The 144,179-nt window shown below is 36.4% G+C and overlaps 1 protein-coding gene and 1 pseudogene across 3 annotated transcripts; one reads left to right on the top strand and one right to left on the bottom strand.

Moving 5' to 3' along the window:
- The first annotated feature begins 31,679 nt into the window (after nucleotides 1-31,679).
- EMCN (endomucin) lies at nucleotides 31,680-134,342 on the top strand. 2 transcript variants are annotated; one of them, XM_080797284.1, is made up of 12 exons: nucleotides 31,680-31,905; nucleotides 66,833-66,961; nucleotides 73,716-73,793; nucleotides 83,675-83,785; nucleotides 94,554-94,592; nucleotides 104,718-104,810; nucleotides 105,268-105,321; nucleotides 106,971-107,066; nucleotides 110,180-110,204; nucleotides 111,584-111,645; nucleotides 117,020-117,093; nucleotides 133,376-134,342. In XM_080797284.1, exons 1-11 carry the CDS (start codon nucleotides 31,839-31,841, stop codon nucleotides 117,052-117,054), a joined length of 789 nt encoding a protein of 262 aa, XP_080653410.1. In that variant the 5' UTR covers nucleotides 31,680-31,838; the 3' UTR covers nucleotides 117,055-117,093; nucleotides 133,376-134,342. The 2 variants fall into 2 exon arrangements, with proteins under 2 accessions (XP_080653410.1, XP_080653411.1); XM_080797285.1 differs by lacking the exon at nucleotides 66,833-66,961 and having other exon boundaries at nucleotides 31,811-31,905.
- A 5,774-nt stretch (nucleotides 134,343-140,116) lies between these two features.
- On the bottom strand, nucleotides 140,117-141,612 carry LOC308338312 (tubulin alpha-1B chain-like; annotated as a pseudogene). Its single transcript has 2 exons — nucleotides 140,346-141,612; nucleotides 140,117-140,238 (listed from the first exon to the last, which is right to left on the bottom strand). The product of its transcript is annotated as a tubulin alpha-1B chain-like (transcript).
- Between the last annotated feature and the right edge of the window lie 2,567 nt (nucleotides 141,613-144,179).

The raw sequence follows: 144,179 nt of genomic DNA, 5'->3' as shown, positions 1-144,179 counted from the left end.
AGAAAAAATGAATGAAATGTAAAAAAAGCAAACAATAGAGAAGATTAACAAAGATGATAATTGGCTCCTTAAGATCAATAGAATTGAAAAAACGCTAGCAGGATTGGTTGGGGGGGGTGGGGAGAAAACACAAATTACTAAGAGCAATAATGAAAGAGAGGTAATCTCTATAGGTCCTTCAGACATTAAACAGATAATAAAGGAATATTATGAAATACTTAGGTCAATAAATTTGACAAGCTGGAAAAATGAACAATTTTTTTAAAGACACAAGTTTTCAAGACATTTTTTAAAAATAAAGAATGTAAATAGTTTTATGTATCTATTAAATAATTAAGCCTGTTTTCAAGAATTTTCCCATAAATAAAATTTTAGATCCACATGGTTTCAGTGATGCTTCCTACAAAATATTTAATGAAGAAATAACATCAATCTTCCACAAACTCTTTAAAAAATATATAGAAGGAAAGAACATATCCAAATTTGTTTTATGAGGCATACTGAGCTCTGTTGCCAAAACTTGACAGACACTAGAAAATCTAGAATCCATTATCCCTCATGAACATAGTGACCAAAAAAATTTTAATAGTAGCAAAAGTAATTCAGTAATATATAAAAGTAATAATTGTGAGTTAGTAGGATTTCTCCCAGAATGCAAGCTTGGTTTAACAGTAAAATAATCAGTCAGTGTAATTCACCATATTAAGAAAATAAAGAACAAAAATATATCTCAGTAAATGCAGCCAAAACATTGGACAACATTTAATACACATTTATGAAACCTGGAAGCAAAGAAAATTTCCTCAATCTAATACAGAGTACCTACAAAAATATCTTAGCCCATCATATTTAGTAGCAAAATAATGAAGATTCCCGCCCTAAGATCTAGAAAAAGAGGAGTGAGACCTCCCTTCACCATATCCATTCAATATTGTATTGGTGGTTCTTACTAACGTAATAAGGTAAGATGAAGAAATCATACCCATAAACTTAAGAAGGAAGAATTGAAACTCTATAACACCAGAAGCCATAATTATTTACATAGAAAATCTTAAGAAATCTAAAAAAACAGGCTCATAGAACTCAGAAATAATTTTAACAAGGTCGTAGGATATGAAATCAATGTAGAAAAATCAGCTGTAGTATTTTTTTTATGCTGGAGTCAATAAATTGGAAAGGAAAATTTAAAAATCCATTTAAAGTAATACACAAAAATATAAAATGCTTAGGATTTCATTTAACAAGAGCTGTTAAACCACTGCACATTGAAAACTATAAAACATTCATGAGAATAAAGATCTGAAAAAATGGAGCAATGAACCATGGTCATGGATTAGAAAACTGTTGTTAAGATAACAATTCTCTCCCTTGATTTTAAGATGCAATTCAATGTCCATCAATATTCCAATAAGCCCTATTGTAGAAATGCAAGAACCGATCTTATTTTATTTTATGTTTTCAAGTACTCCAAGTTTTTCCTATCACTTTCAAATTGCATTAGAAGTAATTTGTTTTATCTAAATATTTTTATCACATAACCAAAGCATTGAATTATTTTTTCGCAAAGTTAAATACAACAGTCTAGTTACAAATTCAAACTAAAGATGTTAAAATACAAAAGATCTTGGATGGACAAAATAATTTTTAAGTAAGAGCCAAGTTGGGGGGTGCCTGGGTAGCTCATTCGGTTAACCATCTTCTTTTGGCTCAGGTCATGATCCTAGGGTCCTGGGATGGAGTCCTGCAGCTGGCTCCCTGCTCAGAAGCAAGCCTGCTTCTCCCTCTGCCTGCTAATTTCCTTCTTGTGTTCTCTCTCTCTGTGTCAAATAAATAAATAAAATCTTTAAAGAAAAAAACGAGTTGGACGAACTTCACTATCTGATTTCAAGACTTTCTATGAGACCACATTAATCATATCAGCATAAAAGCAAAGTGATCAGGAGAACAGAAGAGAGAGTTAACTGATTTTTAACAAAAAGTGCCAAGGTAATTTAATTGGAGAAGGAAAGTCTTTTTTTAGCAAATTATGGAGGAATAACTGTATAACATATAGAAAATTTAAACATTTACCTCATTCTCCTGCCCCTACACACATAATTCAGATAGCTCATAGACCTTAACTGTAAAAGCTAAAATCATTAAGCTTCTTGGGGGAGGGGGGCAGACAAACTTCATAAACTTCTAGTAGCTACTACTTTATTTAAGATGACAAAGAAAGAATTAACCACAAAAGAAAGAAAGAATAAATTGTACCCCATCAAAATTAAAAATGTCTGCTGACAAACTAATCATTAAAAAATGTAAAAGGGAAGTCATGGGCTTAGAAAAAAATATTTTTAATACATATAGCTGACAAAGCCTTCTATCCTGAATATGAAAGTTACTTACGAATGGATTTGCTTAAATAAAAAAAAAAAAAGCAATCCAGTTAAAAATGAGCAAAGAACTATTTCAATTGTCTATCACTGAACAATGAGCCATACCAAACTTAATGACTTAAAACGAAGACTGTAATTTATTTGCTCACAAATCTTCAGTTTAAGCAAGGCTCAGAGGGGCTAGCATATATCTGCTTTATGCAGCAATAACTCAGATGGCACGAAGATGCAGGGTACTCCTTGCCTGGAGGTTGGAATCATCTAAAACATTGTTTATTTAAATGTATAGAACTTGTTTCTAGATGGAAATTACCTAAGGTACCTAATCAGGGGCTGTTGTCCATAACACATTGCACATATCCTGTTCATGTGTCTGCTTGGCTTCCTCATAGCAGAGTGTTTGGGTTCCAAGAATACACATCCCAAGAGAAAGTGGAAGCTGTAGGTTACTAAGGTCTAGGCTTAAAAGTTGGCACTGGGGAGCAAATGGCATCTGTTGTCTATTGTCAGGAGTAGAAGTCCGAACACTTCTGCCCACTACATCTTGGTGTCAGAGTTGCCAAGCACTCATACAGAGAAGAGACAGAGCTTGCTTCAGTAATAGTTATCTGTAACCCATTGCTGGTGGGTCCCTCCCACAGCCAATGGAGGGCGATTAGCCTGCCTACATGCTTTTTGTGTTGCATCAGAAGGGCCCTTTCTCCTCCCCATAGTGGACAGACACAGCATTGGGATTAGCCAGGAGCTGTGTGACACAGTTAAGTAGAACAAAGGAGTATGTGTTGAATCTGAAACAGGGAAAGATCTTCCCACACAAAGCAAGAAGTCCCGCACAGGCTGTGAGGTACTTCTCTTGGTAAGGCCCCTTCTTATGAGGCTGCCATAGTAGATTGGTTTAACAATCACAGAGCCTAGATGCAATAGAAGAGGCCATAGAAACTGTCACTTAATGAAAGAAGTATGAAAGAATTTGGAGACTACCTTTTAAAACTACCACAGCCCACACTCTACCTAAAATTACTCTACCTAAAATTACAGCTAAAATTACTCACCACCTTCAAAAAAAAACCCTTCAAATATCTCATACATTGCCTTATCGAGCTCCATTGCAAGTCCAGGATATCGTCATCGAAATGAGATACTGGTAAAGATAAAGCTAATTTGGGGCGCCTGGGTGGCTCAGTGGGTTAAAGCCTCTGCCTTCAGCTCAGGTCATGATCCCAGGGTCCTGGGATCGAGCCCCACATCAGGCTCTCTACTCAGTGGTGAGCCTGCTTCCCCCCTCTCACACTGCTTGCCTCTCTGCCTACTTGTGATCTCTCTCTGTCAAATAAATTAAAAAAAAAAAAAAAAGATACAGCTAATTTGTTTTAACTTCCTACATACGATTTCTTTCAACACAAAGACCTGTGAACAAAAGATGCAAATTATCTGCCTCCTACACATCCCACATATATTGGTGGAAGAGACAAAAAATAATGGAATAAATGCTATAGACACATTCAAAGGGAAGAAGAATGGGAGATCCCCAGCAGTCACTGGTCAACAGCAATTTGGAAAACTAGGCAGATCTATGTTGCCACTTTCTTGATTAGGGCCAACTAACTGCTTCCTGGAAATGATTTGCCAGAGCTCATGGCTTCACACATGTTTGCTGTTGTTGTTGTTTTCCCCTATTTAAAAGATTCTGTGAAGCATCTCTTTAAATCTTACTGAGATCTTAACAATGGATCTTAAAGTATTTCCTGGGGTTTGATCTTTGCTCTAAAATTTTTTCTTACTGTGAGGATCTTTTGCCATCTCAGGCTGAGAATGAGAAACAGTTTTATTTTGAAATCCAGAAGTTCTGGCTCCTTTTATTTAAGAGTTCATTCTTTAACTCATTTCTCTCCTCTCCTATTTTATTGTAGGCAACAAGAATACATAAGGTGAGTATTTCAGTATTCTGCCCAGCCATCTCTTGAGCTGTATGAGGAGGGGTCAGCAGACTGTGCCTGTGAAATGGCATCTATTCTTGTAAATAAAGTTTTATTGTAACACAGGCATGCACATTTCTTTGTGTATTTTCCATGGCTGTTTTCACACAATGGCACAGTTCAGTAGTTGTAACAGAGACCATGTATCTTGAAAGCCTAAAATATTTACTATCTGACCCTCTAAGAAAAAGTTTGCTGACCCCAGATAAACTGCTCATGGAGTTCATTTGGTAAATTGGGCAAACTTCCCATTTTCCATGTTACTTTAGATGCTCGTATTTGCCACAAACCACTCTAATACATTATAAAGATTCCTTTTCCTCTAGATTCTCTTGAGCTTCTGCTTGAGGTCCTCAGGATTTTACTAATATCCTTTGCTGTTCTTTCACCATTCAATCACAAGCCCGCGTCAAATGTTTTAGTTTGTGTTGTGTAGCAAGTAAAATCTGTTTTAACACTGAATAACAAGTCATTCCATAACTAAGTGGCTCAGTACAATAACAACCATACATTTTTCTTATGAATCTGTAACCTGAGTAAAGCTCAGGGCAGATGGCTTATCTCCTTTCCACTTAGTAATGGCTAAGGCAGTTCAAATGGGGCTAGAGTATCCTCTTCCTCGATGGTGCACTCACATGATGCAAATTGGTATTGTTTATCAGTACCTACCCACATGGGCCCCTCCACAAAGCGACTTGGATTTTCTAACTGCATGATGGCTACCTTGCAAGGCAGAACATCCTTGGAGATATAAAGCATACAGACTTTCGTCATAATCTAGCCTCTGAAATCATATAGCAACACTTCTGCCATGCTCTAGCAACCAAGGCAGTCATTAAGCTTTACCCATTTTTAAAATGAAGTGACATACACCTTGCTACCTGATGACAAGAATGTCATGAAGGAGAGTGCCTGGGTGGCTCAGTGGGTTAAGCCTCTGCCTTCAGCTCAGGTCATGTTCTCAGGGTCCTGGGATCGAGCCCCTCATCGGGCTCTCTGCTCAGCATGGAGTCTGCTTCCCTCTCTCTCTCTGCCTGCCACTCAGCCTATTTGTGATCTCTGTCTGTCAAATAAATAAAATCTTTTAAAAAATAAGAAAGAATGTCATGATGGCATTATGTGATAAACATATGTTATGCTCCCATATTGTTATGGCTATTTTTGTTATTTTTATTTTGGGGAGGGAAAAAAAGTCTGCCACAGACCTCAACATATCCTTCACGAAAGGAGATAGATGAGAAAAAGGACACACACAAAAAAGTGCTCAACATCATTTGTTGACAAGGAAGTGCACGTTAAAACCCCAGTGAGACACCATTTCACAGCCATGACCACTTCGCGTGGCTAAAATTAAAAAGACTGATGACACCACTAAATGCTGGCAAGGATGTGAAGTGATTAGAATTTTCATATATTGCTGGCAAGAACATAATATGGTACAACTACTTGTACAACTGGTAGTTTCTTAGAAACTCAACAGCAACTTTACACTGAGATATTTACTCAAGAGAAGTGAAGCATAGTCCACAAATGCCTTGTATAATTTTTATAGGTGCTTTATTCATAATAGCAATAAACTAGAAAAAAATGCCCATCAATTAGAGAATAGATAAACAAATGTGGTATATTCATATGAGGAATACTGTTTACTAGTAAAAAGTAACAAACTACTTATGTGTGCAACAACGTAAGTAACTCTTAAACTCTCAATGTAACTCTCAGAACATGTGAAGGGAAAGGGTCCAGACACAAAAGAAGTACATAGGTTTGGGTGTGTGTATTAGCAGTTGCCTATGTGGATGAAAATTATTTTGGGCTGATGAGTGTGTTGTATATCCTGACAAGAGGGGTAATTGCATGGGTTACACATTTGTCAAAGGTTATCATGGATTTTACTGCATATAAATTTCACCTCATTAAAATAGTTTTAAAATTTTGTGCATTTTAAAATATTTGTGCATTTTTAAATATTTACATTATGTTACAGTAAAAACACTTTAGAGAAAATTTGAGATGAGCTGTAAGATTTTTAACATAAATATGGGTAAGATATCTGCCCTGCTTACGATTTTGATCACCCATGCCTTCTCTTTAAGAGCTATATGGATACCCCTGAGTTATTCTTGGCAGTTTTATAGAATTTGAACTTGCTTTTGAATTACCAGTTTCTTTGTTATACCGAACTCTGAACTCAGATTTTCGTCGTCGACTACATCCTTTCACGCTGAAATCCTAGCTTTCACTAATTTACGACTTTTCAAACAGAAGGTGCGCAGGAATCTTGTCAGACTTCTGGTTCTGACTCAGGAGGTCTGGAGTGGGATCTGAGCGTCTGTACTTCTAACAAGCGCCCGGGTGATGTTGCCGCTGCTGGTCCGGAGACTGCCCTTGCAGTTAGCAAGCTCTAGCATACACTGATGTGTCTTTCCTCTCAGACTCTCACTGCCCTGTGCTCTCTCAGGCACCAGTCTTCCCCAGTTCCTGGCACCTTGAATACAAACTATGACACCACCCATTAGACCACTTCCTATGCCAGACCAGCCCCAGGTCCAGCCGAAAGGCATTATTGCACCACTATCCACATGGAAAGTATTTATCTCATTTCTCTGGGGACTAAGCTCTTCTGCTTCTGTTAATTTCCCCAATACCTGAGATTTACTCTAATCTATATTTAATATTATTTTTGTGCATCTAAATTTTTGTAAGACTCATTACACCTCCTTGAAGTCTTAAACAGAGTATACTAAAAACAACTGAATCTTTCATTATTAACTCAAGGACATTATTAGTCTGTGATGCAGTGATATACTCGGGAAGCCCTGAGATAGGTTTACCCCTACCTAAGGAGGTCCTAAGCTGCAATTCTTTCCACACGCTTATGTGCTTTTGGAAATAGCTCTTGTTTTCCTAATTCCCTGACAGACTCTCAGCTGTTAGTTCTTATCACACTTCAGCTTCCCTGGCTCTAGCAGGCATCTTTCTTTCTTCTAATTGCTGTTTTGATTCAATTATAGAAACTTAAAATGAATAATCAGGCAATGGTATTATACATTTGTTTAAAGTACAAAGAAAAAGACTCTGTAAGTGAGCATAAACTTTTCCTGTAGGAAAACGCAGGGACTTTAGTGTCTCACTTTCACCAATTTGATAACTTAGAAGCTAATTTTGTGGGTTTTTTAAATTATTATTATAGGCTATGTTCTGTAACAATGTTCATGTTTGGTTTACAGACAACTTATAATAGAATCAGTTGTGGCATTCACTAAACGTTAAGATTCTGGGGCACTGCCTTAGAAGGGTTTACCCGTTAGGTCCTGAGTTGGACTCAGGAGTTGAAGTTTAGCAAACACCTCTGGGGCTTCCTGTGCCCAGCACATTTGAAAAACCAGGAATTTCTGAGGAAGTGCTGTTAATCAGTTGAAGATCATGGTATCTTCTTTTAATTCTCATTACAATGACTCCTTATGGCCTGTCTTCTCCCTTCTTGCTAGGTTTAACACTACTGTGTACTGCCCTAGAAGACTTGTTTGCCACCATTAGGAAGCTTCTTATCACTAAATGACTCAATCTTTTCCACTTCTTGGGAGTGGAAAATTAGATGGGAATGTGCTAACACACCAGAACTCCAAGCCTGGTCTGTGACCCTTCAGACTGAAACACTTACTGGATAGGGCATCTGAGCTGCAAATTCAAAAACCTGCCAACAAATACAAGTTTTTCCTAGATGAAAAAAACAGACAGACAACTTAAGGTTTGAACTTCAGCACCCCGTAGACACACACACAAAAATTTTTAATTGAAAAAAATGATTATATATCTAACAATAACTCCCATCTGAATTTTATTAAGACCTTAGAATTGATTCGTCTTTATTTTTTTTAAAGATTTTATTTATTTATTTGACAGACAGAGATCATAAGTAGGCAGAGAGGCAGGCAGAGAGAGAGAGAGGAGGAAGCAGGCTCCCCATTGAGCAGAGAGCCCGATGCTGGGCTTGATCCCAGGACCCTGGGGTCATGACCTGAGCGGAAAGCAGAGGCTTAATCCACTGAGCCACCCAGGCGTCCCTTGATTTGTCTTTAATTCTTATCTATCTAAAGATTCACAAAACATAAGAAGTGCCTAAGATTTTGTCTAAGGTAGAGAACAGAGACAAAAGCTTTCTGAGACAAATTCGGTAGAAGGAAAGCTCCCTCCCTACCCCTCCCTATTTCTATACTTAAGTAGTTGACCAGTATAGAAGAAAAATCACAGACTCATGCTCGTTACCCTCACCTTAGTGTCCTGTATTGCCAAGATATTTTAGTACATTTTACTAAGGGCCTGATTCCCCCACTCTCTACAATAATTCAATCATTCAGCAAATATTTACTAAACATCTCTGAGCCAGACACAATGCTAGTTGTTAGGGATACAAAAAGCTCTGCTCTTAAGGACCTGTATATTTTAGTGAGAAAGACAGACAATAAACAAGACAAAAAATGTTTAAGTATATAATGTGATAGGTAATAATAAGTACTGAAAAGAAAATAACAAAGAAGGACTGGGGATAAAACTGTTAGCAGGGCAGTTGAGATCTTAGTGCAGTCAAGAAAGATTTTGAGAAATAAGTTTTGAGCAAATCCTGAAAGATACTAGCCACATGGATGTCTGAACAAAGAGAATCTTGGGCAGAAGAAGCAGTAGGTGCAAAGGTTCTGCCCTGGGATCGTGACTGGTGTTTTCATGGAGGGCTGGAGCTGAGTGAACAAGGGAGGAAGAAGCAGAAGATCTCAGAGAGGAGATAGGTAGAGACAGAATTGAATGGTGCAGTGCCTTACATGTCTTAATAAGAATTATTTATCTCTTCCCCTGATCCAGATGGGAAGTCATGGGTGGGCTTGAGCAGAGTGGTATGATCTGACTTGATTTAACAGGATCAGTCTGTGGCTATGTTGAGAACAGGTTGGAGATAGATGAGGGTAGAAGCAGTATGAGTAAGTTGGAGGTTATTGCAACTACCTAGGCTACCTATGAAATGATTTATAATTCTTCATACTCTTGTCATATCCCCAACATACCTTTTTCCATTTGCTCTTAACTGTGGCTCAGGCCACTAGGACATTTGGAGCAATCTGACGGGAACTCCCTCACCTCTTCACTGCAAGCATCATATGTGTGCCAAACCTCTCCCTTTCTTCTAATCACAACGGGGAAATGATCTTCTTCCAATGAAAGACAAGTAGTAAAATACGGTGAGTGAGAATATTAGCTCTGGAAATAGATGCTTTGAAATACAGTTCTGTCTCCTCCACTTAAATTCTGTGTGATTTGGGAAAATTCCTGAGTTCTAATCATTAGTTTCTTCATCTGAACTATGAGGACAACGATCAGAATTACTTCAGCAGATGTTGTGAGAAATAATAATAATAATAATAATAATAATATATCCCATCATTGAGTAGAGAGCCTGACACATAATTAGAGCTCAACAAAACTTAGTTTCCCCTTTCCATTCATGCTATGGAGTCCATTCTGCCTCCTAACTTCAAAACTACACCCCAGTGATGATTCTCCCCTTCTCCTTCATCTCCAACATTTTCTTCCTGACAAGATCCTTCTCCCTCCACTATGAAATATGCTCAGGTATTCCCCCATCTAAAATAAAAACAAAACAAAACAAAGAAACTCTCCTGGACACTTCCCCTTTGTTAGCTCAGGTTTATTATAAACTTGAGAGCCTGATACAAAAATTCAAGTACTGATGATGCTGTATTTGAGAAGAAAAAAATAGTGAGGCAAGTTAGCACATAAAGCAACATCAAATGAGTTGCAAATAGCGACCCCTTCAGTATCAGCTCTAAAGTATATATACAGCAGATTGCTTGACAGAAATGACCATTTGACACTTGCAATATCCCTGGACAGGCAACAAGAAGAAAATGTGCCCCTAATAGTCCTGGGGATAAAGAAAAATGAGGGAACTGATTTGCCTAAGTCCCTTCTAGCCCATATTTTCAATTGGGCAATGTGTGGCCCTCTAGGGGTTAACATCTCTGTTCTTTTGAGTCTCGGCGGTCTGGTACTCTTGGATGCCAGAGTCCACACTGGAATCTGTTAGTGTGGTTAGGATTCATCCAAGTTCAGAAGTGATAAAAGAAGCCAGAAAATCCAGTGGTGCAACTAGTCAGCCTGGCTGCATAGAGTAGCCATGAGGAAGCGTCTAGTGCTCCCAGGACAAGACTGATCAAACCCAGATGAGGAACCTGTGTTGGTCAATCAGAGTTGGTTGGCCTGCATTGAGGCCAAGGATCTGAGAGGCAGACAGTCCCCAAGGAACATGAGTCACATAGTATTTATGGCTGATACAGCCTTATAGCTTCTCAAATTTATTCCTGCCTCTTCAACTCTTTACGAACTTTTGAAATGGTTGTCTGTATACTGAGTCTCTTCTTTACATCCTGTTAACCCTGATATGTGGTTTTCAAACTAGACTTAACTTTATATTCAACTGGCCCCCAGGATAGTCATGAGTGACTTCCATGGTCCTAAACCCAAATAATATTTATCAATTTTCACTTATTTGACTTTTCAGAGTCATTTGGTGACTATGTATTTGTGTTTTCAGATTTTTTCTTATGGTTGATTTCTAGTTTCATAGCATTGTAGTTAGAAAAGGTGTATGATATGACTTCAGTCTTTGTGAATTTGTTGAGACCTGTTTTGTGGTCTAGTGTACATGGTATGTTAAACTTCCCTGTTATTATTATATTACTATCAATTACTTCCTTTATGTTTGTTATTAGCAATTTTCTGTATTTGGGTGCTCCCATGTTGGCTGCATAAATATTTACAATTCTTAAAAATTCTTGTTTGATTGTCCCCTTGTTATGATGTAAGGTCCTTTTTTGTATCTTGTTACGGTCTTTGTTTTAAAGTCTATTTTATTTGATAGAAGTAATGCTTTCTTTTCACTTTTCTTTGGGTAATAAATGTTCTTTACCTCTTCCCTGTCAATCTGTGTGTGTTTTTAAAATTTGAAATGAATCTCTTATAGGCAGCATATAAATGGGTCTGGATTTTTAATTCATTCTATCACTCTGTGTCTTTTGATTGGTGTGTTTAGTCCATTAACATTCAAAGTAATTATTGATAGGTATGGACTTACTGCCATTTTGTTACTTGTTATGTGAATGTTTTTGTAGTTCTTCCTTGTTCTTTCTCCTTTCTTGCTCTCTTTTATGGTTTGCTGGATTTAATGATATACTTGGATTCATTTCTTCTTATTTTTTGAATATCAATTACCAGTTTTTGATTTGTGGTTATCATTAGATTTATATATAGCATCTTATGCATATAGCAGTCTATATTAAGTTGATGATAACTTAAGTTTGAACCCATTCTGAAAGCACTAAATTTTTACTCCTCCCCATTATATATGTGGTGCCATAGTTTAGATTCTTTTATCTGCTGAATCCCTTGACTGTTTTTTATAGATATACTTAGTTTTACTTCTTTTATGCTTCTCACTTCTCTTACTCCTGTTTATGGTCTTTCCTTTAAATTCAGAGTCCCCTTTAATATTTTCTTGTAGGTCTGATCTAGTGATCATAAATTCCTTGGATTTTTGTTTGTCTGAGAAACTCTTTATCTCTCCTTCTTCTGAATGATAACTTTGCTGGGTAGAGTATTCTTGGTTGTAGGTTTTTTCAGGGGGTGGGTGGAGGAGGTTTGTTTTTGTTTTTTTGTCTTTCAGACTTTTGAATATATTGTTCCATTCACTCTGGCCTGCAAAATTTCTGCTGGAAAATCAGATGATAAACTTATGGAGTTTCCCTTGTATGTCACTGTTTTCTTTTCTTTCGATGTGTTTAAAATTCTCTATCATTACTTTTTACCATTTTAATTACTATGTGTCTTGGTGTGGACCACCTCAGTTTAATTTTGGGGGGGCTCTCTGTGCCACCTGGATCTAGATATCTGTTTCCTTCCTCAGCTTCAAGAAGTTTTCAGCTGTCTTTTCTTCAAATAAATTTTCTGGCCCCTCTTCTCTCTCTTCTCCTTCTGGGATCCCTATAATGTGAATGTTATTATGTTTGATGGTGTCGCTGAGTTCCCTAAGTCTATTTTCATTTTTCAACTATTCTTTTTTCTCTCTCCTATTCAGGTTGATTGCTTTCCATTCCTATATCCTTCCAGGTGACTGGTCTGTTCTCCTGCTTCCTCTGGTCTACTACTTCTTCCCTCTAGATTATTTTTAATATCATTGTTGAGTTCTTCATCTCCAATTATTTCTTTTTTATGTTTTCTGTCTCTTTGTTGAGGGTCTCACTGAGGTTCTCCACTCTTTTGTCCAGTTCAGTGAATATCTTTATGACCATTACTTTAAATTGTCTATCAAGTGTATTACTAGTCTCTATTTCATTATCTTCTCTTGCTGTGATTTTGTCCTGTTCTTTCATTTGGGACATATTCCTCTGTCTCTTCACTTTGCCTAACTTTCTGTGTCTGTTTCTATGTGTAGGAATGTCAGCTACACCTCCTGCTCTTGAAAGTAGTGGCCTTGGGAAGAAGAGGTTCTATACTGTCCTGCAGTGCAGTGTCCCCCGTTTACCAGAACCTGGCACTTCCTAGGTGTCTCTTATGTGTGTCGTGTGCACACCACTGTGACTGAGCTGCATCTGCCTTTAGGCCTATCATCTGAAATGGCTCTTCTTTCCTGTTTGGGCAGGGTTTGGTCCTGTGTTATTAGTGGACTAGTCTGCAGCTGCCTTGAGCTTGAGTTGAATCAGACCAGGCATTTGCTAGAGCTGCAGTAGCACCAAATTACACGGTGCTTTCCCTGTGTTTTCACCTGAGAAGCTTTCCTTGGTAGGGGAGGCCTGTAAGTCAGACCAGATATCTGCCCCCCAACTCACTGCTGTGGCCACAGTCCAACTGTCTTATGTAGTTATTTTCCTCTCTCCCAGGCAGGAGTCACTTTGGAGTGGTGTTGGCCCCTGTGGTGGACATTTGTACACTGCCACACCGTGGTGTCACATAGACGTACTCCTGCTACGGATGAGAAGGGACCTGCAGCTGCCTGGCAAAACTGCTGAGGCCAGGATGGAGAGGACTGCTCCTCAGAAAAGCATGGGGTTAGGGGCACTATTAGCAAGTTAAATGGAGAGTGTTTTATCTATACTGGGTCCTGCTACACTGGTTCTCACAGGTGCCCCTGAATCTAGGCTGGGGGTGGGGGAGGGAATAGCGCCCACCAGCTCCTTTATTCTCAGAGAAGTCTCCTAAAGTTCCCTGCCCCTCTAGCATACACTCTGAGGTTAGTAAATAAATCTCCTTCCTGTATACTCCAGGCATTTTTCAAGCTACAGTTTCCATGCTGGAACTCAGCAGGGCTGTTTGTTATGCTGTCTCTTTAAGGAGATGGACTCAGTTTCTTCTCACCTTCCAGCTCTCCCAGATTTATGCCTGCTGATTTTTAAAGTTTCAAGTTTTAAACCCCACTAATTGTAAGAACTTGCAAAGTTAGGTCCCTCTGGTATTCAAAGCCAAATGTTACAGGGATTCATCTTCCCAGTGTGGGTTCCTCATGCCTGGGGTACCTGGGGTGGTGTCTATTCCTCTCCCCTTTCTGTGATCCAGTGTCCCTCCCTGCTGCAAACAGTCCTGAGCATCCATTTAGTTCCTGACCCAACTGTGTCTCGACCCTCCCTATTCTCTTTGATTTGGTCTTTTCTCTACATTTAGCTGCAGAGAGTTTTCTATCAGTTTTCACGTCATTTTCTGGATTATTTATACTGATGTGGGTGACACATGCGTGTATCCATGGGATGAAGTGAGCCTAGCATCCTCCTTCCGTGCCATCATCCATGGAAGACTAGAATTGACTTAATTTGCTGTATATTTCCATTGCATTTTTTTAAAGATTTTATTTATTTATTTGACATACAGAGATCACAAGTAGACAGAGAGGCAGGCAGAGAGAGAGGAGGAAGCAGGCTCCCCGCCAAGCAGAGAGCCCGACACGGGGCTTGATCCCCGGACCCTGGGATCATGACCTGAGCCGAAGGCAGAGGCTCTAACCCACTGAGCCACCCAGGTGCCCCTCCATTGCATAATTTATATTTCTCTTATAACTCTCTTCATAACTATGAGTGATCATTTTAATAATTAAATATTTATAATTATGTTTTTATATTTTTAATTAAATAACTGTTAACATACTGAATTGGGTCCCCTCAAAATTCATATGCAGAAGCAGTAAGCTCCAATGTGATAGTATTTGGAGATGGGGCTTTGGGAAGGTAATTAGGTTTAGATGAGGTCATGAAGTTGTGTCCTCATAATGAAATTAGTGCCCTTAGGAAAAGAGACACTAGAGAGCTCACTCTTTCTGACCCACCATATGAGGACACAATGAGAAGGGGCCCTCTACAAGCCAGAAAAAGGGCCCTCACTGGGAATCAAATCAACCAACATTTTGACCTTAGACTTGCACCCTTGGCAACTATGAGAAATAAATATCTATTATTTAAGCCACCAGTCTGCTATATTTATGGCAGCTTAAGCAAATACACTAAGTAGTTAAATATTATTAATTAAATACTTTTAAAATAATATAGATTTGCTTTCACCCATAGACACCATTTGGGCAAGTACTAATATATCCTGTCCATTGTCTTATATCAAGTCCCTACACCAGTGATGGGCTCATAACAGGTACTTAAGAATATTTGCTGGACAAATGATGACTTAATCTTCATAAACTGTTGCATTTTTTTTTTTTACTCCAGTTCTTCTGAGAATTCCAAAATTATCCACAAGTCTGACCCTCATCTATATTTTAAGCCCTGAATTAATTTTGTGATGCTAAATCTTAATCCATGGCTATTACAGTCCTGCTACCTCTTGCTGGGGTTCTAGACAAGGTATGGGAGTGTGACCAGAAAAATGCTGGAATGAGAACAGGGAGGTTGGTTCAGATCCTGATACAGACCTATATAGCTTCTGAGACATGGTAGGAGTGTTGGACTAAATAAGGACCTCAAGTTTCTCTTAGCATAAACTCACCCAGCTGAATGATTTTTCTTTATTTCGAAAGCTGTGTACAAAAAAAATCCACTTACTAGTTTCATAGATTTAGTTCTATGATCCATTCAATTGATCAAGGGGTATCTTCCTTGAAGTTTTCCCAGAGGGAAAAGAAATTTTCTTCTGCATGGTTTTGAGGTGTATTCCTGGTTAGCATCTTCAGCATAACAATCAAGGACAGAAATATAATAAGAGTTTAAAGATTACTCTCAGAAGCGTAGGGCAGATAAATATCATTTAAAGACACACAGGCTTGAGAAGTGTAAACTTTCCAAGTACATTTAGAGTCAATAGAAGGGAAGTATTATTTCGCCTTTTGTGGAGAGAGGCAAAACAAAGTTCTTTGAATTCTCTCACTGAGGCTTAGTGATCTATGCCAATTACAAAGTTGAATGTAGAGAATATCTGTTCTGTTCTCTAATGTATGAAAAGCCTAGACAGCCTGTGTGTGTGTGTGTGCATGCACGTGTGTGTGTAATGTGTGTGCTTAGGAGGTAGGAGAGAGAGAGACAGAAAATAAGAGAATGAGATACTGAAAGAGAGAGACTTGGTACAGTTCCATGCTACCCTATACAATTTTTGAGACTTTTCTTGAGAACCACATTAGTTTTTAGTTGAATTTTAGACATTTTAGACATTTTCACATCTTCCATTTAGCTCCCCCAGGAAGGGCAAGATTTTATGGACCTGAAGTTATAAAGTATGATGGTTATTTTTAAGGAAAATAGAAAAGGTTGGAAGGTAATTATTCATTTGGAATAAGAGAAAAAAGTACAGCAAATTATAAATTTTAAAAGTTGACAAATATCACAAATGTCACAAAACACAATTCTGTAATACTTGTTTTCTACATTTGGTTTTATAATAATTTTTTCATATGACAAAACTTTATAAAACCATTTCTTTACAGGCAGAAGGGAAGACAAAGATCTTTAGTCTCTAAAGTGGTTGACCAAAATTTGTTTTACATACTTGTAGTTGAAGTTCTTAAACACATGTCTATACATATATGCACACTTGCTTTTTGTTATATTAATCTGATAAATGCAGGCAACTTGATAAATTCTATTTCTCATGATGCTTATCAAAAAAATTACCTGCACTTATGCTCGAATACATGGTATCTAATAAGTGTTTTCCTTACAAAAGAGAACAAAGGGAACCACATGGTGAACATATAATCTGATAACTAGAAGAATTATCCACAAACTGCATCCAACTCTGTACATTTCTAACATTGCTTTGCTTCTATAATCCACAAAGTTTTAGTACTAAGAGCCATAAACACATTCAAATTATAGTCAGACAACAGGCCTTGCCCATTCATGCATAACACGAGGCCAATAAATGCAGTGACCAACAAAAACATTCTTAAAAGACACTAGTGCACTGGAACAGATAGCTGTAACTTATGGTACATAGAAATGACTGTAAGCCATAAAAAAATATATACCATTAAATCTTAACTAAATTCCCAACTCAAATTCTCCTTATCATCTATATCCCTATAATATCCATTCCAATATTACCCAGAAGGGGAGGAAGGGAAACAATGGACAGAGAGACAATAGTCTAAACTGATTACAGTTAAAACATCTTCCTTTTGCAAATTTTACAGCAAAAACATAACTACTTGAAAGCATTCCTAGGTCCCACCCAGATGACCTTGAAATTAGCATATGCAAGTGAAACTCTCTGAAGCACAAACTTCATTAGTTTTGTGGTAAATCTGCTTCTGCCCCCAGATCTGTGTTTGGTGGAAGTCTTATCCATCAATGTATTTTCTTGCAGAATAAAGACTGGGGGAGAATGGTAAGGGAGAGGAAATCTGGCCTCCTGCAGAGCAGAGGCTCTGCAGGGTCTCTTTAAGGGCCATTAGCCCGGAACCTCATATTTTGTCTTCTAAATCTTTTGTGTCCTGAAACATCAAGGGGAAAGTGAATTTATGTTTGATGTAGCAAGTGCATCTATTTTTCATATTTTCATCATGAAGAAAATAAACAAAAGGGACAAGCTCTATTATTTCCTTTCAGAGGTTAAGTTTGTCCTCTGTGCACAAAATGATAGCCAACATAATAAGCATATGTCTAAAAAACCAAAAACACAAAGATTCAGTAGGCTATGAATTCTTTTCAAATTCCAATGATATCTTCCTAATGTCAGTGTTTCTGTTCTATAAACAGTCCTTGACCCCCAAGAGTCTCAGATCATTGTAATAATCAAGCAAATCACTTCCTTCTATAAGACAACTACTCATCTCAACCTCAGGTCTACCTATGAACAAATTTCCCCAAACACATGTTTTACTATAATGCAAGTCTGAACTTAGTGATATGTCTGAGTCTGTAGTGAACGGGGCTTTGTTTTCTCTACCGAATAAAATCATTAAGTCAGCATTTAAGTAAATGGAAGCATTCCCTTTTGCTTCACTCCTCAACAACATTCTTACACTCACTAATGAGCTAGAGAGGACATGTGCAGGGCTAGTCTGCATCCTGAGTATTGATGGACTCTCTTATTTTGGAGCTGATCCAGAATGTCTGATATGGGAACACTTAGTAAATCCTGGGGAAAATAAGTAAACAGAAATGAACACACACACACACAAACACACACACACAAAACACAGCTGCTCTTCCAAAACTTCAGCATGCATAAGAATTACATATGTGAGCCTCTCAATAATACAATTTTTAGGGTCTTAACTTTAGAGATTTTTGACTATCTAGCCCAGATAAAATGTATGCTCTTTATTTTTTAACAAGCATGCCTGGTGACTTCTATGCTTACAGTGCACCACCACACTTAGAGAAGCATTGTATTTTCTCTTTTTTGTCTTTCCACATCTAAACTTCTTTCTTGTTTTTTGGTTGTTTTTTTTTTTTCTGTTATATTTTTGGTCTTGTAATCTATTTAAACATTCTAAAATACCAAATTAAGATATTTTCCAGAAGTTAATATGGGGAATTGAGACAAGCAATCGGTGTGGATAAATCTTGCTATTTTCAACGATTGTAAGCTACCCTTTTAAATCACTCACAACTTTCCTCTTTTCTTCTCAATAAACTATAAATGTCTTCCAAAAATTACACTCAAGAAAAAGCAAACTAACAGGATCGCTAGTGAGACAAAGTAGCCACTAAGATCAAGTACGCCTAGCCTGCTATAGTATTTGACATAAATCATTTATTTTATTTTTGACATAAATTATTTAAAAAAATCAAATCAGTTTTGTAAATTCAGAGCTACTCAATTCAAGACCAATATCAGTTATGAAATTTCTAGAATCTTCTTATTCTTGGAGTGCAAAAGAAGACTGTAAAGAAAAATTTCAGGATGAAGCACTTGATTATAATACAAGCAATGATTACACCTTACATAGGGCTATGGTATTGTGAGAATGTTGTGTTTATTATTTATGCTTCTCCACAACGTGCAATGAGGTTCCACCAAAAGTGTTTTGGATGTGAATAAAAGCACAAAACAAAAACCATCTTTCTTTAGAAATAAATGATTTTTAAGAATCAGAGCTTTAATGGAATGGTACCTAAAGAAACAAAATAACCACCATCAGAGTTTATAAAAACAAGAAAGCAATTTTAAAGAAAAATGTGAACTTTTTCATTTAATTTCATTAAATTAAATTTCAACTAAATTCAAGGCTTAGTGAGCCATTCTTGAAGCTTAAAATAGTTATTTGAGGAAAATGAAAAAAAAAGAAAAAAGAAGACAGCAATATGTTCTGTAAAATGCCTTGGATAATGAAGTTTAGATTTGTGTGTGTGTGTGTGTGTGTGTGTGTGTGTGTGTGACAGGAACAGCAACAGCAACAATAAAAATAGAGACATTTTCCAGTGACACGCAGGCAGCGCAGGGCTTTCATAGAGGCATGACTTGGTTGGGTCACAATGGATCAGCATCTGGTTTTCGGTTTCCTAGATGCAGAAATTCAAATTTGTCAGATCTGGAGAATTAATAAATTAGTCATGTCCAAAAGACACTGGTTGTATAGAAAACACAAATGCTAATTTTATTAATTTAAATAGAACATAATTACTGCTAAGCATCTGAGATACTTGTCTTATGGATCAACATGTTTTTGTTTTTGTTTTTCCTGGAAGAGAATTCTACTTGGGATAGCATGAAATAAAACATAGTATGTGATTAAACAGATGGGACAGAAGTACATTCTAATGGAATTACACCTTGGTCACCATGTCTCAAATCTGAGTGTTCACAAAAAAAACACCTTGACCAAACAGGAAAAAAATCTGAAACCACAACCTCAAAATTTGGAAGTATTTTATTCTTTTTCCATAAATCAGGATGCAAATATAATGAGATTCAGGATAGGATTCACAAAGGATTATTCAAGGCAGTTTGGAATGTTTGGGATTTAAGGGCTTAAAATCATAAAAACTAATTATATTTTCCCATAGGCTGGAGTCATTGCCACTTAAAAAGATCAGGCCAGGTTTAATTAGCTGTGAGTTTGACAATATAAATGGAATTCATATTTTAATTCAAAGCAGTAAACATTCTGTAGAAGTGAGTTTCTGAAATATTGTTGCTGCTTTTTAAAACTTCATTATACTGATGTTGAGAAGGCTTGATAGGAGTCAGTTAGAAACACTTACAGAATCTTATGGTGAGACTTTGGAATGAATGCCAAGAGTGAGGATCAGAAAATTCAGCTGCTTCCTTTTAAACAGTAGCAAACACACATTAAAAAAAATATTTTAAAATAATATTATAAATTAGTAGTTAATGACTGAGGGTCACCACCAGAATCACCAGTATATGTATTTTTTCTCATATATGTGCCTGGCTCCTACCCTGGACTTCTTAAATAGAAACTTTATGGGTCAGGCTTAAACATATATATATTTTTTAATTTTTAATTTTTTTAAAGAGAGAGAGAGCATGAGTGGGAGAGGCAGAAGGAGAGAGAAAGAGAAACTCAAGCAGACCCTGCTCTGAATGCATGAAGCCCAATGCTGGGCTTGATCCCAGAACCCTGAGATTGTGACCTGAGCTGAAATCAAGAGTTGGATGCTTAACTGACTGTGCTACCTAGGTATCCCTTAAACACATATGTTTTTAAAAAGTTCCATAGAGTAATTTTGATATAAAAACTCATGGATAACTGTGCGCACAACTGCCAGTGCCCTAGGGTCAAGTTAGTCCTGGATATCAGAATCTAAAACCTCCTAAAGCAGGAAATTTGAATTCTATGGTTGGAAATGTGCTGTGATGCAGCAATCAGCTGCTTGTGAAAGCCATTACTATGTCATTTCCTCTGACCAAAGTCTGGATTTGGAAGGATGGGTTGAATTCGGTCCCAGCTTTGTTGTTAATCCAAGATATTTTTATGTTTAGTTGTACAGGATGAGAAAACACTAAGTCAATGCTAGTTTAATAAAGTTGAAAACATTTTTAAACAATTCTATTCGGTGATGAAATGGAAATGATTTATTTTGAGAAGTTTGGTGCAAAGACCATTTGCATTTTGCTAAAATTGTTTGCATTCTGGCAATGCAACACATTTAATAATGGCCATGTTCTTAATTGTTAACACCCTGTTCCTAAAACTATTTGCATTACTTTATGAAACATATTCTTAATTTTCAGAAAACTGAAAAGAGTATCTTATTTTTATATAGAAAATAAAGAGTATTAGAATAGTTTTATTTAAATCATCTTTAATTTTTAAAACAAAGCTATCCACTTCATAGTTTCAGAAATAAGAACTGTCACAGTCATTTTATAGATGAGTAAAATAAGACTCAAAGAAAAACTTACTTCCATTTTAGTGCCATATAACAGCACTGGAATGGGAGGAGTATCAACTGCTTCAGGTAATTTACATATATGACAGCATGTATTATTTCAACAGCTCCTCAAGAAAATTATTTTTTCTCCATTAAAGATTAAAGGGCTTTATTAACTTGAGAAAATGGCTGATCTAAGGTTATTTGCCCCCAAAGTCAAAGTCTTCATGACATACTAACTTCTCTCAGCAAAACAAGGAAACCTACAGAATCTCTAAAAAACTGTCTGGACCTCCTTTCTCCCCACTCACCTCCTGGACTAATAATGAGCCTTCAACTGGAGCAATAAAACTTCCATTGCATTTTATTGTTGCAGGAAAAATGGAGCAGGTAAATGGAGGAGAGAAAGTAGGATTCAGTATAAGACCTTCCTAAAGGTTTAAGATCAGAGGTGAGGGGTCAACATAGTTGACATAAAATTTAAATATTTTGTATCAGGAATTCTGCTAACCTATGGAGATAGATGACCAAGAAAAATACTTTGCCATTGAGGAGTTTGCTATCTAGTATGGGAGGCTGATGATGTCTGCACAGTATGACCAATTTGATCTTAATTCTATCACATCAAGATTTCCAAGAGAATGTAATAAATAGGTTCCTTCACGGATCACAATAGGCTTTGGTAACCAAATAAACTTGAAGTCTCAGTGGCTTAATACAGTAAATGTTTGTGTGTTGCTGAAACAAGTTCAGAGCAGATCTATGGTTTGGAGGTTGAGGGTTCTGCTCCATACAGTCACTCAGAGATCCAGACTGCCACCATAGGAATCCATGGTCTCAAAGTTTGCCATGGAAGAGAAATACAAGGCATAGAAGATTCATACTTTCTCTTTTATGCAGAGAAGTAATACATGTTCCTCTGCATATATCCTCTGGCCGGAACCGGCCACACGAACCTACCTAATACAAAAAGTTGGGCACTCAGTAAGCAGTTAAAGTCTTGGCTACAGATCTCATCCTTGACAATAATCAGGATAGGATGATATAGAACATAGTAATCCGGGAAATCTCTCCACAGGTTAGCAGAATGTTGAATTGAAATACAACATCCAGGAGAAAACCAAACTAGAACACCTCTAGGTAGAGTCTCTTCTGAGGAGCATATACTAGGTTAAAAGTCAGAATCCTGGAAGGGAATGACCAAAGAAGATTAGGAATGAAATATAAAGAGTTAGTAAGGTAACTCTATTTTTTTTTAAAGATTTTATTTATTTATTTGAGAGAGGGGGAGAGAGAGAGTGAGAGAGAACATGAGACAGGAGAAGGTCAGAGGGAGAAGCAGACTCCCTGCAGAGCTGGGAGCCTGATGCAGGACTGGATCCCAGGACTCCGGGATCATGACCTGAGCTGAAGGCAGTTGCCTAACCAACTGAGCCACACAGGTACCTGTAAGGTAACTCTTTAGCTGAGTTATGTGTAGAAAGTGGTTTATTAAGAGGAATGAGCCAGCACAGAGACTCCCTTCTAACTTTAAGTTTATAGGTTTCTATGAATACCCGAAAGCTGTGCCTACAGTTGGCTTTCTTTATTTGGAAAAAGAAAGGAGTGGGGAGGAGCCCACAGTTTCTAGATAATTAACTTTAACCCCCATTTATCTGGAAGTTTATATTTTATTTTTATTTATTTTTGAAGACTTTTTTTTTTTCTATTTATTGGACAGAGAGAGTGAGAGAGCACAAGCAGGGGGAACAGTAGAGGGAGAGAGAGCAGGGATACCAACGCAAGGCTAAATCCCAGGACCCTGGGATCATGACCTGAGCCAAAGGCAGCTGCTTAACCATCTGAGGCACTGAGGCACCCCTGACTGGAAGTTTAGAAAGGAGAAGTAAATAAATCACTTCATCATGCTTTTAAACAGGTTCAGATCTGGTCCTATGAAAAATTCCTTTGAGTATTACTAACTGGCCACCGAGATGAACAATGCAAAAAAGGATTTGGAAAACTAAGAACAAAAACTAAAATGAATGAATAAAAAGAAGTAAAGTCTAGATAGGTTAATTAGTAAAACTAGATGGGTCATTTATCAAGTGAAAAATGAAGTTAACTTAGATGCGACTCACTTACATGTCATGCTTTTGTGTGAACATGCTTTTGTGTGAGCATACTTGTGAAAAATCCCTGGTATATGCAGCACACTATGAGTATCTTTTGACATTAGAAAATAATATTTCCCTAAGACACTATTATTTCTGGCACACCAAAAATGAGACATCTGAGCAGAAATCCTGGTCATGTGGTATATGGCAACAACTGAGCTAAATGGAAAGTTAAGTAAACTATTAAAGAACTTTATACTTGCCTGTTTATTTCTGAGTTCATTTACATGTTCCAGAACTTTATGGAAATCATCATACCTATGCTTCGTAGATATAATCAAATACATTACATTCCATTTTATTCCCCAAAAGTTCTTAGAAAAATCTCATTTCCTTATTAATATGATCTTTATAATTAATGGAACAAATACCCTTCAACTCAATTTTGCACATTAAAAAAACAACTTATAAAAGTGATTTCCAGAGTGCTTAAAGAAGATAAGGATGAAGAAAAGGCAGTTAAACTTTTCAACATGAAGAGTGGTTGAACAAAAGAACGGGCTGCCTCACAGAGTAATGGGTTCCAATCATTTCAACTGTTGACATGCAGGCTCACTTGTCATTTGTCAAGGGGATTCCTGACAAATGATAATGTTAGGTAAATATCTGTATTACAGTAACTTTTTGTATATCTCATCCCTGAACTATTGTGCTTTTATTCATGTCTTTGTGTATCAAAAACCTTAAGAGATTGATTCCTATTTGGGCCCCTGGGTGGCTCAGTCAGTAAAGCATCCGACTCTTGATGTCAGCTCAGGTTCCATCTCAGGGTTCTGAGTTCAAGAAAGATCCAGAGAGAGATCACTATCAAATGAAGGAGTTAGTTTGGGGTAAGAGGACTGTCTTTATATGTTAAGGAGTTAAATTATGATGAAGCTTTGGCGAATGTGAAAGATGAACTCTTTCGAAACTTCAAGAATAAGCTTGTCATTTCTTCTTTCACTTGAACAATAGGAAACAGTACTGGTTTGGGGCCACTGGAAGTTGATTTTAAAAGAAACACAGTAATTAAGGAAAATACTTTACTGGCATAAGTTAGGCCAAATGGCAAGACCTGCCCATTACTGATGCTTATTGTCCATTTGGCTGTGTAGGATGGGGACTTAATATCTCCAGTATTATGGGTCCTAAATATCTCTCTGTCTTCAGCTCTGATCTCAATACCTTCAGAAGATTCCATGATTCCCATTTCAGATAGGCAAGTGATAAAAGTAAGCTGTTAGTTTCTACCTCCATTGAAAAAAGTACTTGATATTTAAAGTACCTTAAAGTGGAACATGGAATGAATCCCTGAAAATAGGAGTTAGAAATCTATTTAATCTGATCTCAACAATATTTGGGGATTTGCACCATTTCTTAGGAAACTGGTTAATCATTCTAGAGTGAGATGGCTTGTGTAAAATGCTAACAACCTGAATATATAACACTGAACTAAGATTATTTCTGTTAGCCTAAATGTTCTAGAAGTTTAAGGTTATTTGTTTCAATATATACTTTTAGAAGACTTTCTGAACTGTCACCTAATTCTCTGAACAACATTCATAGTTGCCATAGTGATTATCCCCATTTTTCCCCTTGTAAATCCAAAGCATAAAAAGGTCAAGTAACTCAGTCAAGACACATATGATTAAGGGAGGGAGTCAGAATTTGAACCCAACACTCATGTTCTTTGCCAGTTTATGAGATCGCTTTTTGACATTCCTTCCATTTTAGATGATTTTATTCAGTGACAAGCTGGCAGAGAAAAAGAAGGCAAGTATTGGGAGGAAGTTTAATTTGAGGGTGTAAAATGGTGCCAGTTGAAATTGTCTTAGCACCATAGGAGTTAACATAAACTCATCAGTGTTGGAGGCTTCGTTATACAATTTCTTCAGTGTCAAAGATGGCAGTGACCAGCCTTAATGTGTGTTTGGAAAGAATTCTGAGATGGCTCTTGCAGAACTTCACAAGAGCTTATCTTTCAGATTAGGCAAGGAATACAGAAGATATATTATGTAAAAATAAAAGCAAAAACATCTTTTTATCTCTCAAGTTAGGGTGGTTTAGCTCTCTTCACCTATTTCTTTCATTAAAGTTTTCTTAAATCACACACTTTCTAAAAATTCAAGCATTCCAGGGGCATCTGGGTGGCTCAGTCAGTTAAGTGTCTGCTCGGGTCATGATCTCAGAGTCCTGGTATCAAGTCCCGCATCGGGCTCCCTGCTCAGTGGGCACTCTGCCTCTTCCTCCCACTCTATTAAGAGATCTCTCTCTCAATAAATAAATAAAAATCTTAAAAAATATTCAAGCATTCCATTATATTGGAATACAAAATTTTTATATAAATATTGCCTCAAAATTAAATTGAATTAAACAAAGTATCAAGTAAAATAAAGGCTTTGTTTATTCATTTAAAGATAGATATATATATATTTCCTCAAGAAAATCTTTTAAAAACACAAATACAAGATAAAAACTATCCATAATTCACTATCTAGAGATAAGCCACAGCTGACATTTTCTCTTTTTCTCATATGCAACAAACCAGAAAGTTCATACCACAAGAATAAGATAGTAACTTTCTTTGAGCATTTATCAAAATTGGATATTGCCAGAAAATATAACCAATTATATTTGATAGACGAAAAGTATTATCTCAATTCCTGAATATTCATTTCTTTGACTTCTAATGACATGAATACATTTTTTTCCCATTTGAATATGGCATATGGCATATGGCATATGGCATATGGCAATATGGCAATATGAAAAGAACCTTTTCATATTACCTGTAAAATAACAAACTGCAGTGAAAAGACTATGGATCTGGTTTTGGAAATGTGCAATACCAATTCTATCCACTGGTGTGGCATTTCAGGAAGACAGCTTGGAAAGCTGCATCCCAGTTCTTCTCTCTGCCTTGCCCTTACTCTGCTGTCTTCAGTACAGGGACTGCAGAGTGTCTCTGGCTTAAGACTAACAGACGCATTCTTAAAGAGAACATATGAATATGATGACATCGTACAGGTCTGTGTGGTATCTTCAGCCATTAAAGTGGAGAGCTGAAGATTTCCAGTGCTTTTCATTGAATTTCACAGAACTGTTTTTTTTGTCACCTTTGTGAAATGATCAAGTCTACAACAGAAATAAGTACCTATTATTTACACTTGATCTTAGCCAAAAGGCCGAGAAGCGATAAGTACCTATTATTTAAATTTCTTTCCTGGTAAAGTTAAAATATTAAATATTTGTTTTGAAAAGAAAAAAAAACCTTCTGTGAGGGTTTTCTGTGAAACCTTCTATTTCTTCTTTTGTGATGATCTTTTGTCTGTCTTTCAGTTATAGAGTCATTGGTTTATCGTTGATTAGCAAGAGGTCTTTACATATTAAGGATATCAAATTTTTATTTTACATTTTTTACAAGTTTTTCATTTGCCTTTTCATCTTAGAGTGTGTTGTTGTTATGCCAAAAATATTTTAATTTTTTTAAATTCAATTATCCAACACATAGTACAGCGTTAGTTTTTACTGAGTGTTCAGTGATTCATTAGTTCCATATAACACCCAGTGCTTATCACATCATGTCCTCCTTAATGTCCATCACCCAGTTACCCCACCCCAAACACACCTCTCTTTCCACAACCTTCAATTTGTTTCCCAGGGTCAAGAGTCTCTCATGGTTTTTCTCCCTCTCTGATTTCTTCCCATTCCATTTCACTTCCTTCCCCTACAAACATCTCAGCTCCTTCTACAGTTTAGCTATGGTGGACATTGGTGTTATGAACATTGGGATGCAGGTGCCCATTCTTTTCACTCCATCTATATCTTTGGGGTAAATACCCAGTAGTGCAATTGCTGGGTCATAGGGTAGCTCTATTTTTAACTTCTTGAGGAATATCCATACAGTTTTCTAGAGTGGCTGTACCAGCTTGAATTTCCACCAACAGTGTAGGAGGGTTCCTCTTTCTCTACATCCTCACCAACATTTGTCATTCCCTGTCTTGTTAATTTTAGCCATTCTAACTGGTGTAAGGAGGTATCACATTGTGGTTTTGATTTGTATTTCCCTGATGGCAGGTGATGTGTAGAATTTTTTCATGTGTCTGTTGGCCATTTATATGTCTTCTTTGGAGAAGTGTCTATTCATGTCTTTTGTCCATTTCCTGACTGGCTTATTTGTTTTTTGGGTCTTGAGTCTGATAAGTTCTTTATAGATCTTAGATACCAGCCCTTTATCTGATATGTCATTTGAAAATATCTTCTCCCATTCCATAGGTTGCCTTTTAGTTTTGTTGACTGTTTCCTTTGCTGTGAAGAAGCTTTTTATCTTGATGAAGTCCAATAGTTCATTTTTGTTTTTGTTTCCCTTTCCTTTGGAGACATGTCTAGTAAGAAGTTGCTGTGGCTGGTTGAAAAGTTTGCTGTCTATGTGTTCCTCTGAGATTTTGATGGATTCCTGTCTCACATTGAGGTCTTTCATCCATTTTGAGTCTATCTTTGTGTATAGTATAAGAGAATGGTCCAGTTTCATTCTTCTGTATGTGGTTGTCCAATTTTCCAAGCACCATTTATTGAAGAGACTGACTTATTTCCATTGATATTCTTTCCTGATTTGTTGAAGATTAGTTGACCAGAGAGTTGAGAGTCCATTTCTGGGTTCTCTATTCTGTTCTATTGATCTATGTGTCTATTTTTGCACCAGTACCATGCTGTTTTGATGATCACAGCTTTGTAATATAGCTTGAAGTCAGGTATTGTGATGTCCTCAGCTTTGGTTTTCTTTTTCAACATTCCTCTGGCTATTCAGGGTCTTTTCTGGTTCCATACAAAATTTAGGAATATTTGTTCCAGCTCTGTGAAAAATTTTGATAGGGATTGCATTGAATGTGCAGATTGCTCTGGGCAGCATAAACATTTTAACAATGTTTCTTCTTCCAATCCATGAACATGGAATGTTTTTCCATCTCTGTATCTTCCTCAGTTTCTTTCATAAGTGTTTTGTAGTTCTTAGAGTACAGATTCTATACCTCTTTGGTTAGGTTTATTCCTAGGTATCTTATGGCTTTTGGTGCAATTGGAAAAGGGATAGACTCCTTAAATTCTCTTTCTTCATTCACATTGTTAGTATATAGAAATGCAACTGATTTCTGTGCATTGATTTTGTATCCTGCCACGTTGCTAATAGCTGTATGAGTTCTAGCAATTTTGGGGTGGAGTGTTTTGGATTTTTCACATAAAGTATCACGTCATCTGTGAAGAGTGAGAATTTGACTTCTGCCTTGCAAATTTGAATGCTTTTTATTTCTTTTTGTTATCTGATTACTGAGGCTAGCACTTGTAGTACCATGCTGAACAACAGTGGTGAGAGTGGGCATCTCTGTCGTGTTCCTGACTTAAAGGGAACAGATCAAATCTTCTGTTTGGTGTCATACATAAAATGTCCTCACCAACCCAGCTATATGCAAATAATCACCCATGTTTTCTTCTAGAATCTTGCTTTTGTTGGTCACATTAAATTTTTTAACATAGAAAAATTTTATTTTGGTATTTGAAGCAAAATAGTGACCTAACTGTGTTTATTTCAATGATTAACAATTTGTCAAAAACCACTTATTAAGTAATACATCCTACTCATCACATGTACTGTATGTTCAATTTGCCTGTATCTAATATCTCTCACACATACACATATCTGCAAATATATCTAAGTATTAAATGTATGTACATATATACATATAATTCCTATTTTATGCAAATGATCTATCTCTTCTGGCAATCACCATCATTTTAATGAGTTATTTTACTTTAAAAATACCTGCTGATCTGTTAACAAAACTGACCCATCATATCACTCTTATTTTTCCTTTTTTTTTTCCTTGCTAAGCCATTAAAAAATGATTTCTTCAGGCACCTGGGTGATTCAGTTGGTTGAGCATTCAACTCTTGATTTCAGCTGAAGTCATGATCTCAGGGTTGTGAGATTGAGCCCCAAGTCTGGCCCTAAGCTCAGCAGAGAGTCTGTTTAATATTTTCTCTCTCTCCCTCTGCCTCTCCCCTGGCTCGTGCATGCTTTCTTTCTCTCTAAAATTCTCTCTTAAAAAAATGATTTTCTTCTCTTTCTTTTCGTTTTTATTTAAATTCCAGTTCATTAACATACAGTGTAATATTAGTTTCAGGTGTACAATTTAGTGATTCAACACTTAACACACCCAGTGCTCATTACAGCAAGTGCCCTCCTTAAATCCTCACTTACTTAACCCATTCCCTCACCTAACTACTCCCTTCTGGTAACCATCAGTTTGTTCCCCATAGTTAAGAATTTTTCTCATGGTTTTCCTTGTTCTTTTTTCCCCCCTATGATCATTTGTTTTGTTTCTTAAATTCCACATATGAGTGAAATCACATGGTATTTGTCTTTCTCTGATTGATTTATTTTGGTTAGCATTATATTCTTTAGCTTCATCCATGTCAATGCAAATGGCAAGAGTTTATTCTTTATTATGGCTGAGTAATATTCCTTATACATATATATACCACATCTTCTTTACCCATTCATCACTTGGTGGATATTTGGGCTCTTTCTATAATATGGCTATTGTAGATAATACTGCTATAAACATTGGGGTTCATGTGTCCCTTCACATCAGTATTTTTGTATCTTTTGGGTAAATTCCTAACAGTGCAATTGCTGCATCATAAAGTGGTTGTATTTTTAACTTTTGAGGAACCTCCATACTGTTAAAAATGAATTTTCTTAGTTTATGTTTTAATTTTAGGGTTTTTTTGGTTTTTGTTTGTTTGTTTGTTTGTTTTATCTACAGGTCCTGTCTTTTAAATAGACATCATATTCTATTATCAAACATTCTTGAAATAGGTATCTAGTCTTTTTCATGGAAATACCTAGCAGTTATGGTTGAGAAATCAAAATGCTCTTGGGACCAGCATAGCAACAAGTGTGGTCAACATTAGTTGGTGACGCTGTGTGCTGAGAACTCCACAGTTACCGCAGAGCACGGAGCAGGAAGTGAGGCAATGTGAGTGCTCCACTGTGAATTCATGGCCACACCTCAATTTATTTCTGGGAAGCGCATGTGACAACTATTCACATACATTACTATCTTTATACTATCCAGGATATGCCAAATAAAGTAACAAGTCCAAAGGCAGTCTGTTTTAGAAAATTAATTAGAAGAGAGGGTAAAATCCAGTCTTGCTCATGCACAAAATATAAACTTGGAGCTTCTTCTGAGACTTGGTATAGTTTAGGAAGAAACAAGCTAGTGTTTGGGATATTTTGATCAGTTGACTTGCTCTAACCACTTTTTTAATGAGTTCTCCTCAGCATAGTGCAGCAGTGAAATGTGGAGGGTAAGAGTGGGGGAGTTTTCCTTGCTATTTGCAATTAGAGCATCCTATGAAAATGTCCCTAAGTGGAAATGGTGTAAAGTGAAGAAGCAATTATTAATTTATATGGAGAAATTTTTGAGCATTCTCAGCCCACTCCCCCCAAAATAACCTTTCCTGAGCTTTTCTCATACCTTAGGATACACCGTGCTAATGGAAGCTTAAGATCAACTGAGATAAAGCCCAGACGCTCCCAGGATACAGTTCAAGGCTGCTGTGGCTCTGTGCTGTGTCGCCCAGGGCGGTCCCATAGTAGGAGCTGAGGGGGATCCAGTCTGGCTGCTCAGGGGCACGTACTGTCCCTGCAACAGCTGGGGCAGTGCAATACCCAACGCTAGTTTCCAAAAGCAGGGCATTCTTGTGTAACTAATTTTTCTTTATTCTTCATCGAATTCCACCAATAAAAGCCAGGAATGAGCAGTGAATGGTCACATTGTTGCTTAATTCTATTAGACATAGCCTGAAAAACCTCACTGGACATCCCTAAGAATCTTTTTGCTTACTCGAGAGCAGAGCAGGACCTATTTAATACGGTTTGGCACTGATCTCCAGAAGGTGGTCTTTGCTCTTCTGGCTTTCAAGTTGGAGAGAAGGAAAAAAAGTTCATTCCTTGTGCATTTTGCTCTAAACTGTAACCCTCGGGTGATTAAAGCCTCTTTATCCAAAGCGAGTCTCTGGTTAATAAGGCTCTTTTTATAACCACTCCGAAACACACTTTCAAAACAAAAGTTAGAAAGCTGTATGGTCCATTCTCAAGAAAGATCTGTTTCTGTTTAGAACCCGCCCTGACCTTTTTGTTGAAGAAGAACAAAATAATGGAGTAACAAAAACACAAGTGGCTGCCAAAGGAAGAGAAAAAAAAGTTCCTGTAAGGCACTGAAACAATAAATCTCCTCTCTGCTGAACTCCCAAAGGGAGTGTGTGTATTTCCTCCCGTTCTTTATCAGAGCCCCCGAAATAAGTGGGAATGGGCAGTGGCTGCTCACACTCCGCGCACCTTTTCCATTTGCTAATAAGGCCCTGCCAGGCTGGAAGGGAGTTGTCCCTGTCTGACTCTGGAGAAAAGCGCCACTGAGACGATCCACAAGACGATCCACGAGCACCATGAAACTCATTCAAGTAACCATCCTTTGTCTTCTTCTGCCCAGTCTTTGTAGCAGTAACAACACAGGTACTGTTTTCTCTTATTCCTCTGACAGGGTGGATCAGAAATCACTGGGAGAGGACTCAGCCTCAGTTTACCTTCAGGGACCTTCCCCTGAAACTTGGATGCAGCAATTCCTTTGCTGTGTGGGGTGCGTGGGTATTGACCTGGAATGCATGGAGAAGGCTCCACGGAGAGGATGTTTGTTTGCACGGGAAGGAAATGTTTGCTGGTGGAGTGGCCTTGCTGTGTATTTATTTGATGGCACCATAAAGGTACTGAGAATGCATGACAGCATTTTTGAAGAATAAAAATCTGGGGGTAAAATGCTGGTTACAAATGTACTGTTTCTCAAAAATGTTCCTCTCAGGCGTTAAGCCTAGAAATAACAAGATTGTCAAGTATGGGTGAAAGGCTGTAATCAGAAATACTGCATTGCAGATGTTGGCCTATATTTGTCCCAACTATCTTTTGGTTCTGATGAACGGAGAGGCTGGATCAAGCTGCCTGGGGAAGTGAATATTAATATCTCGAGGGGGCAGGACGGGTTAAGAGGAGAGTCATTTGATTAAAGTTAATAACATTTGCTCCGGAAATAAGCACATACCTACACATATACACACAACATTTTGCACAGCATTTCAGAAATTTGTAGACGGACCACAATTTCAGAAATTTGGTAATAAAGATATATATGACCCACTATAAGCTCTGACTATATTAGTGACCAGTTGCAAGAAATTATTACATATGGCTGTAGCCCTTTCTGAGAGATTCTCTGTAAGCAATTAAATTTGATGAATATTTATTAGGATCCTAGTACTTACCAGTGCAAAGAATACATAAATGATTAAGATTACCAACGATGTCCTTACCAATGATTGTCTTTACCAACAGTGGTAAATGTATTGTTGGGAAAAAACAAATATGTAATTCTAATACAAGACAGATTTGGCAAGTGTGAAAACCAAAGTACCAACTATCATAAAAGAACACAGTTGGGAAATACCGATTCTGAGGGGCCCTGGAAAACAATCAGTTCAATTTCATTTTGCGTGTGCTCTTTTCAAAAGTTTGCTTCCTACAAAAATTCTAATTTAGAATAATAGTGCAGGAAAAATTAGACACAGTCTTTCAACAATCTTTGTCATTAATTCTCAAAATACATATACAAATTTAGGATACATTCCCAAACATTTCAAAATCATGTATGATTGCTTATCACGCACCTTGGCATTTCCAGAGTTAAGTTGCCACAGATCTCAAGACCAGAAAATCTAACTCAGAAGAGTTACCAAGCATCTGATTTTTGAAAATAAAGAGTATTTATGAAGGGCCACAGAAATCAGTGCATAAGCGTGTAAATAACTCTTCAGTATGCAAGGGAAATCCTGATGCCATGAAAAACTCTGCTCACAAACAGGTGTCAGGTCAATATAAATTTGAAAGTCTGGGTTAAGCTGCTTACCACGCCAGCTCTTCTACCTCACTGGTAATGAGCCCAGCCTGTTAATAGTGTCTTCTTTCTAAGGAACAGTTAGCCCAAGTAGGATAATTTCTCTTTTGAGCAGAGATAATAATTACATCATGAGTATCTCCTTCAACCTCTGCCAACAACCCTATTTGTTAACTTAAAGAATGTGTCTGTAAAAACTACTCCATTTGTCTTAGAAAAGGAAGTTCTAGCACAAGAGCATAAATTGCCATCTGAGTGGTGCTTGGAAGGAGCTGGAAGAGATTTTCCATCCAGGGGTATGACTTTGTCACACCTGGCTCTGCCGGTTTAATGTTTCCCTTTTCAGATAGGGCACAGGAAATGAAGCATTTCCTAAGCTGATTTATTAAGTTCTTTCCCCAAACCCCTATACCGGAAACACATTGATTTTAAAGCTTTGTACCTTGCCCAAACTTAGAATGCTTACCATATTTCCTCAGCAGGGGTGATTATTAGGGATGAGGAGGGAGGCAATACCTTGGCCTTAAATTCACAAGTCGTCAAGAATATCCATGCTTCTTTGCATAGCAATTTATTCCTAAATAATGATATTTTAGAGAAATTGACTACTTTTCTTTTTCCTTCTGACATTTCTGTCAGTCTCAGATTTAAATACATACAATGTAGTCTTTTGTGCTCTTTGTGAAAATCGAGTGAATCTTTCTACACAGCAGCCAGTGACCTTCTATTACTTGGTTGGTGGTATAATATTTTACCATCTCCAATTTAGAAAGCTCTTCTGTTGAAATATGCAGGGAAGGTTCCTGAAAAAGAATTGTCATTCTTTCCCAAGGTTTTCTGAATTGTATTTAAAACTGAGCAGCCCCTCCTCCTGTGGCTTTTAAACCCCTCTGGCTTATAAGCCTAGATGGACGAGCCTTTGACTGTCAGGACCAAGAGGAGTTAAATGAAGAGAGATTCCAAGAGAAAGGGGGCCCAGGAAACAACGTACTCTCCCAGCACCGTTGGCTTTTTGAACTTTACACTAATTTAGGAAAGATTAAAATGTATTAGGCATTTGCGAACAGGAACAAACATCATTTTATTGATATCTGGAGAATCATTGCTTGGAGAAATTCATTTGTTAGGGATTGAACATTCAGTTTCGTGGGGAAAAAATGGATCATAAAGACTGTGAGACAGACATTATGCTAAATGCTATAGATTTATAGAGATCAGTAAGACTCGGCCATGACCCTTGAAATGGGGGAGAGAAGAGGAGTCAAGTAATTATAAGTTTGATTATATTGTAGGTCTTAAGTGGTAAATAAAGAATGGTCCAGAGCTTAGTTTTCCATGTGGGATATCAGTAAAGGCTTCATATCAAAGTGGAAATTGTGATAAACTTCGAAATTTGAAAAACAGATTTCAAATCGATGAAATTTCTTGAGTAGGAACATGAAAATCTGAGGATATTCTAATGTACACATGTAAGAAGGTCAAAGATTGGACATAGGTTAAGTTTTGGAAAATAAGGTTGGAAATAGAGCCTCAAGATATATGCTGACTACCAGGATGAGAGCTATTGACTAGTTAATAGTCAATAGTTAAAATTGAATAGTTATTTAGTTTAGAGCCTCTAAATATGTTTTAATGTGAGAGTTACATGATCGGGGATATAAATTGGGAAGATTAATCTGTCAACAGAATATGTTAGACTATTGTAGTCAAGAGAGACAAAAGATAAAGAAAATAGAGCAAATGTTATTCTAAGTTTGAAAGCCTATCAATAAAATTAAAAAAAGGATCTGGGGAAGCACTAAAGGAAGTAGATAGTTGGTGATTTGACGTATTCTTGACCAGCAATGAGGGAGAAAGTGACTGTGATGTACAGAGGGGATTATCTGAATACTAGGAGTAGGGAAACAGTTTGGGAAGAGAGGGAGGGAAAGAGAGGTGGAGACAGTTTAAGGAGAAAATTCATGTATTTGACTTTGGACATGCTGAGTTTGAAATCCTAGTAAGATATTTAAATAGAGATGCACAGGGTAAATTAAAATCCATGGGTAGTTGGAATGCCCCTGTAGCTGGATGAGGGGGTGAATGTTCTTTACTCTTGAATCCCAGGAGTTCTTAGTCCTGCTTTTTGTAGAATTAATAACATAGAAAGACAATTCATTTCTCATCTAGATACTCATATTTCTAACTCTCTTACGGCACTTGTTTTTTAATTCTGTCATAATTATGTGTAGGCATATCTTATTTCCTCTACCAGACTACAAACACCTTGAAAGTAGGGACCATATATATTACTATATGTAGTTTGTTCAATAATAGTTCTTTTTAAAAGAGATTTTATTTATTTATTTGACAGAGAGAACATAAGCAGGGGGCGTGGCGAGCAGTGGAGAAAGCGGAAGCAGGCTCCCTGCTGAACAGAGACCCGGATGTGGGACTCGATCCCAGGACCCTGGGAAAATGACCTGAGCCAAAGGCAGATGTTTAACCGACTGAACCACCCAGGCACCCCTGTGCAGTAACAGTTTTAAACATATAATAAGGGTGTAGCTGAATGAACACTTAGATGAATGATATAATTGCCTTCGTTTTCTTTCATTTTTAATTTCTTCCAATGACAATCACTTACCAGTTCACTGCTTTGTCCTTGTGAAAAGATTATGGACACATATGACACATAGCATAGAACATGGATACAAGTTGTGGATTACTTTGATCCCTGGCTATGAAAATGGGCACCAAATATAAGGAAAGGGGCTTCTTATCAAAGGTAAGCCAATTCTCAAAGTCTAGCCAGAGGAGAAGGTGATAGGTATAGATGGACAATCTAGTACCAGGTGACAGTAATTGACAAAAAATCTGGAGATGGAAACTGCTCTGACTGTGATTTTTGGGGGGAAGAATATCTAAAAAGAACAGGCTCTACTTTTCCTTTTGGGGTGTAAAATAATTTATATAATATCTTCTTATAGTTAGAAATATTCAAGAAGAAAACTTATGCTCAACCAACTTCTTAAAAATACAAAATGGCTTTTTTAAAAAACAAAGTTCACAAAAAAGGAAGTTTAAGAAAGTTAAATAAATACCACACATCCTTAATTGATGTGTTATTTTAGATCGCATATGAGTTGCTCTAGAGCAGATCATTTTACTTATTACTTCTGTTTAGCTTCATCACTATCAGAAAATCTTACCTAAAATAAGTGATCTGTTGTGGGAAGAATGAACCAATATGCAAACAAATCCAATGGGAAAGTATTTAGTCCCCAAACCATTCGTTTAACATTCATTTTCTTCCACGACTCATTTTTTCAATAGTCTCTGCGTAAAAGTAGATGTGATTTCATTCTAGAATTCCTGTTCTCGAAAGACTCATAACAGCTGTCACCAGTAAGTTCTCTGGCGATTTTATCTTGCTAATTTTAATTATTCAGGTAACTCAGGGAAAAAGATGATGCACATTTGAGGGTTTCAGAAAGCTTTTATTTTACTGGATCATTGCCCGTCCTCTCGTTTTCATTGATGAAGGTACATTTCAAGCTTTTAACTTTAACAGATTTTAACAATTTTAACTTGTGAATAATTATCTAATTCAAGTAACTTCAATGCCTTTTTTTTTTTAGTCATCTCTTTCCAACTTCCTCTTCATCTTTGAGAACAATTCGAGATGCACATTTCTAAACACTGAATGTCAAAGCAGGAATGTACTCTAAGGGACTTTCAATTCCTGTTAGTAAGTGCCTCTTTTCCTGTTACTGAATTCCTGTGGGTCATTATAGCTCTATCAGGGTAGGATAATAATGCCTGTTGGGTGTTAAAAGAAACTCTTTCAGTTAGCAAACAAGATCCTCTTTGTGCTGTTGCAGACACATCAGCATCCATGTGAAAAACATTAGTGATGTTAATTACATCTAGAAAGGCCACTATATAGGTCCCAAATTTGGGAAAATCATAAGAAAAATCATTTTAAAAAAAGAAAAGAAAAATCGTTTCCTCAACTTAAATAGACGTTTTGTGTCTTTTAGAAATATTAGCAGAGATAATCGTAACTAGTCTCTAAATAGAAGCAGCCCTTGTATAAGTATTAGATACCTGTTGTGTCTTTCCCTATACCCTCTCTGGCTGTGCTTATTCCAGCCATTGCTATGGCAACCTGCTATGCACATGTGTAACCTCATGTGAACTTGTATCTTTTGCTTTCCTGTCTGCTGTTATTCTGACAACAAGGTATGTGTCACTTGCAGAGCCCCTGTTGACAGTGATGTATGTCTGAACTGGAAGAGAAGGAGCAGTAGCCCTCTATGAGACCAGTCATACCTAATGGGGGGATGGAGCCAGTGAGTGAATGCTTTCCTCCTCTATTCCTGATCCGTTTCACCGCCTTAGTCCTCTAAGCTTTTCCTTGACTTCACTCTCATTTATAGACTATCTGCCCACAAACCTTTGTCTCAGGCTCTGCTTTCTGGGGAAATCCAGAATTTATTATTTTTCTTGATGGGAACCTTTTGGTTTGAATGACAATATACACCAAGATATAGATCATCACCATTTCTCTAATACTCCAATTATTTTTTTAAGATTTTCTTTATTTATTTGACAGAGAGAGATCACAAGTAGGCAGAGAGGCAGGCAGAGAGAGAGGGGGATGCAGGCTCCCTGCCGAGCAGAGAGCCCTATGTGGGGCTCAATCCCAGGACCCTGAGATCATGACCTGAGCTGAAGACAGAGGCTTTAACCCACGAAGCCACCCAGGCACCCCTCTGATACTCCAATTATTATTCACTACCTTTCTTCCTCTTCATTTAAAAAACAAACAAGTGAAAAGCTTTTATCAACCTTTTGTTGAATACGTTCAATCATGTTCTAAGCAGACCCTGTTCTAAGGCAATCATTTGCCCATTTGTATAGAGTCAGTAGTGAATTAAATTGTTAGGTTGATAGCCAAAAATATTGGAGTCATTGATTTTATTCTTGGCATGCTGCCCATCTGAAATATGAACTCCTTTTGATATCTGTCTACTCAGTCATGTTCTGGCTAGAACCCAAATTAGCTGGGGCAAAACCCAGACTCATTTGAATCGGGTCCAAGTGAACCCAGGTGAGTATGGTCACAACATCTACTGACATCTACCATTCATCGTGTCTGGCCCTTCATGTAGATTCCTTCCATCACAGCATTTAAGTCCGACTTTATGATTCCCACTTTAACGATTAGGAAACGAGGCTATAAAATTATACTAGAGCAATGTGGCTTAAAATCAAACCAGAGGATGTTGTTCTTCAAAATCTTCCTTATAGCTTGCTGCCTTCCAGTGTGGTGAAACTGTAGCAAGTTGAGTTTTTTGAATAGAAGAGAGGAAGGAGAGAAACTTGGCACTTGAGTAATTCAGAAGCCACTGCTGCCTCTCCTAACATCTTCCACACTTTTAAACCACAAACTAAGTGCCACAAACGAGTTTCTGCTTAATGTTAATGATCCTCTTCAGACTTTTGATTCAATTAACTAGTAGAGGATGCATTGAAAGGAGTTGTAGGTATTTGCCTACCTACCCCTTGTTAAGTTAGTTGAAAAAATATATATTTTTTTGTAATATAAATGTGAGTGCAGCTGATATGGGACTTGGAGGAGAAGAAAACAAGAAGAGGAAATAACTATTAGTGAATTAATCACTTAGTGTCACATTTATAATTCTTTTGGAGCCGGAATGTCTGGGTTCAAATTCCAGCTCTCCCATTTTACTATCTTTGTGAACGTGGGCAAGTTACTTCACCTTCAGTTTTCTCAGCTGTAAAGTGGGATGAGTGCAGTGCCTACCTTGTAGGAGTATTAGGGAGATCACGTGAAGAGAAGTACACAAAGCACCCAACATAGTGTCATGCATGAGAGAACTCTAGAAGGTTTGCTGAGTTTTGGAACTCAGAGACCTATACTTTATTATATCTCATTCCTTAGATAAACTGCCTTATTTCCCAATTGATTCTAATGCAAAATCAGCAAATATTTAAATAATTATTATGTTAATTCTCACAAAATGAAAAGCCAACATATGAATATTTTTCATGGAAGAATTGATACGAGATACTAGAAAGGTGATTGCCAAGTGATATTTTAATCACATTATATAAGGCACCATTTGCTATATACAGATTGTATACAGTGTTTTTCAGATTTGTAGGTTATTTAACTCACTAATCCCTAAAATTCATAAATAAAATTATTTTTATTTTTAATGAGGATTCTAACTCTGGAGTCTGGGAATTGTCAACATCCTCACATGTTATTACCTGTCTTCTAGCACTGAGCACTGCTTAATCTGAGAAGTGGAATGCTAGTAGAAGGAACCTTGATTTTAATGTGAGAAACAGGTTTGGGTCTAGCTTCTTAGTATGCTGAAATTGATCAAGATATTAAGTACTTCTTAGCCTCTGTTTCTTTATCTAAATATGAAACAAATGATATTTGTTGACACAGTATTAGAGTTACATGGAAATCCAAAAACCTGTTTTAAGTGCTTTGTAAGTCATAAATTACTATTTAAATATTAGTTATTGATATGCAAGCTAACATTTAACTCACAGAATCAAGGGATAAGTAGGAAGGCATTTCATAAATTTGAGAATTTTTCCTGATTGGCTTGGTCTACAATGGCTGTTTCACCCTTGCTCTTTTGGCTATAATACCTTTATGTTTCTCTATGGCTGCTACATATTCAAAGAAACATGTGTTGAAATAATGCTTAAGTTATAAAAACCACACACATAAAACCCAGAAAACCATTTGTATCACACATTGAGCTTATTTTTTAACTAAAATGGGAAAAGAAATTGTTTTCTTTGGTATGAATTGTGAAATCGTCCTCCCAGGGCATTCAGCAAGTGTGAGGACATAAACACTGAGCTCTTAGACACTGTCCCTCGGGCTCAGAGTCCACTCCTGTACTTGTCAGCTCATGGCCATTGTGAGAACTCATCTCTCCAACAATGAAACGTCCCTCAACTATCTCTCCCTGCAAATCCAGTTTTTAAAAACGAGACCGCTATTTTAAATGCACAGAATTAAGTAATTAAAGATTTATTAATAGTAATTGCATTTTGGAGATTAAGATAATGAAATTATGTGAATCCATAAGCTTCTTATTTTTCTTTTCTTCTTTCTTTTCCCAACAGCCTCATTTGTTGAGTATGAGTTTTATATTAAAGTTTACAACTCTATAGATTTGCAAAGTAGAAGAAAGAAAAATGACAATGCTAAAACCATTTAAAAACCTGTTATTAGATTCCATTTACAGCCTAACTGAATGTAAATCTGTTAGTAACAAAGACAATGTCCAATTGATAACTTTTCCCCAGGACCTATCTTTGAGCACATAGGTGATGCTTACTAACTAGCCCTTGCTTTAATTTGGAGAACTGTATTTCTTCAAAAGTCAGCAGAGTTGAAATGTACAAGGTATTCCTGGATTTGTTTTCAGTAACTTGAGGACAATATTAATTTTTGTCCTTGGCTTGTATAGTGGAGAAGTTGTGAGTGTCTTTTGAGATACTCTCAGTTGGCTGAACCAATTTGCTTTGTTTTATGAAACTGACCTTATTGCTGTATAAATAGTAGAATATGCCTGCATTTGGTTTATATGGACTGTTCAAATCACATAGGAATGGTGTATCAGAATGCAAGTGTTGAGTCATTCCTTTCTCTTGTTCGTGAGAAAAAAATGGTATCCTATAATTCTATGTGTCATTCATTGGGTTGTTCTGAAATAGATAACACTATTCCTTATGCCTACCAAAATGCAAAATTATGAAAATGCTATTGTAAAGATGCATTGATTAAAGGTTTTACCACTCTAACTCTGAGGTCTTCATTCATTATGTTGAGTAATTTATTCTAATCCTGTCCAGAGGCAAGGGCATTAGATAATTCAGTTATTCCTAAGTTTTAAAAATTCCATTGATTGGTAAATAAACAAATGCCCTTTGAACAGTTGACAGGGAGTTCTCAGGTTTTTACTTTGCCAAATAAAGACAAAAGGATAGTACAATGTGTATACCATTTACTAGTATATTACATAAAGTCTACTTTAGCTGTATGCATATATTTGGCAATTTAACAATTTTTTTTTCACTGAGCTCTGACCAGTGTCACAAGCCAGGCCTGTGCAATGGTGGAGTATACTGTTATAAGTCTTGGTCTTAGTTACCAGGGGCCAGAAGCTTGTTGTGTGACTGAACCAAGCAAATATTTTAACCTCTAAAGTCTTTAATTTCCCCATCAATAATAAGAGTGCAGTTTGACTAAATGATATTGAAGTTTTCTTCCAGATCTACAGTTGTATGATCTCTCTGTAACAAGCGATTTCTGTATATTTTGCCTCAAGTTATCTTGCTTCACTTTCATCCTGTTATTCCTAGATTTGTTCACTTTGGACCATGATGCTCAATTCTATTCCCTAATGTTTGTTTCCTTTGGGAATTTTCAGATAGATCTGTAAGATAGTAACTGATTCTCATGTAAAGGGTCAGTTCTCTGTCAGTTCTCTGCCATTGTCTCTGAGAGACAATTCTCAGAGTACATATCAACAAAAGACACCTTTTTCCATTTTCCATGTGGTATTATTTGTATATAAACTGGAGACATGTGATGGTGGGAGGGATTAAAAAAAAAAAAAAGGACAGAGAGAGAGAAAGAGAGAGAGAAAGAGAAACTCATTGATATCCAGAAAGAGATTGAGAGAAAAGATGGGATTAAAGGAATCTGAGAAGGTACCACAGGCTGGGAGAAAGAGAGAAATCTTCTCAGAGAGGTTTGGAATGGGGAAATACCAGGAATGAGAAGGGGAGGGAGAAGGATGTGTAACAAATGCTCCGATAGTTTGGAAAGAATGCTCCCCATAGGCCTTCTAGCCACACTTGCCACTCTAGTAGACGTGGTATTTGGTAGGGTTCTTTTTTCTTTTTCTTTTTCTTAAAAAATATTTTATTTATTTATTTGAAAGGGAGAGAGAGAGGGAGAAGGCGGGGGGCACAAGGAGAGGGAGAAAATCTCAAGCAGACTCTGTACTGAGGGTGCAGCCCAAGGCAGGACAGGATCCCTTGACCCTGAGATCATGACCAGAGCCCAAACCAAGAGTCAGAGACTTCAACCAACTGAGCCACCCAGGCACCCCAGATTCTTTCTTCTCATCATTAAATCTCTTGCTAGTCCTTCATTTCTCCATCCATTCTATTTGCAAAATACTTCACATTTTTCAAAGTACTTTTTGATCAATTATCTGATTTATTCCTTGCCATTGCCTAGGGGATTATACAGGCTGCTGTTATTGGGTTCATTGTCAGAGAGGAGCCCAAGGAAACACACATTAGAAGTGAGATCAGTAAGTCTTAACATTAATACTCATAAGAATCACTTAAGGTGTCTGTTAAAAATAGATTGTCCTAGGGCTCACCCCTGTGATCCCAAGACTTCTTCCAGTAAAATCCATAGAACTATGCTTCCAGCAATTACTACAAATAATTTTTATACACTGGTATATGGACATACTTTCTGAGAAATCCTAGACTAGATTCCAATTTCCTGACTCGCCATCTGAATTCTTTTCATTGTCCTATACCCACAAAATTACCAGAGGTGTTTACCTTTAAATACCTTTAAAGAAAACTGCTAGGGTCTAGTGCTTTTAGAGAGAATTTGTCATTAATTCAGTGTGATCTTTTTTTTGTTTTGTTTTGTTTTTTGTTTTTTGTTTGTTTGTTTGTTTTTGGCTTGTACTAGTTTGTATAATAGAAACTAGATTTGGCCAAGACAAATATTATTTGAAGTGTTGAAATCTCCATAGGCACGTAGATACTATTCTATTCTACAAAGTGAGATCTTCACAGTGTCTCTTTTTCTGTTTCCTTGTCCCCTCTCCAGCTTCCTTCTAATCACTCTATGTTGGAAACAGAGTGAGGAAGGAGTGAGAAAGTTGATTGAAAGGTATTACTTGACCTGGCACTATAAGTTGTGCCCAGAGCTGTAGAGTGGTGCATTTTCATGGGTTCCTCAAAGGTGTGTTTTTGGGCCTCTTTCCCCTTGCAGCTCTTTGGTTCCTAAGAATGGATCCTTATTCAGGAAGTTCACTGATTGCTCATTCCACAGCCCTGGTAATCCTGTGTTAACCCAGAGTTTCAGATGCTAAAATGCCCAACTCTCTAAACAGCCCTGAGGAACAGGATTTAAAACAGCTCTAAGTCTACTCTCTCACTCTCTCCCTTCATTTGAGCCACAGGAGACAGTCACGTGTCTCTTTCTGCAATAATCCCTGCTGGGGCAGTCATTCTCAGCATAATAATAACTCTCCTGGTCCTACACCAAAGCAGCTAGCCAGCAGTCTTTCATTCTGTTGATTTTACCAGATGTGAGTCATTGTCCCTATGTCTTCAACTATAAGGACAACATATTTTAAGGGAGGTTTGAATAGCAGAACCAGACAAGCCTTGCTCCTTTGGGATGAAGAAATTGGGTATTTCTTCAAAAGAAGTATTTTGCAATAGCCTCCTATAAAAACATATCTATGTGTTTCTCTCCACACTTTTATGTTCCAGGGTGGAAAAAGGGATTCAAGTGTCCACAGAGCAGATTTTAGATATTTTATCTGAAAAATTATATGTGATTATTTATCTCACTACTTTGTGATTTCTCATACATTAGTAACCAAATAAAACTTTAATGTTCACATATTGTGCCAAATATCCTGTGCCAATCTTTCCTTTGAAACAGTTAAAAACTTGAATGTGTATTTTCTCAGTTTAATGTAATTATGCTATAAATCAATATTATAATTAGAACAATAGAATTCTATGTATGTTTAGAAATGAAGACATTTCCTTACAAATAACCTAGGGATTGTAGAAAAAAATCATGATGGAAATTAGAAAATATGTTGAATATGAAGAGAAATAAAATATTTTATACCAAGATGTGTATGATGGAGTTAAGTCAATGATTACAGGGAACTCTATAGTCTTAAATATACACATTAGAAAGGAAGAAATAAAAGGACAAAGTAAACCGAAACAAAATAGGTGGGAAAAGATAAGAAAAGTAAGTGAAAATTCATGAAATAGAAAAAATATATATAAAACAGAGAATTTCTGTATATAATAAGATTGCTAAACTTCTGCCAATATTAATCAAGAAAAAGAAGAGAAGAAACAAAGAAAAATGAAAAAAAATGACATCATTATAGTTGCCGCTAAAAATTTAAGTGGTTATCATGAAAAACTTTATATATAATGAACAAATTTATATAAAATGAAATTTATATAAAATGAACAAATTTCAAGAAAAAATAAGCCTCTCAAAACTAACTCAAGAAGAAATACAAAAGTTTGATAGACTTTAACCATTAAAGAATTGCATTGGCAATTAATAATATTTTCACAAAGAAAAATCTCAGCCCAGCTGGTGTCATCAGAAAGTTATACTAAACATTGAAATAATAAATAAATCTAGTTTTACACAAATTCTCCCAGAGACCTAAAATAGAAGTTTTACTCCCCTATTTATCTTATGAGACAAGCTTATGGCTAAAATCAAAACCTGACAGGAGTATTTTAAGAGAGGAATACTGTTGACCAACTTCATTATGAAAAAAGATTTAAAATCCAACAAAACATTAATGTGCCCAGGTTGGGATTATATTAGCAATGTGAAGTTGGTTTAAAACCAGGAAATCAGGGGCGCCCGGGTGGCTCAGTGGGTTAAAGCCTCTGCCTTCGGCTCGGGTCATGATCTCAGGGTCCTGGGATCGAGCCCCGCATCGGGCTCTCTGCTCAGCGGGGAGCCTGCTTCCTCCTCTCTCTCTCTGCCGCCTTGTGATCTCTGTCTGTCAAATAAATAAATAAAATCTTTAAAAAAAAAAAAAAGATTTAAAAAAAAAAAAAAAAAACCAGGAAATCAGTCAGGGCACCTGGCTGCCTCAGGCAGTGGAGCTTGTGGTTCTTGATCTCAGGATTGTGAGTTTGAGCTCCACATTAGGCATAGTGATTCCTGGAAACAAATGAACAGAACAAAACAAAACAAAAACCCATCCAATAACTAGGAAATCAATCAACAAATTCACTAGATAGACAGAATAAGGAGAACCACATATAATCATCTGAACAAATGTCAAAAAACTCTTGTAACAATTCAATATTCTTTGTAAAAAACATTTAGGGAACAAGACTATAAGGGATTTTTTTTAATGTGACAGAATAACTTCAAAAACTACAGCAATCATCATGCATAGTGGAGAATTATTAGCTTTTCCTCTGCAAATGACAAGAAAATCTTGTCCAGTAATATTATTTTTTTAAAAAGATTTATTTATTTAGAGAGCACAAGTGGTGGTGGGGGAGGGCAGAGGGAGAGGGACAATCTCAAGCAGACTTTGTGCTAAGTGTGGAGCCCCATGTGGAGCTCGATCTCTCAACCCTGAGATCATGACCTGAGCAGAAATCGAGAGTGGGAGGCTTAATGGACTGAGCCACCCAGGGAACCCCAGTAATATCACTTTTATAAAACATTGTACCAAATATGCTACCTAGTTCTATAAACAAGAAAAATAAATATTACAATAATTGGAAAAGAAAAAATAAAAGCTTATATGGTATGATTGCATAAGTAGAAAATCTATAAGAATTTACTGACACATTATTAGAATTAAATACCTAACTAAGGTTTCTTGATATAGAATTTATATAAATTGATTGTATTTCTATCTACCAACAGCTATTTTAAAAAAAGGAAATTTAACAAAATACAATTTACAAAAACATCAAAAAAGAACACCAAGTATCTATAAATAATTCTAATAAAAGGAATGCATGAGTTTTTTAAGATAGACATGATTCTTAAAAGTAGAAAAATAAAATTTATCAAATGAAATTAAAGATTAAAGAAAGCTTTAAAAATTAGAAAAATGAGCCATGTTCATTGATTGGGTAACCCAGCATTTAAATGATGTTAAGTTTCTCCAAACCGACCCAGAGAGTCAATATAATTACAATAAAGTCCCAATAAATTTTATTGTGAATATAAATTTTATATGGAAATGCATAAAGATTTTCAAGAAAATCTTGAAAGTAATTCTTAAGGAAGAGAAACAAAAAAGGAGAACTTGTTCTACCAGTTATCAAGTTCCATAATAAGGACGTAGTAATTAAAACTGTCAAGTTGGGAAATTAGCTCTTATTGGGTAGATGATATGACTCCTTGAGGTTTTAAGAGTGATAAATATATAACAGAAGCTGAATATATTTAATCAGAAAACCTTAAGAAATACCAAGGGGAGGGGGAAGCTATGGAGAGAAATAGCAGCAGCCTTCTGAAGCATTTGATGACAAGAGCAATCTCTTTTTACTAAATAAATCTCTGTTGTCACTATTCATACAGTATTTGTGATTCTCCATCTTTCCTTCCCCCTGCCCCTGCCACATCTGTAGTACAAAACTCTTAAGAATAAGGAAGACACTGTATGCTTTTGGGGGGGGGGGGTGTGAAACTGTATACTTTAAGCTTTTATTTAGATGTTACCATTTTCCCCCAATCTCATTCTGTTTTTCTCTTGAATTTTAGGTGGTCATTCACCTTTACTTATTTAGGGTCAGAAGCTTTCCATGTAGGACTTGACCCTGCTTGGGTTTGTCACCTTGTACTGAGTTAGCTTTCTGTCTTTCTATAATTATTTTAGCACTCAGAGGCATTCATCCTCTTTAATTTAATATGCATTCATTTATTTGTAAGTCTTGCTCTACCAGACTAAATGCTGACCTGAGAACTCATGTCTAGTAATGCACCTCAAGATCTCTGATCTTAGATAAGACCTCCTTGAGGCTGAAACCTATCTTGCAAAGTCCTAATCATAGCTTGCTTACTATGCTGCTTGTGTTCAATACAGGCTTTCATGCGTTGCAACAATGTTTAATCCTCCTAGGTCTTTAACTTCATTTAAATTCAACATTCTCCAATCTCCATCTAATTCAGGTAAGGAAGTACTACTTAAAGATATTTGTAGCCATTCTAAGAAATGATAAAATATTCATTGAAAGTATTTACAAGCAGGGTCATCTGGGTGGCTCAGCTGATTAAACAAGTGTCTGCCTTTGGCTCTGGTGTGATCCCAGGATCCTGGGATGGAGCACCCAACTGGGTTCCCTGCTCAGCAGGGAGTCTGCTCCCTCTCCCTCTGCCCTTCCCCTGACTTACGCTCTGTCTTTCGCTCACTCTCTCTCTCTCAAATAAAAAAAAATAAAGTACTTATGAACAAAGTCAAGTGCTTTGATTTCTACTGAATCATTTTAATACAGAAGCACAAATGACCTTATGATTTAATAACAATAATGTCATATTTATGCATAAATTAGGAGTTTACAAAGTACTTTTATATTTTTGATCTCTACAAAATCCTAAAAGGCAGGCAAACTGGTGTATGTTAAATATTTTCAATTTATAAATAGAGTTTTACATATTTAAGGGAATTTAACCAAACATATAAATAGGATTAAATGTTAAAAGGTCTCTAAAATGATTGTTAAAATTTCTTATTAATAAATTGAATAATAGCTGAATATATACTCCCAAAACTGAATTAACATCTATAAAACATTTTCTGCACACAAAATGTATATTTGGGGACATTTTAAAAAAAAGCTTACACTTACCAACTTGAAAATAAGCTTACAGAGTTAATATATTAAGTATTAGTATCATGAATATAAGATATATAAGTAAATTCTTTGGATTGGTAAGGGAAATAAATCATTAATTTTATGCCATCATTTAGTATAGCCCTAGTACATAGTGGGCATTCAGTTATTGCCTGTTAAGTAAATGAAAAGTACTCATTAAGTATTTAATTGTGTGGTTTAAGAATATAATATATAGAAATTCGAAGGAGGTGATAGTCATCATAGAAAGAACTAATAAATAAGGCTTCATGCAGATGGTACAACTTCAGAATTTCAAAGAAAAGAATTATCCATGTTCTCTGAAATTTTTATTAAATATTCTAAAAAGGAGCAAAAATACAGAGTAGGAAATAAAAATGCCTTATTTAAAAGATGGCAAAGAAATCAGCTTATCTGTGGGGAAATAAGGGCAAGTTGAGTGGGTAGATTCAGGTTATAAATAAAACTTAGAAGATTTTTTTCTAAAATACAGAAATTCATTTTTTAATATCTAATAATTTCTGTGCTTGTAATCCAACAAATTTCAAGAATTGTGGTAGCAAGTTTCAAAGATGGCCTCCAATGATCCTTGCTTCTTGGTATTCAAGCATTTGGGTGGAACATTCTCACACTTAATTAGGGCTGACTTGCCTGACTCATAGAATTCCGTGAAAGGGATGTTGTGTGATTTCCAGGGCCTAGGCAGTAAAAGACATTATGGCTTCTACCTCAGTCTCTCAGATTGCTTTCTCTGGGGGAAGCCAGCCATCATCGCACCGTGAGAAGAGTCAGGCGACACTGTGGAGAGACCTATTAGAGTAAAACTGACAGCCAGCATCAACTTGCCAGCAACGTGAATAAGCCACCTCACAAATGGATCTTCCAGACCCGTCACACCCTAAGCTGATTGCCACTCCAGCTGCAATCTCTGCAGACTGCTATCTTGTAAGAGACCCAGAGCCAGGATCGCTCAAACCTGCTCTCACGTCACTTGCCAGCAAAAATTGTGAGAGATAATGAACAACTGTTGTCAGACATGTGTTTAAGGATGGTTTGTTGCACAGCAATGTGTGGCTAATGTAAGGGCTATCATTCAAACTTGGAATATGTTCTAGTGTTTGATACAACTTTGATTGACATTCAGATCAGAAAGAACACCTTGTATCAAGGGAATTTTTCTAGATTTCAAGTTAAATTATTTTCTCTCAGGCTATATCCACACAGTACATGTTTAATTATACTGACTGAACTTATTTAACTGATCCATTATTACTTGCTCCATAAAGCAAAAAACATCTTTAGGATTATATGTCTTGCCTTATTACAGTCTTAAAGTTCAAAGCTTTAATTTACTGTTGAAGAACTGGTGCAGATAGAACAAGAATAATGCTTTATCACCTTGTTTATAATACTGAAATAATTATAGTAGCAATAAATTTTATAAGTAACATAATTTTTCTATAGTCCAACATAGATCATTTATTTTTTTGAAGATTTCATTTATTTATTTGAGAGAGAGAGAGAACACACAGAGGGAGAGGGAGAAACAGGCTCCCTGCTGAGCAGAGAGTTGGACATGGGGCTCAGTCCCCAGAACCCAAGTTGGTAACCTGAGCCGAAGGCAGACATTTAACCTACTGAGCCACCCAGGTGCCCCCCAACATAGACAATTTAAAAGTTATACACTGTAATTAATGGAAGTTATAATGTTATTTTCCTTGCAAATATATTTTACTAATGAAGTTGGCTTAGTTATCATTTGCACATCTTATATGAGAAATTGCTTATATGAGAATTGCTGTAATGAATTGTATTTGTCCATCTACATCTCTGAATATTGGTAAAATAATTGGTAAATTTTTTCATCTAGTGAAACCAGAAATTTTAAGGTGAAATTCTTTTCACTGTCATACACATATTGGAAAATAAGGTTAGAGATACAAGTGATATTACAGAAACAAATTCAGAAAGGATTAAATATAGCTTCAGACTTTTTTTCTCAGATTAAACAGTAAATCATTCCAACTCCTTTTTCTTCTCCTACTGGAATCCAATTTCCATCTTTACTCGCGTTAGTTCCTCTTCGTTGACGATTTTGCTCCTACTTGTTCAAAGCACAGAGATCAAATTGAATTAATGTTGTAATAAGGATCTAACACTATTGAGCAAAATAGCAGTTGTTACTTCTTAGTTATATAACCTGATCTATCACTACAGTTCCATTTGCAAGCATGAATTTAAGATAAAATATTTTATTAATTCATTCTTTTTTACTTGGAGTTTCCTTTGGCTTTACATCTTTTCTTTATACTATTCTATTAAATTTGCCTACTCTTTGCTTTTGCTCTTTTGTTGTTCACTTTCTATTTATTGCAACTCAACTTTATCTTATAAATAAACAATGATTTATCTAATTATTTTCATATCATTCATTTCTTTATTATTTAATCCAAAATACTAAAAATGCAGTTCAACATACTATCCTTTAAAAACTTGATTTGGATTATTTTTTAAAATGCTAAGGTCAGACTCATTTGAAATGTTGTACTAGTTTTGTTCATAAATTGATTCTATAGTTTGCCGCCTTATAGTTTGTCTAGTTTGTTGATGACAGTGTCATAGAAGACAAAAATCAGAAGCTTCTCTCAGGCCTAACTTGATTGCACTAGGCCTCTATGTAGGTCTATGGTGTTTAAGACATTACATCATTATTAATCACCAACTCAGCCTTTACTTTCTCCCTATATTATCAGTCCCTAAAACAATGCTGGCTTTAACCTGGTTTGACTTTGGTTCTTAAAAGCAGATGGGAGCAATGTAGGCTAGTATGAAGAGAAAAAAGGACAGAAAATAATTAGGGCTGACTTTCTGCTATATGGAAAAGCTATAATTTGTTGCATTTCAAGGAACTTTATGACTAATTAGGTGGCCTTAAGAAGTTTTCACCTAAAACAATATTTCCAGGGCATATAATGAATATAGCTGTCAATGCTTGAGATAATTTGGGGGATACATGTCAGAGAATTAAATAATTTGGACTCAAATCTCTATTGTACTTTTGGTTATCTCAGTGTATGCTTTGTGTTCTTAGATTTTTGTTATGGCCTAACACTAATATTTCACTTTTCAACACAGACTACGCAGGATCAAGCATGGGACCACCATAGTTAATGGTATCTTTATGGAATATGACTGTTTTTATGGTTTTTATTTTTCTGGTTAATGATAAGAGATTGTATTCTTCTTTTGTGATACCCTTATAATATTTCTTTTTAAAAACTGGATTAAATTTTTAAAAGTGATTTTACCTTTAAGTAAAAGAATAAGGTAGAATAAAGTAATAGAATAAAGTAGAGTAAAGCATGTGAAGAAACTCACAAAGGTGGTACAGGAGTGGATGAAATTTTGGACACACTTTCCTGGAAATTAAACGTCAGGAGAGAGCTCAAGCCAACTTTGGGATTTTCTTCACTGTCTATTTTTTCCTTGCTAGTAGGTTAAAATGAACAAGGGTTCTGAGGACACTCTGATAGTTGGTTAGTGACTCTTCTGAACTTAACAAAAACATTTTATCTCAACCTTTGTCACCAGGAGAATACGGAGAATGTGTTTTCAAATGTTATAGAAGTCCCTCTGGAGGTAAGAAAAAATGCCAAGAACATAGAGAAAATGCCCCACAAATTATTCTCAGATTTTGAAGTGACCCTATATCAGGAAAAATATCATAAATTCAAATTTATTCACTATTCAACAGTACTGAGTTTACATAAGAGCAGAGATATGTTTACAACTAGTAACAAAGTATAAGAAATAATGATTTGCCATTAAATGGAGAAAATTTATTTCAATATGAAGTCTCAACAATGAGTCATATGTTCACTATAAAATCAACCCAAGATTTTGCTTTCTAGTTTTAGGCAGTAGTACTTCTATTTAAATGACAGTAGTACTCCTATTTAAAATGATAGAATAATTACAATATTTTGAAAATTCTGGCTATTCAGGAAAAATTTATTCACATTTGTCATTTAATTAACATTTAATAAGGGCTTGTTAAATACTATACTAGTAGTTGAAGATACACAGATAACTGTTAATGCTATTGACTAGAATTGCTTGAAAATTTATCATTCTGGAATATTTTATGTAATGATTCTAAACTAATAACCATGTTTATACAGAGTACCGTATTTCTTAGGAATTCTCAATATAAGAAACCAATTATATATTGATAATAATGTGAAATTACACCTATTGGTTTTCCCTTATTAATATTTCTGTTACTTTGTCAGGAAAGTAAATTTAATTGTTTTGGCATGAATTTGTCATCAAAACCAGGGGGGAAAAAAGCAGTTTACAGGTAAATGTCAACTGTGATCTAATGTTAGCCTTCACCTTAGGAAATACTCTTTTTTTGCTCAAAATTGCTAATTATTGATGCTGCATTGAAATCTTTTTTCTGTAGAGTCTATTTTTTCTGATAATCTCTCCTTCCACCTGTGAAGCAAACAATTTAGGACCTACTCTGTCTGGAAGGATTTTCTATAGAACAAATTTATGATTATCCTCTTCTCAATAAATGCGCTGTCATAATCATGAATTAGCAAATCTGATTCTTATTCTAGTAAACAGCATTTAATAAAATAAGGAAATCATTTTCTGTAACTCAGGCGTCACCTGGGTGTCACCACGCTCAGATTCAACTTTAATGTAAAACCTTTAAAGTAAAACCATGTTCAGATTCGACATATTCTCTCCTCTGGGTACAAGCCCAATGCCCCACATTTCTGCAAATCCTTCATGTCAGGAGAAGGAGTAGGTTCTCATGCTCCCACCTTTCTTTCCTACCTCCTGCATCCCCCAAATCAGGTACAACGTTTGGTTTCTTATGACCTTTTCTTTAACTCCACTTTGGCAAAATCCAAAGGACAGTCCCCCTTTCTTTCATGCATGCCCTGAAATATCTACTTAACTGAAGTCTTGATGGGTAATTGCAGACTTTGTGCGTAGTAGCTGATATTACTGAAAGGCCAGGTTTTACGTAAGAGCCATGCAAAGTTAAGAGAGTATTAGGTATCCTTGGTCTGAAAAATTCCTTTGGACACTTTGCCTTCTTCCTTGGCTTTTTCTCTTTCCTCTTCCCCCATGTCTTTCTCTTACTGTTAGGGGTAAAACACTGAGTTCATTTGGCAGAGCAATTCAGTTCTCTCCAAACCTTTCTCTCACATCTATTATAGTTCTGAACATCCTTTTGAATTTCCAAAATTGCCTCTTCCACAGGTATGCCTGACAATTTGTTTTTAGCTAAGAGCAAGTTTTCTATCCTAGTTTCTGTCTTTGCATTCTAGGAAGGATCTTGGAGTAGCTCATTATTCTAGGTGAAGTTGGACAATATCATACAATGGGGCACTACTTTTAAATAATGAGGTAAATTTGAGTAATTGAGAAGTAAAAGTATTATAATTTACTTCTTGTTCTCCTTTACTTTATATACGGATTTTTTTTTCTCCTGATGTCGCAGAGCAGACACTTCCCAACCAGGCTTTGAGAGCATATTCTGGAAATGTGTCTGTTGCCTACTATTAAATATAAAAATCTGTTGCAATGTTCAGTGTAGGCTCCTTCTTTTTCCAAAGGCTGCATCTGTCCCACAACATGCAGAGTTATTTTTAAATGTGTTCTATTTAATTAACCCACCACAAGTAACTCCTTTGTTGACGTCCTAATGAAATGTTCAAAATATTATTTTGGAAAATATACCATATAAAAGCTAGATCCTGAAATCGGAAAGTGGATACTTTGACTACTTTCCTGTTCTTATATAAATACATGATGGACTCCTACTGGGTGTGTGGTTCAAAACAGTTTTTCCATCTCCAATGTGGAGAAACTGTGGGGAGACAGATTCAGAGGAAGCAAAGATATGCTTTTGTTCTAGCACTCAGAATTGGCATATGCTAGAACCAAAAGGGCTCTAAGTCCCCGGCTCTGTCGGTCTTTGCTTGTTTGTTTCTAATTAATAAGTATGAGTCATACATATTTGAAAAGTGTCCCTAACTTTGTATTGCAGTGGATAAGACAAGATTTCAAATTCTGGCTGTTTTATGATGCCTTTGATGCCTTCAGCCAAATTAAAAAAATTTTACTGTTATGAGATACTTAGATCCACAAAGAAGTGGTCCTCAAACTTTTTGAAAAGAAACACCTTATTTACATGGGAAAATTGCAAACTCCCCTCCCAGTAGGTTAATATTTGCACCCACTATTTGAGGGAGCAGAGTGCTGCTAAATACTAAGCAACTATTTAAAATTTGTATTTTATTAATAACAATATAAATTATATGTGTGATTCATCTTTTTCAATACACAGACAATAATTAGTGTGAATACAGATTTTTAAAGTTTTTATTTTATCTTAATTCCAGTGTAGTCAACATGCAGTGTTATGTAAGTTTGGGGTATACAATATAGTATTGTACAATAAAATATGTAATTGACGTACTTGCATACTTCAGCTGGTACTCGTGTGAGACTTAGTGATCCCCGCCAGAAACTCTGCAGATCCCAATAATGCCATGCCCACAGCATGGTAACAACCATGTGCCTAAGGACTACAGCATGAAAACCTCTTTCTTCTACTACATGAAACCAACTTTCCAATTTTCTTTTTTCTATCCTGCAAGCTTTCTGTTCTGCTACTTATAATCAGGTTCTCATTAGAAAATGAGAATAATGAAAAAATAATTTATAAAGTCTGGCAAAGTGGTTGTCAAAGTTAGGACATAATTGGGAAAATGTGGTTATGATTTAGGGAAGAGCTTCAGCTTTTTCAGACTGTTCTAGCACGAACCTGCTGACTGTGTAGGACATGGCCCTGTAAGCAGTTAATCAAGTATTTAGGGGCAGTGGAAGTCAGAAACATAATTTATCTGACCTAATGGTAGAACTCTAAAAGGTGCTTCATTTCACTGAGTTTTTTTATTAGAATAAATTCAAGCGTAACCTAGCTATTAACTGCACCTCTCACCTTTTGAGGCGTATCAGTGGTTTGATCTGTACAGAAACCATATAGAGTAAGCTTCCAAAATTTTGAAAACTGGGGCTAAAGAGATGAAGCTATTTGCAGAAAGTCACATCACTGGTCAGTGGTGGGGCCTGGATTGGACAACATGGCCCCAGAACCCTGCTGTTATGACTCCAGACACTACACAGCCCCTTGCTTTATAACCTCGCTAAGAAATTATTTTCCTTTATTTAGTGTCTTTTCTTACATTCATATGAGGATACTGGATATATATATTAAAAAATATCTTGATGTGAATAAAATTAAGAGGGCAAAATAGTTTTTTAATATGACTAGGGTAATGAGTGATTTTTGCTAAGTGAGACCAAACAAAAATATATTTACAATAATACGGTGACTTTACCCCTAAACAAGAAAATAAACATTTATTTATATAACATCACCCTAAATCCAGGATAAGTAACAAATAACATGAAAAAGACACTAAAAAAGTCACAGCTTCAAAAGCTGTTCAAAAATTTTCTGTGTAATTTGCTATTACAATAAAAGTTGACTTTCTTCCTTTTTAATTTTTTAGTAAAATTTTTTCACCCTAATGCTGTAGTCACGGGCAAGATAAGATCAAACTTTGAGCTAAGAGATTTTGTTTTGATTTGATTTATTTAATAATCACTTATGGATCAGCCAAAAACAGATGAAATACTACTGATGATCACTGTTTTTTTTTACTTTTAGTATTTTACAAATGTTCATTAGTTGCACTTATTTTCATAACAATTATCAATAATATTAGAGAAAAATTAGGTACTCTAAAGTCATTAAAGTAGTGGCATAACAGTACCACAACTGCAAACGTGAACTTACAGTTCTGGGATTCTAGCTAACATTGAGGAAAAGAACATGATAAAGGGATTAGAATATCTGAGTTTAGGGAAGTCTCTAAACCTTCTAACTCTGCATCTTGATAAGTCTCAGTCACTTACCAGGACCTCAGTTTCTTCATCTATAAAGTGTAGGTAACACTTGTGTCTATTCAACTGTTTCACAAAATTGTTGTTAAAATCAACTGATGTAATAAAAAATAATTGTTACATGAGTTTGTGTCCTTGGGATATCTATCATTTAAAGGCATGGGGTTTTTTGGGTTTTTTTGTTTTTTTGGTTGTTTTTTTGTTTGTTTGTTTTTGGTCCTAGGGCGCCTGGGTGGTTTAGTTGGTTGGCTAAGTATCTGCCTTCAGCTCAGGTTCATGATCCCAGGGTCCTGGGATCAAGTCTCCCATCGGGCTCCCTGCTCAGAAGGAAGCCAGCTTCTCCCTCTGCCCCTCCTCCCTGTCTCATGCTTGCACTTGCTCTCCCTCTCTCCTTCTCTCTCTCTGAAATAAATAAATAAAATCTTTAAAAAGTATATTTTAAAGTTGTTTTGTACCTTCAAGCAACTCTCCTCAGGGCAAGAAAAGATTGACTTTTCATAAAAGAGAAATAGCTCTTTTATTATTTTATTTTACCCCTTTGTAACTAAAAGTATTGTTTCTCAGCTGATAACAAACTAAACAGCATTTTAAATCAGCCAGAGAGTTTTTCTTTACATTTAGAGAAGACAAAAATTAAAGTAGATGGAATTATTAATGAGATATCTAAAATTTAGCTAAATACCGTTTTCTGGCTTCAAATGCAATACTGCAGTCAATTTTTGGAAATACAGTTGTCACTAATCAAATATAGACCTGAATGTGTGTGCTCACACACACACACACACACACACACACACATTGGTGAGAGGGAGTTGACTACTTTATTTGCTATGGGCTCTACTCATTCATGTAGGAATTAATTCACCTATACAAAATATTTCTTCTTACGCTTGCTCTTCTATGTTGAAAAGAAAATTCCGAAACAAAATATTCCCAATGCCTATTTCAAAGTTTGTCTTTCACATTTCCCTCTAGTTCTGGGTAGACCAACACCCTAAAGGGGACTACATTTAGTCCAGGTAACATTATCAGACTGCAAATGAATGTAGTCACTGTTGCCTCTTGAAATACAGAATTCCCTTTTGGGCTCAGATTTCTCCCTGGTAGCATAAAGCCATTGTGTATGACTGCTAAAGTACAAGTTTCCACTAGGTATATAGAAATGCAACTTACACTTAATGATTTGCCATAATGGATATTTACATAGCAACTTCATCTTAGAGGCAATACAATTTTATTGTTGAAGTGAAGTTGTTCAACAGACACTTTTTATAAAGAGGAAACTGAGAAGCAGAGAGGTAGAGTGGCTCACACCACATTACACGGTCAGCTAATGTCAGAATTGCCAGGTTTGGGTCTTGCTTCCATCTCCTGTCATGTCATTTCATGGGTATAAGTTAAAATTCTAAATGAACGTGATCTGCTGGTCAACAGTGTCTAGTGAGACCTTCCCTTCTGAGAAAAAACCCTCAGGAGAGCCTATCCTTAAGACCCAAGATCTCAAGTGACTACATTCTACATTCAGAGGAAAGTTGGAGGTGCCATTAGAGAGAGAACAGAGAATGCTCTCCTTTATTATCACTGCCCCTCCCTGGAGCCCAGAGAAGGGACAGGGTAGTGCTGTTCCTCCCAGGACTGAAAGGGCCCCCTCAAATTCATCCTCTTCCTGAAGTCATGAGATGGGCCCAGGAGACTTGCTTGTGAAGTCTGCTGGTGCCTACAAGAATGCGTGAAGCCTAAGCATCTTGTTTCTTTGGAAGATGTTTTTTTTTGATCTGCGAAACCACAGTTCCTCTCTGGCCCGAGTTTACAGCCCCAAGAGAGGGCCGGTGCGACGAATGTCTAAAAGTCTGAGAGTACGGCCAGGTTGTTCCTTTTCTGTCCTACTCCCACCCCTATAAATATTAAATACAACCTTTGTCTTTTTATGCCTCGAGAAGTTGAAACTCTTAAAACCCAAAGCGCGCTTATAATGGAGTCCACAATCTAAAATATCTCCTTGTTATGGATGATTTTTTAAAAAATCACAGTTATTTTTGTGAAGGCAAATAACTGCACTGCCCTGTCATTTCCAGCCTGACATCTGTATGAGTAAAGGAAATTTGCCTTGTACACTTCCATCCATTCGTGAGCCAAAATATCTTGAGTTCTCAGGTCCGTTTTGTAGATATTGTTGTTTTCTGTTTAAGAAACTCACCAATGTGATGCTGCCTTCCTGTTCTCCCCAGAGGGGCCAGGTGGCTGAGACACCTGTCCACCTGCTTGGAGCCTGCCAGGCTTGGCTCTCCCTCCCCCCCTCACAGATGGCTGGCAACCTGAGGAGATTCCTCTTTCGGGCACAGCTTTCTCCCTCTTATCTGAATATTTTCCTCACTGTGAGAGATGGATTTTCTTCTTTCTTATCTCCCTAAATCATTCCACCTAGGAAATGTGAGCATTTTCAAAACTTAGGTGTTTGCTATAGTATTTTGTGAGTCTTAATTGAAAATTTACTTCCAGTTTAAAACCTTTCTTTCAAGAGCTACCTCTATCTATCTCTAGCATCTCCATTGGGAGATGGAGAGAAGAAGTGAGTTGGGGGAAATCAGAGGAGGAGAAAAACCATTAGAGACCGTGGACTCTGAGAAACAAAGTGAGGGTTTGGGGGGGCGTGGGCAGGTGAGCCTGGTGGTGGGTATAATGGAGGGCATGTTTTCACTGAAAATAGGATTTTCCAATTTTCCTCTCCCAAAAGAATGTCCCCTTTCAAGGCCTCATGTTATATGGCTTCTGTTTTACTTAGCACTGTTGACTTTCTTCTTTTTGAATATCCTTTCTTTCTTTTCTTCCATGAAAAATTTTTTCCCTTGATGTGTTCAATTATCTGAATACTCTTGAAATCTCTTCCCCCAAGAAAGTAATTCTGATTATTCCTGACACATCACCTTATTTTGACTTCACTTAACATTGTACAGAACCAGCTATGCCTAGTATTAATGAGCACCAATTTATATGCTCCATTAGCATAATCTTATGGTTGTTTCACATATGCATAGCTTGAGTATCAACATAAACTTTAAGTTCCTCTGGGAAAAATATGGTTTTCTATTTTTGCTTAGCTCCTAATGAAATAGGTGCTCAGGGTGCTTGCGTGGTTCTGTCAGTGAAGCATCTGGTTTCAGCTCAGGTCATGATCCCAGGGTGCTGGGATCAAGTCCCCTGTCAGATTCCCTTCTCAGCGGGGAGCCAGCTTCTCCCTATTTGTCAGACAGCCACTCCCCCTGCTTGTGCTCTCACGCTCTCTCTCTCTCTCTCTAATAAATAAATAAATAAAATCTTAAAAAGAAAAGATGCTCAATAAATGTTTATTGAGGTGAACAGTGCATTGGTTAGTGAGCCACTTACGCATTTTAACATAGGATATTATGAAATTCTGGGACAGTGCAAATAGAAGAAATCATCAAAGACACATCATCACATAATTGTTATTTTATTTTAATTGATAAAAATTAACTGTATTTAATTTGGTTGGCAATAAACCAAGGTAAATTTTGCTATGATAGAAGAGAAGGCTCGCTGATGAGATATTGATAATCAAAAGGAGTTGGAGTTAATGTCTTGTCCTTCATGAAGGTGCTGTTTTGATGGGAATATAGCAAGTAGTACTGTATTATATTTATTTATGTGTTTGTCTCTTTCATTATATTCATATATAAATATATTTTATTTTTATATCAATTTGCAGTATATTTTTATATACTTTCTATATATTTTAATATATATATTTTTTGATCAGTGAGGAAAAATTGAAATTTTCAATTTAAACTTCACTAAAAGTTATTTATTAACAAAGAAGATAATAGGGTATCAGTTGAACAAGATTATTATACTAACAACTACTGACAAATTACTATAAAAAAGGCCCTCTCACCATTTATAACACCCCAATTTATGCATTATCATCACATCCAAATTTAAGATGTGAATCTATGTTCATTACAAACTGTGATGTATAGGGGATAAGCATCCACAAATGATAACTGAACAATTGATAGTTATTTTATTTCAACATAAAATCTATATAAAGTTTTTAAAAGTTTGAGGAAGTGGAAATGTATAAGAGGTGGCCTATATGAAGACAACATGAATTAGTGGGAATAATAAAGGCTGTGATCACCAAGACAGCATGGTACTGGCACAAAAGGAGACACATAGACCAGTGTAACAGAGTAGAGAGCCCAGATATGGACCTGCAACTCTTGGGTCAACTAATCTTCAACAAAGCAGGAAAAAATATCCAGTGGAAAAAAGACAGTCTCTTCAACAAATGGTGCTGGGAAAACTGGACATCTATGTGTAGAAGAAAGAAACTTGACCATTCTTTACATCATACACAAAGATAAACCCGAAATGGATAAAAAACCTTAATGTGAGGCAAGAATCTATCAAAACCCTAGAGGAGAACGTAGGCAGTAACCTCTTCGACACTGGCCACAGCAACTTTTTTCAAGATATGTCTCCAAAGGCAAAGGAAACAAAAGTGAAAATGAATAAAGATCAAAAGCTTCTGCACAGCAAAGGAAAGAGTCAACAAAACAAAGAGGCAACACACGGAATGGGAGAAGATATTTACAAATGACACTACAGACAAATGGCTGATATCCAAGGTCTATAAAGAACACCTCAAACTCAGCACACACAAAACAGTCATTTCAAAAAAAATGTGCAGAAGACATGAACAGACTTCTCTAATGAAGACATACAAATGGCTAACAGACGCATGAAAAAATGTTCATTATCATTAGCCATCAGGGAGATTCAAATCAAAACCACATGGAGATACCACCTTACACCAGTTAGAATGGCCAAAATTAACAAGACAGTGAACAACAAGTGTTGAAGAGGGTATGGAGAAAGGGGAACCCTCTTACACTGTTGGTGGGAATGCAAGTTGGTGTAGCCACTTTGGAAAACAGTGTGGAGATTCCTTAAGAGATTAAAAATAGATCTACCTTATGACCCTGCAATTGCACTACTGGGTATTTACCCCAAAGATACAGATGTAGTGAAAAGAAGGGCCATCTGTACCCCAATGTTCACAGCAGCAATGGCCACAGTCACCAAACTGTGGAAAGAGCCAAGATGCCCTTCAATGGACGAATGGATAAAGAAGATATGGTTCATATATACAATGGAGTATTATGCCTCCATCAGAAAGGATGAATACCCAACATTTATATCAACATGGATGGGACTGGAAGAGATTATGGTGAGTGAAATAAGTCAAGCAGGGAGAGTCAAGTATCATATGGTTTCACTTACTTGTGGAGCATAAGGAATAACATGGAAGACATTGAGAGATGGAGAAGAGAAGTGAGTTAGGGGAAATTGGAGGGATAGACAAACCATGAGAGACTGTGGACTCTGAGAAACAAACTGAGGGTTTTGGGGTAGTGGAGGGGTGAGCCTGGTGGTGGGTATTATGGAGTGCACATATTGCATGGAGCACTGGGTGTGGTGCATAAACAATGAGTTTTGGAACACTGAAAAAAATTTTTAAAAAATAAGATATTGAAATTCAAAATTACTTACTTTGTCTTTAATTCCATAGATTAGTTCATCTAGGTTATGAAATTATTACCTACTAATGGTACTGTGAGGTTTATAAGACCATTTAGTAACTAACATTTTCTATATACACTATGTATTTCCAAAGAAATCACTCTTTTATTTCTTTAAAGAGCTTAAAATTTCTTCTAAGATTTTTGTTTATGGTTAAAACTCACAAAGTAAATATTTATTCCTATAGTTCAAAGGGAAACTTAAGCATTGCTTCTGTCAGAAGTGTATTCCACATGCCCAAATAGAATTGGGGAAAAAAAAAAGATTTTTCTATATTACATAATACAGAGTGTTCATTTAGGAATTAAAGCACCTTTTTTAGTAATGTGTATTATGATCTTTTGAAACTAACTTAAACTCATACATTTTCTAAGATATAAAATGTTGGGATTCTGTTACAGTGGGATATTTTTTACTGTTCTTTTTAGGTCTCAAGTTTTATAATTCTAACTTATTGTCATTCAGTATTCATGTTGATCTAGAGAAACCAAGACCTATCCTCTCTAGTAGTGGTTTTCTAGGGGACCGTAAATGTAGACTTGGTAGGGGAAAAGATAATTGGAGATCTAGCTTCTCATTATGAGGATGGATGAAACTCTAACTTCTAGAGACCACTTGGGAGTTACTTAGAAATGTAATTACAAAGCATCTCAAGAAGATTGGAGTAGATGACCTAATCATTTGAAAAAAGAAAAAAATATGATAGTTGGTTTTTCAGCCATATGCTGAATTTTCAAAGTTCTCGTGATTTCTGTAATTAAAATAGTTACTATTTTTTTTTTAAATCCCAATCTTGCTTCATCCTTTCGAAGCATAGGAAACTAAGTGTCATAGTATCTCTTGTGCTCTCTCAGCTGGTGTCTGGGTATAGGGTGGAATCAGGACAAAATGCCATCTGTTTCTCTTACAACATCCTAAGAGTAGCACTATCTGGCTGGGCATAAACAAAGATGTGAAACACAGGTCTCCTTGTTAAATTTCTCTCCAAGTACTTTGGAGATAAAGGAAAGTGAAATGCTACCTCATTATGTCTTGTAATGAGAAAATATTTCAGAATAATCCATTTTCCTCAATAGTTTATTAAGAGATCAAATCAGACCTAAAAGAAATTTATAGAAAATGCCGTAAAAACATAACCGATGATTACGTGCATCATAGTCAATAAAACCTTCAACAGCGGTAGTTAGAATAATTCTTTCCCACTGTAGAGTAAGAGAATGTTTCTATTTCTAGAATTTCCCAACTGAGTAAATCTCTTATTTTTATTTTTCAAACATAGATAGCTGTAATAGATTGGAAATTGCCTTCAGAGATTTAAGTCTAAACATTTTACGGATGTTTATGGATGGACACATTTTATATGTGTATATATGTAATGTATATGACAAAATGATAGTATGTTTCAAGAAAAAAAAAAAAACAGTGAGGTATTTTGTCTGTTTGCTCATTCTAGGTACATGAGGGCAAAACATCAGTGTATCTAGTCACTTCTACCCCTTTAATATCATACCCCTTCAAAGGCAGAGAGCAGGCAGAGCAGGAGGATGTGGCTTTGCATGGAACCAACTTCCCATAGCAAAATCTGTGGTGGTTAAGAGTATCTTCTCTGGATTCCAAGGGGCCTGAATTAAAATTCCAGCTGTGTTACTTCCCACTGCATAATGCGGGCAAGTTGTTTTATCTTTTTTGAGCCCCAGTGTCTTCATCTGTACAATGATGAATGATATGAGTATGGGCATCATGGTTTCTTCTTAGAATTAAAGGAGCTAATTTACAGAAAATGTTTACATGGACCTGGCACACACTGACACTCAGTATTTTCAGGGTTGGTTTGTCAGTCCTTGCCGAAGGAGGTCATTCTCTCTGATGGACAATCTGAAGAACTATTAATGGAGACATTAATGAGCGCTACTGGATTAAGATTTTACTCAGGGAAATCAGTGACCAAATGTGTAGCAGTCTGGTGAGGACAAGCCTTGCAGTACATCTCAATCTTACCTCACCAGCCATTAAAAATGTGCCTGCTTCACCTGGGTGGCTCAGTTGATTAACCGTCTGCCTTTGGCTCACGTCATGATCTCAGGGTCCTAGGATTGAGCCCTGCATTGGGCTCCCTGCTCCCTGGGGAGTCTGTTTCTCTCTTTTCCTCTGCTCCTCCCCCTTGCTCACATTTTCTCTCTCTCTCAAATATGTACATAAAATCTTCAAAAAATTTTTTTTAATTTTTAAATTTTTAAATTAAAAAAATTTTTTTAGATTTTTTAGATTTTGTTTACTTACTTACTTACCCAGCGAGAGAAGGAACAGAAGCAGGGAGAGTGGGGGAGCAAGAAGCAGGCTTCCCGCTGAGCAGGAGCCTGATGCAGGGCTCAATCCCAGGATCCTGGGATCATGACCTGATACTAAGGCAGATGCTTAACAACCGAGACACCCGGTCACCCCTAAAAAAAATTTTTTTAATTAAAAATGTGACTACTTGTAGCTGGCCACAAATCACTTTATAGATGTGAACTCACTGATCTCATGTGATGACTTCAAGAGGTCAGAGACATCGGTAAACATAAAAATGGGGACTAGCTGTTCAGTTCAGCTGGTATCCTTTCATTCTCCACTGCACCTGCTTCCCCATCATTTTTCCTACAGTAGAATTTCTATTTGGTCACTCTCCAGGGCTCTCCACTGACTTGTTAATAAAGTCCCAAGTCCCTGGTTTGGTGTTCAAGGTCCTTTATGATCTAGCCTCCAGTATTTTGCCAGACAAGGCCTTCTATGTACTTTCATAGCTTAGAGCAATCCAGCCAACCACAACTGTTTTCAATTCTCTCAATTACCTCTCACTTCCCCTCTAGACCTTTGACCATGCCTCTTCCTCTAGCCATGTGGACATGCTACTTACTCTTCAAACTCTAGCTCCTAAGTCCACTCTTCAGAAAGGAGTCCTTGTTCATGCCAGCAGGGTGGTCATCCTTTATCTTGTAAACTCTTGCCCAATTTTTTGTCCAGTAAAATTTTTAGGCAGAATCACAATAGGAAACATATTTTGCATGGACGCATGTTTTACTCAAATACACATATACACAAACACGTGCATGTGAACTTCATGAAACAATACTTACCCTCATTATTTGCAGTATCCCTCTAATGTTTCTTTTCTCTTTCATTTGGCCAAAGTTCTGACTGCAGTCCACTAACTAGATCTTAATTACTCTTTACTTGTACCATAAACTGCAGTTTGAAAAACAGTGATCCACCTGCCCCACACAGAATAACTTTGTTATTTATTGTGTATAGGCATTGTGTTCCTTACCAGACTGAGAGATACTCACAGGTGACACCATGTAGTACGATATAGAGTCTTTCACTAGATCTAATCATGCCTTTCACATTAGTTGCCCAGTAAGTGTTTGTGGAAGAGAAAAAGGAAAAAAGGGCGGGCGGAAGGGACGAAGGGAAGAAAGAAATAAGAAAAAAAGTCTTTGAAGATATCGATTATACCCAGAAATTGAGGTTGTTACTATATAACTAGTCAGCAGATAGGGATCATTTAAGTTATTTATAGGTGATTTTTCCAGTCAAAGTGGTATGTGCTTCTTGGAATAAATTTCTTCAACTTCAGTTTAAACTGAGAAATCAGTGTTACATCACAAACTCTGGGGTGAAAAGAAGGATAGTGAGAAAAAAATGACTAATACAGAAAAGATAACATCATGCATGCTTGCTGTGTTCCTTCTCCCTGCTAGGGGGAGTCGGGGGGTAGTGGTGAGAACAAGGGTGTGAAGTGTATCCAGAGGTGAAAAAAGCTTTTGATTTCTGTAAAGCCTGTGAAAAGGCACTCTGTCACTCCTGAATGTGCTGAACACATCCATATGTATTGAATACATCAACCCATTTCCCTATACTGCCTATAAACAAAGTCAGTGCTAAGTGCTAGCACATCCAAGCACCACAAGTCTATAAAATGAAACAGGAAGTATGCTCTGTCTCCTCACATCTGAAATATTGCTTTTCCCTGGTGTGGAAGAATATTGTTTTTTTCCAGATTCAAACAGGAAAATGTTGGATAAAATTTTAAATTTGAAAAGTTATACTAATGACATGTATTTACTTTAACGACATATCCAGTTTGACTGGGATCAAGTCACAAGTCTTTGTCGCTCAAAGTCCATCCTCTTAACTAACATGCTATACTATATATATTCTCTACGGATGAAGTAACAACATGAACACAATGCCTTCCATGGGCATGAATACATTGTCCAAGTCCTTTGCACACGTTTGTTTGTTATTTTTTGATCTTCGATACAACAGTGAGTATATAGAGACAAGATCAACAAACACAAAATTAAAAGGGTTCTATAAAAGTTAGTAAATTCAGTAATATTATGTAAAACAAATATTTCCATAAATCACTGAGAATTAAGTCCTATATACTTCACTTTGAAAAAATAATAATATTTTAAGATGAGTTTTAAAAATTATTAAATACTTTCTATTGTCAAAGAAGTATTATCAAAAATAAACATATAAGAACAAAACAATGTATCACCTTCATTTTGGTGCCTTTGATTGTTACAATTTAGAGAACTAAATTATTTGAAAATGCATATTTATGGTGGTTCCATTGCCAAGAATTTAGACATGTTGCAATGTTGAATTTCTTTAAAATTTATTGAATTTCTTAAAAAGTTAAAAAATAAGAGTTGTTGTCTTCCTTTGGCATATATGTAGAGAGAGAAAGGAGGGAGAAATCCTTTATATCAAGAAGAGAAGTACTAATACTGAAATTTTACTGCTTAATAATTTCAATGTGCTATGAAAATATTTAGCAAAACATCCACAGTCCAGAGAACGTCCATTTAATTATTTCATCTGACAATGTTTGTTTGGTTGGCTTAAAAATATTGTTAAATTTCAAATTTTTACTTGTATTTCTCCCTAGTTTTGTCAGCTATAATTTTGTTTCAGAGCTATGGACTGTTCCTGACGGCTATCTTGAAAATTCATGCTGTTGGTGAGAAGCAGATAGAGTTCGTGAATGAATAGCGAACTGAAGGCTCAATTCCTTACAATTAGAAAATTAATTTCAAATCCATGCCTTACTTACTGGCTTAGCAGGAATACACATACAGTTAGCTTTGCTTAAATGTACTAGTCTGTATTTGGCAAAATAAATGTAAACTTTAAAGCAGCTACTTTAACACAGTTTCCCTTTTGCAGATGTTGGGAATACAGTCCCTCAAGGATTACCATCATCAACAGTTCCTTCAGCAAATGCATCTGTACTAACAAATGCATCTGTACTAACGTCAAATACTGTTACGGAATCAACAACTGAAACGTCTATAGGTAGGATTAACTCTTAGTGAAATTTACTCTAACTTTAACAGATAAAATTAGTAGCACCTATATAATCTAATCACCGAAAAATAATTTGAGATCTTATATCTATTGTTATGAAGGTCTGTGCTATTTCACTATTTTGAAACTTATGTGTTATTTTGGTTTGAATACAGAACCCTGAGATCACAGTAGGCTTCTTTGATGATATCTCTCTGGATCACCTCCTGTTTGAGAATAATCCTATTGTGAATGTTACGTACACAAAGTTAATTTTTAGAGAATAAAAAAAAAAATCCCCATTTCCTTAGTCATAAAAATATGTTTCTAAATATTCCAATTGTCCACCATTAACAGGGTGAAACCATATTAATAACACACGGATCTTGTTAGTTATATTGGGCTGATAATAGAACTAATTTGTAAGGTTCGGTAGCAATGTCATCATTATTGTAACTGGACTGAGTGGCAATAGCATCATGTTTTATGGTTCTAGGTATTCTTACCATTCTTACCATTCATGAAAAGTAAAATGAGCCACTGGGGTCATTTAATTAAAAACTCAAGAGGTTATCAATCCAATGCATACTGCCTTGTCCATCCTGCAACACACATAAAGTAAGGCATATCATTCAGGTTCTATAATCAATGGAGAGAGAAATATAGAATTACTCATTTATCGCTTATGGACAGAAACTCTGGTTAGAATGCTAAAGTCACAAGAAGACCTGAAAATCATATACCCTAACGAGGAGATAGCTGGAATTCCTCCTGCTCTCTCCCTCTCCTCTCCACTTACTCTCCATTTAATTTTCACTTTAAGACCAAGTTCAAATAAAATGTTGAGGACTGATGAGGGCTGGTTCTTGAGACTTAACTGGGGTGGTGATCCTCAAAGAAAAAGGGTCTGATGAATATAGTCTGTTATTTCCAAAATGTGCAATTCTAAGATGAAGCCAAACCAATTCTCCTAGAATTCCTGTACCAAACTGGAGAAAGCTTTACACAAAGAGGGCCGCACAGGGGATTTTGTTTCCAGAATGTGGTAGGACCGATATCACCAACCAAGGGAAATTTCAAATGACACAGTCAAAAAAAAGTCAAAGACAATGGAGCCTCCAGCCAACTCCTGCACTGTGTATTTTCTTTTCTTTATTTTATTTTCTTTATTTTATTTTATTGTATTGTATTTTATGAGATAGAAGTTTACTGAATACACTGTAAGGGAGCAAGCAGGCAGGATAAAATAAATGTCTGCCATTTATTTTTAAAAATTGTTTCAACCCTATGTTTTCAGGGCTTAAGCAGAGAGGCGTGCTCATACTTTTACCAAGTATAAGCATTTGCTGCTCTCCTCTCTCTCTCTCTCATTTTTTCACCCTCTCTGTGAGTTGCCAGTGGTGTTCTTGGCATAAAATTGCATTAATTTAGTAAAAGCATGTTATTTTGTAATAAAAAAACATCACCCCAAAGAACCAATAAAGAGAAGGTAGGTACTGATATTGCATGCTGACTCAAAGGGTTGAAGTTTTGCAATTTCTACATTAATCCTTGGAACTTATGCTTTCTCAGTGAGATGATTACTAGCCCTGACCATAGTGACCTGTGGTGAATAACAATGCCAAATTAACACAGACCCTAACTGTTATGTTATGTGACCATGGCAGGGAGAGATGGAAGTTTCAGAGAAGAAATTCAGGCAGACTTGTCATTTCTGATACTGGGAATTCATCTTACCAGCACAGCTTGGAAGGGAAACTCTCTACCTACTCATATAAACTGAGGAGATAACCCTAACAACTGTACCACTGGTGGCTCCTAAAGTGGGTCACTGAAGCCCCTTATCTGAAACGAGTCGCTTCGGAAAACACTTGAAATCAGAGAACATATACACACATACACGCACAGTTTCTTCTAAATTTCTTTTCTGGACACTTCACTGTCTTATATAAACCAGTTAACAAAAACTAATCTCCAGTCTGTGTTCTTCAAAAGTTCTCCCAGATGAGTTTTAAATTACTCACATTCAATTGTACAAATTGTAATAGGCCAGTGAAGCTTTACTTTTTATTATAAAAATGTCCAGATGTACCCACAATAGAACACTATAATTAATCCCCATATGCCCATCTCCCAGAATTAATAATTATCAAAATTTTACCATATTTGCTTTATTTTTCATTTTCTTTCTCCTCCCTCCCTCCCTTGTTCCCTCCCTTCCTTCCTTTTCCTTTTTCTCTTTCTTCATTTTTATTTGGTTGTCAAGTGATTTTTTAAAAATATTTATTTATTTATTTGAGAGAAAGAGAGGGCAGCAGGAGAGGCAGAAGGAGAGGGAGAGAATCTCTAGCAGACTCCCTACTGAACTCTGTGCAGGGCTAGATCTCATGACCCTGAAATCATGACCTGAGCCAAAATCAAGAGTTGGAGGCTTAACTGACTGAGCCACACTGGTGTCCCAGACACCATGGTCATTAGAGAAAATAAAATTATTTGCAAAACAAAAAACAAAAAACAAAAACAAACAAACAAAAAACACAAAAAAACAAACAACAATAAAAAAACATGGAAAACATCTTTATTTTTCTTTTAAGGCTTTCCAACCAGATGTTCTTATTTTAAAGTCAAAAGATACTTGATTTAATAGTGCTTATGTCTATCTAAAGCACGTAAATTTCCTTTCTCTTGACAATGGCAGAAATTCCATCACCAGAAAAGTGGAAAATGTGCTACTGAGATGAGAACTCTTCTCGTAGCAAGGTAGCAACAGTGGCAGAGGTGACTGACAGCTTTGCTTGGAGTAGGTTTCGCATTCAGAGGTTTACCCAATAAGAGAGAAGGGACCTGATTTCTTCCTAGCTATGTACCAAGTGCTCTGCCCATTTTGTTCAAAGGCCAAGTGGCCAGAGTTAATATCAACACTTGGCAGACACTGAATGTCATCATCATGAGATTAATTTCTTTTTTTTTTGATAAATATTTTATTTTATTTTATTTTTAAAGATTTTATTTATTTGACAGAGAGAGAGAGAGGAAAAAACACAAGCAGACAGAACGGGAGGCAGAAGGAGAGGGAGAAGCAGACACCCCAATGAGTAGAGAGCCCAATGAAGGACTCTGGGATCATGACCTGAGCTGAAGGCAGATGCCTAACCAATGGAGCCACTCAGGTGCTGCATGAGATAAACTTCTCAGAGAGAAAAATATCCTGAAGTATCATTCTTTTTTTTTTTTAATTTTTTTTTAAATTTATTTATTTGTTAGAGAGAGAGAGAGAGCAAGCACAGGCAGACAGAGTGGTAGGCAGAGGCAGAGGGAGAAGTAGGCTCCCCGCTGAGCAAGGAGCCCGATGTGGGACTCAATCCCAGGACGCGGGGATCATGACCCGAGCTGAAGGCAGCCGCTTAACCAACTGAGCCACCCAGGCGTCCCCTGAAATATCATTCTTAAAACATAATTACTACTCAGCTTGATTTTTAAACCTTTTAATAATCAAACTTTTTTGAATTAGCTGAATTAATTTGTCAGCCCTGATATTTCGCATTTCTGATACAAAATAGATATTCAATGTCTGCTGAGGTCAATAGAGGAGCCCAGTGTTTTTGGCCATCTCTTCCATATAGGGTGACAGTCATGGTGATGTTTACAATGGACATCGCCTCTGGAAACTAAGATAAAACTGCAAAGAAAGGACTTTTAAAAGGCAGTCTTGTAAATTTTCTCATATTAGTGAGAAAATAGGTTTGGGTACCACATTTTCTCCATATCTTTCTTCTTTTTTTCACTGTCTTTATATACCTTAGTAAGTTTGAATTGAAAATGACTTACCTGGGGTATCTTTGTACAATATTTTTTGGGTTTTCCTTTTCACGGAGTTTTGAAGTTATAAAGTTGGCTTTTTGCTTTTAGTTTATATTCATAAGATATAAAATGTTTATAAATTAGGCAATTTCTTGAAACCCTGATGCCCTAATGGAACTAAACAAAGGTCCAAAAGATTATTTTGTAAAATGTTATGGATGATAGTTTAATAAAAATTTAACAGAGTACAATTATGATATTTTAATGACTTAATCTTCTATAAATATCTTAATCTTTTATAAACATCCATAAACATCTATAATCTTTTATAAACAAGATTATATAATATCCCTAAATACATATGGATACAGCATTCTCTTATTGTTCATATTAAATTCAGTCTATTTCTTTTATTAACTAGAATAAGTTCTTAATCATTATTTGCACATAAAATTAACAGAAATCACAATCCTTGTTAATTAGTATGGCACTTTACTTTTGCACTAATAAGGATGCATTTATACCTCAGAATTTCAACATATTTAGCACATAAGAATTTTATTTTAAGTTACATGTAGAATGCTTATCCATATTGGAAAGTGAATATTCATACATTAAATATAAATCTAAAATAATTGTGTTCTGTTTCTGTTATAGATAGAGTAACATTGATTAGATACAATGATCATGATCATGATTACAGGATCACTGTTCACAAACAACTTCAGGAACTCCAGAAATGGATAGCCGTTCAGCTCTTCAGTTTTCCAAAGACCAAGACTGAAATTGAAGCCAAATAGATTTGGGCTGAATGCTCGGCCCAAAGCTCAAATTTGTTACCTATCTTTCCTCTGTCAAACATGAAGTCAGGATAGCTATAAAAGGAAAGGGTCAAGGGCTTCAGAAACTCAAGAACTGCACACACTTGATACTTTTTCTATTTATATTCATGATTATTGTTATATGTATCCTGATTATTTCCTGTAATCATTCCTATTCTTGAAATTTCAAGTGAAATAGGAGACATATCCCAGTGAAACATATGAAACAAGGTAATTATAAAAATTCAGTTTAGCCTGTTCTTGGTACCAAGAATGCCAAGAGTAGTGCTGAAGTGAAAACAAATTCACCACATCTGGCTGGAAAGGACAGTTGATTTATATCACTACATCTTCACCTTAAGATGGCATTTCTGGGAACACCTGGGTGGATCAACCAGTTAAACATCTAACTCTTGATTTGGGCTCAGGTCATGACCTCAGGGTCATGCTATTGAGCCAATGTTGAGCTCTGCACTGAGCATGGAGAATGGGATTGGAATTCTCTCTCTCCCTTTCCCTCTGCCTTTCCCCCAGCTTGTGTGCTCCCACTCTCTCTTTCTCTCTCTCTCTCTAAAAAGAAAAGAAAGAAGAAAGAAAGAAAAAAAGAAAGAAAGAAAGAAAGAAAGAAAGAAAGATGGATGGATGGCATCCCTGTGATTGGGCAATGCAAAAATCTCAAACCTAGCTTTTAGGAATAAGGTGTCCTTTGTTGGTTTCTTCTTTTTTTTTTTTTTTTAAGATTTTATTTATTTATTTGACAGAAAGAGATCACAAGTAGGCAGAGAGGCAGGCAGACAGATTGAGAGGGAAGCAGGCTCCCTGCCGAGCAGAGAGCCTGATGCAGGACTCGATCCCAGGACCCCGAGATCATGACCCGAGCCAAAGGCAGCGGCCTAAACCACTGAGCCACCCAGGCGCCCCAGTTTCTTCTTTTAAAATATAACCCCATATTGGGTACAGAAGACTTTGAGAATGTCTTAAGTGCTTCAGCACTCTCCATATATTAGAATTCCCAGTATCTACATGTTATAGCCACTTTCCATTTCTATAATAACCTATCTCCTCTAATAAGAAGTGAGGAGGGAGGAACAGAAGAGAACACCTCCACCATCCACTGGGAGGCATTTGTCCCCAGTGACCCTTCAAAGACCTTTTAACTTCCTTGTGATTCCTTAGTTTCTTCTGTTATACAGATCCAGCCAGATCACCTTTGAAAACTTTTTTCTGGATGGGTTTTTAAAGCATTAAACCGTGCAGAGCCAAATTGTTTCTCCCCCAATACAGCATACATACCTTTAAGAACCAGGATTTTATATATGTCACACAATAAAAATAGAACCTATGCCCTAATCACAAAAGGATATCCTCAAGTGTTTTAAGAAGGGAATGTTGACTAGTATGGCTATCATATTTGTAAGTTGTATTCACTACATAAAGCAAATCTTTGTCTTTTCTTGGTTCCCATGTTCTACGTGAGTCCCTGCTTATCGAAAACAACATTTACTACATGCCTACTGTATGCCAGGAACGCCTTGATACTACTCAGATTACAAAGATGACCAAGAGTTTGACACTGCCCTCAAGAGTCTAGAAAAGGGTCTTGCACAGACTGGGAACTCAGTGTATGTTTCATAAATGGACAAAGTATCTAATTACAAGAATTGGCAAGTTCCTTTATAATTTATGTAATTTTGGAAGTTGCAGGTTCATAATCAAATCAACAAAATGAAATGTAATTCTGGGGGGAAAAAGGTCCTATTGACCAGGTTATTTTTCTCTTGGGAAAAATAACAATTTTAAATCATGTGTTTTTGCAATATATATTTTTTGCATGTTTAAAGATACCCAAGTAACAATTTGCAGTGAAAATTTGCTTTGAGGGCCTATCGTAGAAGAAAGTGTGTGTGTGTGTGTGTGTGTGTGTGTGTGTGCACGCGTGCATGTGTGTGTGTGTGTGTGTGTGTATGTGTTTTCCTTGGGTCACCCAAGCATTCAGTACTTATGTTCCTTACTTTGCACAAAAGGAGACAGTACCACTGTAGAGAGATTCTAGTTTACCTCCAGATTTGACTGACATTTATTCTTTGGCAGGTGAGATGAAATTGTGACTAATAATAATGTCATCTATCTTATCGAACTAGGAACAACCAGTATGAAACTCTCAAGTACATCTTTGCAGCCAACACATTCTTCGTTAACAGCAACACTTAAAAGTGAAGGTGAGTAATGATCATTTGCAGTTATTTTTCTTTCATGTATATAATTCATATGTCATCATAATCACTCTTCAGGAGTGGACAACGCAGTGATTTTCAGTATATCAACAACATTATGCAACCATCACACTAATTCTGGAACATTTTCATCACTCCAAAAAGAAACCCTATATCTGTTACTAATCACTTCCCATTTCTTCCTTTTCCCACTTCCAGGGACCACTAACCTACTCTCTGTTCCTCTGCCTATTTTAGAAATTTCATGTAAAAAAAACACATAAATAGGATCATATTGTATATGATCTTTTGTATCCGACTTTAACATAACAGAATGTTCTTAGGTTCATCCACGCTCTAGCATTTATCTGTAGTTCATTTATTTTTATGAGTGAATAGTATTTCATGGTTTGGATGTACCACATTTTGTTTATTTTTTAGTTGATGGACATTTTAGCTGTTTCTACTTTTCCGCTGTTACAAAAAATGCTGCTATGAAGATTCTTATACAAGTTTTTATGTGGCCATGTCCTTTCCTTTCTTTTGTGACATGTATCTTAACGTGGAATTGCTGAGGCACATGGTAACCCTATGTTTAACTTTTTGAGGAACTGATTTCCCAAGCAGCTGCACTATTTTACATGCCCACCAGAAAAGTCAGAGGATATTAATTGTCCACTTTCCAATCCCTACTTGTTGCTATCTATCTTTTTCATCATAGCCATTCTAGTGGGCATGAAGTGGTATCATTGTGGTTTTGATTTACATTTCCCTAATGACGAATGCTAGCAAGCATCTTTTCATGTACTTGCTGACAATTGTATATCTTCTTTGGAAAACTGTCTATTTAATTCTTTCCATTTTTTAATAATTGGGTTGTCTTTTATCATTGGGTTGTAAGTATTTTTTTAAATATATTTTGGAGACAAGAGCCTTATTGGACAGATATTTTGCAAATATTTTCTCCCACTCTGTAGGTTGTCTTCCCATTTTCTTGATGGTAACTTTTGAAACACTATAATCTCTAATTCTGATGAAGCAAAATATATCTATATTTTTTCTTTCATGTAGAGAAGGCAAAACTTTACCTCTACCCATTTTAGGTTTTCATCTGGAACACTAACAAGAAGACAGATTAACAAAAAACAGCTTATTAACATGGGCAGTGCACAACACATGAGAAACCTAAAACAAAGAGTAACTCAAAGCAGTGGTTTAGAATTTTGGCTTATATAACATCTAGAACAAAGAACAGTAAGTTTGTAGAAAAATGACTGGATAAAAGAAAGTAGTTTAGGCTCCCAAGGGCAGGAAACAAATTGAAGGAAAATATCTGGAAAGAAAACTAATGGAGTTAGTTTTGTTTGCAGAGTCTGCTAGTTTCTTCTCTGGGCTGGTAAGAGTCTGTCTCCAGTAAAAGGAGAATTTATATCCTGCCCTTAAGCAGAAAAGCTTTTCCTGCATTGGCTGCCTCTTAATTGGCTACAGTCAAAATAATTTTTATGTCAAAGATATTTCAGGGTAACATTCTGGTTTCCTTCAGTCAGTGGGGTAAAATCTAAGAAACCATGCTCAACTCAGGGTCACAAAGATTTTTTTTTAATTTTTTAATTTTTTTTTATAAACATATAATGTATTTTTATCCCCAGGGGTACAGGTCTGTGAATCGCCAGGTTTACACATTTCACAGCACTCACCATAGCACACACCCTCCCCAATGTCCATAACTTCACCCCCCTCTCTCGAGGGCGGTGAGCAACCCTCAGGTTTTTTGTGAGATTAAGAGTCACTTATGGTTTGTCTCCCTCCCAATCCCATCTTGTTTCATTTATTCTTTTCCTACCCCCCAAACCTCCCACGTTGCATCTCCACTTCATATGATAGTTGTCTTTCTCCGATTGACTTATTTCGCTAAGCATAATACCCTCTAGTTCCATCCACGTCATCACAAATGGCAAGATTTCATTTCTTTTGATGGCTGTATAGTATTCCATTGTATATATATACCACATCTTCTTTATCCATTCATCTGTTAATGGACATCTAGGTTCTTTCCATAGTTTGGCTATTGTGGACATTGCTGCTATAAACATTCGGGTGCATGTGCCCTCAAGGTTACAAAGATTTATGCCAGTGGTCTCTTCTAAGAATTTTATAGTATTAGCTTTTCTATGTAAGTCTTTAATTTTTGTTTATGGTGTGAGTTAGATGTCCAGTTTCACTCTTCTGTGTATAATTATCTAGTTGTCCTAACACCTTTTGTTGAAAAGACTATTCTTTCCCTGTTTAAATTGTGTAGGAGGCCATAAATGTATGAGGTTCTTTCTTTTTTTTTTCCTGGACTCAAATAATTTATTCCATTTATCTCTGTATCTATTTTTATGCCAGAATCATACACTCTGCATTACCATTTGTATTAAGTTTTAAAATCAGGAAATGTGAGTCCTCCAACTTTTCTCTTCTTTTTCAAGATTTTTTCACTACCCTGGCTCGCTTGAGTTTTCATAGGAAATTTAGGATCAACTTGACAATTTCTGCAAAATAACAACTGGGATTGTGATAAGGATGGCATCACATCTGCAGATCAAGTTGGGAGTATTGCTGTCTTAATGATCTTAAATATTCCAATCTATGAATATAGGACATCTTTCTGTTCATTTTAGGTCTTCTTTAACTTCTTTTTATAATGTTTGTAGTTTTCAGTGTAGAAGATTTGCATTTTTTGTCCAATTTATTCCTAATATTTTATCCATTTCATGCTACTGTAAGTGAAATCATTTTCTTAATTTTGTTTTTAGATTGTTCATTGCTACTGTATAGAAATACAATTTATCTTCATATATTGATATTGTACCTGGCCATCTTGTTGAATCCATTTATTTGTTCTAATTTGTATTTGTGTGTTGTGTGCATCTGTGCGTGTGTGTGTGTTCCTTTGGATTTTCTGTATATAAGATTTATTTGCAAATATATATAGTTTAACTTCTCCCTTTTCAATCTAGATGCTTTTTGTTTTTTATTTTTTTAGATGATTTTTTTCAATTTTCTTACCATTTTGCTCTTGCTAGAATCTCTAGTACAGCACTGAATAGAATTGGTAAGAGAAAATTTCCTTGTTTAGCTCCTAATTATAAAGGAATGCTTTCATTGTCTCACCATTAAAGTATGATGTTATTGTGCATTTTTCAAATATGCCCTTTATCAGGTTGAGGAAGTCCTCTTCTGTTACTAATTTGTTAAATGTTTTTATCATGCAAAGATGTTAGATTTTGCCATATATCTTTTCTCAGCACATTGAGATTGCTGTGTGGTTTTTTATGCCTTATTTTATTAATAAGACATATTACATTGATTTCTATATGTTGAACTAATCTTGCATTTCTGAGACAAATCTTACTTTGTCATGGCATATAATGCTCTTTATATGTTTCTGGATTTGATCTGTATTATTTTGTTCAGAATGTTTGTGTCTATATTCATAAGAGAAATAAGTGTGTGATGTTTTTGCCTAATTTTGGTATCAGAGTAAGACTAGCCTCCTAGGACAAATTAGGAAGTTCCTTCCTTTACTAATTTTTGGAAGAGTTTATGAAGAATAGATCGTAATTATTTTTTAAATGTGTGGTAGATTTTACCAGTGAAGCCATCTGGTCCTGGATTTTTCATTGTGCGTGTGTGTGTTTCTCTGATTACTAAGTCAATCTCTTTGCTCATTATAGTTCTATTCAGATTTTCTATTTCTTCTTGACTCAATTTTGGCTACAGTTGGTGATTTCCTGAGAATTTTCTCATTTCATGTAGGTTATATAATTTGTTAACATACAATTATTCATTGTATTGCCTTATAACCCTTCTTACTTCTGTAAGGATGATAGAAATGTGTTCACTTTCGTTCATGATTTAGTAATTTGAGTCCTCCCTCATTTTTCTTTGTCTGTCTAAGGGTTTTTCAACTTTGTGAATCTTGTCAAAGAAGTAACTTTTTATTTTATTAATTTCTCTATTGCTTTCTTATTACCTATTTTATTTCTCTTCTCTCTAGTCTTTATTATTTCCTTTTCCTTCTGTTGGCTTTGGGGTTAGTTCTCTCTTACTAAATTTTTAAGTTGGCACACTGGAATATTAATATGAGATCTTTCTTCCCTTATAAACTGGATGTTTACACCCACAAGTTTCCCTCAGTTCTGCTTTTGTTACATCCCATAAATTTTGGCAGATTGCATTTCCATGTTTGTTCATCTCAAAGTATTTCCTAATATCCCTTGTTATTTATTCCTTGGACCATTGGTTATTTAGTTTATTTTTAAATTTCTATATGTTTATAAATTTCTCCCTATTACATTTAAAAAATTCTTTCCTCTTCAGTGTATTTACTACCTTCCAGAAGTTACCACCCTTAAGCATACAATTTTAAAATTTAATTTAATGTAATTTTAAAAATAAATGATTATGGAGGGCACATATTGCATGGAGCACTGGGTGTGGTGCATAAACAATGAATTCTGTAACACTGAAAAGAAATAAAATTTAAAAAAATGATATAGAGACTATTCAACAGTATATTGTAGATATCCTTACCTCTGTTAGGCAGAGCATAATAAGCATAACTTGCAAATGCTTTGCAATTTTTTTCAAAGTGCTATTTTTATGCACTATTTTTATAATAGTGCATTTGGCTCTTATTTTAAGAAATGTGTTATCATTTTTAAAGTTTATTTTTAAATTATTATTTGAAGATGGAAAAACTGGGTTTCAGAGAGGCTAAGTGACTTAACAAAAGAAGCAAAAAAATCATGGTAATTCATAGTAACGATTTGCAATTTCAAACCTAATATTATTTCTTCCTACTCTGATTTCTTCATCTTACTTTTAGTGTGGATAGGCAAGGTTAACAATTTATGACTCTCCTTATAAAGTAAGATAATTGTTACCTGAATTCTTTTAAGTGGAAAATACATTTCCATATAAAATTACATATATGTATGAAATACGTAAGTACTACTTGTTTGAAGCAATGTGATGGTGGTGTGTGCATGTGGGCAGGGTGGACTTCTAGCCACTTCTCTCTCTTATTGCTAACAGTAGTCTTTGAGGCTTCCACACTTGAGCCCTTAAGACTTCAGTAGTGCAGTTTAAAATTTCTTAAATAAGGTACTATTATGTTATTTAAATGCCATTCACAGTAAAATTTTAAAAAGTAATGTGCATTCTACAACCAGAAAACAAACAAACAATTCTTTTTTCCCCAGCACCGGACGTGGGAGTAGCCCCATGGTGGTTGTCATGAACTATAGTTTTCAAAAGGGGCAGCTCAAATGTTCCCAAAGCTTTTAAGATCCCCATAAGCACTGTGGCCAGTTATTCACTGATGTGTAAAAACATGTAGACAAATAGGATTGGTAGATCTAAGAAAATGAAGGAGACAACTCTACCAGTATTTGGTCTGGCTCCAAAAAACACTCTTAAAATAGATTTTTTAGAAACTGGAAAGTCAATATTTACTTATTAATGAGCTCTCTAAGGAAGAACAAGGACTTAAAAAGAATCCCAAATCATTACATACCTCTGAGGTCACCAAACCACTGCAAACCACTTGATTTCTGGGGTATATAACAAAGAGTCACTGTAAATACAGGTAAAACTTTGTACCTGGCCTGAAATCAGTCCCAAATTCCTATATGAACTTGACTTGATAAACTGAGTTAGAAAATGGATAGATCTGAAGGCACTTAGACACCCTGTTAGCCAAGGCCAAAGTGTCAGGGAGCTCTTGGTAGTCTGCTCTGGTTCATTTGCCCTGGGGTTATAACCAGGTCCCAGTCAGTCTAGCAAAAGGGAGAATATTGGTAAATGCACAATTTCAAGGGGCCCTTCATTCTACCTTAACCCACTATCTAAATGATATGGAAAAGGAAAAGGAAATACAAAATTCACATAGAAATAAAACTCCCTTCTCTTTGTATCTCCCAGTGAGAGCTATAGTCCTACTTCACCTAGACTGTCCTCCACCATCACCATTTTGTTTTCTTTAGGATCTTTGGAACTCCATTGTAGCCTTGTTCCATTATCTGAGTTGGAGGAGCCATAGTTCTGAATTCTCCTTGGTGATTGGCCTACACCCCTTCACTTTTTTTGCTCCTGTACTTAACATTTGAATTTATTAACATTCCGATGTATTACTCTTCACTCCAAAAAAAAAGATCGGAAAATCTGAACAAAATTTTAAAAAAGATCAGAAAATCTGAACAAAAAGGATTTTTTTCTAGTCCTTGCCCCTGCTTTGATGCATCTCTGTAAGCCCATTGGCATAAGTAAGTACTTAGGCTTCTCACAATCTTTCCATGAATGACTCTTTAACATTACCCCCAGAAGTCACTTAATGATTCAGGACATTACTTTAATTAAGTTGTATCCATGTTCCCATAGATACAAAATTTCTATGGAGCACTAGTCCATAAAATTATCCTTGGAAATGGAGGTCCTTGGACAATTACTTTAAAAGAGACTACGCTCGGGGTGCCCGGGTGGCTCAGTGGGTTAAAGCCTCTGCCTTTGGCTCAGGTCATGATATCAGGGTCCTGGGATCCAGACCCACATTGGGCTCTCTGCTCAGGAGGGAGCCTGCTTCCCCCTCTCTCTCTGCCTGCCTCTCTGCCTACTTGTGATCTCTGTCTGTCAAATAAATAAATAAAATCTTAAAAAAAAAATTAAAAGACTACCCTCTTGGGGTTCCACAATGCACAATAACATTTCTTTTTATATTAGTAATTCTATCACAAAAACATCCATTTGGCTTTTTTACAATCTATGCAGCTCCAGTTAATTTGACTACAAAATGTCTTTTCTTAAACATAAAACCAATTTAACAGACCACAGTAATAGTATTTTTAGCATATGTTTTAGTAAATGCTAACTTTGTAAAAAAGTCACTTATCCCATATTCTATTTCTAAAGACAAAGTGACCACACAAGCAGCTTTTGCTTATGTGCATTAGATAAAACAATACTGTAATTCAAATTACATAATTCCAAAGAATAAAATTGCTTAATCCCATGCCTTGCACAATTTAACTCCATAAACCCTCTCTTTCAAATCAATTTTCAATCTGTTATAAACACACCTATGTTCCTAATATAAATAATACCCACATTTATTGCTTTCTCCAAAAATTTAATTTCATGAAATATACAAAATGAATCTCACATCAATAATTCCAAAACAATTATAAAACAGCCCTTATCTCTCACATTCATTCTGCTCAGTTCTAGCCAATGGTTTTCACTTAAGGGTATGGATGCAGTGAAGTTGTCTTCTTTGCTCTCACACTCTGGTATTGATGAGGTTTTCCAAGCATCTCATATATTAGACTCTTCTTATCCCAAGTCAAATGTGGTTTTAAAATTCTTATATTTTGTCTTCAATTCATTCTACCTATACCAAAGTTCCAAGAACTTAAAGGACATGAACTTCAAAAACACAAGTCCTAAAAGTAAAGTCAATACTATTTTGATGTCACAATTTAAATTAGTATTTCTCAAATAAAATAATGTTTGTCAAACCTAATATAATGTTATATGTATAGGCTTACAGTTCAATTTGCATTTGTAGACCAAAGCAGATATGTAGTATTATCTGGTGCGAAATGGCCAGACAGAAAAACTGAAGGAGAGCAAACCACATAAGTTTAAAGAACAACTTTAAGATTGGTTTTATTTTTCTGAGATGTCAGTCACTTCCTGGAAGGAGTCCAGAGTCTACTAAGTGTGAACCCAAAGGGCAATTGGGAAAATTTTTAAAACAAAACGTTAATACAAGATTAGGATCCTCATATCTTAATAAATGTACGTCATCCATTCTCTTCTCTCTTGAATCTAGGATTTGAAACACTTCAGCATATTAGTAAAATTTCAAAATTTATGGCTGTGGCAACATTTGTCTCCATATCTTTCCTTCTGTTTGTTTTAGGTCCACCATGCATGTATATTTAAAAATATAAAGCATTCAAGATTCCTTCCATTGCCTACAGGACACTGTGAATTTGACAACCTGTCCTGAGTTGACTGTGGGCTCTCATTTTACCCTCATTTGTGAAGTATATTCCATATCAATAATAGACAATTCTTGAAGGAAACTCTTTGGCATTGTATCTCCAGTTATTCCATTATTCCACTCTCTTCTTTGTATTTTTCTAATCAGCCAGTTTCCCACATCTTTCTTAAATATAAATTCTCTTTTCCATGTCCAAGACCATTAAGTCTGCCTCATGCTAGGGAATCCTTTGGGCCATCAGGATACCTTTTCCATGGTTTTCACAGCAGAAGAATTCTCCACCAAAAATTTCTAAAAAGGAAATACTGTTCTAACATTTTCCAAGAATATGTTCTTATAGTTCTGCTGAAAAGCAAAATCTTTATCCCCACATGTCCCTTGATCCTCAAATGTTGAGTTTCTACCTTTTGGGTGATCTTTTGTACTTCCATGTTCTCACGAGCATCAATGTCTGCTATGATAAGATATTTCTTTATTTTCTCAAATATTTCTCTCTCAGTTTATTACTTCAAGATGCATCCAGGGGTGCTTGGGGGCTCAGTCAGTTAAGTGTCTGTCTTCGGCTCAGGTCATGATTTCAGGGTCCTGGGATCTAATCCTGCATCGGGCTCTCTGCTCAGAAGGGAGCTTGTTTCCCCCTCTCTCTGTACCTGCCTCTCTGCCTACTTGTGATCTCTCTCTCTCTGTGAAATAAATAAATAAATTTAAAAAAAAAAGATGCCCTGAAAGTTTTGCTTATTTCAATTCTTTCTTTCTCATATACAGTGTTAATGCTACAGCCTACATTTGAGCTTATATTTATATTTTGCTGGCATATCAATTCCTGAAGACTTTTCGTGTAAAGACATATTTACCTACTGTCTCTGAGGTCTTCTTGCAAACTCTCAGTTTCTCTGGCATCACTCTCTTAATTGCACTAAGAATTTGTGTTACAGTATAGATGCTTGTTGTCGTAGAATGGAAGCTGATTGACACTTCTGGAAAACACCAGCAATTCAGTCTTTCTGCCTACTGTGTGATAGAAATCTATTAAACTGGCTTCTTCCCATCTCCAGCCAGCATCATATGTAGCTAACATTAAGCATGCAGTACCCAGCATGCCTGTCTTTTCTTCACTAACGAATGATCTCCACGTTAGACTTTGAAAAGAGTGAAAAACATTAATCATTTTTATAATATTTGTGCAAATATAAATTTTTTCAAGTAATCTTATTCCAGTGTTATTTCATAATCTCAGGTTATCTTTGTTGTTAGTTTTTCTTCCCCCCCTCCAAAAAATGAACTACGTATAATTAAAAGTTTATTTTAAGGAATTCCTATTATCCCTTTTTTGCTGTCTATTCCCCCTACCTGAAAATTCCTTCCCAGACAGCATGGGAACCATGGTACCATCTTCAACTACTACCACTTCCTTACCACCCCCTTTCTAGGGTAGCTGAGTGATGGATTAACTTTTGCATCAGAAAGGCTTGGATTCAGATCCTAGCTCTCTCCTATTACAAGTTTTGTGACAATGGAGAAATTAAGTTTTCTGAGTCTTATATATAAAATTATAATCACAATTATTACTTAATTAATAGGATTACTGTCTTCCCAAATGAGATAAACTATAGCAGACATATAAAAGAGTCAAATACGCCTTGTTTTCTTAACAAAATTAACCAGATCACTAAAAAGTCAATATCAAAATGTTGGATTTCTAAAACTTGATCAGAAAACTTTCAGTAACTAATATTCAAGTCATAATTGGATGTTAATATTAATACTAATAATATAATAAGACTATCTATTTATTGGTTACGCCCCTGATGGCTACTTTTTGTTTTTACATAATCAGGAGCCATAACCAGTGTCATCACGAAGATCGAGGTAACTGTCACAAATGCAACAGTGACAATGATTCCACTTTCAAATGTTTCTTCAACATTACAAAGTTCCCAACACAAGAGTAAGTATAAAAAGTAATGCTGAAGTGTTTAACTTATGTGGTGGATAGCATTAAACTTGGAATGTTTTCCAGCCCATAGCTACCAAAGAACCATGCCCAATGTGTCTTCTCTAGTCTCTGTCAAGCAGGACAACCTTTTGGCAACTTAGCTTTGTACCATGAAACTTTATCCCTCCATAGCCACAAATGGGTGGGTGCCAGGAAAGATCAATTCAGGGCCACGCAGTAATCTATGGTATCACCTGACACAAAAAGTGAGCTTGGCAACAAAATAGAAAACTTTCATGAAGTGGGAAAATTCTTAGAAAGAAACAAATTGCTAAAACTGACTCAGGAAGATAGGTAGTCTAAAGATATAAAAATAATCAAAGATATTACATTGCATTAGAAATTTTTAATGGTCCCATGAAGAAAATTTCCAGCAGGATGGCTTCAATTATGAATTCTATCTATTCTTTATATCTTTTCAAAAGAAATGATACCAGTTCTTCTCAAACCCTTTCAGGAAGAGGAGGAGGGAAAACCACACAAGTCATTATTTGAGACCAACATTATCCAGGTACCAAAGCTAGAAAAAAATGAAAAGAAAAAACAAGTAAAGAAAACTATAAACCAATATCCTTCATGAACATTAATGCAACTATCCTTACCAAACTAACTTTGACAACATATAAAAAAGGGACAGAAAAATAAACAAGTGAAATTTATCCAGAAATGTATGACTGTTTTAATAAATGAAAATCAAGGACAGCAATGCACTATATTAGTAAAATCAGTAGATGCAGAAAAAGCATTTGACAAAATTTAACACCCACTTTTAATTAGAAATCTCAATAAACTAGAAATAAAATGCAACTTACTCAAATTGAAAAGGACATCTATGAAAAATGTATGGTAAGCATCATTCTTAATAGTTAAATATTTCATGCTTTCCTCCTCTTAAGATCTTGAACACAGCAAAGATGTCCATTCTCACCACTTCTATTCAAAATTATAACCAAAGGTTCTAGATAGTACAATAAGGTGATGAAAGGTAGTAGGTAGGTAGATAGATTCATTCATGCAGAAATGAAAAAACAGAATAGTTTTTCTTAGCAGACTACATCTTTATGCAGGAAATTAAAAAATAAACAATAAAACTATAGAACTAATAGAGTATTTCCTATCACAAGCTATATGATATTAAAAAATAAATCATATTTCTGTATGTTAACAATGATAATCCAAAAATAAAATTAAACAAATAGTGATATTTACAAAAGTATCAGAAAGGATAAAATATTTAGGAAGATATTAATAGTCAAAGTATAAGATTTGCACACTGAACTATGAAATATTTCTGTGGGACATTAAATATCTCAATAAATGGAGAAACACGACATGTTCATGGATTGAAAGACTCAATATTTTAAGATGGCAATTCTCCCCAAGTTGATAAATAATTGATTTATATATTAAATTGAATCCCTATCAGAATCACAGAATCATAACAAATCATTAGAAATTGATAAGCTGATCCTAAATAATACATGGAAATGAAAAAAACCTCAAATTGCCAAGACAGTTTTGTCAAGGGAGAACAAAGTTGGAAGACTTGCATAAGCCAACTTCAAAACTTACTTTAAAGCTATAGTAATCAAGACAGGTGTTTTTGAAATAATATTCATAGTAACATTATTCATTGGAGTCACACTGGGAACAATCCAAATGCCCATTAGCTGCTGAGGTGGAACATTCCATTGGATTTTCCATCTGCAATGGATTTGGAATATTCTAAAACATAGGTTATTCCATACAATGGACTACTATTCAACAATTTAAAGGGACAAATTAGTGATCCAGGTTATAACACTATGAAGCCCAAAACCATTATGCTCAGTGAAGGAAAACTTTGACAAAACATCATATATTTTATGAATCCATTTAAATGAAATATCCAGAATGGACATTCTAATAGGGATAGAAATCATATAAGTAGTTGTCTAAAGCTGGAGGTGGAATCAGGGATTAACTGCAGAAAGTCCCACTGGAGTTTTTTATGTTAAAAATGTTCTAAAAATGGCTTATAATGATGGTTGTACAATTCTATAAACTTACCAAAAATTATTGACTTGTATACTTAAAATGAGTGCATTTTGTTGTGAATTTCTTTATAAAGCTTGGTTTAAAAACAAAAAGAAAAAGATTAAGCTAGACCAATCAAATTTCCTTTCTGTGTAATATGAACTAGGAAACCCAAACAAACAAAAAGGTGATTAGCTGTGAAACCCAAAGCAGCAAGATTTCAGTAGAATGAGTCTGAGACAGCCGTGGTGACTCCTGGGCATACCTGTGGCACAAGCAAACAGATATTATGAGGAAGTAAAATTGATGGGAAGAATGGAGAGAAAGAATGTGAGGAGATGAAGAGATCCCACGAGCGAGATGAAGCTATTCATGAGAGAGAGAGCAGTAGGACCTAGAGATCCCCTGAGCACAGACAACTTTCTAGCTCCAACCACGCATAGCATCACTATAAGCACTTCCTAAATCCTGACCTTAATAATATGAAGTAATCACTACTTTTAGTCCAAATATATCCTGACTAGAAAAGCTAGTCATCCGCCATAACAGCCTTATCATATACCATCCATTATAAACAACAGAGGCATTCTTGGCATATCCATAGTCCTTAATAAGGAGGAGCTATCAATGACTTACAGTCCCCAGGTCTTTTCTTGGGAGACCTTTAGAGTAGAAGGAGATGGCAGGTGGGAACTGCTGATGTTCCAGGCCTACTTTTATCTAGAGACACTCATGGAGCATCCATTTCCCCATATTTTATTGTAATTCTCTTTAGCAGAACCTAAAGAAGGTTACATAGAAGGAACCTAATTTCATACCTAGTTTACAGTTTCATAACTGTAAACTAGTGATTTTATTTAAAGAGAAGATCACTAAATAGAGAAATTTGAAGAGCAGGGTCATTTCTCCTTCAGATGTAGGACATTTCCTTGTGGGAATGTTTTGGCTTCTGATAAGTAGAATATTTTTAGGCAAAATATGTCTGAAAGGCATCTTTAGCAGACCAAAACCCCATCCATTTCATACCATGATTGTTCCGCATATAAACAAAGTTAAAGTAAATATGCATCTGAAAAATGTATAGCAGTTGAAGTTTAAACTCAAATAATCTGCATTCTGCACTAATACCCACTCGCTAAGTGACTGATTAGGAATGTTATTCAGGGACCATGGTTTATTAAAATTAGCACTTATACAGAAGTGTGTGGTCAGCCCCATGAGTCAATTGGGACTCCTAATTTTCCTTTGATTTATGTATTAAAATGCCCACTGCATCTCTGTTCTGGGGACTATTGTATTTATTTAGCTTCTAAACACAGTTTGAAGTGGCTTTCTTCTAAGTAGTTTTTTTTTAAACACACCCACAAAGCCATTTCTTGAAATTAAGGCACCCTGGAAAGCAAGATAATGCAATAAGAGTATTTACTGCTACCCTTTGCACTTGCCATTTGATTAACCAGTTCCTTACTAAGTCCTTCAGATATGTTGTTCTGGGGTAGCAATTCCTCCCTGGATCTCTCTGGTTCCTTAAGGTTCATGCTGCTTAGTATGGAATCCACTTGATATAATGACTTGGCACACATTTCCATTTGTGCCCGATGAAACCAGGAGCTAACCCAGATTCTCAGTTAGCAGAGCAATGTTCCCTTTCCAACTCCACCCATCACACACATAAACATTCAGAAGTAGCGAAGCCAAGACAGAGAGACAGAAAGAAAACAAAGTGATCGTGGGGAAGGTTGAACAGCTGAATCTTCATCTTTCCCTTAAACACATGGCAATGGGCCCTTGGATAGTGACTAAAAGTGTTGTGGATATTTCATCTCAAGTGAAGATTTGATTTAGAGTAGAGTTAATGAGGTTTATTGCTTTACTCCCTAGAAAGGAAGGGTATAGATCAAAAGCAAGCATGTCCTCAAAGCATTTCTCTCTAATCATTTCCCATTATCTTTTTTAAAGATCTATTTATTTATTTTAGAGAGAGAGAGAGCACACCGGAGGGAGGACTAGAAGGAGAGGAAGAGAGAGAATCTCAAGTAGACTCCACACTAAGCATGGAGCCTGACTTGGGGCTCGATCCCAAGACCCTGAGATCATGACCCAAACCAAAAAAAACAAGAGCAGGACACCTAACTGACTGTGCCACCCAAGCGCCCTTCATTTTCCATTCTCTTAAATTTCTGTGTATTTCTGTTTAACTATTTTATTCTGCCTGGAGAAGCCATGTTCCCAGAATCCTAGAACTTTTAAGATAGAAACTGTCACAAATTTAATGCTCTGACTTTACAGTTAAATAAATGAGGGCCTATTGAAGGAATTAATAAATTAGTGTATTCACTTCAAGTCTTTTGGAGGGCATCTGTGTGCCTGGAACGCCTCTTTGCTTCTGGGAATGGCCAGCAATCTTTTGCATTCCTTGGCTTGTAGATGTACCCCTATAATCTCAGATTCTGTCTTTACATGACTTTTTTCTCTTTGTCTTCCATGGACTTCCCCACTGTGTCTCCTCTTCTGTCTGTGCATTCTGTTCTTAACACAGATACCTGGAATTACCAAGATCCTTGACTTCATTACAACAACAAAGATCCCTTCCATTAAGGTCATATTTACAGGTTCTGGGTACACATGTTTTAGGGGCAGGGGGTCTCCATTTAACCTACTCTGGAGAAGATTTTTTTTTTAAGATTCTATTTATTTATTTATTTATTTATTTATTTATTTATTTTTGAGATAGAGAGAGAGCGAGGAGAGGGTCAGAAGGAGAAGCAGACTCCCTGCTGATCTGGGAGCCCAATGTGGGACTCAATCCTAGGACTCCAGGATCATGACCTGAGCCAAAGGCAGTCACTTAACCAACTGAGCCACCCAGGCACCCAGATCAGATCTTGAATTACCTTCGCCACACCTAGATTCTGTTGTCCATGCATTTGTCGTTGTCTGTTTGCAGGGGTACCTTGTTGGGCACTGAGGGGGGACTCAAAGGAAATGTCAATCACAGCAGTCCCTACTCCCCAACAGCTACCCTGTGGTGGGATCACATGTAAAGCTCTGTTGTACAAGTACAAAACTTGCCCTCTTCCTGAGTTCCCTATTTCTGCTAAGGGCTTGAAAATGTGGCATCCTCTCTGACTCCTTTTGTTCATTTCCCATGCCAGCACATCCTGTTGGTTTCTGAGGACAGAAGAGAAAAGTAAGAGGAAGATGGAGAGGAGAGGGCAAATGGGTGATTTTCTTGTTGGTGATTTAGTGATTCAGGTATCTGTAACCAGATTTGAAAGCAGGCGTGGTACACATGGTAAGTGGCTGGTGGGAAGGGAGGATGATGGCTCTTTTTCTCTCCAGTGAATTCTCACTTGGCTGAGGAAAGAAAGTGGAATAAGGTGATAGGTAGAAGGCACATTGAAATGGGCGCTATGTCAATACATTACTTTACTGAGCAAGGACTTGGAGGAAGTACCTCTAAAGCTTTTGCCCAGCCAGATTTTTTGCTATATCAGCATATATAATATTACTGATTTAAAATCTGAAGGGAAAGCCTGGCTTTGGTCAAGTGGAAATGAATAATATCTACAAGTCATCAGTAGATTATTAAGTAAGAGTTAATAATATTTATATATAGTAACTAGTTTATCAAATATATATCCTTCTTGCATAATTTATTCAAGTACAGTATGGAATTTATTTTTACATGAAAAGCACAGATAACTGTACAATAACCAAATAGATATTTTAGATACATTGGTGGCTAAACATGAGAATAGCTTATGCCTAAGCCTTGCTTTTTAAAGCCCACAGCCTTTTTTTTTTAATTAATATATAATGTATTATTTGTTTCAGGGGTACAAGTCTGTGATTCATCAGTCTTACACAATTCACAGCACTCACCATAGCACATATCCTCCCCAATGTCCATAACCCAGCCATCCCATCCCTCCCAGCCCTCTCCCCTCCAGCAACCCTCAGTTTGTTTCCTGAGATTAAGAGTCTCTTATAGTTTGTCTCCCTCTCTGGTTTTGTCTTGTTTCATTTTTCCCTCCCTTCCCCTATGATACTCTGTCTTGTTTCTCAAATTCCTCATATCAGGGAGATCATATGATAATTGTCTTTCTCTGATCGACTTATTTCACTCAGCATAATACCCTCTAGTTCCATCCACGTCATTGCAGATGGCTAGATTTCATTTCTTTTGATGGCTGCATAGTATTCTATTGTGTATATATATATATATATATATATATATATATATACCACATCTTCTTTATCTAGTCATCTGTTGATGGACATCTAGGCTCTTTCCATAGTTTGGCTTTTGTGGACATTGCTGCTATAAACATTCAGGTGCATGTGCACCTTTGGATCACTACATTTGTATTTTTAGGATAAATACCCAGTAGAAAGCACACTGCCTTCTTGAAATAAAAATTAGGCACTTCAATCACACCAAGAGGAAGTTAGCTTATTGGCTATGAAGCATGATTCTTAAGTGGGATTGCTTAGGTTCAAATAATAGCACAACCATTTATTTGTCCCGTGGCCTTTGGTAAGCTACTTAACTTCTCCGTGCCTCAGTTCCCTCATCTGTAAAAGAACAATAAGATTATAACCTCATGGGATTCTTGTTAAAAATAAAAGAGATAGGGTGCCTGGGTGGCTCAGTTGGTTGAGTGTCTGCCTTCGGATCAGGTCATGATCCCAAGGTCCTGGGATCCAGCCCCGCATCGGGCTCCCTACTCAGCAGAGAACCTACTTCTCCCTATCCCTTTGCCTGCCGCTCCCTCTACTTGTGCTCTCTCTCTCTGTCAAATAAATAAATAAAATCTTAAAAAAGAGTAAAAGAGATAAAATAGACAAAGCTTAGAACTGTGTCTGGCAAGTAAACACAACAAACATTAGCTATTATATTATTAATAACAATCCTCATACAAGCCAGGCAAGGTTGGTATTTGACACCAGTTTCACGAACAAGGAAACTGGTTCAGAAAGACTAAATGACTGGGCTAGGGTTAAACTAAAAGGATGAAATTCAAACGCTGTTTTTCTTGCCACGAGCCCTATAAACTCTTCACTACACCACACTTGTTCTCATTACAACTATTTTACATAAAGTATCTAAAGGTAGTAGAAAACAACTTGCTTTTAATTGGGTGTATCATATGCTTGACAAGTAAGTGTTCAATAATTATAACGCAAATTGACTGACTGGCTGGCTCCCTGAACATAAGCCTGTGATTCTAAGAAAGGTGATTCTCTAGCTGCTGCCCACCAGGCCAGATTTATTCTTGACTGTGGTTTTTCTCATCCTGTCCTCTTCGTTTGCGTGATCCTATTCTCTCTTCCCCTCTTCTTTCTTCCAACTGCTTCTCCCAATTCTACACATCCATCAAGGGCCTCTACAAGATTTTGCCTCAAGTATTTCCCACAACTTTATGAGTGTCACGAGATACGTAAACCATTGGCACTATTACTTATTTAGTGCTTTCTTTCAACTGATGCACTTTTTACTCTTAAATTTGCTTGAAAAGAAAACCCTCATAAATGAAAAACTGTTTCACTAGGCATCAACAGGAGCTATAAAATCACTGATATAAACAAAATATAATTAAATTATAGCTAGATTTTGTTGCTTGCCAAAGGCTTTTAGTTTGAGGCTTACTCGTTCTTGTTTAAAAAATAAATCAAGATAAGCACGTTAGATATTAATGACACATTTGCTTTAGATTGTGATTTTGAAAGTTCCTCATTGAAATAACCAAATAAACGGAACGAAGGCTGAAAAGTAGATAACATTCTCGCTGAATGTTTCAATCTTATTTAATGTCCCTTTCCAGTACTGCCATATGGAACCTCTCATACAATGCTATGCACCTCAGCCTTTTGGAAACAGTCATTTACCAGATCGTTCAGCCTCATTATTTCTTTCATGAATTGCGCCATTTACCTATGCCACTTATTTGGGAACTTGTCAGAACATTTCTTATGTGATATTTAATTCATTTAATTCATGTGGGCAGATACAAGAGGAATTATCAGGATAACACAGTCTTAGTCACACACAAGTCACAGTTTAGCCAAACCAGAAATATACATTGACCCTTGACCACAATGGGTGTTAGTGGCGCTGACCCCCTGAATAGTAGAAAATACACATAGAACTTTTGACTTCCCAAAAAGTTAATTACTGTTAATTAAAAGTTAATTACTGTTGACCTTACCAGTAATATAAACAGTCAAATAACACGTTTCTCTGTCGTATGCATCACATACTGTATCCTGACAATAGAGTAAGCTAGAGAAGAGAAAATGTTATTAAGGAAATCATAAGGAAGAGAAAATACATTTATAGTACAGTAATATGTTGAAAAAATCCATGTTTAAGTGGGAGCACACAGTTCAAACCTATGCTGTTCTGAGTCAGCCAACTCTTAGACAATTATAATGAGTCAGCCAATGTGGTATACATGTGAATGATAAGGAAAACCTGAGGGATGCCTGGGTGGCTCAGTCAGTTAAGTGTCTGCTTTCAGCTCGGGTCATGATCCTGGAGTCCTGGAATCAAGTCCAGTGTCGGGCTCCTTGCTCGGTGGGAAGACTGCTTCTTTTTCTGCCTACTGCTCCCCCTGCTTGTGCAGCTCTCCTACAGATAAATAAAGTCTTAAAAAAAAAAGATTGAATTTTCATAGGAAATTATTTTTAGGCAAATCAATAAAGAATTATATATGGAATATATATGGGAATAGCCATATATATATTCTTTCTCCTTGCCTGTTAATGATATTTTCTATAGATAACTCTACACAGTCATATATGCATTTATAGCTAGAAACACAATATCCTTTGTAAAATCTTTTAAGTAAATCCTATTTATCAAAATTATTTGTTGTATTGCTGTTTAAGCTTTCTGTTTTAAAAGCTAATTGAGTAAAGTTTAGCTTTGGATTAATGTGGATGAAAGTTTAGACATTTTGAAGTTCATTTCATTTTGTAAGACTTCCATATCATATTTTAAATCAAACTTGACTCACAGATTTTAAGTCACCTACCACCTTGACTAAGGTTTTGGTCTTTACTAAATATCTAAGTTTGAGAATAGCTTAACAGAATGCCCTATATTCATTTGCTATCTGAATTTACTCATTTCACTATAGATCAGAGTTTGGACTTTTCTCAAAACATGTGCATTATGAAAATTATAATTAAACCTGAGGAATAACTGCAAATGATTTCACATTTCATTAATTCACACTTAAACCATGTTTCATAGCATTCATGTTTAGTAAGCTTTTATATCAACAGAACTGAGTCCAAATTTGAAGTGCTATATGAAAACACTTTATTGTCTTCAATATAGTATCTCTTTGATTTCAGACCTTAAAAAGGCATATATTCCAGTTTTGATTAAATACTTAAAATTTGAGCAGAATTTTGTCCTCAGAATAACAATGTATACATTATCATATAAATGTCTGGATTTCTCAGTACACTCAATACAAAATGTACTATGTAGGGTTGTGAATTGGTATATATTATTATTTTTTTAAGATTCATCTAAACCTTATGGCACAGTTATTTTTCTTTAAATGACATGCCTCTCTAAATTATTATACATTTCTGAAGGCTGATTTAAAAAAAAACTCAAATAAAGAATAGTCAGAAAGTTTTGTCTGATACAAGCTTCAAATTTTTTCACTCTTAATGAAGTCTATCAGCAAGAAAGGTTATGACCTGATATTAATAGCAAGAGGAACAAAGGGTTTTGATTTTCTTTGTATCCTAATCCTTTAGCAGCTAATAAATATTTTAAGTGTGTCTTCCAAATTCAGCATTACATCATTTTCAAAAGTATTTTAACTAGTTATCAAAATAGAAATTAATTACCCAGGCTTTCTATGCAGAGTGGTTTATTGGATAGAAAATTAGTCTTTTTTAGAAGAAGAGGATGGGCATTAAAATGGCCAGACCTGATTTATAGTCATTGTCCCCGTCTTGAGCAAGTAGTTTCACTTTTGTTCATGGTGCATATATGCAAAGTTGTTAAAGTTGTTAAAGTGATCTTTTCATTATAATTTTCTCAAGTAATTTTATGGTAGAAAGGTCATCTGAACTATATTTACTTTTCCCTAAATTTGAGAGGTATCTGTCTGAACCTTCCTGAAACTTCCTCAAGTCAGGAGATATGTCATATCTTAGTGAGAATATGACACACTGCAGTGTCACTCATGAAGCCCTCCCCAAAGATAGGTAGTTGTCTGCAATATCCTGGCTTATTGAGGATGTGAAGTTGGACCAGATGCTCTAAAACAGGATTCAGCAAACTATGGCCTACAGGCCCAATCTAGCACCCCACCTATTTTTCTAAGTAAAGTTTCTTTGGAATACAGCCATACTTACTCTTTAAGTATTATGTACTGCATTTAAGTATTATGTACTGCATTCACAGTACAATGGCAAAGCTGAATAGTTACAAGAGAGACTTACGACCCACAGAGTCTAAAATATTTACTATTTGGCTCTTTTAAGAAAAAATTGGACCCATGCTCTGAAGTTTTTCTAACCAGGAGGCATGTGTGATTTTATGATTTAAAGAAAAGTAAATTAAAAATGAAGTAGGATCTATACCCATTTACCACCCGTAACAATTGGGAGAGTAAATCTGATATTCAATATCTACTTTCAGTGATTGTCTTTTCTTTTATTTCCTCTAAAGCTGAGAATCCGAGTTCAATCAAAACAGCAGGAACACCAGGTAAGTTAATTATCTTCTCTCTGAGAATATTCATGAGTAAAATCCCCAAAATGAGATAAAGAAGATCAGTCAGTGTGGGAGCATGGAAAAATAGTACAAGGGAAAGATTACATAGCAACTAAAATGTTTAGAACAACTTGCATTTAAAAAAAAAAAAAAATGCAGACCAGACCATAGGATGTGCCTGAATGCTCTGTGGCAAGAGTAAGTGGAACCAGCCCTGGTAAATGCATGAAGCCTGTGCAAGTGTCCTCTGCCCAGAACCCACTGTTCTGGTCTGTTTCTGCGGTCGGCCTGCCCTGTCCCAGAAGCACAGTGTGTCTGTGACTGTCTTCGCTGTGTTTCCCAACACAGCCTGATCCTGGCAGCCCGAGAATTGATGTTACAAACCACAGTTAACAGCCTAAAATATTATCACTCCAAGAAGAGCTTGTTTTTCTTTTTATCCTAAGTTTTAAACTGAATAAATTGAGAATGATGATGCAACAGGAATTGGAAAAGATTGCTGGGCAGGGGAAGATGGAACTGTTGTTGAGCCTTTCTGTTGTTTTGAAATCGTAATTACCTGGGAAACTTCTATCTTCCTACATCCTACCTCATAGTTTTATAAATGACAAATTTCTTAGGTTCTCAATTTTGGTCACTTTTGGTATATATAAAAAGGAGAAATATGTGAAATTAACTTAGAAGCTTATGTAGCTTAAAAAACTGTCAAAAAAATAAAGTTATGAAAACTATGACTGAGTCTGTTTTCACAGTAAATGTACTAAACGATCATCATAGTCTATTCCCCATCATGTGTTCAAGGAACTCAGAACTGAAGTGCTTATGCTGTTAACTTTTAATTATCTTCTACACAATATTTCTCATGAGTAAAAGTTATTTTGATATTAACCATTTTTATTTCACCTCATCACTATATTTTTTATTCTTATTTCAATTTACATAATCTAGAAATGCACTAGAAAAAGCACTGGGAAAAACAAAGCAAAACAAAACATAAAAACAGTGCATCCAAACAAACAGGGCATCTTTGCATTGGCTGATGGTTTTCACTGCTCTGGAAAAGTCCTTACTTTCTGCTTCATGCACTGGTCATCCAGGAGAAGTTACGTATGGAAGAGAATTGAGAAGCTGCCAAAATCATCAGCTCTTTAAAAGGAGGAATCGAAGCCTCCTTTAAGAGAAGAATTTACAAAATACCAGCTTTAACTATAGTTGGTTTTTAACTCTAATAAAAAGTCCAACTACACTACTTAAATTTTGAGTTATAGAAACTAGTTCCCCTAATGCAGATAATAAACACATCATTGATTTGAACAGTGGATTAAAAAAAAGTGAGACTGATTTAATAAAATATGAGAAAAGTCAGTCTTAACTTCAGAGATATATGTTACGGGTAGATTAAATCCAGACTCACTCAAAAAAAAAAAAAAAGTGTAATGAAAGGTATTCCTTACACATCTGTTAACAACTGTAATCATTTGTTTGTTCAGTTATTTGTTTGTTATCAAAGATGTTCAATCATCAAATTTGTGAAAGTCACTCATATGATCAAAAATAGGTATCTTACTTGAAATAATTAACATTTTTTAGGTAGAAATTGAGATAGAATTCTAGTCTGCAGAATTCTTATTGCTGCTTCCTTTTTATAAATATGAGCTAATATGCATTTAGCCTTTGATTAGATCATATGTCATACATTTGGCATTTTCTTTCATATTATGCATCCAGCTTTCATTTTCTTGGAAAAAATATGTTTTTACCACTGACTTCAAAAATTATTATTTAGAATATAGAAATTGATGCTTGTTTTTACATAAAAATCTTTTTGGGAATTCAAAATAAGCAAGGCAACCGTACATAAAGCATCAATTATAAGAAATTGTACATAGATATAACATAGTCATAGTAATAGGGAAATGATTGATCAAGGTCTGAAAACATGGCCATTTATTCCACTCAACAGAGGAAACACAGTATGAGGTGGATCATTGTGTTTTAACAATGCTGAAAATGGCTTAGTGTCTGAAGTATGTGAGAAAGTCAAACTTCACCTACCAACTATAACATATATGGTAAGACCACAAATTTAGTATGATACTATACTAAATACACAGAACCATATATTTGATCAACCACCACTAACCCAGGCATTTAATAAATAGTTCTTCTGTTTCTTCACATGTAACTCTAGCTAAGAGTTATGAGTGATACTGGAGCCTGCCATTAAGAGTTACCGAGAAGACTAGTCAGCATGATAAAAAATAAATACTGTAATAACTCTAGTGGCCATACAGGTCTACAATGATGTGTCATAGACAAACTTCAGACTTCTTAACCTCAGGTTAAGATTGGAGAAAGGAGAGAGTTTTTCTCTCCCTTTAGCTGGGGTTGTGTTATACATCAGATTTAGGAAAGCAGTGTAAGGAAGATGAGGAAAAGGTTCATGAAAGAAGTGACTGGGTATCTTCCAGATTATTCTGCCTACTCATTTTTCTAACTCTGAGTTCAGAGCTAATGAGGAAATGCAAAGAAAAAGTGATGCAGGACTATTTATTCCCAAGAGTTAAATGCAGGAATCATATGGCCATCACAACAATTTTAAGCAATGACGAAATTCACTTTTCTTTAGCCTTATCATTTTGCCACAGACGAGCAGAGATAATAATGTGTCCTTGAAAATGAAACTTGATTTCTTTGATAAGGGACCTTAGATCTGAAGAAAAATTGACCAATATGTCTCCATGGATTGGGAAAGAAGTAAATGACTAGCCCTCAATTTTCTGGAAAATACAACTATATTACTCAGGGTTCTCCAGAGAAACTATATATATCTCTGCATAGAGATTTATTATAAGGAATTGGCTCATGCATTTTGAAAGCTGAGAAGTCCCGAGATCTGTAGCCAGGAAGCCTAGAGACCCGGGAGAATGAATTGTATAGTTCCAGTCCAAGGCCTGAGAACCAAGAGAGCCAATGGTATATGTTCCAGACTGAAAGCCAGCAAGCTCGAGACCCAGAAAGACCCAATATTTCAGTTTGAGTCCAAATGCAAGGAAAGACCTATGTCCCAGCTCAAGGCAGTGAGACAGAAGATTTCCTTCTTTACTCCTTATTTCTTACTGAGGGGTTATCAGCCTATTTATTTTATTCAGGTCTTCCACTGATTGGATGAGAGGCATAGACTTTATTCAGTCTACTGATTCACATGTTAATAGCAACCAAAAAATACATTCACAGACATAGCCGGACTAATGCTTGACCAAATATCTGGGAACCCCATGACCAAGTCAAGTTGACACATAAAATTAGTCATTGCAACCACATTCCCATAGTGATCAGTACAACTTGAAAATTGTCTCATTGTACCCATCTTCTTTACTTTTTTAACTGTGTTTCACAAACTCAATTGCATTGTAGACATTAATTTTGATGGAAAATTAGAAGCCAGAACAGACATTACTAGTCCTACCAAACCTGACCTTTTGGAAAGGAGAATGCTCCAGCCGGGCATTTTCATTGTGCTCAACACCCTGTGAAATGCATGAGAATTGGTTGCTGACCTCTAGGAATTCATATAACGTGAAGTATCAATCTTTCTATGCAGAAGGTTACTTACCAGAGTATTCTAACTTTGAATAACAGAATCTTGACACAATTATTCAGGTAGAATCCACTCAAGCTAAAAATATACCTATAGTAAAGCAGTATCCAGAGGTTTATTGTGTTTTGTTTTTTAACTTAGAAATTTTATAAATGTTTTAAAGATTAGTTGAGAATAAAAGGACTTACTAATGGAAAATGTCAATATTGAGGTGATAGGGTCTGCCATAAACTTTCACTTAGGAAACTATATAATTTGGATATAGCTGAGTGGTTTCTCTTCTGGTTCAGAAATTTGTGGAGTCTCTGAGAAGTGCTTGTGCCTTTCTAGTCTACACGGAAAGTCGTAAGAACTCACAGTCTCAACTGATTAGCTACCCAGCATTCACTTTAAGAGCCAACACATTTCAATGTTATTACTAATGGTGTGTGCCTTATAAACTCTACAATGTGCTTTATCTAATATATTAGGAATAATTCTCTCTGTCTTCTTGTATGTATCTGCATGGTCTGGTTTGTCCTGTTGAAAGAAGGAGGTGTTTAGTTTGCCTTGATGGAAACAAGTTTGTCTTGATTGGGGTCTAAATTGAAATAGACTATATTTAATGTAACAAAAATAAGAGGCATAAACTCGTAACTCATTCCTGCTGAAATGCAAGCAGCATGGATTGATGTTTGACAGCACAGACTCGAGAGCCTGCATTCAAATCTTGACTGATGCCTGCTTGCTGTGTAACATTGGGCAAATCAACTTAATCTCCCTGGGCTTCAGTTTCCATTGTAAAATGCAAATATTTATAATGTGATAGTTGAATGAGTTAATATTTGAAAACACTTAGAACTGTGCCTGACACATAGGACCCTGAAAGGGTTTGAAAATAAAAATCCTCTTTAATATTTTCATGTCCATATTTTGAAATGCTTACTCTCTTATTCTCAGAAAACATAACATTGGCACAGTTATGTATTATAAAACTTTTCAGTGTTTTCGGGTCATGTTATTCAAATTGTGAATTTAAGGTAAAATGACGTTTCTATGTTAGGGGAAGGGTAAGAACACTCTAAACCTTTAGAATGCTGAGAAAAAATCTCATTGATTTCACTGATAATGATGCTGTTAACAAATAAGTTGAACTTAACTCACTTAAAATCTATTGGTTACCTGGTATAATGAAAAGGGAAAAGAAAGACTTTCAAGTCCTACTTGGTTTATGTCTTAGTTCCAAGCCACAGTATCTCTCATGTTTAAAGCACAAGATTAAAAATATTTCAGAATGAGATGATTAACACAGTGCCTCATTCATTCTTTGTATACTGTATACAGCTTTCTGGAAATTAATGACTATTCACATTCAAATAACAAAAAAAATACATGCTTCTTCAACATATAATTCTACAAAGTTATGTAAAGTAAATAAATGTCCATTCACAGTTATCACTGGGTTAGAAGATTCTGTTAACCAAGGTTAGTCACATTGATGACCCAAAGCAAAGTGAAAGAAATTTGAGGTAATCTTTTTTTTTTTTTGCATGTTTTAAGAGTACACCAAGTTTGGGGCACCTGGGTAACTTAGTCCATTAAACATCTGCCTTTGGCTCAGGTCATGATCTACTAGAATATAAGCTCCTTAAATGCAATAACTACCTCTTGTATTCCACTCTATTTCTTTCAATATCTCCTGTTGAACTGGAGTAGGTGTCTATTTTTTCTTACTGTAGAATGAATGAAAATATTAATGGTAAAATTATCTTAAACATGCATCTGTCCAAATATGAAGACACAAATGGTATGCCCATTAATTCATTTAATCTTTAGCAGTAGTCACTTCTGCCAAAAAATTTGCTTACCCATAAAGCAAAGACTTAGAGATCCTACTTCCAGACACTGTTCTAACATTTGGGAAACATGAGTGACCAAGATATTATCCTTGTCCTCAAGGGTCTTAGTTAGAAGGTGGTCAACGTGATGAGAAAGAGAGAATTCACAGCAGTGTAGGAAGGAGAGCTCATGAGGTGAAGAATGGTGGCGACCAGTTTGCAGGACCAAAAAAAGTGATCAAGCTAAGCTTACCTAAAAAGATTTGAGTAAATGTGAGGAAGTAAGCAAACCAGTCCGTGAGAGAAGAGCACCCAGGCAGAGCTAGAACTTGAGGAGAAATCCTGTGTGTTTCAGAGCCTGTACTGAGTAAATGGGGTAGGAGATTCGCCAGGCAGATTGCCTAGGCTTTGGAGGGTTATCACAAGGACTTTGGCTTTTTCCATAAGTGGAATGGGGAAACATTGGGTGTCTGGAGCAAAGTAGTGACATGATCTGACTCATATCTTATAAATGTAAATCTGAGAACTAAGGAGAGCCTGTTAGATGAAGCAAAAATACTTTGGAAATTTTCCAGGAAAGGAATGCTGTTAGCTTGGACCAGTGTAGTCACAGGGTAGGTTGCATGAAGTCTCCAACTCTGTATGTATTTCGGAGGTGAAACCAATAGAGATTCCTGCTGATCCTGCATGTGGGCTAGGAAGCAAAAGATGAGGCAAAAATAGCTGTGAGGTCTTTGGCCTGAAAGACTGGAAGGAATGATTGCCAGATGGGAAGGCTGCAGATGAAGTAGAAGTTCAAGTGTGGATGTATTGAATTTAAGATGTTTGTTATTTGCTGAATAAGCATGTGGCTTTATGAATCTGGAGTTTAAGAATGAGATCTGGGCTGGGAATATAAATTCAGGGATCAGTGGGATTGATGTTGTATTTAAGCCTTGAAATTGAATGAGATTGTCAAGGAAATTATGGTAGTTAGAGATGAGGACAAGTACTAAGCTCCAGGACCCTCAAAGACTGTGAGTCAGACAAAGAAAGGGGAAGCAGCTGGAGACCAAGAAGAATAAGCCATAAGCTGTGCTCCTGCTGAAAGCCACATGAAGATGGGGGGTTAAGGAAGAGTGAATGATTTATTGTGTTAAATACTGAAAAGTTATTTCTAAAAATGAGACATGAATCCATCAAATTGCAATTAAACACTAGTCCCAATTATTTACAAGTAATGGGGAAAAATCATTGAATTTATTGAGTTTAGCCTCTCGGGTACTTTAAGTGTCCACATTTTAGAAAGAAGTGTAGGCAACATACAAGAAATAAAAATAGGATATATAATTTTACTTTCTTTTTCATGTAGAATGTCTTCTCTACTGCCAATCACACTTTTCTCCCATTAATATCGATGTATCTTATATACCCTCTCTTAGAGGGCAACAGGGACTTCTCCAGTCTGAGTCTCCCCTCAGAGGAGTTTCTGACTCCCAGGAACAAGCCTGCTTCCTTATCTTTGCTAGGCTCAGTCACGGACTGGGAGCAGCCTGGGGGATGCATGGCATCAGCAAGAACACAACAGTGAATTTCAGAAAGCAGGTGGGGAATCTTGGTCAGTTACACGGCCTGTAGTTGATTTTTCTGGCTTGCAAACTGGCTTTAAATTGTGACCCAACAGGGGGACCTGGGTTGCTTAGTAGGGTAAGCATCTGCCTTTAGCTCAGGTCTTGATCCCAGGGTCCTGGGATCAAGCCCCACGTTGGGCTCCGTGCTCAGCAGGGGACTGTGCTTCTTCCACTCCCTCTGCTGCTCTCCCTGCTTGTACTCTCTCTGTCAAACAAATAAATAAAGCCTTAAAAAATTATGACACAACATATGTGCAATTAAATAATCATTATAATCACCAAAAGTCAGGGTCCCACAGTAAATCTATGTCGTCTAAGAGTGTTATATACTCCAGTCATTCCAGTTCCTGGTTAGAGGAAAGAAGTATCCAAAAACATGGAGGTGTCTGAATAGTCTATTGCATATATTTTTACATAAAGAATTTTTGAAAAAATGGGACAAGTTGACTGTGGTTGAAAAGTACAACTCTTTAGAGGCCTAATCACAATATAATAAAAATATTATAAAATAATATAATAATAAAATATTATTATAAAATAACATAATATAAATATCTTAGTATCGAGTACTTTTCTAAGCCATTTAAATTTAATTTTACCCATTTAACTTTACAACACTATGATATAGAACTATTAAAATTACCACTTGTACATGTGGAAACTCAAGCACAAAGAGGTTAAGTGACTTGCCCAGCATTCTACGGAATGATTTGAACCTACCTAATCTGACTTCAGAATCACGCATTTAACTATTCCACTATACTTCTCCTGTATCTCCTCTGTCAATGCTGTTTTAGTAGTAATGTAGCATAACTGAGTCTCAACAAAATCCACAAACATCATCAGCTCTGAACACATCATGGATCCCTCTATCTTAGTCACAGAAAGAATTCCATTAGGGCCACAATTTATGAATTAAGCCAAGAATAATAATTTCATTGATATGAGTATGCTAATAGACAAGTTTCCTCAAACTGTGAGTTAGTTTCCACAAGTGGGTTATGGCCAGTATTGGAAAAAATTAAATAAAAGACAATAGAAAACAAAATACCAGAAGGCATTCCACATAATAGAGGCAAAGTAAGTGTATGTGTAGGTGTACCAGATTCAGAATTTTTTTTTTTTTTAGTATTTATTTATTTGTTTGAGAAAGAGAGAGAGAGAATAAGAGCATGAGTGGGGGGAAGGGCAGAGAGATAGGGAGAGAGAATCTGAATCAGACTTACTGCTGAGAGCTTAGCCAAACTCAGGGCTTGATCCCACGACCCATGAGATCACGACCTGAGCCAGAATCAGAGACATTCAACCAACTGAGCCAGCAGATGCCCCAAAAAACGATTTATCAATTGAAGGTTGAGGTTAAAAGAAAAACAAAAATTTTAAAGTCTTTGTCCAAGGAGCCAATAAATTCTTCTTTTGAGAAGGTTAACTCTATTGCCAAGCCTATGGATCATAAGTAATAACAGATGGCACTGGACAATCAACATGTGTTAAGTAGGGCAGTTTGGAGTTTTATCTAAACCACAGAGGTAATAATCAGAATTGTAACCACTTAGCTTGTCTATGAGAAGATAGTTAGATAGGGTATGGAATCTTGAAAATTAACGTTGGGAAATCCCAGGGAGCTTAGTATCACTGGTAATTTAATCGGCCATCTTGTTCTCTACCAACACAATCAAAAGGGCAACATTCTCACTAAAACACTTGACGCAGGAAAAAGCAGCTAAAAGTACCACGGTTTCAGCCAGTTCCCACTCTTTCATTTAATATTTCTTTTTCTGCCTGTGTAGTGCACTAGCTTGACATTTCTCTTTGTTCTTATGGGCATATATCTAGCTTCCTCCCACAGATCTCTTGCATGGCAAGAACGGTACAGACTCTAAACATTATTCTTCCCCCACAGATGTCAAAAATGCATGAGCCTGCAGGGCGTGCTGGGCTGTGGGTGGCAAAAAGGGAAAGATCCAAGGCAGTCATAGGCAATATCAATTTCTCTGGTGCAATTATACACGTCCTCAGTACTCCTCAGGGGGCCGTAATTGTAAGAAATGCCTCTTGCTTCAGCCAAGCAGCCAGCTCCATTTCACTGCACACCCACCGCTGTTAGAGCCCCATGTGGAGTGTGGTGGCAGTTACGGCCTTCACACTGAAGGGACTTCAACATCAGTGGTGAGAAAAGGCCAACAGGTGTGATCAAAGGAAATTACTTGAAACTACATTCTTTGAAAAATAATTCTTTTTCAAAATCATTCTAAATACAAACAGTGCTTCATCCCAAATTCACAAGAACAGATACTACAAACTTATAAAGCATCTACATATTGGTATTTCTTTGCAACTTGTTGAGATTCGTAGATGTTGAATAATGCACTTTTATTTAGAACTTTTGTTTCAGTCCTTCTGATGAAAGGTGGCAGATGTTGAATTAAACAAATTAATAATAATAATAATAATGATAAACTTCAAATTAACAATTTCTTTGGAAGAAAAGAACATGAAACAGTGGTGAAAATGCAAGCAAACTGCAGTTATTCTAGAAAAGGCACATAAATGTAAAGAACCACTGAGTTTTAAAGGTGAATATGAATCATTCTTCCTTGCTGTCTTCCTCAATCCTTTTAACCAAAGCTTCAGTGGCAATCTTTTATTCAATCACCAAGAAACAGGATAAAATCTGAAGTCTTGTGCATTTATGTCTATTTTAAGTACGTGTGTTGGAAAAAAAAAAATCTCTATCCCCCAAAGTTGTAATATCTGAAATGTGACTACTACTTCTGAATAGATTTGCATCCCACAAGAATTTCATGCAGCGGGTTATACGGACTGCAGCCTAGGATAAGAGATTACTCCAGCTTTCTTGGCCAATCCTTAAAGATGTGATACTGATACCCAGATTTTGTGATCCCAATTTTAATCATTTTTACAGGAGGAATAGAGGAACTTATTATTTAATGTATGATTGTGTGTATCCTATGATTCCACAATAAACAGTTTTCACAGGTCCTCAGAAATCCAAACTGTAAAATCTGCAAAGAAATTCAGTAAGAAGAATTAAAACCCTTATCTGACTGGATTTGTGATTTCCCTACAGGTAGCTCTCTACCTCCAGAGGGGTCAACTTCTCATACCAGTACATCACCCTCAGTCTCAGTAACAATGCCTGGAAACAACTCCCAGTTTCAAGGTATGACTTCTGTGTGCATGAGTGGACATATGTTTTCCTTGATCCCTTCTCACCAAGAAAACCTTATGAATCTTTTTTTAACAGCTTTATCGAGGTATCATTGAAATACAAAACAAAACTGCATATCCATGGTAAAGCACGGACACAAGGAAACTTTGAAAATGATAGACATGTCTATTACCTTGATTGTGGTGATAGTTTCACAGGTATAGGCATTTGTCCAAACTCATGAGATTGTATACATTAACTCCCTACCAATCTTGATTTACAAAACAGAGTTCTTTCAGAATGAGGGTTTTTTGTTTTGTTTTGTTTTGATTTGATTTGTTTCCACTTGAAAACATCATACCTAGATATCACAGAGGCTTAGTTAAATGGGGTGGTTGGGGGGCGGATTGTGAGGATTGGCATACATTAACCAAAGGTGACCTATTGTTTTTCTTTTTTAAAATAATAGGTACTGAAGATGCAAAAAATGCAAGCTCTTCTTCAGCCAACCCCTCTTACTCCAGTGCGTAAAAGACGTTTCCTCATTTGTGGCAACAAATATTCAAAATGTTTTAATGTGGCTGGTAACAGAGAGGATTCGATTATAGACAGTCTTTTGTCAACTTTGCTGAACCTGCAATTTCACTATAATCCTACCTAATTACTGCCTGTTTTGAGAACTTCCTGCTGTTGGGTCTGGTTTTAATGAGCACACCTTTGGGGATTTTTTCTTACCTCAGTGTTAAGCGATTACCACCAAGGGTCTAGGTGAATGGATGACACTCGTCTCAGATAAGCCAAAGTGCATAGGCAGAGAGCTCCATAAAGATAAATTGTTCACCTTCACAGAACTTTACCTTGTGTTAAAAATGGCCTTTAAAGAAATGCTCCATTTTAGCCAGAACATAAATATATCATGTAACATATGTGTGTATTCTAGGACTAAATAGAAAAAAAATCTACTCATTCCCCTAGAAATTAAGAACAAGATGAATGTATATGAAGCCGATGACAAAAGATGATCTAGATTTAAGTAAAGCCATCCCATTCAATAAGTCACCACTGCATTTATCGACCTGCTAATTCACAGCATCTTCATTTTTGGAGGCACTCATGATCTCACTCAAGGTCTAATATGAAGCAAATATTTAACTATAAATTTGGAAGTGAAAGCCATACTCAGCTTAACTATCACTATCACTACAGGCTCTGCATCTCTGGTTATATGACTATGACAGCTCTGTCTTTTCATCACCGTTGTTTTAACCTGGGCAATGACTGTCACAAAAGAAGACAGATGCTAAAAGCCAAACCAAAACAGCAAGACCCTCTTCTGAATAAAAACTGACCCCAATATACTGTCACAACACCACTCCCTTAAATGTGTGTGCACATACACACGTACATCATTCTTGAACCATGTGCTCATTTTTAGAAATCATACCCACCCTGATATGCACGTATGTCCATTTATGCTGTTTTATGCCTTTTCTAGTTCTAAGATATTATTATGGAAAGATAAGCCATAAGTGCACTGGCAGAGAGCTCCATAAAAATGAACGGTTCACCTTCACAGAACCTTACCTTATGTTAAAAATGGGCTTTAAAGAAATGCTCCATTTTAGCCAAAACATATATATCATATACCATGTATGTGTATTCTACGACTGAATAGAAAAAATCCACTCATTTCCCAAGAAATTAAGAATTTCTGAGTTTTTTAGGAAGCCAACATCACACACAGCTAGAGCAGGTCCAGTACATGATAGATGATAGATAAACAGATTGATTGATAGATTGATTCTGGTAACTGTATTATAAAGTAGTAAAGAATATAATGTGTGAATGTGGATCTGTAGTCTAGAGGACATCTTCTGCTTCTCCAGTCTTCCATCTCCTCACTTCTCCAGTCTCTAAGAATGTGAGGAAACCAGCTCCCTTACGTTTGGAACTTTATTTCAAAAGGCTTCAAGACTGACATCAAGTGGATACATCAGAAATGACAACTAGAGGAAAACCTTTGAATCAGATACATCTTCTTTGCTGAAAATATAGTATGTTTAGTAGAGTGATGTTTAAAGAAGGAAAGATGCATGCCTGCTTTTGTTCTGTAAATTCTTTACTGTTAAATTCAGTAGCCACTCTAATTGCCAATGTCTTCAATACTTTTAGGTATTATTTTGCCAGTGGTGATTGCTTTGATTGTAGTGACACTTTCTGCATTTGTTCTTGTGGGTTTGTATCGAATGTGCTGGAAGACAGACCCAGGTAGGTAACAGGGTTTTGTTTCATTTTGTTTTTTCAAAGGCGAATGTAAGTTCAGTCTAAACTTGAATTTAAACTCTTAAGGGGAGAGAAGGATTACAGAAAGAAATAAAATGCCCTATTGCTTGATCACAGAAATAGAGGGGAAGGGACAGAGAAATCCATTGAATGCTGATGAATGGATTGATGAGGATTCCGTGCTGGTGGCAGATATTATCAGATATGGACAGATTCTTTTTAATGAAAGAACCCCTGTTTCGTGAGTAACCAGGGGATTATGGTAGTCAACGGAGGCATAAAACGACATACCTTATCTGTAGTGAAGAATTTTTCCACTTCCATGTGACAGAGAATAGAGGTAAGCATTGCTAAGAATTTAGGTGAGGGGCCCACAATCTCATGAAGGGCATTCTGTGACGTGGGCCGTCCTGGGGGGCCAGAGCTTCCTTCCAGGGAAGGTTGTTCCGTGACTGAGTGTTCTGCTGATTAACTCAGCTTCTCAGAATTAAACATGATTGCGATTTTTAGTGGGTTTTAAGCTTGACAATTCTTTCTTATCCTCCTTAATCTCTCCCATGGCATTTAAAGTCTTTCCTCACTTCTTTAAAAGTCTTTCCTTCTCTTCTTTACTGCTGCTCTCAACTATAGAGAACAAACGGAGAGACGCTGGAGGGGAGGTGGGTGAAACACGTGTGGGGATTAAGGAGAGCATGTGTGAGGAACATCGGGTGATGTACGAAGTGATGAATCTCTAAATTCTCCTGAAACCAAATGTATTTTTTTAATATTTATTTATTTGAGAAAGAGAGAGCATGAGTTGAAAGGGCAGAGGGAAAGGGAGAGAGAATCTCAAGCAGACTCCATACTGAGCGAGGAGCCTATCACCGGACTCATTCTCACCATCCCAATGTCATGACCTGAGCTGAAACCAAGAGTCAGACGCTTAACACGTGCATCATGCAGGCATCCCAAAATTGATTATTTTTATAAGATATGCAAGCTATGCTATTCTTTACCCCATAGAGAGGGTGTCCCCTGGGCATTAAGGGATGCTGTTCCTGCAGCCAGTCTCCGCCATGCACCACACGGAGAGTTCAGGGAACAAGTGTGACAACACAAGGCAAAGTTAACACACAAAAAAACAGTAGTGTTCATTTTAGCTCTTATTGGAAAATGAGCAGAAAACAAATAAATGCCTTTCCTTTTGGGAGTTAGTGAATAAACTTCTTAATAATGTCTGAAATATGTTTCCTTAGTCTATTTCCAGAGGGGAAATAGCAATTTTATAAATCAGTTTAATTTCTCTGAGTTTCTAAACCACCAGTCCTAGCTTTTATGGGAAATTGACCATCCAAGTTGAAGCCTGTGGGTGTTGAGTATGTAGGATAGGTAAAAAATTAATGTGCTAAATCCATTTGTAAAAATACCCTACACTGAAAGACTGCTTTGCATAAGAAGATTTGCAAATAAGTTATTTGAAAAGTTGACATTTTCTAATGAAGAAGATGAATTGGGTGAATTGGATCATTCAGGGAAAATAAGTGTAAAATTCCTACAGCTATGGAGAGTTATTGTGGAGGCATATAATACTTTATAACAAAGTTCAGCAATTGTACAATTAGTCAAATCTATTTGGTTATTGTTAACTTTGTTTTCCAAACAGAAGTTTCACAGCATTGTTATTAAATTAGCACCATTAAACACCTACAGTTAATCTCTCTTGAAGTATGTGGGTGAGACTTCATCAAATTCAGAAAATTTGTAAACCCTCTCTGCTCTGTGGAAGACAACATGAATCAGAGATTTCGGTATGAAATTAAGCTTATCTAGATAATGTTGACAGCAGTGTGAGCTTTAACCCAAGGAAGAACAACCTATATGCAGAAGGTAATCTTTTGGTATGCATCTATCTGCTAATGAAACTGCATTACACTATTCCGAGGAAAAGTATTAAAACAGGCACACAAAAAAGTATCAACTCATCCTGAAATAGGGTTATGAGCATCACAAGTGATATCATACATAACTCTTAAAATAGGAATAAAAAAATGCTGTTAAAATCCTACTGATGGTGGGAAGACAAAGTTAGATCAAGTTAAAGAATAGCATATGGTGCCATGAGTTGAATCCTAGGGATTAAGAGTCATGATGGCATATCTTAGCCAAGGTGACAGAAATAGAAGTAGCCAAAATATCAGTGGAAATCAAACTCTTTGTAAAACAATGATGGTCACCGCCAGGAGAATTGTATTTAAAGGGCACATCCCAAAGACAAGGACTACATTAGAGGTGAAAGGAAATCCAAGAGACAAAAGCTGAGTACCTATGAAAGAAAACCACAAAAAACTGGGAGCAAAATGGGGGGACCCTAAGCAATTACATTAGTTTGCTTAAGGCATCACAGATTAATGATGCAGGGTTTGACCACCAACAAATCCTCCCTAACATCCAAGGCTTTGTGCAGAATGAATCATTCCGAATTCTCACTCTACACCCCAAATGTCTTCTGTCATACCCTGGTGGAGCAGCCCAGCAAAACAAAAAAAAAAAGATTAGTTACAGTTAGTAGCCTCGGTGACATTTTGCAGAGCACTTTTGAGAGGCCAAATCAGTGGGCTCCAGATGCAATTAGAAGCAAAGTCTACATTGTTGTTCACCACAAATACAGTGATTTGTGCCTCCAGAAAGAGCAGTGTATGAAAGAGAGCCAAAAATTCAATACTCTGGTATAAAAAGGTAATGCGATACTTTGAGGAAAAATTTTTTTCAGAGATACTGAAATTAACTGAGACATTTTCTAGTGTCTGTGGGATGTGTGATAATGGATAGTAGTTTCACATAACAATATGAAACTATAAGATTGAAATTAGTCCAGAACTAAATTCAGTGGAGTTGGCCTACTTAGGACTATCCCAGGAATGTATCAGCCGTACCTGAGGAATAATAGGAACCGTATCTGAGAAAAAGACTAGTGGAGCTGGAGGGGAGACAAAAAAGTTACAAAATGGCATTATAAACATCTCTGCACAGAAAGTAGCAGAGGACTTGGGGTTGTTTTTGTTTGTTTTTGTAGTCAAGCTCCTCACAGATCTAATAACTGTTCTTTCCTTCCCTAGGCACACCGGAAAATGGAAATGACCAGTAAGTAGCAACATCATTTTTTTTTCCCCAGAAGCTCTGACCCTGCCTTTTATATAAGGAAAAAAAAAATTAATCTTCTACTTACACTTTTTGGTTTATTTTTTAAATAATTTGTGTAAAAAGCCCAAGAAACAAGGTTTGGCTCTTTGTCAGAACTCTCTGAATCAACAGAGAAATTCCAACAACTAAAAAGAGACATTGTTCTTAATCTTGGATAAGGTAGTAAAATGGGAAATCAAAAGCTAAAATGCAGGGACGCCTGCCTGGGTGGCTCAGTCCGTTAAGCATCTGACTCTTGATTTCAGCTCAGGTCATGATCTTAATGTTGAGAGATCAAGCCCTGTGGGCTCCACGCTCAACAGGGAGTCTGCTTGGGGTTCTCTCTCCCCATCTTTCTCTGCCCCTCCCCCCACTTGTGCTCCCTCTCTCTTTCTCTAAAATAAATAAATAAAAATAAAAATAAAGATGAAATGCAAAGATAGAAGAATAAATATAAGTAACTATAAGGAAAAATCTCATAGAAAACATACCTAGAGTTTAAAAAGAGCTTTTCCAGTTAAATTTTCAGTATGTTTATCACAGAGGATAACCATGACTGCACCTTGAGATAGCTCCGAGTGGCTTTATCTTAGCAGTAGATTGTTATTCTATTTTGAGTTTATCAAAACAAAAAAAAGCAGTTGTCACCAATCCAGCCAGTTGTTACAGTCAAGGTTCTATAAAGAAATAAATTATTTTAATGTGAAAAACAAGTTTTGTAGTTAAAACTTCTTTGTTGACCCAAATTTGCAGCCTGCCTTCACATAGTCATTTTTGTATGTTCATCAAATAGTGGACTTTAAAAATAATATCCTTAGGTCACCTATCCTTCTTATTTATTCGAAATGGTGTCTCTTGAGATGTCCAAGAAACTAATCTGGGTTTAAAACTGTTTGGAATGTGGGAAAGGATAGGTGGGAACTCTTGGTCAGAATAGACACTTTACTGCAGTAGCCACAACTTCATGAAAAGAGCTCCCCAGACCTCGGCATGGGCCCAAAAGGCTGGGAAACACCCCTATGTCTTTCCTTTCATAATACAGGACTGGAGACCTGTGCAATATGGACCTTGTGAGCAATGTTTCACATGACCCAGTTTTGTGTTTGATTTACCTATCATTGCTTAACAGTATGACAGAGACTTATTGGCTTGATTCTAGAAGTAGAAAGTGCTATAAAGGTATATGCATGTCTGTATGTAAAAAGACACAGGTTTGAAATACATAAAAAATATATATTCTTGCATATCTTCTTCATTCTGTTTATATCATGTATATTTTCTTTCACAGACATGCAATGTTAATTACTGTGGTGTTGACTTATATTTTCTGTTCCAAATAGACCTCAGTCCGACAAAGAGAGTGTGAAGCTTCTCACTGTTAAGACGATTTCTCATGAGTCTGGTAAGCTCCCAGATTGCTGATTAGCTGCAAATGGTTATTTCAAAATCTATCTTGGATTTTGTTCAGGTGAAACACGACCAAAAAGCATAATTTCTTAAGAAATAGACAATAAGTAACTCCCCACAAAGCAAAATTCTCCCATACGGAAATGATGGGTCCTAGAAATATCGTTTTTAGTAAGATCATTGGACTATTGTACTTTAAGAGGTTGCTTTTTATAATATATATGAATATGTTCCAAAGAAAGGGTGGTGACTCAACAGATTTTCTACTCTGTGGTAGTAGCACAAAGAACTTTAATGTACCACATGGTTTTTATTATTGCTGTAGCTTTGTTTCATTTTTGGTAATGACTATGTATAGTCAGCTGGAACCCGGATTCATCACGTAAAATAAAATCCTACTTTGTATAATTTTATATAATTTTAATTGAGCTTCCCAATGAGGAGAAAATACAGTCTCCTGTTGAAAAAATTTATATTTGTTTTTCCCAATTTCCTACATTTTTAAATTAGATTTGTAATGTATAAATTTTCAAAATATAGGCGTGATTTGTATTAATTATATTTGCATCAAGAATAACGAAAAATGAGGTGCTAAGTAGTTTTAAACATGAAAAAGCATAGATTTTTTTTCTTGTTTTGAGTAGACCATAGATTTAAAACCTCAACATTATAAAACAGATATATAAAAAATAATTATTCTCTCTACAAAACAATCCATGTGGATCTAATTTAAATAGCAAGTTACATGAATATATTCACAATATTCCACTCGCCATTTCACCTATACAAAATAGTGAAAGAATACAGATACTTGGTCCAGTGAAAGTTATGGAATAACAAACTCCATTGTATAAATGTAGCAAAAACAATTTTGTCAAACAAAAAGCAATCAATATTGTCCCAGTTCAAGAGCAAGATACCAACAGTTGAATATGGTCCCAACTTTAGGTGGAAAATTCTAACGAGAATAAACTACAACATGCAGACAGAGAAGCCTTAAAATTTGAGGGTGCCTGGAATCTGCAGACATGCTCAGACTCCCCTCATGGGAGTCAATTTCTCTTATGAGAAACATTCTTCATTCTTATGTCTCCTCTACACTTTCTATGCACACATTTCTTTTAGTCCCACGCAGTTCTTTTAGAGGTAACTATCTAAATGGGCAAAGGAGTAAAATTCATTTATAAGATAATTGGAAATCACTTACAGGTTTCTCCTGGTTATTCACCAGTCTTGACTAAGTTGCCAAGCCTATTTTACCAGGTCAGGGAAGAGCAGCCTACACTTGAACTAATCCTAAGTAAGGATCCTGAATGTGACCACCCCATTTCCCAAGAAAAGCTCTCAGAATCTGCCTATAGCTTGCAAGAAAGCATAACAATAATTTCGCATGCTGTCCTTATTTCCGTGGGGATTTAGCAAAACACATTGCAGCCTCAGGGCTCTCCAAGCTATGGGAGACCCCGGCTCCATCTAAGAGGCCCTGACTATCCTTGTCCGGGGAGGCCTGGCATTAGGGCCACCTGTCCTACCTCCCAATTCTACCAGGGAAATGACAACGGACACCAGAATTGAGGATTGAGGGTGGGGAAATTCCAGAGAACCTTGTTTTTTGGTTGCAAATTTAATATCTGAGTCTTCTTTAAGGCCCAGGGAAAATTCGACATAAACTGGTTTCTCCCATGCCCATAATCACTGCAGTAACAAGTGAATAGTGTATGGGGGGATAGTTAAGAAGACCCTTAGTTCTCCAAGATTCCTTTTCCTCATAAGTAAATTTTCAGGTCACAGGTCTAAGGAGGAAACATCATCACAGGAATAATAAAATCTACTCTCTGGTCTTTTTGTTTCTGCCAATCTTAGTTTAGGAATCATACCTCTTTTAATGAAATAACCTCTCAATGGTCAACCTACCTGATTAACATGGAAGATATTTGGTGATAGGCAAAACTGAAATTGCTCATTCAGAGTCAGTTTCAATAGCCTAGAATTGATAATCTAAAACATAACAATCTCCAAATGCTGTTTATACTACAATTTTTACTAAAGTCTGCTTCCTGAAACACTCATCGACAAATCTCTGCTCACTTCCTTCTAAATGTATTCAAATATGCTTTTTTAAAAAAATATTTTATTTATTTATTCGGCAGACAGAGATCACAAGTAGGCAGAGAAGCAGGCAGAGAGAGAGAGAGGAGGAAGCAGGCTCTCCGCTGAGCAGAGAGCCCTATGCGGGGCTCGATCCCAGGATCCTGGGATCATGACCTGAGCCGAAGGCAGAGGCTTTAACCCACTGAGCCACCCAGGCGCCCCCAAATATGCTTTTTTAATAAAACTATGCTCACTACACTCAACAGAAGTTACGTTGTTATAATTATTTTACCTAAACATCTTTTGCGTGACCGTGACATTTTTCCTAAAATATAACTAGAATAAAATCTGAAATGAGAAGTTTGATATAAATTCAGGCTTAGCTCAATTTTCCACTATCTCCTATATAAAAATTTTTTAAAATGTACAAAAGAATGTGATAGAATAAATATCTGACTACCCAGGACTCCGAATTGATGATTGTTACATTTTATGTTATTTGCTTGTGGCCTAAGAAATGAAATGTTAATGTGCCTCAGTGGTAACAAAATGAAATTTGAGCTTCAGTGGCCAAAAGAACTCATTGGCTTGCTCAGTACTTTAATTTATAAGCTCTGGTTTTGTATCTCAGAATAAATTATGCCATTTTGGAGGTTAATAAATCATGTTTCTAAGGAAACAGTGCTCTGCAGAAACCCACCTTCAGTGGAAATGCCAGTGGATGCTAAAGTATCTGGGTTTCCAGAAGCCTCCAAGAACCATGATTGTTGTTCAGGTCATTTTTTCCTAGTAAGACAGTTCCTTACTCCAAAGCCTCCTCTAAAGAGGCCATGGTATTTATCCATCAACATTTCTTGCTTTCTTCTAGTATATTCTTTTTAAGCGGGTTCTGCTGCTAAAAATGTAACCCATAAATGTTTAAAATCTGATTATTTGATTTTTTTAATGTGAAAGAAAACATTTGCTAGAGTATAATAGGAATCTGCTTTCAGAAACAAATAAGCACCAAACATGGCAGATCAAGGAGTCCTTTATGAGAACATACAAGATCCCACTCAAGTATAGTAAGAAATCTTGCTCAGTTAAACATCATCATGATCGACGCCAAAATGTACACGCAACAAGGATGCATTTTAAATATGACTCCTACTTACGCATATCTCAGAAAGTGAATACACATGGTCTTATTTTTAATATCAAAAACTTTAAGAATTATGAAGAAAAATTGCTCAAATTAATGAAAGAATATCTGACTTCACAGAAGAAACAAAGCATAATATCTTTGAATTTAGTTTTAAAGCACTACTTGATTTTGAACAATTTGGAAGAAGAAAAAGATCTGAATTCATTATAATATTCCTCTACTTCGAAAACTGGTTAAGTTCGTCTTATCTAAGATGAAGTTCAAACACTCTAGTATGTCTGCAAAGGCCTTTTGTGATGCACCAAGACTTCTCTTGCTCAGTCTGTGAACCACTTCCTCATATTCTCCAGACACCATGCATCTCCTGCCCACATCTTTCTTGCTGAATTCAAGCTCTCTTGAAGGAGAAAATGGTCCCTTGGTCCCTTTTGTCACCCCTTCTCTTCCACTACTTCACCATTATGGTAATTACACATTATTAGTATATTACTAGGAAGCCAATACTAATTAGTATGTTATGGTAATTATTAAATGTACAGTCACTGTTTTGCTTATTTATTTTTACAAACAAAAAAAGAAATGTGAAGTGTGAAGATGAGCAAAAAGATCAAAAGATTTAGAAAGTCATTCACAGATTCAGCTTTAGTCTTCCCAGCTCTTCAATGTTTGGCCATTCCCTTCATTTCCACCAAAGCTTCCTTGATTGTCCTTGGTGTATGTAGTCTTTCCCACTTCTGAACTTATTTTTTCATTTGTCAAATCACCATGTATCATTGCCTTGTAATATCTCTTCATGGCTTACACTGCCATTTTAATATTAGACCACATTATGCATAACAGAGAATAGGGAGAACTAGAGAATAGAAAAGACTTAAAAATTATGCATGAAATCCAACACAATGCAATCACTATTGGCATTGGTGTATTTCTTTCTAGTTGTTTTTTTTTTTTCTAGGTAGGTGTTTCATTCACTTTTACCATAGACATCATTATTATAACTTATTGGATTCACATTGTGATTGAATCTTTCTCATATTTTCTATTACCAATTAGGCAGCACTTAGAAGGAGATATTAAGAATTGGATTGATTTTCATATAATTTGCTTTAGATGACCCTGACAAACAGTAGGCATTCAATAAATGTTTATTTTTTTCACTTCTCATTCCTGCCCTTCATAGCCATGGATTGCAGGAAGTGGTGTGCTTTCTGCAAAATAATGATATGAGCAAAGAGTTGTTCTGGAAGGTGGCTGGGAGGGCTGTCACTCTGTGACTGGCATCTCTCAGAGCACAACACCTAAGGGGTTCTTAAGGGCGTCCCAAGTTTTTTCTCCATATCGGTCTCTGGCACTGTTATCACCGCGATAGTGCTGGTGACAGGTAACATCAACAGAGTTCCCAGAAACAGGTTTCTAAGTGACAGATAAAAGCTGGAGCAAGACAACAACATTTATTCCCAAAGCCAGAAACTTTGACCCATACTGGTTTTGTATAGTATGACTGATGTTTATAGTTGAATCCACCTGAAAGACACAGGTAGTGTGAATGTGTTGGTCATGGATTCAGGGGTGTAGAAAAACACTTGGCATCTTCACCTTCCCATCAGCCTGGGTCAATATTTATATTGGCTGATGGAATAACATGTTATTTTGAGTAATATGCCCTGTGCTGCTCTGTATATCACCAAAGTGTTTATGTGGGCCTCTAAATTCATTTTTACAATACTCACTCAATTATTTAAACAGAGGAACCATTCTAATGGCTTCTTGATAAAATGGCACTTTAAACATATAACACAGTTTTGCTTAGGCTCAGGGAAGAAACAAAAATCTATACCTCATTCCCTAGGGTGTCTCTCTTGTTAACTCACACCCCACCCCCCAACTCCCAGGGAGTTAGTTAGCATTGCTCCTTTAAGGATAATGTTGATGGTGGAAAAAAGCTCATAAATCTTGCTGAACAGTTTCCAAGCAGCACCAAGAGAAAAGTTGTGACTCTAATGACATCCTTGAAGGAAAATTGGACTTTCCTGGAAAATGAAAAAAAAAAAAAAAAAAAACAAGCCAATAAACTTTATTTTCATCCTTATTCACTCTCTGAGCTCATAGATCAAAACACATCTTCTTTTTGTAGGTGAGCACTCTGCACAAGGAAAATCCAAGAACTGACAGCTTGACGAATCCTCCCCACACCTGGGCAATAAATATGTAAGTTTTTTTTTTTTTTTTATTCACTGAGATGCTTATTCGTATCTGCTTCGTTAGAATGCTGCAACTTAGATTATTTCAAAAGACTTTTACAAGCTGAAAAGTTAATTTGTGTCAGTGAAACCATCCTTGTCTATTTGTCTAAAAACAAACTCTAAGAAGCCTTGCCAGAGGAGTGCATATATTGGGGGCTGTAGAAGATTCCTCCAGTTGTCTTGCCCATCTCAGAAATGACACAGTTCACTCGGCCTGTTGGTAATGTTTTCATATAAAAGCAATTTGCCTTTACCTCGGTCGGTATATGCATGCTAACAGTAGTGGCTAGACAGGGTTCTATAGCTAACAGAGGATCCAGAATGAGAATGCTTACAAATTTTCAGTTCATTGCAGGAAAAAGATATGACACAGCAGCTGCACAAGTAAAGATATGCAACACAGCCAAAGGCTGGTTCAGGGCAAGGGTTTCTGAGAAGGCAGGGGGGAGGCCCATCTGTCCTCACACTGTAAAGACTATGCCAGGATATACTTTCTCTGTGGATGCAGGAACCGTGGATGTGTACACAAGACACGTCAAACAAGGTGATCCAAAAAGGTAGTCTCAGCTGGGGTTTCTTATACCCAGCTGGTCACAAGGGCATATTGTTGCTGTATAACTAGCTGAGGGACAGAGTCCACCAGTGTCTCTATGAGAACAGATGCAAATGAACAATCTCATTATAGCAATTGTGCATCAATAAATAATTGAAATCTTCTGAAACTATGGTTATGAACAACACTGTTACTCTGCGTGTCCTCTGCTTTGTCCAGGAGTTAGTGCAATGCAGATGCACTTCTTATTTCAGTAAAATGTCTCAGGCCAAGTTCTTGCATTGTGGAATTAACCCTCTCAGGTTAGCATGAGATTGTCTTTTTCTTTCCTAGAACTGGGTAAAGAGGTCTTCTTCTGATATCAACTTAGTTTTCACAAGAAGCATTGATTAAGTTCCCTCACAATTAGTGTTTGTTGCTTTTTAGAACCTTCAGAAGAATTTATCCTTTGGTAACTAAGAGTAAAAAAGCAAAATACCAAATAAATATGTATATGCCCAGAAATGACCTGACCACTATGGTAGCCACTTTGGGTAGTGTCCAGAGGGAGGACCATTATTGTTGTGTTCACTCCCCATGCTTACTATCCAGCCACTAACACAGGACAGTTACAGACACAGAGAGAGTGCTTGCTGAGTAAATGATGCCTGCCAATGTTTCTCTGGCCAATAGCAGGAGGTAGAGACAAAGCATCACCATCCAGATGTGAGTACCAGTATCACAATCCTATCTCTTTCTAGCCACCAAAGTGGATTAGAAAAAGAGGAATCAGAGTCTGCCTATCCTTTTGCATTGGGCAATTTAAGATGCAGAGTTTGAGAAGTTGAGAAATTTAAGTTTGTTGAAATAGGTGGTCCAAGCCTACCTAGGGCATGGAAAGCTTCCTTGCATACCCACTATGGTTTCTTGGCAACCTTGTGGCTAGTAAAAAGATGCTTTCTAAATTATCAAAATGCTTAACTCTTTGTGACTAATCATCCAATTTAGAGGAAGACAAAGTCTTCTTTCTAGTCAGAAAGAAAAACTATACAGAGATAAGGAATATTGGTGACCCAAACAAGCATGACAAAATAAATTATTGTCCAGTTCCCATTCCTTTCCAATGTTTTGTAATTTAAAAAAATTGCCTAACCTTTAATTCTATATCTTTCAATTTGGAGAAATAAGTAGCTTTTGTTGCTCTTCTATGTAATTTTGGAATTATGTAACAATGTTCTGAAGAATAAAGATCAGAAAGCAAAGAGAACAAGTTTGACATGTCAATCCTACAATGCATCTTACTTTTTTTCAGTATGTTTCTCTTGGCAATCATCGTACTTTTAATGTAGTAGCCAGTGAGAAAGACTTTCTAGGTTATTAATGAGAAATCAGGTTTCAACTCAGAGATTCAGAATAAATAGGAATATAGTCATCAGAACTAGGAGATTTGGGAATAAAAGTTGAGAAGTCTGGATCTGTATGCAACAGCAAACACTGATATGGAAAGTTCACAGTGTTAAAAATTTTCACCTCAAAATCCAATTCCAGAATAGTTTAATGCTCAGTGCTTCATATACTGATCCTCTATTTTGTGCAGAGCATTATATTTAATGTGATTTGGCAAGATAGACAAGACTTCCAAAATATTTATAATCTATGATCCTTGCCCTCTGCAAAGCTTTGCCTAGTGGGAACATGAAATCACATTTAAGAAATAAGATAATAATAATTTAAAAAAAATTAAAAGCTATGTGAGCATGATTGATACTGATTCATCAGTTCAAACAGGTTCTAAAATCTCTGAGACTTTTATATCAACAATAGGAAGATTAATAATGGTTTCAAAAATGTTATCCTTTCACTGCAGATGCACTGCTCTACTTAGGGATCATAACTTTTTAAGAATAAGAAAAGGATTATTTTAGCCTAAACTTTGCCCGTATAATTCACTTTGGTCCCAACTACTAGCTGGTACCACCTTCAAAATAGCTATTAATGCAAAAATAATTTGTGTTGTTTTGGAGACCACCAGAATCAAAGATTAGAAATATATTAGTGATATGCATGTCCATGTATACATAGATATATTTCTATATATAGGAGATATATATATATATATATATCCTCATTTATAGTGCAAATGTACTGTTATTTTCTTCTGAGATTAATTCTTTTATGAAAAGGAGTGGTAAGGATAACATAGCTAAAGGAATTCATTTGCTATCACAAAGAACTTACACTAAGGCCAGACTTTCTATGCAAAAATGTGGAGCAGTCAAACTACATTCTTTTTTTTTCCCTGATGCCAATAAATGAATAAATTGGTCCATAATGATCGTGGAACTGGGGACATTAGCTAATAGTGTCTATATGTGGGAAGATGTATAAAGAACTAAATATTTAAAAAGAGAGTAAAAGAAAAATTATGTGTATGTTATTAAATAACTGATTAAAAATTTTTAAAACATAAACAACATAAGGAAATTCAATGGAAATGATAGGAATTCGATCACACCATGACTTAAAACATTCAAACAAAAAGAAATTATCATAAAGAAAATTATGAAACAAAAAAAACAGGGGCGCCGGGTGGCTCAGTGGGTTTAACCTCTGCCTTCGGCTCAGGTCATGATCTCAGGGTCCTGGGATTGAATCCCATGTTGGGCTCTCTGCTCAGCAGGGAACCTCTTTCCCCCTCCCTCTGCCTGCCTCTGCCTACTTGTGATCTCTCTCTCTGTCAAATAAATAAAAATAAAATCTTTAAAAAAACAAACTGGGAAAATGTTTGCTATAAATATGAGACCAGTTAACTAATATCTTAAATATACCATATACCAAAGACATTTATACAGATTAGGAAGTAGAAAAATGAGCAAAGGCCAAGAACAAGCAATTCATGGAGAAAGAAATAGAAATGGTAATATGAAATTATGAAAGAGTTACTATAATCATGAAAAAAATGTGAATTAAGGCCAAAAAATTATAACCTTCAATTTACTTAAACTTTTTTCCTTAATTTTTAAAAGTCATACTGGTGAAGCAAATAATATCATATGCTGCATTTGAAAGTATAAATTAAACTTTCTGAAGAACAGTTTCTTAGTATTTTCACTAAAGGACTTAAAATATTCACAGTTGTTGCCTAGTAACTTCACTTCTAGGAAATTTTCATAAGGACATTATTTGAAATGTGATTAAAGGTTAATATACAAAGAATAGTAGTGAACATTTAGAAAGAGTTTACGTGTCTAATGGTATGGAAATTTCAAGTAAATTATGCTTCATCAAAGACATTATTTAAGTTAGCAAAAGTAATTCTCAAGACAGTTTTTTAATTACATGCAAACATGACTAAGGTATATGTTAAATGGGTGAGGGGACAATTTTAAAACTGAAGAAAGCATTCAATTGTTCCACAACAGTTTCTGTGCTATAGAAAGGAAGAGAACTAGAGTAACCTGCTTGCTCCCTCACCAGTAGGCTCTCTCTCCATTCTGTTTCAAGCCTCCTGAAAGTTAAAGTAGAAAAGGGAGCTTCAGATCAAGAACCAAGGATGTGGACAGACCAGTGGCTTATATGAAGGTCTCTTTCCACCACCTCAGCAATGTTACCCATTTTCACTTTTCTCCAAAATACAATTCACTCTACTTCTGCCATTTCTTAATGGTACCACGATGACCTAAAAACATTTTTACGAACTTTCAGAAGAGTTTAACATGTTTTTCAACTATTTTTCTTACATTTTAAGACAAAATAGTAGGGGCTATAAAGAAAACATCATGAAAAAGACCTATTTTCTCATCCTAGTTATGACCCCAAACAAAATTACTTTTAATATGTACTTCTTATGTTCAGTTAGCCAGCATATAGTACATCATTAGTTTTTGATGTAGTGTTCGATGATTCATTAGTTGCATATAACACTCAGTGCTCATCTCAACACAGGTCTAAACAGAATTCTTAATAATGCTTTGTACTGGGCTTCACATCTGTAAGGTCTTACATTTAAGACCATTTTGCTTCTTTGCTTATAAAGTGCTATCAATGTTCAAGAATCCATTATGATACTTTATTAATAAAGTGATCATTTATTCTTTTTTAAAATTATTTTTATTAACATATAATGCATTATTTGTCCCAGGGTACAAGTCTATGAATCATCAGACTTACACATTTCACAGCACTCACTATAGCCCATACCCTCCCCAATATCCATAACCCAACCACCCTATCCCTCCTGCACAACCCCTCTGCAACCCTCAGTTTGTTTTGTGAGATTAAGAGTCTCTTATCAAAATCCCATTTTGTTTCATTTTTTCCTTCCCTACCTCCCACAACCCCCACCCTGCCTCTCAAATTCCTCATATAAGAGAGATTATATGATAATTGTCTTTCTCTGATTGACTTATTTCACTCAGCACAATACCCTCTAGTTCCCTCCATGTCATTGCAAATGGCAATATTTCATTTCTTTTGATGGCTGCATAGTATTCCATCATACACACACACACACACACACACACACACACACACACATATGTGTGTGATGGAATACTATGGAATATATTTTATATATATATATATATATATATGTATGTATGTATCTCACATCTTCTTTATCAATTCCTCTGTTAATGGACATCTACATTCTTTCCATAGTTTGGCGATTGTAGACATTGCTGCTATAAACATTCAGGTGCATGTGCCCCTTCAGATCACCACATTTTATTTTTAGGGTAAATACCCAATAGTGCGATGGCTGGGTCATAAGTTAGCTCTATTTTCAACTTTCTGAGGAAGCTCCATGCTGTTTTCCAGAGTGGCTGCACCAGCTTGCATTCCCACCAACAGTGTAGGAGGGGCCCCCTTTCTCCACATCCTCGCCGACATCTGTCATTTCCTGACTTGTTAATTTTAGCCATTCTGACTGGTGTGAGGTGGTATCTCATTGTGGTTTTGATTTGGATTTCCCTGACGCCGAGTGATGTGGAGCACTTTTTCGTGTGTCTGTTGGCCATCTGGATGTCTTCTTTGCAGAAATGTCTACTTTTAGCCCAAAGTGAAGGCTGGGTAGGGAACTCATTCTGTGCTGGGTGGCTTAGATTACGGTGGCTAGGTGACTTAGCATGGGTGCTTTTGGGTCCCTTCTCTTCCCTGTACCGTGGGCCACAGAAGGACCCTCTGTGATCTGCAAAGTGGGCTGGAGTGTCACTTGTCACCTCTGATCTTGGATGGGATATCAAGGGTCCGTACCAGTAAGCCCTCCAAAGATACCATTCAGATAACCTGGGAGAATGTCATAAATTCTTCACATAATTATGACTACATGAAACTGACCCAGTATAGCGTGCATTTACCTATTTTATGGCTTTAATGACCGTTTGGTTCATGAGTACAAGTGAGTGACATGAGATTTAACAAATTTCATTAAAAAAAAAAAGAATCGTTGGCAGTGGTGGTTAGAGATACAGGTACCTCATCCAGTGCTTTTGCACCAGGAGTTGGATAAGTTGCCTATTTTTTAAGTACATGTAGACCATGAACCATATTCAGTCTTATTTTTCAGATTGTATGTTGTGGAAAATATTCCTTAGAGGTGCGAGACTTGGAAATTTTTGGAAAAAATTTTCCCCTTTCCATACTGTTTTTATTCTTGTGCTTCTTCTTCTTCTTCTTTTTTTTCCTTTTCTTTCTTTCTTTCTTTTTTTCTTTTTTTTTTTTTTTTGTGGTGGTGATGGCGGCGTTTATTTTGTTTGTTTGTTTTGCTTTTTTTTTTTTTTTTGGCATTGATAGCAAAGTGAAAATTTGTGAAACTAGCTAAAATTGTCTTCTCTTTCAAACCAGATCCATATATGGGGCCTGTTGCTTCTCTGAGGAAATGCACAATCTGAATTCTCAGACAAAAATGGGCAACTGGCAATTCTCTAACATATCCCAATTTTTATTGGAATTTTCCATGGAATGTCATTACATAGAAGCCATGTAAGGTGAAGCTTTGGTAATTTTTTACTTTTTAAATTATGGTAAATTCTAATATTCAAAACATTTTGTACTCCACATGAAAAATACTAAATTTTAGTGCTCGTATTAAAAGTATTGACTGGAGGGGTTGAAAAAAAAAATGTCTGTTCATGTCTTCTGCCCATTTCTTGATTGGATTATTTGTTCTTTGGGTGTTGAGTTTGATAAGTAATTTATAGATTTTGGATACTAACCCTTTATCTGATATGTCATTTGCAAATATCTCCTCCCATTCTGTCAGTTGTCTTTTGGTTTTGTTGACTGTTTCCTTTGTTGTGCAAAAACTTTTGATCTTGATGAAATCCCAATAGTTCATTTTTGCCCTTGCTTCCCTTGCCTTTGGTGATGTTTCTAGGAAGAAGTTGCTGTGGCTGAGGTCAAAGAGGTTGCTGCCTGTGTTCTCCTCAAGGATTTTGATGGATTCCTTTCTCACATTGAGGTCTTTCATCCATTTTGAGTCTATTTTTTGTGTGGTATAAAGAAATGGTCCAGGTTCATTTTTCTGCATGTGGCTGTCCAATTTTCCCAACACCATTTGTTGAAGAGGCTGTCTTTTTTCCACTGGACATTCTTTCCTGCTTTGTCAAAGATTAGTTGACCATAGAGTTGAGGGTCTATTTCTGGGCTCTCTATTCTGTTCCATTGATCTATGTGTCTGTTTTTGTGCCAGTACCATACTGGTCTTGATGTTTGCAGCTTTCTAATAGAGCTTAAAGTCTGGAATTGGAATGCCACCAATTTTGGCTTTCTTATTCAACATTCCTCTGGCTATTCGGGGTCTTTTCTGGTTCCATATAAATTTTAGGATTATTTGTTCCATTTCTTTGAAAAAAATTGATGGTATTTTGATAGGGATTGCATTAAATGTGTAGATTGCTTTAGATAGCATAGACTTTTTCTCAATATTTGTTCTTCCAATCCAGGATCATGGAACATTTTTCCATTTCTTTGTGTCTTCTTCAATTTCTTTCAGGAATACTTTATAGTTTTCTGAGTATAGATTCTTAGCCTCTTTGGTTATATTTATTCCTAGGTATCTTATGGTTTTGGGTGCAGTTGTAAATGGGATCAACTCCTCAATTTCTCTTTCTTCTGCTTTATTGTTGGTGTATAGAAATGCAACTGATTTCTGTGCATTGATTTTATATCCTGACACTTTACTGAATTCCTGTACAAGTTCTAACGGTTTTGGAGTGGAGTCTTTTGGGTCTTCCACATAAAGTATCATATCATCCAGAAAGAGTGGGAGTTTGACGACTTTTTTGCCGATTCAGACGCCTTTAATTTCTTTTTGTTGTCTGATTGCTGAGACTTGGACTTCTAGTACTATGTTGAATAGCAGTGGTGATAATGGACATCCCTGCCATGTTCCTGATCTTAGCAGAAAAGCTCTCAGTACTTCCCCATTGAGAATGATACTCGCTGTGGGTTTTTCATAGATGGCTTTGATGATATTGAGGAGTTACCCTCTGTCCCTACACTTTGAAGAGTTTTTTTTTTTTTCCAGGGGAATTCTTTATTTTATTAAATTTTTTATTTATTTTCAGCATAACAGTATTCATTGTTTTTTCACCACACCCAGTGCTCCATGCAATCTGTGCCCTCCCTAATACCCACCACCTAGTTCCCCCAACCTCCCACCCCCCGCCCCTTCAAAACCCTCAGGTTGTTTTTCAGAGTCCGTAGTCTCTCATGGTTCACCTCCCCTTCCAATTTCCCTCAACTCCCTTCTCCTCTCCATCTCCCCTTGTCCTCTATATTATTTGTTATGCTCCACAAATAAGTGAAACCATATGATACTTGACTCTCTCTGTTTGACTTATTTCACTCACCATAATCTCTTCCAGTCCTGTCCATGTTGCTACAAAAGTTGGGTATTTGTCCTTTCTGATGGAGGCATAATACTCCATAGTGTATATGGACCACATCTTCCTTATCCATTCATCCATCGAAGGGCATCTTGGTTCTTTCCACAGTTTGGCAATCGTGGCCATTGCTGCTATAAACATTGGGGTACAGATGGCCCTTCTTTTCACTACATCTGTATCTTTGGGGTAAATACCCAGTAGTGCAATTGCAGGGTCATAGGGAAGCTCTATTTTTAATTTCCTGAGGAATCTCCACACTGTTCTCCAAAGTGGCTGCACCAGTTTGCATTCCCACCAACAGTGTAAGAGGGTTCCCCTTTCTCCACATCCTCTCCAACACACGTTGTTTCCTGTCTTGCTAATTTTGGCCATTCTAACTGGTGTAAGGTGGTAAGAGTTTTGATCAAGAAAGGATGCTGTACTTTGTCAAATGCTTTTCAGCATCTATTGAGAGTAACATATGGTTCTTGTTCTTTCTTTTGTTAATGTATTGTGTTACATTGATTGATTTTTGGATGTTGAACAAACCTTGTAGCCCTGGAATAAATCCCACTTGGTTGTGAATAATCCTTTTAATGTATTGTTGGATCCTATTGGCTAGTATTTTGGTGAGAATTTTCGCATCTGTGTTCATCAAGGATATTGGTCTGTAATTCTCCCTTTTGATGGGGTCTTTGTCTGGTTTGGGGATCAAGGTAATTCTGCCCCATAAAATGAGTTTGGAAGTTTTCCTTCCATTTCTATTTTTTGGAACAGTTTCAGAAGAATAGGTATTAATTCTTCTGTAAATGTTTGGTAGAATTCCCTTGGGAAGCCATCTGGCCCTGGGCTCTTGGTTTTTGGGAGATTTTTGATGACTTCTTCAATATCCTTACTGGTTATAAATCTATTCAAGTTTTCTATTTCTTCCTGGTTCAGTTTTGGTAGTTTATATGTCTCTAGGGATGCATGCATTTCTTCCAGATTGTCAAATTTGTTGGCGTAGAGTTGCTTGTAGTATGTTCTCATAATTGTTTGTATTTCTTTGGTATTGGTTGTGATCTCTCCTCTTTCATTCATGATTTTATTAGTTTGGTTCCATTCTCTTTTCTTTTTGATAAGTCTGGCCAGGGGTTTGTCAATCTTATTAATTCTTTCAAGAACCAGCTCCTAGTTTTGTTGATTTGTTCTACTGTTTTTCTGGTTTCTATTTCATTGATTTCTGCTCTGATCTTTAAGATTTCTCCTCTCCTGCTAGGTTTAGGCTTTCTTTGTTGTTCTTTCTCCAGCTCCTTTAGGTGTAGGGTTAGGTTGCGTGCTTGAGACCTTTCTTGTTTCTTGAGAAAGGCTTGTATCACTATATACTTTCCTCTCAGGACCACCTTCGCTGTGTCCCAAAGACTTTGAACAGTTGTGTTTTCATTTTCATTTGTTTCCATGAATTTTTTCAATTATTCTTTAATTTCCTGGTTGACCCAGTCATTCTTTAGTAGGATGCTCTTTAGTCTCCATGTATTTGAGTTCTTTTCAACTTTCCTCTTGTGATTGAGTTCTAGCTTCAGAGCATTGTGGTCTGAAAATATACAGGGAATGATCCTAATCTTTTGGTATTGCTTGAGACCTGATTTGTGACCCAGGATGTGATCTATTCTGGAGAATGTTCCATGTGTCCTAGAGAAGAATGTGTATATTGTTGCTTTGGGATGGAATGTTCTGAATATGTCTGTGATGTCCATCTGGTCCAGTGTGTCATTTAAAGCCTTTATTTCCTTGTTAATCCTTTGCTTAGATGATCTGTCCATTTCAGTGAGGGAAGTGTTAAATTCCCCTACTGTTATTGTATTATTGTCAATGTGTTTCTTTGATTTTGTTATTAATTAGTTTATATAATTGGCTGCTCCCATGTCAGGGCATAGATATTTAAAATTGTTAGATATTCTTGTTGGACAGCCCCTTTGAGTATGATGTAGTGTCTTTTCTCATTTCTTATTATACTCTTTGGCTTGAAATCTAATTTATCTGATATGAGGATTGCCACCCCAGCTTTCTTTTGATGTCCGTTAGCATGGTAAATTGTTTTCCAACCCTTACTTTAAATTTGGAGGTGTCTTCTGGTCTAAAATGAGTTTCTTGTAGACAGCATATTGATGGGTCTTGTTTGTTTTGTCTTTTTTTTTTTAATCCATTCTGATATCCAGTGTCTTTTGATTGGGGCATTTAGCCCATTTACATTCAGGGTAACTATTGAAAGATATGAATTTAGTGCCATTGTGTTGCCTGTAAGGAGACTATTACTGTATATTGTCTCTGTTCCCTTCTGGTCTATTACTTTTAGGCTCTCTCTTTGCTTAGAGGACTCCTTTCAATATTTCTTGTAGGGCTGGTTTGGTGTTTGCAAATTCTTTTAATTTTTGTTTGTCCTGGAAGCTTTTTATCTCTCCTTCTACTTTCAGTAATAGCCTAGCTTGATATAGTATTCTTGGCTACCTATTTTCTTGTTTAGTGCTCTGAATATAGCATGCCAGTCCTTTCTGGCCTGCCAGGTCCCTGTGGATAAGTCTTCTGTCAATCTAATATTGTATTAGTAACCATTGTATGTTACAGACCTCTTTTCATGAGCTACTTTCAGGATTTTCTCTTTGTCACTAAGATTTGTAAGTTTTACTATTAGATGATGGGGTGTGGACCTATTTTTATTGATTTTGAGGGGGTTCTCTGTGCCTCCTGGATCAAAATAATAGGTAAATTCTCTATTATAATGTGCTCCAATATATCTTCTGCCCCTCTTTCTCTCTCTTTTTCTAGGATCCCAATTATTGTAATATTGTTTCATTTTATGATATCACTCATCTCTCAAATTCTCCCCTTGTGATCCAGTAGTTTTTGTCTCTCTTTTACTCAGCTTCTTTATTCTCCATCATTTGGTCTTCTATATCACTAATTCTCTCTTCTGCCTTATTTAACCTTGCAGTAAGAGCCTCCATTTTTTATTGCACCTCATTAATAGCTTTTTTGATTTCAACTTGGTTGGATTTTAGTTCTTTCATTTCTCCATGAAAGGGTTTCTCTAATAACTTCCATGCCTTTTTCAAGCCCAGCTAGCACCATGAAATCATCATTCTGAACTCTAGTTCTCACATATGATTAATGTCCATATTGATTAGGTCCCTAGCCATTGGTACTGCCTCTTGTTTTTTGTTTTGTTTTGTTTTGTTTTGTTTTGTTTTTTTGTGGTGAGTTTTTCCACCTTGTCATTTTATCCAGATAAGAATATATGAATGAGTGAGTAAAATACTAAAAGGGTGGCAAAGACCCCAGAAAAATACACGCTAACCAAATCAGAAGAGACATGAAACCGGAGGAAGAGGAAAAGAGATATATACGTGTGTGTGTGTGTGTGTGTGTGTGTGTGTGTGTATACTGGTGAATAGAACAGAGCCACCCACTTGATTTTGGATGTATTCTGGTCTCTTAGAAGAAACTACCTCCCAAAATTTTAAAGAAAGAAAAACCTATATATGTACAAAAATAAGGGTAAACACAATGAAGGGATGGAATATGCCTGTAAAGATGAAAATTTTAAAAGATTCTAAAAAAGGAATTGATAAGATAAGTTGGTTAGGAAAAGAAAAAAAAGAGGAGATCAGGCTGGAGCTATATTTAAGGTATATTTTGATCTATTAAAAGAAATTATATCCCAAAATTTTAAAGGAAAAAACCCTAATGTATACAAAAAATAAGGTTAAATACAATGAAGGGGTAAAACATGACTATAACAATGAATATTTAAAAGGTATTGATAAGATAAAATAGTTTTAAAATGTTAAAAGAGGAAAGAGGAAAAGTTAAAAAAATAGAATAAGAAAAAAAATAAAATTAAAAAAAATTGTCTTTGCAAGACTAAAGGATCACGGGGATAAAGACATGAATTCTATGTCTTGCCTTCCCCTAGCTCTGGAGTTCCACAGTTTCTATTGCTTGGTGAACTTGGTCTTAGCTGGATGTTCTTCCTGATCTTCTGGGGGAGGGGACTATTGAGATGATTCTTAAATGTGTTTGCCTGAGGTGGAATTGCACTGTCCTTGCCAGGGGCCAGGCTTAGTAATCTGCTCAGGTTCGCCCTTGGGAGCTTTTGTTCCCTGAATGCTTTCCATAGAGCTTTGGAGGACAGGAATGAAAATGGCAGCCTCCCAGTCTCTGGCCCCAGAGGAGCAGAGAGCTGGAGGCCCCACTCCTCAGTGCACCCTCAGAGAAAACCAGTCAATCCCTCCCTTCTCCCTGGTTTCCAGCTGCACTCTGTGCTCACCCAGCCTGTGACTGAGCATTTCTACCTCTGGTGTGCAGCCCTGTTTGGAGTCTCCAAACCCAACAGATTCCTGCCATGCACTTCTGTGCCACTCCTCCCAGAGGAGGAAGGAGGGGGTCTCTCCAGATCTGCCACTTGTGGGGTCCCTGCTCAAGACTGTGCCTTGGATCACAGTTTAAGGTAACTCTGAGCTGAGAGCCCCCTACCACAGCTCTGTCTCTGTAGCTGGCTTCCCTGCTCTGATACCTGGTAGTTCTGTTACAGTCAGACACCCCCAATTTTTCTGTGTCCCCATGGGTCCTGAGACCACTCTGTCCCCACGATGGCTCCACACTTGCTTAGCTTCTGGAGCAATGTCCCTCAGTGAAGCAGACTTCTAAAAGTTCTGATTTTGTGCTTTGCTGATCCACCACTTGCTGGGAGCTGACCCCTCCCCACCACGGTCTATCTTCTTCCAGTCTCTTTGGATTCACTTCTCCACATGTCCTACCTTCCTGAAACTGGTTGATTTTCTGTTCCTAGAATTGCTGCTCTTCTTGTCTTCTATCTCCTGTTGAGTTTGTAGGTGTTCATAATGGTTAGATAACTATCTAGCTGAACTCCTGGGACCCAATGCTATTTCAGTTTCCTACTCCTCCACCATCTTGCTTCCTCCCAAGTGTGATCATTTTTTTCTTTATAACATCATAAATTTATAAGATTTTAGGGTTGTGAGACATTTAGTGACCATAAAGTCATGCATTATTATTACTGAAGACAACACACTAAATTTAGAGAGATTATAACATTGGAATAGAAGCAAATACTGATTACTGGTACATTCAAATTGAAACTTCCAACTGAAGAAAAAAATTCATTAATGTAGCAAAATCCATGTCTTGAAAAAAGATTATCAATGTGAAGAGTACTCTAATGGAAATATCAGTTTGTTCCCATATTACTTGCTGATCCTTGAAAAATATAATCAATACAGTATTAATCAAGAGCATTATCCTATTCACATAAATCCCAGTGTTTACCTAGTTGGTCTGTGCTGCCAACTCTTGACTGCACCTGAAAACTCACCTACAGAAGAGTCTTGGTCAGTTGAACAAAAAGTGACAGAGATCCTGCTCTTTGCCAAGAATGAGACCAGGTGTAAACAGGGACATGGCATGTTGCCATGAAGAGAAGAGAAATACACATAAGGAAGATAATTTTACTTTAATATGGTAAATAATAAGATAGTGGTATGTAAAGTTAGACATGGTACCTTGAACTTAATGGCTAATTGCTTAGAAAGATGGCTTTTGAGCTGAGACTTTTAGGATAAGCAACTATAGGTATATGAAAGAAATTAAAAATAACTGGTTGTCCTAGGGCTATGCAATGCACATCTGCTGCTAGGTTAATGAGCTGTTGATGCTGTTCTATGGCGAGATTAATTATAGAAACTGAGTATGAGTCTTTAAAAATTATTATAGCAATCTGATATCACTGCAACATTCTATTCATGTTATTATATTTTTTAGTACCGTTTTGCTGCTGATTAGAAATTGAAAAAAGTATATCCAGTCCTCACCATTCATAGTTTGAGATGCACTGGCCTAGAGGATATAGTTCAATATCAGAAATGGAAAATGGGGCTGAAGCAGTAGAGGACACCAGATAATGGGAGGTCTTGTTTTCCACAGTAAATGGGCAAGGACTGCAGAAAGCAAGAATAAAATATGTTTTCTACACAGAATAAAATGAGGTTCTTTCCTTTTTCATTAACACCATTTAGATATTTACTCATTTTGGTAAACTTGCAAACTTGGATGTAAAATATCCAGGAAATCAGTTCCAAATTTTAGAGGGGGGTTCTGTTCTGCAGTCATGCCTATGATCACTATGCTTCTTCTAGAGTTATGCCATGCTCTAGCATAAACTGGACCATCTGTCTACCGCAGATACTCTGGGAGGACATTAGAAATACTCTGTTCTATGATCTTTTCCATAGACTAAAACTTGACATGGATCCTGTGGCCACTCATTGCTCTCCAAACCACTCCCCACCATGGCAGCCAGGGTTCAGTTTTCCTCCACGTGAGGCAGAAGTATGACTAACCATCCCTACCAAAGTCCCTGCAGTAACCAACCATGCTATGAAGGAGCAGAGTGCAGTTTTTTTTACCCCTGGTACCAGGGCCCACCCCATCCAGATGCTTGGGAACGGCCAGTCCTGCCATCAACAACACGACAACATCTAACATTTGCCAGGTCAGACCACTTACCCTTGTCCACTTAGGCACAGAAGTCTCCATCTCCTGCTCCTTGTGGGACCAACAGAGAAAGTTATTTCTGCACTGCAAAGGAGAAAACCCCAAAGTCATAAAGAAAGCTCTGGTTCTCCTTCTCTCCTTGTGAAGAAGAAGTAGAGAGTTGTCTGTTCATGCTTCCTTTAAGCAAAGCTTAAAAGTTGCTAATAAATGTCTCCATTTTTCTCACTGTTACCCCAAGGAACAAACCTTGAACTGTGTCCCATTAATGATAGGGTAGAGTCAAGGACTTTAATCAGAAGAGGAATATGATGAGATTTGTGATGAAGGCACATCACCAAGTGTTTAATAAAGATTAATTCAAGAGGAATAAGACTGGAAGCAGAGAAATTAAAAAAAAAAAAACTGTTGCAATATTGATTGCCTAAGTAAAGCTCAAGGGTTTCATCAGTTCTTCAGGTATAGTAGGGATGGAGATGAAGAGGCAGAATGGAATAGAGAAATGTCTGGAAGGTAAACGTCTCCAGAGGTCATGATTGATTGAATGTGGGCACTGGGGAATGAATAAGATTGGGAATATAAATATGTCTACATTTCCAACATGAGTGCCTGGGTGGACCATGGAGGTTACAGCAAAGATTAGAATTGTATGGTAAGATGGAACAGGTTTGGCAGACAGTACACATGTTCCAAGACCCCCAATGGATGCCTGAAACCATGGATAATACTAAACCTTGTACATACTATATTTTTTCCTGTACATACATACCTACAATAGGGTTTAATTTACAAATAAGGCACAGGAAGACATTAACAACAATAACTGATACCAAAATACGAGTTTTAAAAATAAACTGTAATAAAAGTTATGTGAATGCAGTTTTTCTCTCTCTCCAAATATCTTATTATACTGTACTCACCCTTCTTATGATGATGTGAGATGACAAAATGTCTGCTTGATGAGATGAAGGTGACTGACATAGGTGTTGTGACGTAGCCTTGAGCTACTACTGACCTTCTGAACAATAGATCAGAAGGAGGTTTAGCTGCTTCCAGACTGAGTTTGACTGCAAGTAGCTGAAATCATGAGAAACAAAGCCATGGATTGGGATGAGGGTGAGGTTACTGTAGTGTGTTTTGTTGACATGTTGAGTTTGGAAGTGCTTGTGAGATAGTCAAGTGATTCCACTGGGTGGAAAAAATTCAGCAAGTTATTAACATTTCTTAACAAGAGATGGCCCTCCAGGATCTCTACTTCCTCCCTTTCTTGGAATCTGAACTTTCTTTTTCCACCCCCACAGGCTTAATCTTCAGCTTCTGTGCTCCAGGGATAAGAAGGGATATTCAATTTGTGGACTCAGTCCTGACTTCCATTCCTGCTCTCCAGTCTGTGCTGGTCACCTGTCCCAATAAAGTGATGTCCAGATGACATGCAATAATTTTAGAGAATCACAAAGAAGCCTGGGCCTCTCCCGTCATTTGAGAAGTGAAAAAGCACATTCTTACATTTTACAGGAATATTCTTAGGAGATTAAGTTTTACGAAGGACATTTGTGAGCAGTTATCCTGACAGCCTAGGCAGGTGGGTTCATGATGACATGACCTTCAAGTTTAAAGTTTCCAGAGCCAACAGTTCTTATCCATGGAGACTTTCCTATTTTCTTGGTGTTCTTATATTACCTGACATTTGTATTTATTGTTTTGTACTATGTTGATGCAGGGACAATTTGCAAGTGTATTATTAAATATTAGGTAGAAATCATGCCATGCCATTTGTACATAAAGATACTTTATTTGTATTTTCATGTGTTACTTTTAATAAATAATTACTATATTCAACTCACTAAAAATAACATACTGTGACTGTGAAAATGGCAATGGTATTGTCTTCCCATAATTATGAATATTTGGGGGCTGATTATTTGAATATGAGAACTCACTAATGAAAGGCATCTGTAATAAGTGAGAAAGGAGCAAAGGATTCACAAATCAGACTCCATGAAAGGGAAGTCAGTTTACCATTTATTTGGTTTTTCTATTTGTAATTCACACTGTGACAAGGATGTAAGGGCATTTATGACACTCTGTACTGCATTCATTAAGATGATAACAGGATTGAGATTTTTCATAATCAATTTGGTTGACAGTATGTGCATTTTTATTTTTTTTCTTTAATTTTTTTAGGAATGTAATGATTTGTTCTAGCAGTCATCATCAAATCCCCAGTTTGTAGAAGCCAACACTTCATAAATATATAATTATGATATTATTTTTCAGTGTATCACTTTCCTAAAAATACCGTACAATTATAGCTGTCCCTCCATCAAGAACAAATTCTTCTGCTGAAAGCTGACTTATCAACCTTGACCACTTCTTGGACACAAGGGATCAAAATGTCATGTTGGCTGAAGTTCTGTGGAAAGCCTTGGAACTAATAAGCTGCCAGTGGCAGACAGCTCTTTAAGTTAATGATTACCTAAACTGCTTTCACTGCTAAATTATCTTAGTGATGTGATAGCAGTGTAGTGGAGACAGAATGGTAGATTCAAAACTGCTTTTTAAAATTTCTTTTTTTGCACAGTATTTCAAAACTTCCAGCTTAAAGAAATGTATAATCATCTTGGTTTTAGCTTCCTGATGTCTGGACTATTTCTAATTAAGGACACACCAAGCAAGCATGTCTGTATTACTGAATGGTGTTCCTTTGTGTTTCTTTGAGAAGAGAGAAGGGGGATATGGGCGTGGGGAAAAAAGCAAGCAAGAAGGTAGAGAAAAAAGCAAGACTATCCAATACATACACTTCCCTTGAGGGATGCTTTACCTATGATCAACTCCAACCTAGAAGCCTCTAAATGGGAAGAACAAAGGCTGGAGCAGGCCAACCACAGAACATTTGTCTCCAGAAGGAAAATACTCCTTCTGGAAAATGAAAACACGCCTAGAATGCTGTACTGAGCTGAGCTGCTCAATGGAAGTCTTGTTACACAGAACGTACTGCAAAGAAGCAAACTTTCCTGCGGTTTAAATTACTACAAGTGATACGTTATTCTGGCTTCTAGAAAAACCATTTACTTGACTTTTCACGAGTATTATTGGAAGAGAGTTTACAAGGATCAGAAGAGGGAAAGCTTTTTGATGGTCATAAAAGAAAGCAACTCGTTCTAGTTCAAGATTTTTCCATAAAGATATGCTTTATACTAATAAATATAGCATTAAATCTTTAAAACAGTCCAAGTGAAAAGAGGATTGAGGACTTGGCAGAGATATTAGTAGCATTTTGTAGGGCTAATGTCTACATTTTTATAAATCAACTTTAAACTTCTGTTGAAGTAGCATATTTTGTTTTCAACCAGAATTATTATTAATCAGATGGTTTTTTAAATTATCTGATTTAGATGATCTACTTTTTATGCCTGACTTATAATAATCTTTTTATTCTGATATACAGTTCAAATGTCACTGCAGCAATAGAAAGGCTATAATTAGATCAAAGCTAAACCTTTTTATGTATTTATTCTGCATGACAATATGAATATAATTTGTCTATCAATAGGCAAAACATAAACAAGAGCTAATTAACTGGCACTGTTGTCATCTGAGAATAAGCAGATGTTGTTGGCCAGAACAGTGGCTGTGATCAGCTAGCAGAGAAAGACTTCTAAATTCCCCTTGCTGAGCTGAAATATTCCATTACACATCTGACAAATCTATGTCTTATTTCTTGTCTACCTGCCATCATGAGGATCAACTTGGGACATCAACAAACCTTCATCAATGAACATGCTAGCCTCTCTTGATTTTCCTCAGTTGAGCCCTACTTGTGATTATTCAGGATTTTGTGGGGTTCCAAAAAGAAAACTGGATACGTCCTTTAAAACTTATGCTTTGGATGACACTAGTATCAAAAATATGAAACTGTTTATTATGACCCATATTCAAGATATCCATCATTGTGGTTAATTAAATAATAGTTATTCTGAGCTAAGAATTAATGGTGAATTATGCACAGATCTTCCCTTAAAAATTTCCCCACCAACACAGACTAGATTTCTCATGTTTTATTAAATGAGTATACTTTGTCATTGCTTCAGGAGGATTTGTCCTGCGGGTGGACCTGAATATATTTTCCTATTCTGGATACTTTAAAAAAAAATGTTTTGATAAATAATGGAAAAACATCTATCATGTCCATCAATGTCACATTCCTGAACTTGAAGTCAGAATTCTACTGAAGTGATCATGGACAATATCATTAGTTTCCTAACACCATATCCAAGATTCACTACATGCCAGGCATTATGTTAAACACTTCACATTCATCATCTCAGTTAATCATCACAATAATGGTAAAAAATAATTTCTAATATTATATTATTTTTTATTGTTGTTTTCATCATAAACATAAACATAAGCATATCCATTTTAAAGATATGGAAGCCAAGACAGAAAGTTATATAACTTACCCAGGTTGTACAACTAGTAAACAGCAAAAATTTGGATTCTAACCTAAATCCCAAATCTCTGTTCCTCATCATTGTACTACTTAGTCTTTTTAATCTAAGTTAATTTATCTCAAAAAAATGGGTGAAAGCATTATACTCCTGGCCATAGTTAAAAACAGGGACTGTATTTATCATACCCCTATAAACAATTAAAAAACTAAACCACTGTTTCAGACGATGAACAAAAGACAGAACAAGACCATGATCCATGAAAAGAGAGAAACAAAATTGTTAGCCCTATGAGGGCCTGACTTTGACACATTTCAGACCAGCTGCATAGAAGAGGATCCCTAAGGAGAACATGAAAGTCACACTGGGTTGAGGAGACATAGATTGGAGCAAGGGGCCTACAGTAGCTGGAATTCGTGGAGCAGAGTACCAGACAGGAAGGAGCTACACAACGACCTTCAAAAAATCTGCATATAGGTGACTTTCTATCTGTTGATAATGGGATATTAAACTGTGCAAACACTTAGGGTAAATCTTCATGAAACCAGGCAAAAAAGAGCTTATGCTGAAAATTCCTAGACATCATCCAGGGCAGAAAGACATTCAGGGTCTGACAAGCTATATTGGAAAATCCTCATTGATCACCTCAATTGATGATATCACAAGAGTCACACTTTAGTAGTTATGCTAACATACCCCTAGAGTGAAGGTGACTCTAGATAAACCCTAGCACAGGGTTTAAAAATATCAGGGCTTAAAAATAAGCCCTGAAAAAAATGAAAAAAAAAAACTAACATATTTAAAGGCTTCCCAGGACAAGGTCTGATAATCTTTGATAAAGACAACAAAATATAACAAAGCAACACATCAACAATGTAAAGTACCAAATAGTCATCATCCAATCTAAAATGATATAGATGTCCCCAAAGAAGTAAGTTGTGGACTATAATCATGAGGAAAAATTGGTTAATAAAGAGGGACTCATAAATGATAAAAACGGATTGGTATTCACAACTAGTTCCAACAGGATAGTATTATCCTGATAACAAAACCAGCCAAAGATATTACAATAAAGAAAAAAAAATGGATCAATAGCCCTCATGAACATAAATACCAAAAAAAAAAACTATTAACTAAATATTAGCAACTAAAATTCAGCAACATAAAAAATATTAGGTGAAATTTATCCTGGGAATCCAAGGTTTTCTGACATTTGGAAATCAGTTATTGTAATGCAACATATTATCAGAATAAAGGAAAAAAACTCATATGCTTACCTCAATAGATACAGAAAAAGCATTTGATAAAATTCAATATTCATTGATGATAAAATATCTCATGAAATTAGGATTAAAAGAGAATTTCCTCAGTCTGATAAAGTGTATTTATGAAAAGCTAACTCATATAAATGGTGAAAATAAATATTTTTCTCTAAAATTCAAAACAAAGTAAACTTTCTCTCATCACTTTTATTCAACATTGTTCCAGGCTGGAGTAAGGGAGGGGGTTAAGTCCTAGCCAATGCAATAATGCAAGAGATAAAAACATACACGGACTGGAAAGAAAGATGACAGAACCTACCTAAATCCTATGAAACACTCAAAAAAGCTCCTAGAATTAATAATCAGACTTGTTTTGATTATAGAATGTAAGGTCAATAGACAGAATCAACTGATTTCTCTAGTAACAAAAAAAAATTTGAAAAGATATACCATTTACAAAAAAATAAAGTTCTTAGGGATAAATTTTACAAAATATGTACACTCCTTATACATTAGAAACTGTTAAACTTCTGTGTGAAATTAAAGAACATCAGATCATAGTTTAAACTACTCAATATTAAGATGTAATTCTACTTAAATTGACAGATTTATCAAAATTCCATTCTAAATCAAGTTTTCATTTTTTATAGAAATTGATAATTCAAAAGTTTATATGAAAATAAACTTAGAATTGCTAAAAAAATTTTTTAAGGATAAACTTGGACTACTCACACTCCTGGATTGGAAGACTTACTATAAAGCTTCAGTAATCAAAATGGTGTAGTACTAACCTAAGAATAGAATTTAATCAATGAAACAAAATAGATACCCCATAAATAAATAAATATATGATGTTGCCTTATACACACATGTATATATACTTAAATGACTTTTGATGAGGGTGCCATATTAACTCAACAGAGAAAGGAATGGCTCTGGAACAATAGTTTACTCATGTGCATTAAAAAACTAAGGTCAACACTCACCTCATATTATACACAAACCAACTTGAAATGTGTCATAAACTTAAACATTAAATCCAGATCTATAACATTTGCTTTCTATAGATTCAGTGAAGATTCCCTAAATAGGAGATCAAAGGGTAAAACTAAAAGCAAAATGATAAGTTGAACTTAATCAAAACTAAAAATTCTGCTCTTAAAATGAGCATTAATAAACCCAGAATTTGAGCTAAAGAATAGAAGAAAATATTGGAATTACACATGTCTGACAAATGGCTTTTATCTAGAATTCATGAGGAGCTCAAAAAACTTAAAAATAAGTCAACCCACTAAAAACTGGAAAAATATTTTAAAAGACGATTCACAAAAGATGTATGATTTTTCCATAAGCACATGGGAAGATACTTAATATCATTTAGTCATCATGAAAATGCATATTTAAAACTACAATGACATACCACTTCATATCCATAGAAAAGGCTAAAATTATAACGAACAATAATTCCAAGTGTTGGAGGGGATATAGAAGACCTAGAACTCTTGTATACTGCTAGTGTGAGTGCAAAATAATACAATCATTTGGAAAACAATGTAGCAGAGTCTTCTTGGAAAAAAATTTTTTTTCAAAGTTAAATGCATACTTCTCATATGACACACTATTCCACTTTTATATATTTACCCAAGAGAAATGAAAACACATGTCCTGGCTATACAAAGACGGATAACCAAAGGCTCATTTTAGCTCTTTTCATAATAGCCCGAAACTATAAACAATAAACAAATGGTGGTAGAGTCATACAATGGATTACCACGCAGTAATCAAATGGAACAGACTGCTGATACACCCAAAAAAATGGATGAATCTCAAAACATTATGCATCATGTGGTAAAAAAGAAGGAAGGGATAGTGGTGTGCATACTTTACGACTCCATTTTTATGAAACACTAGAAAAGAAATCAGACCAGTAGCTTTCTTGAGCCAGGGATGAAGGGGAGTGCCAAGAAATAAGCACAAGGCAATTTTTTTGAGATGATAGAAATTTCTACAGTTTGATTGTGGCATCGGTTAGATGGTGTACATATATGCCAAACTCAAGCTGTACACTTAAAATGGGTATCATTTTAAGTATAAAATAGGCTTTAATAAAATTGACTTTTAAAAAGATTTTATGAACTTTTTAATTTTTTTTCTTTCTCAAACTTTACTTTAAGACATTATGGAAAAATTCTACAAGTACACATGGAAAAATAAGACATGTCACACTTAAAAGTGAAGACAATTTAACCAGAAAGCTTTAATGCCTTTCAGCTACTGTTGAAGCTAAAGTTGTGAGTCTAACATGCTCTAGTGCCGAAAGGAATGGTAATTAGTGTTCCTCTCTTTCTTCCTCATGCTCTTCTTCAACAGAATCCATACCAACCTCTTCATAACCCTTTTGCAAGGCAGCTATGTTCTCAAAAGCCTCAGAACACTCTCCTTTCAGGGCACCTGGATGGCTCAGTCAGTTCAACATCCAACTCTTGATTTCAGTTCAGGTCATGATCTCAAGGTTATGAGCTTAGGGTCATGAGACCGAACCCCACATTGGGTTCTACACTCAGTGGGGAGTCCAATTAAGTTTCTATCTCTCCTTCTCCCTCTGAGAGAAAACTCTCCTTCCTCCATGCTCTCCCCCATGGGCCAGTGAAGGCACGCTTGGCACACATACATGAGGTCAAATTTGTGGTCCAGGTGAGCCCAGGACTTAGCAATGGCTGTGGTACTACTCAGCATGCACACAGCTCATTGTAGTTTGGTCAGGTCTCCACCAGGTGCCTCAGGGGGAGGCTGGTAATTAATACCAACTTTGAAGTCAGTGGAGTACCAGTCCACAAATGGGATGCTTGGTCTTAATGGTGACAGCATTAACATTAACATTTTCCGGAACGATGTCTCCATGGTACGAGAGGCAGCAAACCATGTATTTACCTTGGCCGTATTTTACTATCTGGTTGTCTGGGTCAAAGCACAAGCTGATGATCTCTGCTGCAGAGTACTGTTGATGGTAGGATTTCTCGGCAGAGATGACAGGGGCATATGCGGCCAGAGGGAAATGAATGTGGGGATAGGATACCAGGCGGGTCTGGAATTCTGTCAGATCAAATTCAGGGCTCCAGGAAAAAAGGGATGGAAGACATAATCTGGCTAATGAAGCAGATTAGTGTATTTTGGGCATTCAAGATCAAGGTTTCTACAATAGATGGCCTCTTGTCTACCATGTAGGCACAATCAGAGTGTTCCAGTGTGGTGTGGCTGGTGAGGAGTTACAGGGATCAGCTACAGCTGTAGAAAACTGAAGTGGGGTGGGGGGGTGTTTGGTAAATGAAAAACAACAGTTTGGTTTTCTTGCCATAATCAATAGAGTTCCATCAGCGGGGAAGAGAACCCAGAAACAGTTCACCCTCCAAAGCTGTGGAAAACCAAGACATCCTGAACACCTGTAAACGGGTGGGCCAGTTTCTGAATTTAGTACAAGATATGGTCAATCTTGTCAGTGGTAGAGTGCCCTTGGACATAATTGTTGTCAGCATTTTCCTTGCCTCTGATGAGGTTCTCAAAGTGGAATAGCTGGAAGTAGGTACCAGTGTAAACTTCATGCATGACCATGGATTCCAGGTCTACAAACACTGCCCTGGGCACGTGCTTGCCAGGAGCCATCTCACTGAAGTAGGTGTTGAAGGGGTCATCTCCTCCCCCAATGGTCTTTTGCCTTGGCATGTGGCTATTGGGCTGGATGCCATGTTCCAGGCAATGGAACTCCCAGCAGGCATTATTGATATGAACAGCAGTCTGGCCAACATAGATAGAGAAGCACTTGTGCATAATAGCTACAGGTTAGCAGGTACAGATGACAGGAGCAGAGAGCAGGTCCCAGTTACCATCCCAGACAAGCTGAGTTGAGGTAAGTAATGCACTGACTGTATAATTTTTTTTTAAAGGAGGGGTTATATTACTAAATTTCTGTTATGGGCTGAATTGTGCTCCCCAAAGTTTATATGTTGAAGTCCTTGGGGATAGGGTAATTAAAGTGATAAAGTGATGATGTTATTAAGATGGACCCTAGTCCAAAAGACTGGTGTCCTCAAGAAGAGGAAATTAGGAGACAACACACATACAGGGAAAATCATGTGAAAACACAATTTATAAGACAAGGAAAGAAGTCTCAGAATGAAATCAGCCCTGTTGACAACTCAATTTTGGATTTCTTCCCTCCAGAATGGTGGGGAAATAAATTTCTCTCATTGAAGCCACTCAATCTGTGGTGCTTTATTATGGTAGCCCTAGTAAGCTAATACAGTCCGACAGAGCTACTGAGATAATGAAATGAGATTATGATGCACGGGGACACAAGATATAATAACCTTTCCCCTCCTTGATTTTTTTAGTGACAGCCAGGGTTATAACTACTCAAATTTGTATTCAAAGTTAATCGGCAAAACTGAGATCCCTTTCCAACACCTGGGAGAATTTCTAAACCCTTCTAGTCTACCACTAGACTAGAACTTTCTCTGTTTCCAAGTGTCATGATTCTAGGATTACCTATCAATATAAATGAGCTCTTACCAATGTTAACATTTACCTGGTAAACTGTTAAAATATTGAAATGTTTCAGTATCACTGATAAATAGCTACTATCCTAAGCTTACTCACTCCTGAGAGCCCCCACAGCAGCCCTCCTTGTCCCTCCCCGGGAACCTCAGATCTCTCTCGGATCCAGCTCCTGAATGGATAATGTCTAGCAAAAATGAGGCCATCTGTTCTTATAAGTCGATGCCCCATGCCACACCTGTGATTAGATATTTTGACGTTCACTCATTTTAGGGATATGTTTTGATAATGAGTAAAAAGGCAATAAAGATAAGTAATTTGAAAAAAATTTAAATACAGATTTGTTTGATTTCTGGAACACCTTTATTTTGTTGGTCAGATGTAGGCTTGGACCACATCAATTTAAGCAGACTTAAACAAGATCATGTTTGCAATGTTTTAAGGTACAACACCTTACTTGTACATTCAAATTTAGGGTCAAGCCTTCATTAACCTCCTCTAGGATCGGAAGTTTGTGATTTCCATACACTTCCTTGCTCAAAAATATGAACCAAGCCTGGATGTGTACGTGTGCATATGGGTTTGTGTGTCTGTGTGTGTGTGTGTGTGTGAGAGAGAGAGAGAGAGAGAAAGAGGAGAGAGAGAGACAGAGCGTGTGCATATGTGCTCTGATAAGGGAGGAGATTTTTGGTGTGTTGGCAATATATATTGGCAGAGTAAGGGCTATCTTTTGCCAACACTGCACTGCAATATAATAATCGCGTTTAAATTTTAAGTGTAAGCACTGTGCAGGATTTAGAGCATTTTGCTTAGAACTTAAACTAAAGCAAATGAAAGCATTTAAAATAAAAACTGGCAGTCAGGACCCTGCGGCTCCCACTGCAATTCCACTTAGTTATCTCAAAGAGCTTAGGTGATCTGGTAGATCAGAGGAGGCCCAGATGAGGTTTTCCCTGGCTTTGCAGTAAAGCTCACTTACTTGCCGAGTGCTGTACCACTGTTCGTCATGTGTGTGCCACAAGAAGCAGTTTTTAATTCATGCCTCTATTACCTAAGACTAATAGTTCAATCAAGTATCAGATGAAACTCTGGCATCTGAGAATATGTGCTCAGTCTCAGCTCCATCCTGTTATTGGGATCTGGCCCACTCCCTAGAACTGGTGTGAATTTTTATTTCAAAAGAAGAACAGTTCTGATAGCTGTGCTTCCCACTCTGAGGAGGTTCGGAGTGTGAAGTATGGATCTGAAGTCTAACTGTCTGGATAGAGAAGTGTGGGAAGATTTCAAAGGTTGAAGCTTTAAGAAACGTGTGTGGGAAGGGAACAGAAATTGAAATCTGCTATTAATACCAAATGTTAATAATTATTATCATTATTATGATCAATAAAGTTTTATTACCACCTACTAGTCCAAAGTATTATTTTAGGCACAGGAGTTACGAAAAGACATTCTAGGTGATAATTCCCTCTGAGAATGTATGCAGAAGACAGATAGCTTAAAGGGGAGGGCATTTCTTGACCTATGGCTACTATGGGCAGGTGAGAAGAAGTGAGGACCTGAGCATAACATTTACTGTTATGTGACACTGCTTTGTTCTCCAAGTTGCATACGGTGGGTGCAGGGCATAGGAGCAAATGAACGATGAGCTCCGAGTTAGACGGGAGCTCAAGTCTAGCTTCCACGAGTTAGCGTCTCAATGCTAAAATGGCGATATTAAGGTTTTGAGAGGACTTAGTAAAATAATGCACGGAAATCATTTAACACAATGCCTACCCCATAAACCAAGCATGAACAACAATCACTTCAAAACATCAACAATAACAACAAAAATTAAATGTAGC

This window comes from Martes martes (genome assembly GCF_963455335.1).
Source record: "Martes martes genome assembly, chromosome: 2".
NCBI classification, from domain to species: domain Eukaryota; kingdom Metazoa; phylum Chordata; class Mammalia; order Carnivora; family Mustelidae; genus Martes; species Martes martes.
The sequence above is the reverse complement of the archived record's forward strand: the minus strand, read 5'-3'. Positions and strand labels throughout refer to the sequence as shown.

Excerpts from the sequence above, each read along its gene's own strand:
- EMCN (XM_080797284.1), top strand. The coding sequence starts at position 31,839 with ATGAAACTCATTCAAGTAACCATCCTTTGTCTTCTTCTGCCCAGTCTT. Across the intron at positions 31,906-66,832 it reads TTGTAGCAGTAACAACACAG|ATGTTGGGAATACAGTCCCT; the intron begins GTACTGTTTTCT and ends TCCCTTTTGCAG. Across the intron at positions 111,646-117,019 it reads GACGATTTCTCATGAGTCTG|GTGAGCACTCTGCACAAGGA; the intron begins GTAAGCTCCCAG and ends TTCTTTTTGTAG.